The sequence below is a fragment of the Xiphophorus couchianus genome, chromosome 20 (genome assembly GCF_001444195.1).
Source record: "Xiphophorus couchianus chromosome 20, X_couchianus-1.0, whole genome shotgun sequence".
Taxonomy (NCBI): Eukaryota; Metazoa; Chordata; class Actinopteri; order Cyprinodontiformes; family Poeciliidae; genus Xiphophorus; species Xiphophorus couchianus.
Genome location: NC_040247.1, coordinates 17,955,163 through 18,082,097, shown reverse-complemented (window position 1 = coordinate 18,082,097; position 126,935 = coordinate 17,955,163). Strand labels below are relative to the sequence as shown.

The following is a 126,935-nucleotide window of genomic DNA, read 5'->3' as shown; positions in this document are numbered from 1 at the left end:
AAATGACATGCTTCTGGTTGCCACTTTCAAGTTTTTGGTGTAGTTGTTAGGAAATGTCTAACTTTTTTTTTTTTTTACCCCTCCAGGGGGTCTTTTGTGGGCTCTAGTGTCCCTTATATGACTGAGGCTGACAGGAAACAGGAAAGGAGAGGGGGGAAGACATGCGGCAAATGTCGTCGGGTCCGGGAGTCGAACCCGTGACGGCCGCGTCGAGGACTCAAGGCCTCCAAATACGGGTCGCGCTAACCACTACGCCACCATGGCACGCCCCAGAAATGTCTAACTTTGAGCAGAAACAGACTCACTAAGGGGTTATTTTTGCAATTTCTTACATCTCGGTGATAGTTTGTCACAGATTGCCAAAACTTTAGGATGGTTCGGTCAAATTTAGGGAAACTGCTTTTATAGTGGAGAAATCAGGCTAGTGGTCAATCCTATTTAAAAAAACCATGTACTGTGTTAAAACTAGCTTTCTATTTTAAATGAGATGTTAGCATTTCTGGTAAAAGTGTTCAAAAATCCCACCGTAATTATGCAAGAAGCTTGTTGGTTTCAGGAAATATAAGAACTTTTCTCAACTCCCAATCATTAGTATATACTGTATATGTTCCCAGTGAGAAAATCTATAATCAATTCAAATTTGTTTCTTGTTTTTAAAAATCCTTGAAGTTATAAGAACTGTTCAAATAAATCCTTAAAGCTCAAAACTAATATAAAATTCAGAGCCAAAATGACTATAAGTAAACCTCTGACCAGAGTTGCAAAAAGAGCTGCATGATCACAACACATATTATATTAAGTTAGATTTTTTGTGGCTGTTTTAAAAGTAAAAACCAAGCTGATTTATGTAAGAGGATGTTCTGAATCATACTCCTCGTTTTTACCGCAAACAAATTTTTATAAATGATTATTTGAAAGGGCTGCACAGTGGCGCAGTTGGTAGCACTGTTGCCTTGCAGCAAGAAGGTCCTGGGTTCGGTTCCCGGCCGGGGTCTTTCTGCATGGAGTTTGCATGTTCTCCCTGTGCATGCGTGGGTTCTCTCCGGGTACTCCGGCTTCCTCCCACAGTCCAAAAACATGACTGTAAGGTCAATTGGTTTCTCTAAATTCTCCCTAGGTGTGAGTGTGTGTGTGCATGGTTGTTTGTCCTGTATGTCTCTGTGTTGCCCTGCGACAGACTGGCGACCTGTCCGGGGTGTACCCCGCCTCTCGCCCGGAACGTAGCTGGAGATAGGCACCAGCAACCCTCCCGACCCCATTAGGGACAAGGGTGAACAGAAAATGGATGGATGGATGGATTATTTGAAACTGGAGTTAAAACATTGTCCTCCAGTTTTACTTAATGAAATCAGGGAAACATTTTATTTTTTCAAAGAAGTGCTTTTCCAAATTATACAATTGTGTGTAAAAAAGTTTTTTAAAAAGCCACAAAGGTTATGCGATCCATCAGAATAACCTTCTAATTAATTTTACAAGAGCTTGGTTAGACTAGCCAACAATGTCCCAGTTGGTGAGGCTTGTCACTTCCTGAGAGTATACCTGGCTCCAGTTTTCTCAGCAGAGGCACAACAGCCAGGCTTGTTGCTAAGCAGTTCGATAACACAACACAGGCTTGAGTGTGCAAGCCAAGTGCGAGGAATTGTGGGAATCATGCATCCAGAAGGAAGAGCAAAGAAAAAACCATGGGACTTGGTTCTTTTCTGTAACAGCAGACTCACGGTTCTAGCCTAAAACCAGAGTGTGTCTCACACAGACGTACGGTATTTTTGTTAGAAGGCGTCCGCCATTCCTAAATTTGTCTGTTTTCATCATCAGCAAGACATTTAGGGCCCAGGAGTCACCCGGTCATGTCCCCACATGGCCAGACGGATCACTGGAGCAAAATGAAAAGAATGGTAAGAGTCCACATGGCTTCACAGTGGTGCAGTTGGTAGCACTGTTGCCTTGCAGCAAGAAGGTCCTGGGTTTGAATCCCAGCCCGGTGTCTTTCATGCAGTTTGCATGTTCTCCCTGTGCATGCGTGGGTTCTCTCTGGGTACTCCGGGCCTGAATTTGGGGAGTTATTTTATTTTTATTTTGTTCTAGAAAAATATTCTGCCTATTCTCAGCAATAAGAATGACATATGAGTCAGCTCTTCAAAACCTTTTTTTGTATTTGGGAAATTTAACAAACACAAATCAGTGAAAGTCGCTAGATGTTTGCAGTCCTACCTGTTATGGTAAAATGGTCGAGGACCTGCACTTGTACAGCACTTCATCAAGTCTGAGGACTCCAAAGCACTTTATGCTGCAATCAGTCATTCACCCATTCGTACAAACGTTCACATGTTGATTGTGGTAAGCTACGTTGTAGCTACAGCTGCCCTGGGCAGTTTGACAGAAGTGAATCAGCCATTAACCTCCCCCCTCTCTATCATCAGCATTAAAAATATCAAATCGAAAGAAAAGTTGAAGTTGCAGTTAATATTATGTTGTATTTTGTGCTGTAGTATGTAACATTTTCCATTTGAAATAGATTTTTATTTGTCAGTGAAACTCTCAGCTCAACGCCCCGGCCGACTTGACACAGTTTTGGTCCGTCACACACTTTTTAGATATTTTTTTATTTATTATATTCATCTACTTATTCCTGTATTTATTTAGTTAGTGTTTCATTTAGTCATCTATTTATTTGCCAACACACTGTTATCACAATCTTCTGTTTCCTTAATTTCTTGGCTCTTTCTTTAGTTTTTTATTTTATCCTTTAGTTCTATTTTAGTATTTAATTAACCTTTTTACCTGTTCTTTACTATCCATTTATTCAGATATTTTGTATTTTATCAGGGACCTGCCCTTCAACACACTCCCAATATTTTCACTGCTGTTAATCTTTTGATTTACATTTACTGTTGAAATATGAAGCAGTAATTCGTTCAATGGTTGCTATGCCGCCATCTGCTGTGTATTCTCCAGTACTGCAGTTATTTTGCTACCATTCCGGACAATTTAAATGAATTCATTTATAAAAGTAATTAAACGAACACATATTGAAACACTTCTCTCCACTTCCTGCTATTTCTACCCATTTTAAACAATTTAGACCAGTTTGTCAACACCTAGGCTGTTCTAAAAACTGGTTTCTTTTTTATAGTGGATAACAATTAAAAATACCGATTGTGGTAATCCTTTCTTGGACTCTTACGAGTGGAGGATTCTTGCCTCTGCATCCACAATTGGTTTGCTCCTTCCAAACCCGCTACTTTAAATGAGATAAAATACCTAAAGGTGTTTATACCTCCAATCACACTTCAGTTCCGGAGCTGAAGCGTCTTCACGCAGGACTCCGCCGCCCTTTTTTTTACGGAATGAAACTTTTAAGACGGATTTAAGCGGCTGCTCGCTGGACTCCGCCATCCAATTATCATCACAACAGCATAAAGTTAAAGCTGTTTAGTTTCAGCTGTTAGAGCCCAGGATTCACAGCGTTTCTTACACGGGATTTCTTTTAACGCGAACGCCATCAACTCATTCACGCTTTTCTTTTAAAAGACAATTTACTCTCAGTAAACGGAGTCCCGTCAAGCGTCAGATTCCAGCTGGTAAACCAAATACCAGTCCCGGAAAAAGATCTAAACTCATTCTGAAGAGTTTAGCCGTGCGCACGGTCCTTCTGGATTCGGTCTCACCCGCTGGAATCCTTCAGGATCTTGGGATCCGGCTTCGAAGGACCAAATTAATGTCAGGTTCATCTACCTAAGCATTCTCAAACTGAAAAAGAAGAGAGAGACAAGTGAGTTTTAGATTTACTAACAAGGAGAACGGACAGCAGCGTGCTTTAGTTACAATCTACCCGCTCTAAAACAGCTCCTCCCAGAGACTTTCTTTTTATTTCCTTAGGGCGGTCCTAGTTACAGAGCCTATTCAGGGGTCTCAAACTCCAGTTCTCGAGGGCCGCAGTCCTGCAACTTTTAGATGTGCCTCTGCTGCACCACACCTGAACAGAATAATTAGGTCATTAAGGCTCTGGAGAACTGATCTACACAAGAAGGAGGTCATCAAGTCATTTCAATCCAGTGTTTTGTACCTGTGGCACATCTAAAAACTGCAGGACTGCGGCCCTCGAGGCCTGGAGTTTGAGACCCCTGGATTTGGTTATCTTGAGTTAATCACATAGCAGCTGCTTCTTCTGTTCTCTTGAGTCACAGGTGTGTTGCACCTGCAAGCTGCCGTAATGTAGAATGCAAAATTCAGAGTTCTTGTTTATTTCCTTCTGTAGAAACGATGCAGGAACTGATGAACCCACAGAACAAGGAGGTGTCACTTGCTCCTTGCCTTTCTCCTTATTTCTAAATCACCACATATGCCTACTTACCAAACCTACTACTCAGTTTATTAATTCCTGCAAACCATGAGCTAGTAGTTTTCATCATTATTTTTCTTTCTATGAAACTTTAACTGTTTAAAGTTTCCTCATCCTTTTCCTTCTTAAAAGGAAAATGACAGTTCCTCTGTTTCTGGTCCATAAACTTCGACCCTTAATCATCCGTCAGTCATCACTCTTGCTGCAGACCATCTGGTGTCAGCTTCCAGTTTGACCCGTTTAGATGTCTTCCTGCAAGCATCTCTCACTAGGCACAAATTCCAAAAGCAAACAAGAGTATTTATATTTGTAATCAATTTAAACACATCACAATCCCACAAACATCCTGTTTCCAGCAACCCAAAATATCATTTACTGTTAAAAAAAAACCGAGGGTGGCACCCAATACGCCAACGTTGAATCGTACATATGCATAAAAATTCTCCCTACTTTCTGACATACTGAAAGTTCCTCTTCCTGGATATTTACCCTGACTGGTTCTTCCCTTTGCTGGACATCTTTGCTTTTTTCCGCCAGCCTGGATTCGATTCTGTCATTTTTAATATTCAGAGATACAATCTGTTTATTTAACTCTTCATTTTCTCTCTCTAGCCACTCGAGTTTTTCTGTTTTTGCTCTTAATTTGTCCGCTGCAATGTTTCTCTGTTTTTTCCGGTCCTCTTCCAGTTTATGTTTAATTCTTAATTTGGCTTCATTATCACATCTTAGTTGGCATATAGTTGCATTTTCTTCCTCCAGGTCCAGATTAATTTTTCTGATTTGTTTTTTGTAAAATGCATTTGATTTTAAAAGTAAGCTATTTTCCTCATGCCAGTTGTGTGTCTTGTCCGTTCTGTTTAGTCTCTCTAGTTTAGTCTTCAGACTTTCTATGGTTTTCTGAAGCTCTTTGTTCTCTTCCTGCAGCTTGCTGCGGTTCTTCTGTAAATTGTTAATTTTTGTCAACACAAAATTATCCTCTTCCATCTTTGCTCTCTGGTTCAGACTGCAAATGAATTTCTCTGTGGAATCTGGCAATACAAAGGCAGCCGCCAGTGATGTCATAGACAGGATGAGTGACATCACTGTGACATCAAAGCCACAAGAAGTCTGTTGGGTGTGGGGGCGGGGGGATGTTTTTTTAAAAACTTTATTCACAGACACACTGTACAACGACAGAGTGAAACATTTGTTCTGCCTCCAGAAAAAAAACAAATACAGATAAATATATTCAAGATGAAGAAAAAGCTACGGGGCTTCGGTTCCCAACTGTTCATTCAAAGCAGTACAGAGTTCAATTGTTTTAATAGCTATTTTCTGTCTTTGATAGTCTGGATATAAAACTTAAGTTCATTGTAAAATGCAGCAAAGCATGGCTTCCCCTACCTGGAACAATGAATATGATATTTAAATAGTGACAATAGAGGATTTATGAGAAACTCTGAACTGTTGGGCTCTTTGCACCTCAGCTTCCGCGTTCGGGGCAAAGCGGCTCAATCTTTTCCGATCTATTGAAAAAGGCTCTTTACACTGGGCGTCTGCAGGGCTTGTCCAAGGTAACAATTAATGATGAACATCGATCCGAAGCCCCGACAATAAGCTGGAGAAAGGTTTTAAGATGTTTGCCTCGTTATACACAGATACGAAGGTGAGTTTTACTTTCTTTACACTTTGTGGCTAACATTAGCTTTAGCTTATGCTAGACATTTTTCTTGTAAAAATGTGCTATTTAAGTATCTAAACATTTTTCATCCATTCTAACGGACAATGTTTTTACCTTGTTTTCAAGTATATTACCTGCGTTTATTGTCGTTAGTGTCAGAGACCAAGTAACGGTCTAGGGTACTATAATGTCCCCTCCAGTTCTCCCCGGTTCCTACGCCTACGGCTCTGACTGTAATCCTGGACCTGTGCTTCTGTCTGCTCTGTCCTCTCAACCCTCAGCCGATCACAGTACAGTCACAACGCTCATACTGCTGTTCCTTCCTGTTGAAAGGGAGTTGTTCTCCACCACAGTCGCCCCGTGCTTTAGATGTAGAAATTGTTGGTAAATCAACAATCAGATGGGCTTAATTTATATCCACTAATCAGTTTGTAACAGTGATGAACTAAAATTGTGACTGGATCTGAATCTAAGTGTTTTTTGTTCAAATGAATTGAATTGATTTAAACTGAATTTAGACCAAACCAGACAAAAACTGGTTTGGATGAATTTGACCTGGTTGAATTATAAAGTGGACTAAGCTGACAGCAGTGCAGTAAATTCCCTGGTAGATGCTTTGCTGACTTTATATTTGATAAAAACAAAGTGGACATGAACAGCGGATGGCGTTGCTGTCCAAATCCTCTCTGACTGTGGAATAAACTTCACACTGGACTTCAAGCACGGTCGATTCTGTGCCTCCACACTTTTCCTTTAGGTTCTGGGACCTTAATTCCCAAATTAAAGTCAAAATGTATTTTCATCTATAAAGGCAACTGGGCAACTTTATATCCCAAGTATGACGCTCATGATGTTGTCAGATTACTTTACGACTAAGAGTCTTCAGTCAGAGGCTTCATCAAGTTTGCTGTAATGCAGACTGCTACAAGAGATCCTTCCTAACAACCACTTGAAGAACCTTGAATAACATGATATTTAACCATATTTTACTTAATTTTAGGATCAATAATGTATTCTTGAATTCAAATTGAATTTAACTTTGTATCTCTCTTGAGACTCCAGTGGTTGTCTACACCTTCTGAATCTCTCCCAAATTCTTTACTGGAAGGTAAGAAATGTCCGTGTATCAACAAGAGAGTTGTAAATATTCAGGTTAGCTTAAGCTAGCCTACAATGATGATGTTCACTTCCACCTCAAAAATATATAGTTGCGCCCCTGACTAGACCAAATGAATAAAACCTGTCTGTCAGCTTTAGTTGTGTGTTATAAAGACTAAAAAGTCAGTTTTGACCCACTTCTTACCACCTTCTAAAAGAAATAAAATGTGAACTTTTCTTTTGGCATGTGTTGTAATAGTCTTTATTCTTTTAAATATATTTTTCTACAATGATGTTGCTAATAATAAGGGAATAGTTCAACTTTATAAAGTGTGATAGATACATAAATTTATTGTCTCGCCTCTGCTTGCGGGTCCCTGAAGTAAACCCTAGAACAAACAACCATACACATGCATAAACTCATAAGGAAGACGTAGATTAGGCACTCAATCTAAAAAGAAAGTTACTTAATGAAAGGAGTCCAGCTGCAATCAATCTGTAAAAATGTAGCTGTCCTGTGAAGGTTGAACAGCTACCAGAAGTAGTGGAAAGGTTTATAGCAATGTTATCTTAAAACAATATGTTGCAGGGTGCTGTTCAGTCCATCATCTGAAAGTGGAAATCTAACAAAACATAGCCGTTTATTTAATCTCAAGAGGATGTGGAAGGAAGAACATTGACAAGAGAATGAAAGAGGTCTGTGGTAACTAAGGCGGAGCTTCAGATTCACTGTTCAGGTAGGAAATTATGTCAAAGTAACAATGTTAAGTTAATACATAGCAAATCTTGCATTTATAGAAGAGTAAAAAGAAAACCGCAATTCCTGACTGACTTGACACGTTATGATCTTACTTTGTTTTGCTTAGAAATGATCAAATATCTATGGAAGCCCATTTCCGCCATGAAAAAAAAAAGACCAACAGGAAGTCATAATTTCGACTTTCAAAGTCGAAATTATGACTTTAAATCTCATAATTATGACTTTGAAAGTCGAAATTACAACTTTGAAAGTCGAAATTATGACTTTAAATCTCATAATTATGACTTTGAAAGTCGAAATTATGACTTTGAAAGTCGAAATTATGACTTCCTGTTGGTCTTTTTTTTTTTTTTCATGGCGGAAATGGGCTTCCATAGATATCTGCTTTCGTACTTGAAACATTTAATCTGAAGTGAAGAATAAATGTTACTTTTAAAGCACCACACCGAATATATTTTGTCTTAATTAAATATAAGCTGCCATTTTTTTTTTAGATTGAGGAAAATAGAAAAAAAACATGTGTTCTCCGGTACATGTGTTCTCGCGAGATTTGGTTACTTGATTACGTATGCGGGTTCAAACTAAGCTTTTTAGTAAAATTGTCTCCGTGTAGAAGTTCGTTTTAAAATATTTTTTTGAGTAAATACGACATCTAAAGTTTTTCTTTCTCTAACGAAGTTTCCATTTTGCTCTAATTGTGTAGTCTAGACGGCAGCAGACCGGTAAGGCAATCCGCCAACGTTCGTTGACCTCCCGCCCAGTTCAAATCATTTCTGTCGCCACGAAGAGGTAATTAAACTCACCGTTTCTAAATGGAGCCAAACTCACAAATAGTGTCATATAAGAGCGCGTAATGATTAAGTCTCAACCTGCAGTAATAATGGGATAAATTCCGGTAGTTTTCAGCTCGAAAACTACCGGAATACTACAGCTCGATCGTATGAAGCGGTTAAGGAAGTTTGGCTAAAAATGAAGGCGCTAATTCGCATCTAGATCCTTGTTTTTATTGCTCTGAGGTTGTAACGTACAACTTTAGGTTGTAGGTTTTGATCCGGGAAACTGCTAAAGGGCGATTTCACCTCATTTTTCCGTGTATGTATTCAGAACGTACTTGATTTGCTTTAGTTTAAAAGCTGAAACAGTCTATTTTCAAAGTATTGTTGTTTTTGAGCTGGACTAATATGGTCCAGATCCAGAAAAAAAAAGCACCAAAAATGTCCATTTGTTAATATTTCTCAAATCAAATAAAAGTTTCACAACTGGGTTTTAAATATTAATCTATTGCTGTAGAATAATCTAGTCCGATTTGAAGTGTAACTATTGTAGTTTTTACACTAGATCAGATTAAAGATGCACATGGTCGTGAAAAAGACGTAGGAGATATGGAATATAAATCATGCTAAATAGTCTTACTAATAAAGTTTTGTAAAACATTTTGGGATTCGTAAATCTGAAACAGAAATATATAATCTCTAAATGCTCCCATCTGAAAACCTTCCCACGTAAATAGTGTGTAAGGATATGTGGCATTGTAATTTATTAAATGTGCATGTATACAAACAAATCTTTTTAGAAAAAAAGATGACTAATGCAACATTTTATTTGTATAAGTCCCCTTCTAGGTAGGTTGACAACATGAGGTGGTAAAACCAATACCTATAGTCATCAATCACATTGGAGCAAGAAAATTATCAAAGGAGGCTCTGGTTCACTTATCTATATCTGAGCCATCTTCAATCTTAAAATATGTGGTTACTCTTTTTAATTTTTTTTAATGAAAACAACAGTTCCTCCAATGCACCTCCAATTCATTTGAGATTGCTAAGACTTCCAGAATATTTTCCAAAGTGTTTATAATGTGAAGTTCAAAGCTCTGTTCCCTTTTTGTTTAGCATCCGCTGTAGGACATGGACAGCGCCAGAAAGAAGGTGTCCTTCAAGTGGATACAGACTGCTGCCACGCTACCCAGAGAAGCCGGTCAGAGCAACGCTAGCTCCAGTACTCCTTCTGACCGCAGTAAGCCAGGCCATGGAGAGTCAAGTGCTTTCCCCCTCAGTGACTCTCCAGGGTCGGAGCGCCTTGGAGCTCTGAGTCTGGACACGCCCAAGAGAAAAGCAGAGGCGCTCTGTGAAAGTGCGCCATCTGCAGGCAAAGCCAAGCTGAGAAAACTCTCCAGGAAAAATTCTGAGACTTTTAAAAGTATTAAGGTAATGATTCACTGCTGTGTTGTGCTTGACTTTTAATTGTGATCCTTATTTTTTTTTGGATGTTTAGGTTTGCGTTTCTAATAAAGAAGATGAGATTGATTTCAGTCTGATTACAAGCACAAAACAAGTTAGCTTTGTTTTTATTTTGCTCAGAGTCCACCTTCAGCAAAATTACGCCAGCAAGACGAATCTCCAACAAGTCAACATGTTTTGCCAGCTTCACATCATTCTTTCATCTTGAAGAAGAAAGAGAGGACACCGGAGGAGGGGTCAAAGGCTATCTGCCGGATGGCGCTGATTGCAGCTATTGGCAAGACGAGAACGAGGCTTAGCTCAACTGGAGTCCCCAGCCCCGCGGCCGAGAGTGGCTCTTTACCCCTGGAATCTGTTCCTGCACAGACTGTAGGGCAAAGTGCTGAGCCTTCTGACAGCAATGTGGATAGAATCGGCTTCGTGAGGAGTCCTGGCGAGTACGAGGATGTTGAGTCCCTCAGTGAGGATCACAGCACTCCTGTTCGGGTGTTTGAGAACACACAATCACAAAGTTACAGCCCAGAGTCAAAAACATATTCAAGGGTAAGTCTGCTGTTTCCAGGAAACCTGTCTTATATTTTTGAATAACAAATAACTATGCAGTGGTGTATTAGCTCAGTTTTTTTACTTTGTAGTTGAATAACATCACATTGTCAAATTATTTACAACTAGGGCTGAAGGATTAATCAGATTGACTGTGATTAGTCAAGTCCTGCAACAACCGTCAACTAATTTAGTACTTGATTAATTGTTAACTGGAGCACACCGACTTAAAAAAAGGCAATTTACTGAAAGAACAACAAACTGAAAGCAGCAATTAAGCCAAAACATATAAGCACTGTGTGTTTAAGATACAAAAAAAACCTTTATCTGTACGTATGTTCTACCCAAAACTCATCAAATGCTTAGATTTGGCTTCACCTGGATCAAACTCTGTAAATTCTTCTACAAAGCCCAGGTTTATGGGGTCCAGGCTAATATAAAAACATATTTTCTCACCTGAGCTGTGCAGCTGCTCCAGTGTTGTCCCCAACGAGTTGTTCCAACACATAAAATCCAAATAAAATAAATGAAGGTTTGTGGCTGTAACTTGACTAAATGTGAAAGCTCAGGAACTCAGTAGAAAATGTGATAGATTTGATCTAATTTGTGAGAATTTCATGAAGAAGTGACACCGGTGTTTTATTTGATTCAGGAGCTGGTTTTTCTGGAGACCCCCCTCCATGGGAAATCCTTTGTTTCTGAGGATGAGGCTGAGGTTGAAGACAGCAGACTGCCAGTCCCTCAGTTGGAGTTCATGTCAGACTCTGGTTTTTCCACGCAACAGGACAGCCTGCAGAATTGGATTGCTTTAACTTCACCGTCTTCGGCTTCTTTTTCACCGTCTATCGAAAACACTGGAACTGTGCAGACAGCTGCAGACGACACACAGTCATATTTATTGCCAGAGAAGAGGACTGTTTATATTTCATTCAAGCAGCCAAAACAACCAGACTTGGAGCCTCTAAATCCTCTCAGAGCTGAACTCCAGAATTTCCCGTCATCTGTCAAGGCCAATTCATCGGATCCATTTTCTTTGCCGCTTTGTTCTGTTGAAAGATTATCTAACCTCTCTGTGACCTCTGCAGCGCCACGGAGACGAAGTGACTGTTTCCCTTCTATGCGTTTCCCTCCATCCACCGTATCGGACAGCTCCACATCCGCCAGAAGGTTGTCCTTGGGGGCTGACCCTCTGTGGACCAACTACCCTGACCGCAACGTCCGGGCTGGCTTCATCGACACACATTGTCATCTGGACATGCTCTACGGAAAGCTGGGCTTCAGAGGGACGTTCGGTCGCTTCAGGCAGACCTACAGAAGCAGCTTCAGTCCCGAGTTTCAAGGCTGCATTACAGACTTCTGCAATCCGCACATCATGGTGAAGGAGGCCCTGTGGGAAGGTTTGCTTTCTGAGGACATGGTGTGGGGGGCATTTGGCTGCCACCCGCATTTCGCCAAAGGCTACTCAAACACTCAGGAAAACAACATACTAATGGCAATGAGGCATCCAAAAGCGGTGGCGTTTGGTGAAATGGGCCTGGATTATTCCCACAAAAACTCTACTGACTCTTCAAGGCAAAAACAAGTAAGCTCTAAGTTACGTTCTCCGCAGCAAAACAGCTGTTGCCCCAAACTTGTGATAAATCGTGTAGATTAGTTTCTCTAATGTGCAGAGTGACTCTTCTCTGGAAAGGTGTTTGAGCGTCAGCTGCGTTTGGCCGTGGCCATGCAGAAACCTCTGGTGATCCACTGCCGGGACGCAGATGACGACCTGCTGGAGATCATGAAAAAGTGTGTGCCCAGAGATTACAAGATTCACAGGTGAGGGAGCCTCCTTAAATTCACTCTAGCCATCTATATTTCAGACATTATTTTGTTTCTGCATCTGTTTATCAATTACCATTCAATTCCTTTCCACTTTTACTTGACTAATTCTGCTAAAATAGAATATATTTTAGCAAAGACATTCTAAGATAAGGAGGAGAAAGGCATAGCAGTTCAATCCTGTTTCCTTTAATAAGAAAAACAGGATTAGAGAGATTGTTTCCACCTCTCCCCTTTCAGTCATGTCAACCTGTCCAAACTGTTCTTGCAACTTGTTGGTCTGAATATAAATGTTCAAGACTTGATAACTATTTCGCTAAATTCCTTTCATCTAGTATTCCTTAAAATATTAAAGTTTGCACATTTCAGCTGTAAAATCTGAAGTACTGCTCTGAATTTGAATGTCTCTCCATGTGCATTTGACACGAGAAATCTCTTGAACACGCTTGTGTTTTCCAGACACTGTTTCACAAACAGTTATTCTGTGATCGAGCCTTTCCTGACAGAGTTCCCCAACCTGTATGTGGGCTTCACAGCTCTGATCACCTACACCAGGGCCAGGGAAGCCCGAGACGCAGTTCGCCAGATCCCTCTGGACCGCATCGTCCTGGAGACGGATGCACCGTATTTTCTGCCAAGACAGGTATGTCTACTCTGAGAATTAAGGAGTCTAAAAAATAAAAAGGAACATTTATGATCCGTGCTTTCAGACATTTCTGTTACTAATTTCAGCGCTTCGTGTTGAGGATCGACTCTCGCACTTAAAACCTTTAAGTCCTAATTTGGTTTTAGCTTTTCGTTTGCAGATTTAGCGTCAAACGAGTTAAATTTTTTTTCCCCTGCTTTTCCTTATGAGGAGAGAAGGTACACAGCTGTTCAGTGAAGAAATGCTGGACGAAAAACTTTAAGGTTGGAAGAAAATGTTAAGTAAAGCAAAATTAAACTACCTTTAACATAAACTCTCTGATAGAGCTGGGTCTTCCTGAACTAGGTCTGTGTAAGATAGAAAATCATGCAAACCTGTACATAGTGTTGTTGCGCAACACCCCCCCCCTCCTTTCTGTCTCTACTCTCTCACTCTCGTACTTCCTCTTCTGAGAGGGGAGATGTGCTACCAGCTCTCCGTCTAACCGGTCCGTTGAGTTTCCTAAATCTGCTGGGATTTACCCTGTCCAGAACTGAAGTAAACTCTGTTTAAGCTGGTTTCGAGAAACGATTCGCCTGGTTATCTGACGGCCTACATCCAGGTGTCCCACCCTTCTTCCCCCTGTGAATTAGCCAGACTGAGCAGCCTACAGCCAACTAGTTTCACAAAGCACACCTGTTAACGGTCGCTCGTTCTCTATTTTGCAACTTGCATTTGTTATTGAACCAGGTAGGTTTTAGTGACTCGGGCGAGTCCCAAGGATGAGGTTTTAAATATGGGCTACCAGCAACCTAAAAACATTTTCCACCTCTTCCTCTCCAGAATCAAACATCACAGCTATTTTACAACCATCAATGAACTTTAAGGTGACTCATTAACTGAATGTCCACAACATCTTTAGATTTTCTTTATGCTAAATATTTTATTAGTAAGGCATTTTTGCAAGGGTCAGTACAGCTTAATTCAGTAGCAGAAATAATCAAATAAGTAAAATCAATCATCTAGTCTATCTTTCCCTACTGCTGATACTGAGAACTAAAAAAGGGAACCTTTGAGAGAGACGGACGGAGTTTGGCGTTTCGAACCCCAGACCTGGCTTGATGATGAAGAAGGTGTGGCAGCAGGAGGAAGATGTTGATCGGCAAAGGCCAGGATCTCCGCAGGTCTGATGAGCCTCCTCTCCGCATGGATGCTGAGGTCACACAGGACTTGGTGCTGGCAGGAAAAAAGGCACCAGTTCTTCTTCCTTGTCTTTGTCTTCATCTTTGTCTTTGGGGTCTGAACCCAGCCGATGAGAGAAGTGCGATTCGAAGCCACAGATTGTGGGCCAGACGGGTTGGTCCCCATGCGCAGGACAGTCTCCGGCTCCGTGGCCCCAGCTCTTCTTCAGCTGCAGAGTTCTTTGTCCATCTCGATCTTGGCTCGAAGCTGCCCGGAGGATCCAACGAACGGTTCCTCTTTTGCACCCACCTTATATAGGGTTTATCTGTCTGCTTAGACAGATAATCTCATATCCGTCACTGTCTTAAGAGACATCATGTCATGATGTCTGTGCCAATGTCTCAGGGCTGCTCAACCTCCTGTTTCCATATAAGGTGCTGATCATCTCTGCTCTCCTGTTAGTTCCCCTTTTTCCCTTCCTGTCACCTTTCACCTACCATCTACCTCCAACATATCAGTGATGTTTAATTGCAGTTTTACAACCTTTTACACCATTTCAAGTTCAATGTCAAAATCACATTTATATCACATTTATTTTCTTTAGCTTCTCTGATTTAGCATTCATTTATAATTTTATAACCATAACTTATTAGTTACTCTTATTATGATCTTAATGTGAGTTATTACAGATGTTTTTCTGAAAAGAAACCAAGAATAATCTATTATTCTAATTATTTGATACCAAAGTTACATTTGCTTGTTTTTCTTATAAGTGTTCTCACAAATATAAGTGTAAGTATTATTACAAGTAAATCAATATTAATATAAGTATTTTACTTTGAATCTTATCAAATTACTCAAAATGTTTAGATTTAATTTTTTAAAACTTTCATGCTTTAAAATAAGGAATAGTCTCAGCTATTTTTATAAATCTGCAGGCTGGAAACTTCCTCTTTTTCCAGGAAACCTGCTTTTCCTGTTTAATGACTCTCTCTGACTGACTATGATTTCTTATGATTAGATAGAAAAAAGTAGAATTAAAGCAAAGTTTGCATGAGACAAAAACAACACACACAACTAGATTTATTTTATTGACACTTAAGTCTAATGTTGGGCCTTGATATCACTTGAGTGATTCATTATAAAGATAACTTTATTTATTATTACTGTTAAACTAACTTTATTGACACTTAAGTCTACTGCTGGGCCTTGATGTCACTTGAGTGATTCATTTTAAAGATAACTTTATTTATTATTACTGTTAAACTAAAATCTCCAGCATGGGGAAGTGGGATGAGCTCGGATTTTCTTGACACCCCCTCCACGAGGTCAGACCTTTCACATGCTGGGAGTCCATCACCCTCCTGCAGTTCGCCGTCCTCATCCACTAGAAAGAGAAGAGGTTCGTCTGGGATGTGAAGATGCAGATTCTTCATCAGTTGTCACAGAGGGCTCAGTGTAGTCATCAAAACTCCACTTCTCTTGACAATAGCAATGAAAAATACAGGTTAGAATGGTAACTGTAACATTTCTAATGATTTTTTAACATCGTATTCAAGAAAAATTAAAACAATATGAGCTATCCAAACTATTAAAAACTCAAATGTGGCGTTTCCTCCTTGGAGAGCAAAGCAACAGGCACAGAGTGCTAAAATGATCCGGTTTTATCTTTGTGTCTATACAACAAAAGCTTCTTAAAGCTGTTTTGTCCTCACTGCACGGCCTCAAGCTGACAAATTTATGAAACTTTTAATTCACACACCTGAAACAAATGGCTAAATTGCCTCCTTACCATGCAGGCATGCTATACAGGGCACTAAAACAATAAAGTTATTATTTTAGTAAGGTGTTTTGTTGATGTGCTGTGGTGGGTTTCCACACTATCCCCCACAATGCAGAGGTTCTCCTGCACCAGTCACCCTTTATTTCACTGTTACTGTTTTCATCTGCTTGGTTCTCCGTTCCCTCAGGTTAGCAAAGATGTGTGCCGGTTTTCTCACCCAGGAATGGGTATCCATACGCTACATGAGCTGAGCTGGCTGAAGGGGGAAGATGAGGCTACGGTGCTCAGCACCATCCGAAACAACACTGCTCTGCTTTACGGCATTTGATTCTTCCACAGGTCAACACTTAAAAAAACGGAAAAAAACCCAAGAAAAAACGGTATGGTCAATCCTCAATGTGTTCTTCTGCTAATGAAACACCCTGCGCTGATTTTTGTTTTAAAGTTATCAACCCAACAAGCTCACATGTTGGAGTTTGAAGAAGCAATTTATTTTTATTTTTATTTTTTAAAGTGAAATACTCATTTTTGGATCTAGTGAATAATAAATGTTTTAAGAAAAAAGACAAACACATGAGACACTGTATGCGCCTCGCCTGGTTGTATTTTATGTCATCATTTACGCAAATTAATTCTAAAGCAGTTTTAAGTTTTATTTTTTTGCATGGAGCCGAATATTATTTGTTCTAATATGTCTGCATGTTTATGTCGTCCGCTTGCTGTGCAGTGTAGTTTGGTTTAATGTGGCGGAGATGCATTAAAAGCCTTTACGAGTGATTCAGTTCTCAGGCGTGTTTTCACTTGTATTAGTCATGAACGAGCGTGTGATGAAGCAAGCACGTTCGGAGTTGAGCATGAGTGAAGATGGAGGCGCCTGTATGGACGGTCCATTAGTCTGCTTTTAAAACCTCCTCTTCTTCATCCCACACAGTTGGCCCTAAGTGCTTTTTGTTTTGAACACGTTTAGTCATGTCTGATTCTTCTCAAGGTTGGCTTGCCATTCAAAGGGGGGTAATAATGGAAGGTCTTTTTCTCGTGCATCAGGTTTGAGAAGAGATGTGTTCAAATACATACATCCTCCATTTGTTCGTGTTCCTAATAAGAACTGTTTGAGGGGAATGTAGGTCAGAGCACACTTTGCTGAAGGCTTCCGCACGGACATCGGAGCAGTCTGTGACCCGGTTACCGAAATCTGAAACAAAAGTTTGTTAGCAATGTTGGAGAAATTCATGTTCTTGACTCTGGTGGTTTTGTCTGACTTTTTATATAAGAAAAAAACAAACAAACGGTGAATAGCAGCACTAAACTTTCAAGATAAAGTGCAGAATAAAATCCTGGAAGCTGTTAAAATTTATTTGACTGAATGGATAAAACTAGAGCTCCCCTGAATCAAATTAACGCTAAATATTCATTCAGCTGCATTATCCTGGATTAGAGATATGGGTGTACACAAGATTTTCTAAAATTTTCCTCAACCTAAAAAGCTACAGTGCTTGGCAAAAAATATTTACAGACCTTTTACTACCACATTTTTGTATTACAATCCCAAACTTTAACATAATTTAAGTTTTTATGTGATAAATGAACACAGTAGATATTTGGGGAGTGGAAGGAAGAGAATAGAGGGCCACAAAAATAAAACCTCAAGATATCATGAGTGCCTAAATCTAACTTTATCAAGTCAGTTTCAATTGTGTTGCACCAAATTACTTAATTGCTAAATATTTGTTTCAGAGAAGTTTATAATATTTTAAGAGTTTTAAAGGGATTTTTTAAAAATAAACCCTGCCACATGCATCCCTTTGAGGACATTCAAAATCTTGATGTGGCCAGAAATGGAAATATGTTTGAAGATATTCTTCGGCTTCTTTTGCCTGAACATAAAACTGATTTTAAAAGTTGCTTTGTACCTTTAGGTAACGCGTCTTCCTCTGTCATGGCTCACAAAAGCATTTAATCCAAGTTTACTAGGACCTATTCCGTCATATCTTGGCAGAACAAGACTGAATGTTTAATCAGATACAAAAATAAACATTAATCTGTCTGACATGACGTCCTGTCTGTTGATCCTATCACTTCAGAGATGAAGGTAATGCTGCAGCAGAGAGAGAAACGGATACATCAGCCTTATCTGCAAGGCTGCAGCAGCATCACTGAATCCTCAAACAGGAGAGATTGCAAACTAAATACTGAGCTGTTTGCACAGGATTTAAAATGTTCTGCTCTGCTGAAATAAAACGTAACATCATAGCCTTGTTTTAACAAGGGAACAGAGAGTGACTCGAGGCTTGATCCAGGTTTTCAAACATTCAGGACCACGGGTGGGCAATCCTGGTCCTCGAGGGCCGGTCTCCTGCAACTTTTAGATGTATCTCTACTCCAACACACCTGAGTCAAATAATGAGGTCATTAACAGGACTCTGGAGAACTTGACTGCACTTAAGAGGTGATTCAACTATTGGATTCAAGTGTGTTGGACCAGGGAGACATATAAGAGTTGCAGGACACCGGCCCTCGAGGACCAGGATTGCCCACCCTTACGAGGCTTTTCTTTCGCTGATCTTGTGAGGAAAAGGCCACATTTATTTTGGTAAGAAAACAAAATTGTCACCAGAATTTTTTCTCTGTTACTATAAACCTCTAATACTCAACTCTGGGCAAAACACAGAAAAATGTGATAATTTCATATTCTTTTAAATATATTTTCAATGCATTCAATCTTTTCAGCTATTCTAGGCCTATATATACACCGTATAATGTTTAATAATTATGTTTTCTTTCAGAATAACCCAGATTTAACTTCTGAATGAAAAATAAACGGAAAAAGTCTTCCTAATGTGAAGAATTTGCAACATTTTATGCTGTTTAGATGTCCTCCAAGTAATTCCAGAAAGTGTAAGTGTAGAACGTGTCCACTAGATGGCGCACAAGCGGCAGGCATCTAGTGATTAAGAATATTAGCAAAGAAGAAGGAGTTGGATCATGGTTAAGCTAATGGTAGCTCAGCAGTAGATTATATGGTCCATTATAGAGTTAATATGGATAAAAAGAAGAAAACTCTTGAAGTAGCAGCTTCGACGGTAAGTTAATCGAAGTCTACTTTAAATAATTAGTCATGTAGGTTTTTGTTATGAAGCTTGGCGTTTTGTAAACGATAAAAACAACGTAAGTTAGCTAGGGCCCTGCTAACGCCAACTATGGACTGATACATGCGCACTTTTACCGCAGTGAAGTTAGTTTCAAGTTGGATATTCGATATTCGAGCTCCGCGGAGTAAGCGGCGTTTAGCTCAAGGTTGATCCGATTTATGAACGTTACTGTCGGCCAGCGGTTCTCTATCGCTCCCGGCCGCAGAGTCCGAAGGTTCACTTAGGGACTATCAACAAATTACCGAACCAAACATTCCTATCAAAGAAATGTTAATAAATGCCTTGAATTGTAACCAACTAACTAATTGTCATTGCTAATTCATACTTTTACATGAGCCAAAATAGCATCTATAAAATTTTAAAGTCATATACAATATTTTCAATAATTTTAATATTAAATAATATAATGTTTTCTTCAATAGCTTCCAGGTCATGTGACCTAATGACTCTAAATCACTTTGAAATAATTACAATAGTCTCTATAGATGAGGCACAGACATTTGATTTCCATTTTTAGCCATTTTCCATTTTTTATTAATTTTTTTTGTCAAAAATGAGGGTTTTTATTCAATAACTTCCAGGTCATGTGACCTAATGACTCTAAATCACTTTGAAATAATTACAATAGTCTCTATAGATAAGGAACAGTCATTTGTTTTCCATTTTTAGCCATTTTCCATTTTTTATTAATTTTTTTTGTCAAAAATGAGGGTTTTTATTCAATAGCTTCCAGGTCATGTGACCTACTGACTCAAAATCACTTTGAAATAATTATAATAGTCTCTATAGATAAGGAACAGTCATTTGTTTTCCATTTTTGATTAATTTTCCATTTTTTATTAATTTGTTACGTCAAAATTGAGGGTTTTTATTCAATAGCTTCCAGGTCATGTGACCTAATGACTCAAAATCACTTTGAAATAATTACAATAGTCTCTATAGATGAGGCACAGACATTTGATTTCCATTTTTAGCCAGTTTCCATTTTTTATTAATTTTTTTTTTGTCAAAAATGAGGGTTTTTCTTCAATAGCTTCCAGGTCATGTGACCTAATGACTCAAAATCACTTTGAAATAATTACAATAGTCTCTATAGATGAGGCACAGACATTTGATTTCCATTTTTAGCCATTTTCCATTTTTTATTAATTTTTTTTGTCAAAAATGAGGGTTTTTCTTCAATAGCTTCCAGGTCATGTGACCTAATGACTCAAAATCACTTTGAAATAATTATAATAGTCTCTATAGATAAGGCACATTCATTTGTTTTCCATTTTTGATTAATTTTCCATTTTTTATTAATTTGTTTTGTCAAAATTGAGGGTTTTTATTCAATAGCTTCCAGGTCATGTGACCAAATGACTCAAAATCACTTTGAAATAATTATAATAGTCTCTATAGATAAGGCACAGTCATTTGTTTTCCATTTTTGATTAATTTTCCATTTTTTATTAATTTTTTACGTCAAAATTGAGGGTTTTTATTCAATAGCTTCCAGGTCATGTGACCTAATGACTCTAAATCACTTTGAAATAATTACAATAGTCTCTATAGATGAGGCACAGACATTTGATTTCCATTTTTAGCCATTTTCCATTTTTTATTAATTTTTTTTGTCAAAAATGAGGGTTTTTCTTCAATAGCTTCCAGGTCATGTGACCTACTGACTCAAAATCACTTTGAAATAATTATAATAGTCTCTATAGATAAGGCACAGTCATTTGTTTTCCATTTTTGATTAATTTTCCATTTTTTATTAATTTTTTTTGTCAAAAATTGAGGGTTTTTATTCAATAGCTTCCAGGTCATGTGACCTAATGACTCAAAATCACTTTGAAATAATTACAATAGTCTCTATAGATGAGGCACAGACATTTGATTTCCATTTTTAGCCATTTTCCATTTTTTATTAATTTTTTTTGTCAAAAATGAGGGTTTTTCTTCAATAGCTTCCAGGTCATGTGACCTAATGACTCAAAATCACTTTGAAATAATTATAATAGTCTCTATAGATAAGGCACAGTCATTTGTTTTCCATTTTTGATTAATTTTCCATTTTTTAGGAATTTTTTACGTCAAAATTGAGGGTTTTTATTCAATAGCTTCCAGGTCATGTGACCTAATGACTCAAAATCACTTTGAAATAATTATAATAGTCTCTATAGATAAGGCACAGTCATTTGTTTTCCATTTTTGATTAATTTTCCATTTTTTATTAATTTTTTTTGTCAAAATTGAGGGTTTTTATTCAATAGCTTCCAGGTCATGTGACCTAATGACGCAAAATCACTTTGAAATAATTATAATAGTCTCTATAGATGAGGCACAGTCATTTGTTTTCCATTTTTGATTAATTTTCCATTTTTTATTAATTTTTTACGTCAAAATTGACTAAAATTTACTTTTAGTAAGAAGAACATCCCTAAACCATTTGACAGCGAAATCTCTTTTATTGTGAAACGGCTTGGTTCGGTGACACACCGTAAAAAAGAATGGAGATTCAGACCAGCAAAATACTTAAAAAGAGGTAAGATAGCCAAAGCTGTAGCAGATGGTGTCAGTAAATACTACTATTCAAAGTTGAGGCAGACACCAATCCAAGAAATCACAGCGGGGAACATTACGAAAAGCCTCACTAAAGATGTTTTAAGAAAAATTTCATCAGAATTAAAGAAGAGTACAAGACTCCATGATGACATAATACTTGAGCTCGTGTTAACACAAAAACTGATTAAAGAAACAAGCATTAATTCAAACTCCAAGGGATATTTCCAACAACTTCACATTGACCCTTTTGCAGTGCATTTACAAACAGACACTGGATTACAGATATTGGCCCACCATCTAAGAAATTCATCACCTGTTACCCCCCACCTTGATGCCACAGGGAGTGTTGTACAAAAAATACCTGGTCAGGAAAAAAAAATTCTGTATTATGCTATGGTTTTGCCAGGGATGGGCAAGGACAAACCTCCTTTGCCCATAACTGAGCTACTGACCAACAGCCATACTGTTCCTTCCATTTCACACTGGTTGATGGAATTCAACAGAAAACTGACCCACACTACCAAAATCAAAATAGCACAGATAGAAACTGACTACAGCTGGGCTCTCATTAATAGTGTGCTACTAGCCTTTAACAAGGAGGATATTTCACAGTACCTACATAGAGCGTTTGAGATTGTGCATGAACATAAAGTTGTAATGAAAAACTTCACAGTATTGCACTTGTGCTCTGCCCATATTATGAAGGCTGTTACACAAGCTTTTGGGAAAAAGACCCGTGATCGAGGCTTAAAAGAGTATGCAAGCTATTGTTTTGCATCCCTTTTAAACTGCAATAACCTCCAACTTGCCATGGAGGTGTTTTACAACATGTGTGTACTATTTGATGCAAAACATTGCAACCCCTTAGTACAAACAAGTCAAGCATACCTCAACAGCTGTATCTCCAACAACAAGTCAGAGAAAGATGAAGATGGCCAGCATACAGCAGAAGCACAACACAGCAAAAGTGACAAAAGCAACAGCATTATTGCTAACTCACCATTTACAAAGACTTTCCAAGTTTTACGGGACCAAGCTCAGGTTGACATTCTGTCCGAGGAATCAGAGATCACAGAAAATCATTACTGCTGTCCTGGTATAGTTGATGTGCTTGTGAAGAACTACATGGGAATCATCCCACTGTGGAGCGGAATGTTACTTGGCGACTTAACACGGTACAAAACACCCACATCTGCTGCAACAAATAAAACAAGCAAATCAAGAGAAACAAACTGCCATGTGGAGCTGTGGTTTGGCTTGGTAAAAAAGAACATCTTGGCCAAAAAAAAGTACCTCAGACCAGCAGACTTCATCACAAAATTGTATACATCTTTACAAGGTCGGTATGTTGAACATGTTATGCAGCATGGTCTGCCAGACAAACTTCTGGACAAAACTGTCAGAGTTTTGACTAAACCGGCGGATGATCCCAAAGAAAAATGGAACAAGAGGGAAAGTTCTGCTGGTCAGACAAAGACCAAATCCAAGTATTTCAATCCCCCAAAGACATTACCCAATCCCAGAACTTCCAAAGGCACAAACAAACAAATCACCAAAGCTGATGATGATGATAATAATAAAGAATCACAGGTAAGGTTTCACCTACCTTTGAGGCTCTGTTGCAGTTCCACATAAAGAATTAGTTTGTTAAAAACAATGAAATTATCTGATAAAATTTTTTTGTAATATTCATTTCTGAAATTTCATTAGAAGTAAACAAGTAATAATAGCCTGCATTTCACAATTTCATAATGTGGTTAACATGGGATAACATAATTGACATCTATGTATTGCAGTCTGGTATAGATTTTGTCTTTATTATGGCTGGCTGTTAGCATAAAGTATTTAAATTTTGTAAAATATACATTTTTATTGTATTACTTTCAAATGTTTTGATTTTTTTTTTCTTTGTATATCTGATTTGCAGTTAACCTTGCTTTGGAAAAAGAGTGACACAGAAGTTGTAGTAGCAGTTGTTCCGTCACAGATTAAAGGTCGGAGCATTGTGATTCATCATTCTGACTTGTGCACTCTTCGACCATATCAGTGGTTGACAGGGGAGGTATGTGTTTGTTTCAGTCATTTATAAAACATCTTCATTTTCAATATTAATACAAACCAATTTTGAGATTTGTATGAGAAGACTTTTGGATGCATGTTTAATATGTGGAAATGCTGATATTCCTTGTGCAGATCATTGAAAGCCTTCTGCCCATGCATTGGGAGTCATGGACACCTTCTACATCCTGAATCACTACTCAGCTGGTGTGATTTTGTTCGGGGACAGAACTGAGCTTCCTAGACAAAGTTTACCAAAGGTAATGGATTTCTTTGTTGCTATATTATGTCATTATAAGATGAATGAACAGAACTTTCACAGTTACACATCATTTACACAGAGCTACAAAATTGACAACAAAATTACTTCTAACATGAAATCATATGTAATGTGTTTTTGGCAAATATGTGTGCTTGTTGATAAAAAGAAGAACAAGATTTAGTTTTTTGAAAAGGTTTGAATTAAAAGCTGGGTTGGTTTTAAAAGAGTCTTCTGAAAGAATTGCCATGTTTTACTGACTACTTGGCTGTTTTAAACATTGAAACACTTGACAAAATTAATGTAATTGTTCACTGCCATGCAAGTTCCAAATATAAGTGTCATATATATGGTTATCCATGCAAATGAAGAGCTGAACATGGCAGTAAGGCTGGACAACTTCTTTAGAAAACATTACATAATTAATTCCACATTTTAAAAAAAATTCTGTACTAGACACTACATATAGGATTTCAGAGTAATGTAAATGTCAATCATTTAATAAAGTAGAAGTAAGAATCTTGATCTAGTTGCACCCACATTAATCTTGGCTAAGTAATTTCATTTGATATCTTGTATGTGTCCTACTAACTAACATCAACATCACTGCAAGCTTTACACCATCCCACAGCAGCCTGTACAGGGCAATATTTAACACCTTAATTCTTGTAAAACAGTGTATTGATTATTTTATCATTTTTAAAACACCTTGTCATTGAAAAGAAAAATTTTAAGTAAAAGTAAATACTGACATGTGGGAAAAGATTAATTGCGAGACATGTGCTTAAAGTTTTTCTTTATGTTAACATTTAAATTTTGAACATTTTTAAATGCCATTTCAGGTAAACTTTGACAACTATGAAGCAGTTCTGTCATTTGTCCTTGTGAACAACAATCACTGGAAGTTGCTGGTTTGTAATTTTTTGTCTATAATAAATATTTTTTCATTTTATGGTTTGGATAGAGCATGACATATTCACATTAGTTTTAATGAAATTTTTCTTTGTTATGCCCCTTTCCTTTGTTGATCTGTTTTAGTACATCAATGCAGAAGCCAGAACTGTGTTCCTAATAGATCCTGCACAAGTATCATCTGAGCTTGTGGACTCCCAAAAGGCAGCTAAAAGAATACAGTAAATAAAGCTCTAATAAATTTTTAAAATGTATTAAAAATTAATAAATTTGCAAAGTGACCACATAGAGATTGAGTTAAAAATCTTAATGTATGTGACATTCAGATTTAAGAATACATTATGGAAATATATTATCCTTAATATTTTTTACAAATATATTGTGTAAAAAATATTTACATTAATTTAAATATTTATGTAAATATTAATTTCAATAAACTTAACATTGTTGTTGTTAATAGAAACTGATAAGAGGAAAGCGTGAGTTGTCTTATGAGTGTAATTACAGAATACAATTGCTCTTACACAAATCATTTTGTTTGTTATCCAGAGAATACTTCAAAATGAGAAGGACATGCCATGGAAAAACAGACTGGGTTGGGATCCAATGGAAAGGGGGGACAATGCGCCACCCTATTCAACAAGACGGAAGCAGCTGTGGAGTTATTGTAGTCAAAGTAAATTAACGAGTTCATGTTTTTTGTTATACAAGTGTGGACACTGTGTAATTATTATAGAGAAAAGTTGTCTATCATCAAATACAGTCTCTATGGTTAGTTAAAATGGGCTTTCGGAATTGTGGAAAGAGTGTGTATTCACTTGGAGGAATACAGACTCCCCCAACAGTAGCCCATAACTGGGGTCAGTGCAACATGCCACACAGTATTTGTAATTACACTTCTTCCATCATCTTCTAAATGTTGAAACATTTAGATGTTTCACTACAGGTATCTGTACTAACAAACATACCTGTTTTAGTATGTGTGGATACACTATATATGTCCACATGAATGTTTAAGTCTGATGCATTATAATGCAATAAAAAAAGTCTTTAAAAACTTTTTTTTTTCTTTAGATGGCAAAAGCTTGGATGGAAGCCTTCCCTCTGATGCCAGATGTAGATTTTGACACAACAAAAAAGGCAATGAAAAGTGAAAGAAGAACTCTCGCTCTTCAAATCCTTGATGCATCAGGTATACCATATGTGCATGTCTTTCATTTCGACTTACAATACATAAACATACACACATATATATTTTAGAATCTCCCCATCTCTTTCATTACTGAACCAGTCTCGACTGGTGAATTTAAGGTTTTTTATTTTATTTGATTAAGATCAACCACCATCATCAAAGTCACCACAATAACCTCAATAAATGTGAAAACTAAAACATATACAAACATTGGAATACAAAACATGAACTTACAATAAAGATAACAAAACTAAACAGATCTCGCTGCTTTCGCTGGGGAACACTAAGTTTTGATTTCTTTGTGACAAGCACATCTTGACAGTTCGATTAATTCACTGTTTCAATGACTCTGTCAACTTAGATGGGGTCTGCCCTCATTAGCTCCTGCAGCCCGTGAGGTCAATAAAAACAAAAACATTACAAAATGCAAATTCCATTTAACAAAATATAAACCACCAACAGTGCCAATCCAAACAGACAAAAATACCTAAACGATATGCAACCTTGATAATTTAGAGAAGTTACTTTACAAATGTATTTTAAGTAATCTCCAAGTATTAATAATTTTAAATGAATTTTCTGAAATAATTAGCTATTTTGTTTTATACATATATATATAGATATAGATATAGATATATATATATATACATATATATATATATATCTTGTTTGAATATGCTGTATATTATGCTGTATATTTCTTCTTGATTACAGTATTCGATGACCACTGTTGGTGTGCGATGTGCGCTGCATACAAAGCCCCGGGGTCTGGCCCTGGAATGACAGACTGGGTGAGAAATCAAGAGTTGTCAATGTAAATTTCAGAAGTAGACACAGGAAATAACTCTTGGGAGCCATGAAATGTTTTATATAACAAATGACAAGCAAGTAAACACCAAACTGTGTGACAGGAGATGAGTAAGTTCAGTACTGCTAAACATGTATATTTTCTTGTATTTGTGAACAGATCCAGTGTGACAACTGTGACCGATGGTACCATGCCCTGTGCATGAATATGAAGAGCACAGAATTTCAAAAGAAAAAAAAAGGCAGTTGGAAATGTGTATTGTGTAGTTAATCTTGAAACTAGAAACTGTGTTCATTATTGTTCGAAATACTTTTTGAAAATATCTGTGGAAAATGAAAATGTAATATGTTTGTTTGGCATTGATGCTATGTGTGATGTATAAAGTGTACTTGAATGATTTCAAAGAGATTTGAAGTCATTTTATGACGTAATCTGAAAGCTATTAAGCAACAATCTTAAACTTTAAGGAAAATATTCCTAAGAATTATAAAATAAAAACATAAAACATAAATGACTGTGCCTCATCTATAGAGACTATTATAATTATTTCAAAGTGATTTTGAGTCATTAGGTCACATGACCTGGAAGCTATTGAAGAAAAACCCTCATTTTTGACAAGAAAAATTAATAAAAAATTGAAAATTAATCAAAAATAGAAAACAAATGACTGTGCCTTATCTATAGAGACTATTATAATTATTTCAAAGTGATTTTGAGTCATTAGGTCACATGACCTGGAAGCTATTGAAGAAAAACCCTCAATTTTGACAAAAAAAATTAATAAAAAATGGAAAATGGCTAAAAATGGAAATCAAATGTCTGTGCCTCATCTATAGAGACTATTGTAATTATTTCAAAGTGATTTTGAGTCATTAGGTCACATGACCTGGAAGCTATTGAAGAAAAACCCTCAATTTTGACGTAAAAAATTAATAAAAAATGGAAAATTAATCAAAAATGGAATACAAATGACTGTGCCTTATCTATAAAGACTATTATAATTATTTCAAAGTGATTTAGAGTCATTAGGTCACATGACCTGGAAGCTATTGAAGAAAAACCCTCAATTTTGACAAAAAAAATTAATAAAAAATGGAAAATGGCTAAAAATGGAAATCAAATGTCTGTGCCTCATCTATAGAGACTATTATAATTATTTCAAAGTGATTTTGAGTCATTAGGTCACATGACCTGGAAGCTATTGAAGAAAAACCCTCAATTTTGACGTAAAAAATTAATAAAAAATGGAAAATTAATCAAAAATGGAATACAAATGACTGTTCCTTATCTATAGAGACTATTATAATTATTTCAAAGTGATTTAGAGTCATTAGGTCACATGACCTGGAAGCTATTGAAGAAAAACCCTAATTTTTGACAAAAAAAATTAATAAAAAATGGAAAATGGCTAAAAATGGAAATCAAATGTCTGTGCCTCATCTGTAGAGACTATTGTAATTATTTCAAAGTGATTTTGAGTCATTAGGTCACATGACCTGGAAGCTATTGAATAAAAACCCTCAATTTTGACGTAACAAAATCCTAAAAAATGGAAAATGGCTAAAAATGGAAAACAAATGACTGTGCCTCATCTATAGAGACTATTATAATTATTTCAAAGTGATTTTGAGTCATTAGGTCACATGACCTGGAAGCTATTGAATAAAAACCCTCAATTTTGACGTAACAAAATCCTAAAAAATGGAAAATGGCTAAAAATGGAAAACAAATGACTGTGCCTCATCTATAGAGACTATTATAATTATTTCAAAGTGATTTTGAGTCATTAGGTCACATGACCTGGAAGCTATTGAATAAAAACCCTCAATTTTGACAAAAAAAATTAATAAAAAATGGAAAATTAATCAAAAATGGAAAACAAATGACTGTGCCTTATCTATAGAGACTATTATAATTATTTCAAAGTGATTTAGAGTCATTAGGTCACATGACCTGGAAGCTATTGAATAAAAACCCTCAATTTTGACAAGAAAAATTAATAAAAAATGGAAAATTAATCAAAAATGGAAATCAAATGTCTGTGCCTCATCTATAGAGACTATTATAATTATTTCAAAGTGATTTAGAGTCATTAGGTCACATGACCTGGAAGCTATTGAAGAAAAACCCTCATTTTTGACAAAAAAAATTAATAAAAAATGGAAAATGGCTAAAAATGGAAATCAAATGTCTGTGCCTCATCTATAGAGACTATTGTAATTATTTCAAAGTGATTTAGAGTCATTAGGTCACATGACCTGGAAGCTATTGAATAAAAACCCTCAATTTTGACGTAAAAAATTAATAAAAAATGGAAAATTAATCAAAAATGGAAATCAAATGTCTGTGCCTTATCTATAGAGACTATTGTAATTATTTCAAAGTGATTTTGAGTCATTAGGTCACATGACCTGGAAGCTATTGAAGAAAAACCCTCAATTTTGACGTAAAAAATTAATAAAAAATGGAAAATTAATCAAAAATGGAATACAAATGACTGTGCCTTATCTATAAAGACTATTATAATTATTTCAAAGTGATTTAGAGTCATTAGGTCACATGACCTGGAAGCTATTGAAGAAAAACCCTCATTTTTGACAAAAAAAATTAATCAAAAATGGAAAACAAATGACTGTGCCTTATCTATAAAGACTATTATAATTACTTCAAAGTGATTTTGAGTCATTAGGTCACATGACCTGGAAGCTATTGAATAAAAACCCTCAATTTTGACGTAAAAAATTAATAAAAAATGGAAAATTAATCAAAAATGGAAAACAAATGACTGTGCCTTATCTATAGAGACTATTATAATTATTTCAAAGTGATTTAGAGTCAGTAGGTCACATGACCTGGAAGCTATTGAATAAAAACCCTCATTTTTGACAAAAAAAATTAATAAAAAATGGAAAATGGCTAAAAATGGAAATCAAATGTCTGTGCCTCATCTATAGAGACTATTGTAATTATTTCAAAGTGATTTTGAGTCATTAGGTCACATGACCTGGAAGCTATTGAATAAAAACCCTCAATTTTGACAAAAAAAATTAATAAAAAATGGAAAATTAATCAAAAATGGAAAACAAATGACTGTGCCTTATCTATAGAGACTATTATAATTATTTCAAAGTGATTTTGAGTCATTAGGTCACATGACCTGGAAGCTATTGAATAAAAACCCTCAATTTTGACGTAAAAAATTAATAAAAAATGGAAAATTAATCAAAAATGGAAAACAAATGACTGTGCCTTATCTATAGAGACTATTATAATTATTTCAAAGTGATTTAGAGTCAGTAGGTCACATGACCTGGAAGTTATTGAATAAAAACCCTCATTTTTGACAAAAAAAATTAATAAAAAATGGAAAATGGCTAAAAATGGAAATCAAATGTCTGTGCCTTATCTATAGAGACTATTGTAATTGTTTCAAAGTGATTTAGAGTCATTAGGTCACATGACCTGGAAGCTATTGAAGAAAAACCCTCATTTTTGACAAAAAAAATTAATCAAAAATGGAAAACAAATGACTGTGCCTTATCTATAAAGACTATTATAATTACTTCAAAGTGATTTTGAGTCATTAGGTCACATGACCTGGAAGCTATTGAATAAAAACCCTCAATTTTGACGTAAAAAATTAATAAAAAATGGAAAATTAATCAAAAATGGAAAACAAATGACTGTGCCTTATCTATAGAGACTATTATAATTATTTCAAAGTGATTTAGAGTCAGTAGGTCACATGACCTGGAAGCTATTGAATAAAAACCCTCATTTTTGACAAAAAAAATTAATAAAAAATGGAAAATGGCTAAAAATGGAAATCAAATGTCTGTGCCTCATCTATAGAGACTATTGTAATTATTTCAAAGTGATTTTGAGTCATTAGGTCACATGACCTGGAAGCTATTGAATAAAAACCCTCAATTTTGACAAAAAAAATTAATAAAAAATGGAAAATTAATCAAAAATGGAAAACAAATGACTGTGCCTTATCTATAGAGACTATTATAATTATTTCAAAGTGATTTTGAGTCATTAGGTCACATGACCTGGAAGCTATTGAATAAAAACCCTCAATTTTGACGTAAAAAATTAATAAAAAATGGAAAATTAATCAAAAATGGAAAACAAATGACTGTGCCTTATCTATAGAGACTATTATAATTATTTCAAAGTGATTTTGAGTCAGTAGGTCACATGACCTGGAAGCTATTGAAGAAAAACCCTCAATTTTGACGTAAAAAATTAATAAAAAATGGAAAATTAATCAAAAATGGAAAACAAATGACTGTGCCTTATCTATAGAGACTATTATAATTATTTCAAAGTGATTTTGCGTCATTAGGTCACATGACCTGGAAGCTATTGAATAAAAACCCTCATTTTTGACAAAAAAAATTAATAAAAAATGGAAAATGGCTAAAAATGGAAATCAAATGTCTGTGCCTCATCTATAGAGACTATTGTAATTATTTCAAAGTGATTTTGAGTCAGTAGGTCACATGACCTGGAAGCTATTGAAGAAAAACCCTCAATTTTGACGTAAAAAATTAATAAAAAATGGAAAATTAATCAAAAATGGAAAACAAATGACTGTGCCTTATCTATAGAGACTATTATAATTATTTCAAAGTGATTTTGAGTCATTAGGTCACATGACCTGGAAGCTATTGAATAAAAACCCTCAATTTTGACAAAACAAATTAATAAAAAATGGAAAATGGCTAAAAATGGAAATCAAATGTCTGTGCCTTATCTATAGAGACTATTATAATTATTTCAAAGTGATTTTGCGTCATTAGGTCACATGACCTGGAAGCTATTGAATAAAAACCCTCAATTTTGACAAAAAAAATTAATAAAAAATGGAAAATTAATCAAAAATGGAAAACAAATGACTGTGCCTTATCTATAGAGACTATTATAATTATTTCAAAGTGATTTTGAGTCATTAGGTCACATGACCTGGAAGCTATTGAATAAAAACCCTCAATTTTGACAAAACAAATTAATAAAAAATGGAAAATGGCTAAAAATGGAAATCAAATGTCTGTGCCTCATCTATAGAGACTATTGTAATTATTTCAAAGTGATTTAGAGTCATTAGGTCACATGACCTGGAAGCTATTGAAGAAAAACCCTCATTTTTGACAAAAAAAATTAATCAAAAATGGAAAACAAATGACTGTGCCTTATCTATAAAGACTATTATAATTACTTCAAAGTGATTTTGAGTCATTAGGTCACATGACCTGGAAGCTATTGAATAAAAACCCTCAATTTTGACGTAAAAAATTAATAAAAAATGGAAAATTAATCAAAAATGGAAAACAAATGACTGTGCCTTATCTATAGAGACTATTATAATTATTTCAAAGTGATTTAGAGTCAGTAGGTCACATGACCTGGAAGCTATTGAATAAAAACCCTCATTTTTGACAAAAAAAATTAATAAAAAATGGAAAATGGCTAAAAATGGAAATCAAATGTCTGTGCCTTATCTATAGAGACTATTGTAATTATTTCAAAGTGATTTTGAGTCATTAGGTCACATGACCTGGAAGCTATTGAATAAAAACCCTCAATTTTGACAAAAAAAATTAATAAAAAATGGAAAATTAATCAAAAATGGAAAACAAATGACTGTGCCTTATCTATAGAGACTATTATAATTATTTCAAAGTGATTTTGAGTCATTAGGTCACATGACCTGGAAGCTATTGAAGAAAAACCCTCAATTTTGACGTAAAAAATTAATAAAAAATGGAAAATTAATCAAAAATGGAAAACAAATGACTGTGCCTTATCTATAGAGACTATTATAATTATTTCAAAGTGATTTAGAGTCATTAGGTCACATGACCTGGAAGCTATTGAATAAAAACCCTCAATTTTGACAAAAAAAATTAATAAAAAATGGAAAATTAATCAAAAATGGAAAACAAATGACTGTGCCTTATCTATAGAGACTATTATAATTATTTCAAAGTGATTTTGAGTCATTAGGTCACATGACCTGGAAGCTATTGAAGAAAAACCCTCAATTTTGACGTAAAAAATTAATAAAAAATGGAAAATTAATCAAAAATGGAAAACAAATGACTGTGCCTTATCTATAGAGACTATTATAATTATTTCAAAGTGATTTAGAGTCATTAGGTCACATGACCTGGAAGCTATTGAATAAAAACCCTCAATTTTGACAAAAAAAATTAATAAAAAATGGAAAATTAATCAAAAATGGAAAACAAATGACTGTGCCTTATCTATAGAGACTATTATAATTATTTCAAAGTGATTTTGAGTCATTAGGTCACATGACCTGGAAGCTATTGAAGAAAAACCCTCAATTTTGACGTAAAAAATTAATAAAAAATGGAAAATTAATCAAAAATGGAAAACAAATGACTGTGCCTTATCTATAGAGACTATTATAATTATTTCAAAGTGATTTAGAGTCATTAGGTCACATGACCTGGAAGCTATTGAATAAAAACCCTCATTTTTGACAAAAAAAATTAATAAAAAATGGAAAATGGCTAAAAATGGAAATCAAATGTCTGTGCCTCATCTGTAGAGACTATTGTAATTGTTTCAAAGTGATTTAGAGTCATTAGGTCACATGACCTGGAAGCTATTGAAGAAAACATTATATTATTTAATATTAAAATTATTGAAAATATTGTATATGACTTTAAAATTTTATAGATGCTATTTTGGCTCATGTAAAAGCATGAATTAGCAATGACAATTAGTTAGTTGGTTACAATTCAAGGCATTTATTAACATTTCTTTGATAGGAATGTTTGGTTCGGTAATTTGTTGATAGTCCCTAAGTGAACCTTCGGACGCTGCGGCCGGGAGCGATAGAGAACCGCTGGCCGACAGTAACGTTCATAAATCGGATCAACCTTGAGCTAAACGCCGCTTACTCCGCGGAGCTCGAATATCGAATATCCAACTTGAAACTAACTTCACTGCGGTCGCACTTTTTAAGAAAATGTACATTAATTGGTTCGACGTTTCTGCAGCTGGTGGACCTTAAAGCGGAGCTTTACAGAAAGCAGGAACAATTTAGACGGGAGAAACTCGGGCAGGAAAATGCTGAAGCTGGACTCAAGACGAAAGTCACCTCTAAGGTAAAATTTAATTTATTCCCTTAAATATTATTAACGAATCTTCTGGCGATGCTGACATACTCGAATTCTTCTCTTTATTTTACTCGTTCAGAAACCTAACATCTGGATTAAACAAAACGCTGGCGTGTCAGCTAGAGCTGCTAAGGATGCAGAGCAGCTGGCAGAGGAGCAGGTCACTCTGGATACAGCCAGGCGAGTTCATCTTCCACTTCACAGAAAGGTTTAATGCTTTCAGTCAGACAAGAATATTAACTTTTGATTTCTGATCCATCACAGGCGTAAACTGGAGGAGAAGGCCAGACTCTATGACCAGATGACAAAGGGAGACTTTCCAGGTTGATTCTTTACAGACTCTGGATAAGCTAATTATCGAAACCTCATTTGTGTTTATCGGAATTTTATGACAGATCAACACAAAGTAGTGCGTAATTGTGCAGATATTACACAGTTTTAAAAATATTTTTACAGATGAAAACCTGAACTGTCGGGTTAAATGGAGAATTTCTGTTAACTTTCAAGTCTCGCCACTGATTCTCAACTGGATTTAGATCTGGACTTTGACTGGGCCATTCTTGCACTAAATGTGTGATAACCAAAACTAGTTTTGTTAGACCTGAGAGTTGTTTTTATGTTCTGCTTGATAGTGAAACTTTAAAGACAAGAGAAGTAGCAAGAAAGTTTATACTCAAGTGGGAAAAGTTTAGACCTTTTCGGTTTTTCCGTCAGCTCTGGCTGTGTTTCCTGTCACTGCAAATAACAACAACCTAGCAGCATGATACTGCCATCACCATGTTTCAGCGTGATGTGCATTGTTTGTATTCCTTTATGTATTGTATTTGGATATAGGCCAAATGGCTCAGTTTGCATTCCCTCTGACCAGAGTACTTTCTTCCGCGTGCCTGCTGTGTCTCCTTTGAGGCTTGTAGCAAAGATGATTTTATAAAGTTTCCTTTCAACGATGGCTTTCATTATGCCACTCTTCCATGGAGGCCAGAGTTTTTTGAGTTCACAACTAAGTGTTCTCAATAGATTCTTCCACCTGAGGCCTGGATCTCTGCAGCTCCTCTAGAGTTACCATAGGCCTCTTGGCTGCTTCATGCTCTCTTTGTGAAGCCTGCTAGTTTACCTGAACCACTATTGTTTGCAGCGTACGCTTTCCATATGAAAATTTTTGTTTAAATATTTATTGATTGGGTGTTGTATGAAAGCATTTGACCAAACTTTTCAGACTTTTACTTTGTAAAATTTGTTGAAAACAATTTCATTTTCATTTGCATAATTTACATGTACCTACCATATAGCAAACGATGATTGAATATGGATATTTTGCAACCTTTTATTACTGTTCATGTAATAAAAGGTTGCAGTGGCTTTGGGTTGAACTTCTCCTATTAATTGCCAGATGAAGAGACGGAGGCACTATACCTCGTCGACTTCACCCAGAAGATAATCAACAAGAAGAGAGAAAGTTTTGCACAGAAGGAGATGCAGGATGAGGATAAAGCCAGGTTGTCACCCATCCCTCCTCCCCAGAATCCAGATGAGGAATGGTAATGTCTGATTTTTGATATTGGATGAAGAAAGCTCTATTTGTACATACTGCATGATTTATGGGGTTCATGTTTTATATGTTAAAAAAAATCAAGCTGAGAAAAGTCCTACTGACTTATGTTTGTTAAATCTTTAACAATTTCAAGTCAAACATGGCTTTTCAAATCATGTAAAATAATGGTAAATGGTATCTTTATTTTTTCAGGGTGGATTATGTGGATGCTTTGGGACGGTCTAGAAGATGCATGAAGAAAGATCTGCCAAACTTTGTGAAAATGGACCAGGATTTTAACGGAAAAGGGTAAATATTTTAACGAGCTTTTGGTATTTTTCCTCTGATCAGGTTGAGTAGCTGAGAAGGTTTGGATCTGTGCAGAGGAGGGATCGTGAGTGTACTGGACCAACGATGAGGAACACTGAGGATGAAAGGAGGAAGACCAAAGACAAGTTTTATGAAAGTAGTGAGATCAGCCACTCAGGCAGCACATGAAGACAGAAGAAGAAGAGGAAACTGGTCATGTTTTTGTCTACTCCTAATGAGAGACGGATAAACATCAATTATATAAAACTGCATGAAACTACTCCTGTTTTTCTGTTAAAATTAAAAAAGATCAAATAGTTTATAGAAAGTTCCATGTCGGACATTCTAGGGTTACACATGTTTATTAAAAGTTGAAGATGAGTGAAACACATTTTGTGTTTCTCTTTTAGTGAAACCAAGGCAACAGTTCTAGTATGAATTTAATTTGGAAAGTGTTTTCAATAAGGTGCCATCATATCAAGTTCAGCTTTTTCTGGCGTTGTCTTTCTGGATTTTATTTATTGTTGCATATGATGTGTTTATGATACCTTGTTGCTGCTCTTTATAGGATAATCCCAAACGACAAGAGCTTACTCTCAGAGGACATGCGTCGAGAGCTGCAGCGGCAGGAGTGGGAGAGGGAGGAGGAGGAGGCCATGAAGAGGCCGGTTGGACCGATCCACTACGAGGACATTAGAGCACAAGGTGAGCAGAAATCTGCCAACACCTCAGTGGTTCAGGTCCAGCACGCAGACTCTTACACCTGGAAGCCGTTTCCTGCATTAATGCACTTTGCATCTGATATGCAGCAAATCAGCTTCCCATTTAAGACAATAAGACATTTGAAGGTCCATTTTATGTGAAATGGTGCTAAAGTGTTTTTTTTTTACCAAAATATTTTTGAGATTTTCCACTTTGGAAATACAATCATGTAACTATCTGAACAAGTTTTCTTCGTTGTTATTACAGTATTTTTTCCTTCTCATATCAGAGAAATGAAAAACAAAGAAAGAAAGGAAAAAAGACAAGACATAGGAACAAAAAACAGGGGTACAAATTACAACCAGGTTAGATATAATTGTACATGTCTGTTCAGCATGGCACACTGCAGGTTCCAGCAAATCAAAACTCAAACAAACCCTCTGACAAGTCCAAGTCCTTAATAAAATTAGTGAGTCCAAGTCCTCTCATAAAGATATTGTTTGGATTTCCTAATATATCTTATTCTTTCTAGCGGCAAACTAGATGACATCTGCTTTAACCACTGCGTGGCACTAGGTCTGTTGACATTTTTCCAAGCCAAAGCAATAATTTTTTTTTGCAGATAATGAGCTTATATCAATAAAAGTACATTCTGATTTACTAAAGTTATGCTTCTCAGGGTATAAAGCTAACAGGAACAATTTAGGATCCAGTGAGATTTGCTTTGAGAGAATTCTTTTCAATTATATCTTTCACCTCTGTCCAAAACGCATTGATTTGTCTGTATTCCCACATGCAGTGTATTAGAGTCCCTTTAGAATTACACTTTACGCAAAGATCTGGGATGTTATTATTATGTTTATTTAAATGCACAGGTGTAACATAAACATGCATTAGCCATAAATTGTAGAATTCTAAGACGGCTATTTATGGACATTGTGTGGGTTCTCTAAAGTGTTTTATTCTTATTTTTTTTCCAACGATCTCAGAGGCCCGAGAGCTCGGTGTGGGCTACTTCGCTTTCTCTCAGGACCAAGAGCAGCGCAGGAAGCAAAGAGAAACTCTGGACATGCTCAGAGACCAGGTGGGTTCATTGATAAACAGGAATATGGAAGCAATAACAAAACACACACACGATATTTGTAGTCATGAGGCGTGTAAGAAGCAGCATAAACATATTGTCCCATGAGAAAGGACCGAAGCCTCAACACTAATTAACAATATGCTGGGATATGAAGTTATTTCATCTGATTATACTGCAGACCAGTCAACTAAGCTGCTCCATGTTGGATGTGAAATGTTTCCCGCTCCATCCGTTCTCTCCTTTAGACGACAGATCAGCGGACGAAAAGAGAACGACTCAAAGAGAAGAGGCAGGCCGTCCTGCAGGCTCGACTGGCCAAGGTGAGGCAGAGGAAGATGAAGAAGTCAAAGCTGGATGGCACTGAGGAAGAGGAGAAAGAGGAAGAAAATCAAGGTTTGCATATATTACTCACTGAACTATTAGATATTTTACAGTGAAGTCGACATTTTGTTTTTGGTTGTAACAGACATGTTGGTGAAGGATTGTTGTCAATCACTTGTTTCAGTGGAGGAAGAGGAGGATGAGCCAGTCGGACCGATCCCTCAGCCGGACGTGCCGCCAGAGGTCAGCACTCTGAAGAGGGTGGAGGTGGAGATCCAGGAGAGGAGGGACACCAAGCCTGGAGTCCCTCATGTCAGAGAATGGGACAGAGGCAAAGGTAAACCTATTGTTATTTAAATGTTTGTAAGAAAACATTTACATTATTAAATCATGAATATAATGAGGGCATATTTACCCAGAATTGTACAATAATGTGATGCGATGGAAAAACAGGAGTTGAAACCAGCATCTGAACCTTTTTTTAGCTAACAATATCAAACTGTACATTAAGTAAAAGGCCATAACTTAAAATGTTTTTATGTGAATCTAACATTTCTGTGGGTAAATTGGGTAATAAAACTAACTAGCTTCTGAAGGCATCTTCATTTTTAAATAATTTCCAAAAATTTTTAGGACTTTCACAAACTCTTCAACTTAATATTTTGTGTTAGTACTGCTGTAAAATTCAAGATCTTTGAATTTCCTAAAGTTTACACTTCTTGTTTGCTTCTTTTGTATTTTTTTCCCCAGAATTCATGTTTAGCGAATGGAAAACTCGACGTAGAGATGAGCGAGAATCTGAGTTTGCCCCTCCCTCTGCATACTTCGCTGATGACAAAAGACCAAAACCAGGAAAGGCTAAAATTCAGCAGAATAAATCACACATGTTCTTTAAGTCAACAACATTCCCAGAAGAAGCTCCTGAGAGTGAGACCAAACCAGAACCTCCTGCTGTGTCGTCACCGCCTGAGCCTCAGAAGGAAAATCCCCCAGCATCCTCTCTGTCTCCACAACCCACACCTCCAGGCAGCTCCTTACCTTCAGCTCCACCTTTTATTCCTCAGTATCCGCCGCCTCCTCCTTTTTATCCCCCGTTTCCTCCGCCGCCTCCCTTTCAGTTTGCAGGACCGCCACATTCTTTTCCTCCGTTCCCCCCGATGTACCAGTACCCGACCCAGTACGCATCCCAGGAGCCGCCGCCTCCAGGAGAAGAAAGCCAGACTCAGCAGGTTTCTGGAGGCGGGCCTCAGAGTTTAGACGCCATGTTGTCCTTCTACAGGAACTTTACCTGAGGGCTTCCTCCATGAACATAAATACTTCAACTGAGGCAATAGAAACTGAGTCTCACTAACAATTAAAGTATTTAATAAACAGGTTTTCATTGAAAACTGTTGCTTTTAGTTTTTATTTTGCTGTATTCAAAAATGTTTTATCTTTCATGCTGCTCCAAGTAAAATTCTTCATGAAACTCTGTCCAAAGTGGTTTGGATCTTCCTGAAATGTGGAAGATTGTCATATTCTACCTTCTCTGTTGCAGTATAAAAGTAGCCACCAGATGGCGCTTTACCTGTATGTAAAATTAAAAGTGTTCTGGAGCTATAGAGACTGGAATTTCTGATCAATACAATTAAATTAAAACATTTTTTTAGAATTGTTTTTGGAATAATAAAACACATTATGTCATATAGAGTATATAAGTCTGGTTAATAAAAACAAGACTGCAGTGTGTTGGTTGAGGACAGCCAACACACTGCAATCATGAATTATTGCGTCAATGCAGCATGATGATGTTCAGGAAATGTTGCTTTGAAACAGCGTTTTTGCTTGTTGGGTCTGATTATTCTCATCTCAAAATTTTTTAACCTGGACTATTTTAATGAGAAATAAAATAATCTTGCATAATTATTTAGAGAAAACCTTTGTTTCTATAGATGTTTGATAGTTTTCTAAGCTGATCTCGGCAGCAAGAATGAGACATTAGTTAACCTGCATTTAACCAGGATTCAGGTCTGCTTTTCCATAAAAGCCGCTAATCAGTGCTTCTCAATTCCGGTCCTCAGGCCCCCCTGCTCTGCATGTTTTAGATGTGCCTCTATTCCAGAACAGCTGATTCAAATGACTGCATGACCATCAAGTAGTGGAGAAGCCTGTTAATCACACAAATATTCAATACAGGTGTGTGGCAGGAGGGAAACACCTAAAACATGCAGGCTCAGGGGGGCATGAGGACCGGAATTGAGAAACACTGCGCTAGATGTTTTAAAATTGAAATAAAAGGAAAGAAAAATGATTAAAAGTCTAATACTTTGTCTTGTACCTACATTTTTTCCCATTTCAAGACATTTCTCCTGTGCTGGAGAGCCAGATGTGAATTGAATTGGAAGTCGAGGAGGCCTTAAATACTCAGCTGTTGCTTTAGCACATTTTTCCTCATGCTTTTTCCTACCACTCAATTTTTCACGAATGTGTTTGGATGCAGTGGACATCCAGCGTTTTTAACAATGACCTGTTGTGCTTTTCTCTCCTGGTGGTTGTTCTGTCAACAGATGGAGTGGTACACAGTTACATTTCTGGATCAAAACTCCTTTTTAGTGGGCTTGTGTTGTAGTCAAATGTTTTCAGAAACTGATTTTTTCATTTGTAACTCATAATCACCAAGATGAATAGGAATAACCTCTCTGCAGTCTGTTTTATTGCATTCAACCTTCATGGTTTTGAGCCATACTGTCAAACCTCTGGGTTGAGCACAAGGCAGCCTGGTTGAAATTCACCACAGGAAAACTGGCACTTTAAATCTGCTATAGTCAAAAACATTTGCAACCTGCTACTTTCAGAAGAGGAAACGTATTTAGAGAATGTTTCAAACCTAATCTAGCTTTATTTATATAATTGTGTTCTCTTATCTTATCTCTAAAGCTTCTTTTGTTTTCTTGCTTAAAGCCTGAGCTGAACATTTTGCCCGTCTCTCGATGAAGCTGCGTCTTCTCCTTCTTTGAGGGTTCCTGGCTGGGACAGGCCAGGTCTGGTCCCGCGTTAACGCAGTTATACAGAGATAAAAGGTAAACAGGGAACAGCCGATCCAACAAGCTGTGATGGATATCTTGTATATATATATATATGTATATATATATTATCCAATCAAAAAGCTTTGATTGGATAAAATGCTTTCCCTCCCAGTGGGATGTATTCAGGGAGTCAAAGAATCCATCTGAAGGTCACTTCGTGCAAAAAGTCCTGTGTTTACTTTATTTGTTTTTGCCAGAATCTGCTCTGAATTGGTTTTCTGCTAATCCTAATTTTTTTTAGCCCTTGCAAATGTTAACCATTTTACTGAAATCCACTTATTTACTCTCTGTATCACGAAAACGCAACAGTTTTCAGCGCACACGGATTAAACGACACACTTGCTTTTTTTGCAACAGGTTCCCCCCTGAATCCGATATGTTTGAAACCGCAGATGCGCAGGGAGCTAACCTGCCCCTCTATGAGAGGCTTTTAATCCTTGAGGCAGTTTTATGATGCAGACTTTCAATGACACAACTGGGGACTGAATCTGTGAACCGGGAAAGGGAATCAAACTCATAAATTTCCAACTGTGGGGTAGATGAGACAAATATAGGTTAATTAAAATAAAGCTTTTGAAAGCTTGCCATAAATGAACAGTGTAACTTGAAACTGCATCTATAAACTCAAGAATACATATAATAGTTTTATGTTTTTAGGCAGTAACAGATGAAATCCAAGGGAAAAATGTTAATATCTGAGGAAATAAATTTCTAACATGTCAGTCTAAAACAGATTGCTGCGCTCTTGTTTTCTTTCTGAATTCATCATCTCATCTCCATCTTATGCAGAGTTTCCATAATATAACAATACTCACTGATTTAATAAAACGTATATGTTGAATACCTAATTATGTTTGCAAAATTATTATATTAGAATCAATAAAGATATCCACACCATGTGAACTTTTCACAATTTCTCACCTTACATCAAGCTTCAAGGTATTTTGTTTGAATTCTATGTGATCGGCCATCAAAAAGTATCAGAGAACAGTGAAAAGAAAGAGAAAATATACATTATTTTCTGTTTATGCATGCATTTGTATTCAGTCCCTTTTACTCCAACATATAAAATGCAGTGCAGCTCATTGCCTTCAGAAGTCACCTACATAGTAAATACCAGTTCACTTGTGTGTAATGTAATCTCAGTGGACATAGCAGGCTTAGATGATGAAAGGATGTCCTGTTTTTAAACGTTTCACAGAGATCTGCTCAATCCATCTTCTGAAAATGGAAAGAGTTAAGCTGCAAACCTACCAAAACTCAAGCATGTGGAGGAAACTGGTCCAGTCAGATGAAACCATTTTTTCACTTTCTGGCTGGCCTAAATGAATATGTGTGGAGGAAAACTACCTGTGCACGTCAGCCTGAGCAGATCGAGGAGCTACTTCGTAGTCCAATGCTCCCAAATGTGGCTGTAAACGGCTTAACAGAGAAATGTTGTGATGATGCGCTGAAGGCGGAGTGCTGAAAAGAGCAGGAGCTTCTTAAAGAGGCAGAGTCCAACTTCAAGGCGTTTTTTAAGTCATAGTTGATATACACAGCATTTTATAACAACCAAAGGTAACATAGTTACTTGGTTGTGCTATAAAATGACATTACGACTCCTTTAAGATCCAGACTGGATTTGCAAATTAGCCTCTGGCTACAAAACCTTCATAAAAAGTTTGCTTTGTTTTTCGAATATTGTTTACTGCGCTGTCCTTGATTAAATGAACTTGAATTCGGTTGAGTCCATCTTAGAATAAGATGAAAGATTTCAACAATGTTTTTCATCCAGTCTGACACTATTTAAGGAACTAAACAAATAAATTAAGTATAAATGAAGGGGCAAAAGTTTCAGCCCCAGGATGTGCAAAGTTGGTAGAGATTTGCAGCAAAAAGTGATTCTCCAAAGTGTTGAATTATTGGAGCTAAATACATACACCTGTGTGCTTCTTTGTGCTTCTCTGTTACATAAAATATGTTTATGGTTGTAATGTGGGCAACATTTGAAAAGAATATAAAGGGTGTGAATATTTATCTTCAACTCCTGGGCCTACATTACCCAACCAGGAATCATGTCTGCAGGGTAAACAACATTGCTGCCTTTATCTCCCTCATCTGCTTAACACATGCACTTGTTTTGCTGCTGTAGGTTCCTTTAATGGCTCATCAGTGGATAGACATGCAGTGGCATGCATCACCACCTCCACTCTGTGAGAGGACACGCTTCAGCAGGAGCCACAGGTCCTTCGGTCAGCATCACCCCACGGTGCGCGGTAATGAGTTGCTGAGCTTAATGAGAGCTAATGTCATCACGGCCATTGAATCCCTCTTGCCACGAGGCCATGCTGTTGCCCCCTGCTGTGTTACCGTTAAACAGCAACGTGGTAACCAGGCTGGTGGCAGTGAGCTCGATAGCAGGCCTGCTGCAGTTTGGGCCCTGAAGCAGATGGATCACATGGAGGAGGACAAGAGCCTGTGGAGTTCGTAATGGATCCAATCACAAGTCAGGGCAGCTGAGTTAATGTTGGGGATAATTCTTTGTCTTTATTTTGACCATGAACTACTAGTGGTGGTGAAATTTAACAGCTTTGATTCATACACAAACTTTTCAGCCCGGTGCTTAAACTGCAAGATTGGATTTCAGGTTTGCACATAAATGAAGTGATTGCAGAAGTTCTCCAGGTAAAAATCCTGATTTATTTATGTATGTAGAATGAACTACTTTCAAAATTATGCTGTGAAATTGGAGTTATATGGGCCATTTTTGGCCCCTGTGGCATCAGAGATGTTCAAAAACCCCTTTAGAAGCTCTAAAAGTAAAATTAGAAATAGAAATTGAAATATCTTTTATTGTCCTGCAGAGGGGAAATACAGGTGCAACAGTAGCAAAGTGACAGGCAATTGAAGCAAGTAGATTAACACAAAGATACAAGAAATATATAAAAAAATATATCATAAAAACAGAATTACAAATAAAAAATAGTATTCAGTTATTAAAAATAGCATATTCTGATCAAAGCAAATGTGCAACTTAACTGGATGATTTAAAAACATGTACACATGCAACAGCCTAATTACAATAAGTGACAATAAAAACTAAGTTGTAAGTTAATTTTGTCTTATTTCAAGTGTACTAAGATATTTTCACTAGAAACTAGACAAAAAATACTTGGTAAGATTTTGGTTTTTTGGATTAAAGGTAGAGATGGACAGACCCATCAAAAATACTAATAATTTTAATACAAAGAATGATATTTTAGTTACAGATTCCCTCATGAAATACTACTTTATTTTGACATTGTAGTTTCTCAACTCACCATAAAAAAAAGATTTTGCTTTGATTTGTTCTTAAACAATAATTTTTTGCCCTTTGTTTTAGAAAGTAATGCACACTTGTTTCTTTTGTTTTCATATTGTTTGTTTATCATGTAATTATATTATTAAAGTATTTTGTAGACATCTATAAACTTTATTTAAATTCTGTCCTACATTTTAGCAAAAATAATTCAAAGGACAAACCACAAAAACACATAAATTCAGATTTTTGATAATGTATAATAATACTAATAATAATAATAATAATAATAATAATAATAATAATAAAGTATCGGCGTTGGTATTGGCTCTACTGATTCTGTATTTACTTGGTATCGGATCGATACAAAAAATATGCAGAGGAGGAGAGATAAAGAAAATGAGCGAAGTGATGCGTTAAAATGATATGGGCTGCAAAAGAGGAGACTGGATTCAATGGCAGGAACTGGCAGCAAAAATACTAATTACATAAAGATTTAAAAGATCTGTTCTCATGAGCATTGCAATTTTAATCTACACATAAAAATACTGAATCAAATCTGAGAATTGATCTTTCATTTACTAGGTGTGCAGTAATAGAGTACATCTGTATTTGAACATATTCTGTGACATTTATAGAGAAATCATTAGAAAAGAGAGCGAGGATTAAAACCTGGGCTCTCACTCGTATTTTGTGGGATTTGCCGACAATAAGAGATTAAGTTCAGTAATACCAGACTTATTTTTCTGAATGCCGCCGTTGCACCAGCAGCGTAATAAGCGCTCTGCCTGCGATGGCTGAATTTATTTTGGGATTGTGTTGCCACAAGCGGCTTCTGTATTGATTTTCATTCTCTTGGAATCTCACCAGCTTCCCTCTGCCTCAAACACGTTTTTAAGTGAAAAATAATAGTTTGACCGCATTAATTACCCAGCTTGCAGCCTCAACGTGAAGAGCTAATGCGTTAGGGATGCTGAGGCTGATTTAAGTGTGTGTGTGAAGGCGTGTGGGCGTGTGTGTGTGTGTGTGTCGTACTACGGGACAGTTTGTCTTCCAGGCAGCATGTGTGTCGTCTCACAGCCACCGCCCCTCCTCCTCGTCCTCACCAAGCTGGATAAAGATATTAGCGGGGTAATGTTGACACTGCATCCACACTCGTAATGGCCTCATAAATTTTGCCCGTGTGAAGGAAGGAAAAAAAACAACAAAAACCTGCAGAGGGGCTCTGGGCTCATTGGCAGTCGGCTCAGTTCTCGTCTTTCCTGAACCTCCACATTGAAGGGACAATGTTGACTATTTTCTTGCTTATGTTTCAGCTGTAACTGTTTAAACGGGTTTCATTTAAATTAATGAACATCTGAAATTCAGTTTGTCAGAGAATTGACCAGTGGCCGATAAAAAGGCTTGAGAAGACTGCTGACAAAACAGCCATCCAGAAAACAGTCAATAACACAACAGAGGGGAAGCCACAAAGAGCCACTGCTAAAGAAGCAGGCTCTTCCCAGAATGCATGGCAGTGGAAAGTTCAGTGGAAGGAAAAGCCATGGTGGCAAAATATGGGGGAATTTTTCTGCCATAATCCAAGAGCACGAATGCTCAATCTGAAAACAGGATTTCATGTCTTTTGTCCTCAAACTTTTAATACTTTTGCTTACAGTTTTATTTTGAGAGCAGAACTTCATGTCTTTCTTCTCAAAACTTGTAATGATTGCACCCATAGAAAAAAACAAATTAACTGCTTCAAAAGCCATCACAAAGAGATGTATGCTATGTAATCTGCAACTGTCTCAATGTTTGAATATTCTTCTCACCTGGACAAAGTTTTGTTGGACCGTTCCTCTTTTCAGATAATAGTCAGTTTTACTTTTCATTTGAAAATCAGGGTCCTAAATTTTGGAGGGAGACTTTAGAACATTAAACGTACCTTTTTAAAACAGATGTTTTTTGCTTTGTTCTGATCTATTTTTTGACCTAAATTGTCCTGTTTTCATTAGCTGTAAGTGGTAAATCAACACGTCTCAGCAGAAATAAAGGCTGGAAAACATCAGTCTATGTGTAGTTAATCAATATAATGTGCTTCACTTAGTGAATTGAGTTACTGACATAAATTAACATTCATTTATTAAATATGACAGCATAAAACAAGGATTGAACTGGCATTAGGACAGATGCCGTGTTTTTATAGCAACATGGCTCAAAATGACCTTCAGTTATCTTGACTCCTTTCTGTCCGCCTGCCTCTCTTTACAAAACACTTTTATGTGTTTGTCGCCAAATTATCCAGGGAATCGACGTTCTGCTCAGATGCTTTGCAGCATGCAGCTGTAGAGAATACAAACAAATCACCACTCCAGGACTAAATTATTTAAACCCTGGTAAGAAAAGAGGAAAAAAAAAAACATACCGAATAATATAAGTAAGTTGACATACTTAGTAGAAGTTGATCTCCTTTATCAGCTGAACTCAACAGAAAGAATATCAGAATAATTTTGTCTACTTCTCACACATATTTGTTTTTTTAAATTTTAATCAATTTTCTTGTTCTCTTTTGAAGGACAAACTCAAGAAGTTGTTATAATCCGCTAGGTTTTTGTAACATTTTCTGTGTTTATTTAGTTACTAGTTAGTTTATTAGTTAGTTATTTATTTAGTTTAGTGACTTGAGTCAGCAAGATGGATAAGATGAATCAGTAAAACTTTACAGTGAGCTCTGTGTTGTGCGGTCATTGACGGTGATATGCGACAGCCAGCGACTTTGTCTTAATTAGAGGCTGTAAAGGGAGGAAGCAAGCTTTCTTGGCAGCAAAGATGTCACCCTCGCTCTCTGCAGAACCCTGTGGCCGGTATTGATTGTAAGATCCAACGCCTGTTAAGGGACGGCTTGCATCCAAATGTGTCCTTCAGTAAAAGATTAATGTTGCCGCTGAAAAACAGACTCAATCTATCCCTGTTTTCCCTCTTCATTATTCATGAAACCTAAATGGCAGTTTGCTGAATTAAAGTAAACTTTGGATTTCAAAGTTAAAGAATGACTCTTAGGTTCAACATTCTGTGAAGAAATGGCAGGAAAAAGATTTTGTGACTAATTTAAATTTCAAATGATCTCATCATTTCCATTCGGTCCTAAAATAAATCTTATGAGTACCGATCAAAGGGCTGCAGATATACTTTGGGTAAATCCACTGAAATAATTAGGTTGAAACTCTTACTTGGGAATGGAAAACATTCCTCTACAACCACAGCGTCAAAATTCAACATGGCTGCCGCACATATAAAACAAAGCGGCTGTCAGTGGTGGTTCTTCCATGATTGGTGTTCCCGGATAAGCTCCTCCTTCTGCCACCCCAACAGCCAATCAAAATACAGGAAAGTATCTGAGATTAAAAACGGTGCAGTTCAACACAAAGCATTTCCAGTAGCAAGCAGTGTCCAAAAGAAATAATAATAAAGTTCTCCAGGCTGCTTAACTATCTGTTACGTTTTACTCATTATGTGGTTCTTGGGTGTCCTCCTTTCTAATGCCGCCCTGGGCACCTGCCCATATCACCCATATTAAATAATTGTTACTTTGTATATCTAATAGCTTATGTCTGGTCAAATCCGTAACACACAAAGCACTGGGCAATTTTCACTGACCACTTCTTTAGATACACTAGGTCCTGTTAACGTAAATAGCTAATCAACCAGTTAGAAAGAGGTTAAGCATATAGATGTAGCAAAGATGACTTGCTGAAGTTCAAGCCGAACATGAGTGTGAAGACCAAAAAGTATTTAACAGACTTTGAATGGGCCATTCAAACCGTTACCTCCCTTTGTCATTAGAATAAAATATGCTGTAATGGCCCCTCACAGAAATATAATGTGCTGTGCTACATTTTTCTGCTAACACAACAAATACAAACATGAGGAAATTTTTTTACCTTAACTATAGAGCGGCAGAACCGTCACAGTTCTTTTTCTGCTCCTTTTTACTAAAACTGTGAAAGAAGGAGTACTTTTGGTCATTTCACTTACATTTCTACTCTTTAAAGCTGAAAATGTTGTCTTGGGGTGAAGATTTTTTTCCCTACTGCATGCAAATACGCACATATTATGAGATGCAGTTGAAGGCAAAACGCAACACTCATCACGCGAGGTCAATCCAGGTTAATCCTCTGTGGTTTTAGTCAGATGTGAGATCCCGGCTCAGATGAGGGAGGTGGCTGCTCATGCTTTCATATGACAAGAACATGATGGATGTATTTATTTCTATTGTTTCAACCAATATTCAAATAGATTCAGAGCCAGCTGGTGGCACTGAGAGCCAATTCATTTAATAACAAGGAGGTGTGGAGATTATTTCAGATATATTCAGGCTTTACTGAGCAAAGTGAGGAGAATTAGGACTAATAACACAAACACTTTAGTCTGACACGCATTCAACTTTATCCAGGTTATGGGGTGTTAAAGGATGCTTGTGCCTAATCCAGCGGATCAGACAACTTTGCACACAGTGCTATGGTAAACTACTCAAGCCTTTACTTTTTAGCGATTTTGTTATGTTATAACCACCAACTATAATTTATTTGAAAATGTTGAATGTTCTCAACCTCAAAAATGAATCTGCGGCATTCATACTGAGATTATAGTTTTTACTCGAGGCTTTTGATTTCAGGGTATTTAATTTAGGGTAACAGAGCCACACTTCAGATGTGTGTTTGCAAAACAACACTAAACCAAGTCTGATTTTTCTTTCAGCTCGCAGTTGTTTGGTTGTAATGTGACAAAATGTTGACATAAGAAGGTAAATGGTTTGTCGTTTTACCTGTGCTTGCAAGTGCGGCAAGCTCTCACTTGTCTAGCCCTTTAAAGCTCTTTCTTACGCGACACATTTCTTCTAAAAAAAACAGAGGTCTTGAATCCGACGGTCATCTTTAAGTCTTTACTGAACTTAAAAGAAAATAAAAATAACAAACAGATTCAAGCAAATAGAAAGTGCCGGTCAAAAGACTGTGTTACTGTCAAGGTGCCAGACTTCTACAATGAGCAAGTACATAAACGAATTAGTCAATAACCAATCAAAAGGCACCACGTAATAAGCTTAAGCACAATACAATTACAGATGCTTACCTTTTTCAAATAGAAGAGTAAAAAATTAAACTCACGTAAACACAAAATAACATTTTGTATCAAGTTCCAAAAATGTATATATGGCTCCTACAGTGCTCCTTAATTTACTGTACTCCAAACACATTCTTGGCCCTCACTTGCTTCCTCTGGATAAACATCTTGCAAAAAATCCTCAACTTTTTGGAAAGCAAAAGCAGCTTCACTAGGAAACTGCTATTTTAATTACACACGTCTCACACACCTTAGAACAAACATTCTCACAGAAGAACAAAAACAACCTTCCAGCTGTGTTTTCTTCCTCAGCTCGATGTGAAGGAAAGCTAAATTTACACCACCAACACACAAGGGTTTGTTCCTGCATCCACTTGGTTCAACAACTGGACAGTTTACATGTCCGAAAGACTAAACAGTGACAAAAAAAATAATCAAAACTTGATGCGTGGCACGTTGATTATGTGTCTGCTGGGTGTAAAATAAAATCCTTCCTGTAAAATGAGTTCTTCCCGATATAAAATTAACATCAAACAAACTTAGTTCTTTAGCAGAGTGCTAACTGCTTAATACAAAATAAAAATTAAAAGCAAATAAAGTTGCAAATAGTAAAAGTAAAAACTTCCCGTTATAAGCCTTCAATGAAGTAAAACAGTAGGACAATGAGGTCGAAGTTGAAACTATCTGGGATTATCTTTTTAAATTCAGTGACCACACCCTGTGCGCTCTTTGCTGAAAGACTAGAAAACAGTCACAGGAAGGACTATATCAAGATGGAGTTCCTTTTTTAAGTCCCAGTCTTATTGTTCCACCTCGGAGCGGGAGAGAGGAGCAGACGCACTCCTTCCTCGCCTGACGTAAACAGGAGACCCACAAACAACGAGCGACCTCAGGGTCAGACTTTTCAAAATGTTTGCCTTGTCCTCTACCTGTTACAGGGTAAACACGATGCATTTGCAATATCCACTAACACGCTCTTCATTTTGGCTACTTGATCTGTGTTTTGATACCAGAATAGAAAGATCTGGGCCAGATGCAAAATATTAATACATGAGAATTATATAGTGCTTTTTGGGACACTCAAAGATGCTTAATATGCTGTTTGATGGAAAACTAAAATTTCACATTACTATGAAGACACCTTCCTCACTGTAAAACATGGTGGTGGCAGCACCATGCTGTGAAGGTGCTTTTCTTCAGTCTCAACAGGAAAGCTAAGCAAGTTTAGTTGAATTGAGCTAAATAAAGGACAAAAGTGGAAGAAAACCTATTAGATGCTGCAGCAGAAAAACTACCATCAACACACAACCTGGGATGCAATGGATTCACACATTAGAATGGTCCAGTCAAAGTTCAGAGCTATATATGAATCTAACTAACAAGCTGTGGCAGAGCGTAAAAAGTAAAACTGATGCTCACAAAAGGAGAGAGTGGGCATTTTTTAGCCGCTGTTTTCAAATAAAAAGTCAAAAACAACCCATGAACACATATACTAAACCCAAATATAAGTTATTTTTGTGGTAAAGCTTTTAAAGAGTTAACATGGAGAACGTCCTTAGTTACCTTGTAGGTAGAGGATTGTGTTTATGCCCGAGTCCCACATGGATTTGTGCAAATGCAGATTAAGCTTAGCATAAAACTTTGTTGTACATACATTCAACAATAAACTGGATTCATGTGTGGTACTGACCTTTTCTGCTTTGGGTACCTGAACTTTAACATACAACCCCACTATAATCCATTTTATTAATCTGCTTACACGCAATGTTTGGTCTCCACTTTTTATGAATGAAGAAAAATATGGTATCCCCCTCCTGCATCTTATAGAAGCACATAATGCTGAACTGCTGTGGTTTGTTCTAATCCTGACAATTACATGATATTTCACGGCAACAATATAATACAAACTTTATGTTATCTAAGTGTTGTGATTGTACGTCTGCGTGTGAGAGCTGCTGCTCATCCAAAATGAAATAAATTCGAGCATCTCGATGTTGTCAGAGTATCTGCCAGAGCTGGTTGGGGCCACAGAGCACAATTTATCATCCTCCCGTTTATTGACTCAAGATGAAAACTCAATAATTGCACCAACAAAAACGAGGCCAGAGGTGCAACCACATAATGTTTGTTAATGAGCTGAACACCCACTTAGTCACAGCACATTTGTGGTGCATTTGGCTAAAATTAGCCATAAAGTTTAAGTTTCTTGTTTAAGTCTATAAGGACTTTCAAAAACAAATCATACTGAACTATTGTACCAGAGAGTTTATCAAAGAATGACAATCATATGCCAGCAGTCACAGCCAGATTGCCTGATGTAGAGAGGGATTAACTTTTGCCCTATAAGTGCGATGCATTAATCATTTTCTGCTATTGAAGGGGAAAGCCTCAGTGTGCAGCAAAGCTTCAGATGGATTGCACTTACAGTCCCAGTCGTCCAAGTGTCTGATTTTTTATATAAATGTGTCTGATGGACTCCTATTCAAAAACTGGAGCAACTACAGTGGTATCTACAGCAATTTCCTTAAGATCTACAGCACTTCACATTATGTGAAAATGATTGCTGCATAACTCTGTAGCTGGGAGCGAAGAGGCGTAAGGATGCTGTTCAGAAACTGTGAAATTGCATTATCAAATAGGGATTAAATAAATGAACTGTGGTGTCGTTCTGCTCACAGACTTTCTGAGCCTCCCGTTGAGAAATTTGTATCTGAAAAATGCAACCATCCTCATCCATTTTGGTGTAAAAATGGAGCACTTCTACAAATGAGGTCAAGCCTTCTCTGAAAACAAATGGACCCAAATATGAAATAGTTTGATGCGATGCACGGCTCAAAACGACCTGTAGTACTCTCCGGCTGTTTTTCCCCTCTGCAGCTGCACCGATCAGCCTTAGAGTCACCGCCCTTATTAATGCAGTTGTTTGTTTGCGGTGGTCCACTGCACACATGTTTTTAGTGTAATAAATCTTCACCATCTGACCACAATTCAGTTTTTTTTTTTGTCTTTATTGCGGCGCTGCTGAGTCACAGTGAATGTATGGTTAAATAGTGTCCATGGGCTGCTAAGGATGTGGAGCTGGGCTGAGCAGGAAACAGGGAGAGCAGTTTCCTGTTTTGTAATAAAAAAAGAGCCTGTTGTGCAGCAATCAAACAGACAGATGGGTGTGCAGTGGGAACAAGACTGGTTTATCAATGTGGGGGGCTTTATTCCAGCTTCAGGATACGTACATGAGAACTATTACTTACCAGAGCCACTCTGTTAAAACAAATAGCTAGAATTCAGTCAATAAAAGTGATGCGACAAAGCACTGGGTAGATCTGATCCAACACTTCAGAGTAGGAATTATGTACATTTAACAACTAAAATGTTAAATTAACATGCAACAAATAGATCAATCACATTTTTAGCGACACAGCAAGGCTGGTTAACTATTAAAATAATTTTCTTTATTTAGTTTGTTCCCATGTTAGAAAAGATAAAGTAATAATAAAGTTTTGCGAGATCAAACCTCTTCCTGAAAAGCACCACTAGATATGCATTTATTGACAACGAACACCCTCCGTTTGCTATCAAGTTTTACTTTAGCATTAGCTCTGAATTGACTATTTTTGAAGATGTAAAAAGAGAATACAAAGGTAGGCCCATTGTTAATAAATAACTTTTATTTGTAAGAGAATTTAATTGTTGTTGGTGTCCAACTGGTTAGTAGTTTAGCTCTCATCACTTGAACAGTTCGAAATTACCCGGATTATAGCATGCATTTAATATTTTTAATCAAGTATCATCTTGGCTTTCAGGAATAAAGTGTACAATGCCAACTTATTAGAGCAGATTTAAGTTTGAATCCAACTTAGCAGATTTAAGTAGTTTAGCAAAGATGCTAATGCTAACATCAAACTTGGCTAGCTGAGCTTCTGATCCCTGAAGTTTCCCAGCACTTCATTTAAGTTGTAGAAATTTCTCAAGGATGATCAGGGAAATAGCAAAAATGTTGGGCTTCATGACAAAGGTTGTAAATACTTATGTAAATGTGTTTTTTTTTTTTTTTTTGCTTTTCTATTTTTAGGAAATATGCAAAAAATCTCAAACATTTTTCCACATTGTAATAATGGGTTATTTTTCATACAGGGGTCATTTAATACAATGGAATAAAGCTGTAATATAACAAAATGTAGAGAAAAATGTGAATGGTTTCTGGAGCCTTTTCATCGTCTAAATACAATCAATTTCAGCAAAACTATAGCTGAACAGTCTATGTAGAGGCATATCAAGAAATTTATTTCCTTTTGTGGAACCTTTTTTGGACCCATATGGACTAGTTTTTGTCCAGAGACTCACACCAACCTTACATAGCCAACTGAGTGCTAGCAGTCCCAATGGGGCCTATTTTCCACTAATAAGGGGCCCATAATAAATGTTGGTAAGATTGAAAGCCCCTCAAACCTGGGGCCATCTCTGGATAGTGATGATACTGCAGATGTTCTTCACTTAAGGTAATTTCTAAAACAGAAATGGACACGTATTGTATTTTACTTGTAATATTTAAATCAGCATAAGTTAGATATAAACTAATTTCAGAGATTAAATATATTTTGAGTAAAATTATTTTAGGAAATAGAATTTAAATAGTTTTAAGATGTAAAACTATTTTGAAATTAGAAATTTGTTCATTGCTGTGTTTCAGTCGTTCAAAAAAAATTCTTTGCAGAAATAAATTATGCATAAAATCCAGACAAATTTATGAAAATCAGAGTTTAATAGATTCAATTATAACTGTTTGTTTCATTATTGTACCATTAATAATCAACATGTTGTTAGACTGACGATAAACTCTCTGGATTACAGTTGTTTCATTTCTCCATGCTGCACAGTGGATTTTTGTGAAAGGTTAATACTGTCAGATGTTATTATGAATTGGGGTCATTTTTCTAATAGGATTATTACACAGCTTTAACGTCATTAAAGCGTCCCATCATCTGCGGCGTAGACGGCTGCCCTTTTACCTCTGCACCATGTACCAAAGAGCGATCATAAGACAAACAACTAATCAGCCCAGAGTTTGCGCTGATGTTACGGTTCTCGGTTGCCTCGGTACTTGTCCGGACCTGCAGCGTCTGTGTGTCTGCAGAGGGATGCCAGCGGTGGTGTGTGTTATCAGATCGAGTCCCCACATTTGGTTTCCAGTCGCGTCCTGGACGCGCGGGCGATCAGCTGAGCAGGAAAGGAGACGGAGCCAGCGGTGAGAAACAGGCGCAGTCACTCAGCGTCTGTGCGGACATTTCAGCGGAGTTTACTGCCGGGATCCGCTGCCAATTGTTGGCCTGCGCCGTGTCTGCTTTTGCGGACGGGATGTTGGAGGTGGTCGCCGCGCAAAAATGAACACAGGTGAGATGATTTTATTTTTTTTTTGGTTAACAGTTTCCATTACAATACTTGACAATATTTTCTGAAGATCAGAGAAAAATATTAGTTGTTATATGTTGAAAGGTTTTCAGTTTTTACATTTGTTTTTGAACTCGGAATCGAATCAAACACCAGGAAAAGAATTTTTTTTTCTTCAATAAGACATAATTGTGCTGTTAAAGTAAACCGTCTGCTTTGCGTCTCATTTTAAAAACTGTTACGATTAAAACTCAAATAGACTGATCCTACTGTATAAAAAGCAGCACATTTATAAAAACCCTGAACATAAGTTATGTAAAATTGTGTGTTAAAAAGCAAAGGCTCACAATATTTGATAAAGTTTATAGTTTCAGTAAAATAACTGTCTTGTTATTTTGAAGGTTTGGGGATAAAATTGGCTTACAAGATCCATAAAAGACATATTTTGGTTCATAATGGTTTTATCTATTGTTTCATGTATTGTTCTTAAAGCTAACGGCCTCCTGACAGGGGTCTCTTTGGCTTGAATCACAGGAAGTGAGTCAGGGAAATCCCTCAGACCTCTTTGTATTCTTTTGGAACTGTGTCAAAGCATGCATTACTCATTACCAGTGCGTTATCGCCTTTCTATAGCACCAGATTTCAACAAGCCCACGGTAGTTTGGGGAATTAGCCATCCTATTGACAAAGACTGACCAAGGAAACCAGGTGTTGGCAGAATTTTGCTTCTCTCTTTTAGTGGTTCATTAAGATTAAAATGGACATTCTCTTCCAAAACTGCTGGAAGAAAAACAATATAGTTTGGGTTACTCTACAAAATTAGTCCTTGGTCAAATATGGTATTTTATTCCTCAAAAAATACTTCCAGTGATAATCAGAGCCGTGTCTGCTTTTGTAGAGTTTGGTGTTTTATGGTCAGAGAACCAACTCTATGAAACATCTCGTATATTAAATTTATCCATACAACCCACTGAATAACCTCTATCCGTCCATCCATTCATCTATCCACTTCTGTTCGTCATGTGTTGATTTGAAGGAGCCTAAACATTACTTTACAGCATTATTTTACTCTGAATACTATGATACGGATGTTTTAATTAAAAATGGCATTATGCGAAAAGTGAAGGAGGTCCTTCCACTCCAGCCCAACAAACTTGGGTACAATGTTTAGTTAAAACTAATTGGCATCTGTCCTAACGACATTAACAAAGGATTCAGGCTAAGCAAATAGTTAAGCAGTTTGTAGAAAGTACATTTGTTTGGTTCTGTGTGTACAAGAGACCTTCCTTGTCTTATAACAGAGATCTTAACCATATTAAGATTTCTCTGTTGACAATCTTTGGCAGCCTAAATTTAGCTAGCACCTATTTGAGACTGAAAATGTGGGTTGTGTTTGGATCATTACACATGCAATACTTTCGCAAAACATTGTTGGATTCCTTATATGGCAAAACTCTTTTACTACCCTGGGTGGTTAACATAGCAGATTGCCAGCAGGAAATTAGTTAGTTTTACACATTTTGTTGAGAAAGTGTTTTACTGTGATCTCACACCATTTACTTCTATGTCTTTGTAAGTTTCTGAGCCATTTTAGGTCACAGGAACAGCACACAAATGACCCTGTAAGCTATTTTAAAGTCAATAATCTTACAGTTTCCTTTTCCTGTTGTTCTTTTAGACTGCACCCAACCTTCAGCGGTTCCAACGCCAAGATTTGTTTGTCACGCCAACCTGAAGCTGCTTTCCCCTCTTACTTCTGCATCTAGGGGTCCTAAACCTTCTGTAGCCCCAAAACCTAAAGTCAAAGTGCTGATAAATGGCAACCAAGGAGGGTTCAGTAACGGGAGTGCACAATCGTGTGATGCAAGAAGTGACAAAGCAACTGTGAAGCAGAAGGGCCTGAACAAAGTTATCATGAACACATCATCTGGGAAGAAACACTTAAATCTCAGTAGTCTCAATTTTGACAAAAGAGATCTAGAAACTATATCAAAGGGGACGGTGGACAGTGGAGGCACAGAAGCAGAAAAGGAGGAAGATGAAAGTAAGAACATGGATGATTGCAGATTAACAGACAGGGCCCTTACAGAGGAAGGGGACTCCCTGAAAACACTATGGGTTAGTGACGACAGACTCACAGCTGACTCCGAGGAGGCAGAGGAGATTACTGACACAGACGGCATGGATGCTGAAGGTTGTGATGGAGGTGAGGCACTGGCTGATGCAGACGGCCTCTCAATGGGAGACATTTCTGCTAGTGCTGAAGATAGATTGTTTTGCCACTCCATCGTAACGCAGGAGCAGATTCAAACAACTGGAGACAGAAGTACTGCAGATGATTTATCAAAGTCTTCTGCTGAAAATGGACTATGTCTTAAGGAGAGAATGATGGACACTCAGGGAAGAGAGAAAGAGCCAGGTCCAAATTGGTGTTGTAGTAGCCTGAAGTTGATGTGTGGCCATCAAATTAATGGAAAGGGTGAAAATCAGCAGGAGATTAGTTTGTATGACTACATTCCTAAAATCCACCAACAAGTTTGTTCTGAAGCAATTGAGCCTTTTTACATCTGTTCAGAGGATATTATTAACATGACAGCTACGCTCTCAGAAAGTGGCAGTACCTCTGTAAAAAGAACTGGAGTACCAGCTGGAAAATACAATGAAACACCTGAGAATGGACATTTAGTGGACTGCAAGAACACTGATAAAGGTATTGAGTATGGCAGCAATAACAAGGCTAAAGAAATGGAGGATATGTTGAACCACTTGGACTGCCAGCCAAGGTTTAGACAGGTTGCCATCTCAGTGCCAACAGACACAGACACCTCATTGACGTCTTCTTTCTCTGAGAGCCAGCTGCTCTCCCCAAATGACTCTGAAGTCTTCAAAGATGACGAGGATTTGGAGGGTCACATTGTGCCCTTTCTGGATGAGACCAGTGACATGGAGCTCCACATTACAGATGAGCATGTTTATGAGGAACCAGGGCAAAGTTCATGTACTGAAAGTGGTTTTCTTGTGGATAGCAAGACTGCTGGTATTAGAACACACTCTTTGTCAAATTATATTTCCACTACTGTGGGGGATCGGGGAGTACAATTTCTCCATAAGACCTACATTAGTGGATTAGGACAACCTGCATTGAGCAGCAGCCCAGTGTTAAATTCAACGCGGCACAAAAGCTATTCCAAACCCAAATATTTGTCTCTGTACCCACGCTCCCTGTCCATGGAGGGACACAACACACCTCTCTGTATCTACAAGGATGACTCCTACAGACATAGAGATGGGGTTTCCTCATCTGAGAGCTTCTCCAGGTGCTCACCTCTCTCATCTAGTGCCCTGTCTACACCTACTTCTTTGATGGATATCCCCCCTCCCTTTGAGCTGGCCTATATCACCAAAAAGCCTATCACAAAGAGTTCCCCCTCTCTTCTTACTAGAGAAGAGTTTTCAGAGAAGGACAGGAAAAAGAAATCCTCCATTAAGCGCTTTCTACTTAAATTTGGGTGGAAAACGGAACATAAGTCTGGAACAGATGCCAAGTCATCCTCTTTGAAATCCTCGGCTGAGTCCAGCCATTGTTCACACAACAGACTTTTGGCGTTTGATCGGCAGAGCATGAGTGGTTCTCCACAACTAAATTTACGTCAGGCAAACAAGCCTCAGGGATCACCCGAGTCTTCATCCCACTTTCTGTTCCACAAAGAGAGTAAAAGGAAAGGGAACTCTGTGGCCTTCCTCAACAGGAGTGTTGTCCGAGTGGAGTCCTTCGAGGACCGCTCCCGAGTGCCTTTTGCACCTCTTCCTTTCACCAAACCCCGCTCTATCTCCTTTCCCAACACTGATACCTCAGATTATGAGAACGTCCCTCCACTCAGCTCAGATTATGAGAATGTTCAGATGCCACAGTGGAGGCCAATTCGACAGATGCCACTCACACACTTCTTCGACCGTCCTAGTCGAGTTTTGTCTTCAACAAATGAAACAGATGGTTATGTCGACATGAAGAGTCTTCCAGGATTTGAGACAAAAACACATTTACCTGAAGAGGAAACTGAAAGGTATGTTAACAAGATTGGCTGAATTAGAACTAAAATTACTGTAGATTTGCTTTAATATGGTAGAAATCTGCTTTGTTTTTTGCTCACCCATTAGCTGAAAGGTTAATCTGTTTCATCAAGGTGAAGGGACTACGACAGAGTTATTCCTATAACATTTAGCAATTCTTGTCACACTTACCTGCACCTCTCATCATTTCTACTAATGCACTGGTATTTTAAAATGGGCAAACTTTGTGTGGCCCGTCTGTTAAGCAGCCAAATGACACCTTATTTATTAACCAGCTAATATCAATTTCTTATACATTTAATCTCTTCTAAAGAAATAAGCATTTCAAAAGTGCTGTTAAATGTAGAGAGCTTTATTTTAGTAATAGGTTTCATTTTGATAAGCAACTGTCTTTTCATAATACCGTTCATACACAAGGTAATTCAAGGTGACTCCATTAATTTTCTGAAAATGAAAGAAAATACATTAAAATATAAGAAAGCTTAATATGTAAAACACTTAAAAGCATTGGCTAAAAAGGAAGAAATGTTTATATGCAATTTTAAAACAGATTAAAAAAAATTACTGTCAATTGACAGCCTTTAATTCTATGCTTCAATCACTCATCAGTGTCTGGGGAAATAGTTCATTTGTGTGATTCGTAAATCAAATGCCACACTAAACAATTTTAATTTCACTCCCAGTTAAAAGGAGCTGGCTGGTTGTGCACATCTCAGGTTTCCAATGAGTTTGTTTTAGAGCTGAGGAGAATAAAAACTAATGCTGGCTCACCTAAGCAGACCTCTGCTGACCAGAGTAGTCTCCATAGTTCATACATGACTTCAATTTTTGGTGAAGTAAAAAGTCTGCGACAATGTTTTGCAGAGTAAAGTTTAATTACATTTCCCCAATTCCACAATCTGTGCAAAAAACCACAACGGTAATGTGTGTTTTGGGTTGCTTTTTTAAAAACTTTTGTCTAATTTTGTTTTTGCCTGCTTCCACTAAACTTTAAGAAGTCAATAACTTAGAAGAAAAAAGTGCAATAGCAGGAAGGAATCTTAAGTCTAGCTTTGGCATAGCCACGTTTAGGATCTTCTTCTTTTGATTTGTGACATCGTTATTGTCAACATTATTGCCTCCTGCTGGCACTGCAAAGATATTGCTTAATTTTTGATTGGAATCCCAGAGTTTTCATATGGACATTTTAGTCAAAAACTGAGGAAAACAATATACCCAGACCATCGTGGTGAGGGCCTTAATGAACTCCGGCTCTGGCTGTGTGTGCCGATGTGTTGTTAGGACATGTTTGGAGGGAGACTGAACAATGCTGTTGTAGGGATGGTCTTTTCATGTCTATGTCCCAGTTTCAGTAAGAAATGTTGCCTCACTGATTTTTAAAGGTTCTTATCTCTTTAATTTGGTATTATTTGTTTTTATAATTGAGTATGCTGTGTTGATGTGTGCCCATCCCCCTCTGCATTCCTGCCTGTTTTGCCCATATCATACAGCCCTCTCAGGATGAATAATAGTCAGAGTAGTTTGGACTCATTGCTCTTCTCCAGCCAGGCAGCTACATCAGGCAGAGATACAATCTCAAGGTGCTCTGTAGTCAGCAGATGGTGTCTGCAGAGCTTCCCTCTTCGTGTTCACAGTCTCTTATTGTGTATGTGCAACAAAACAATACAATATCGGGATAGAAATTGCAATTAATTTTATTTATCAATACGCTGATATGTAATTTGAAATCAGTTACTGTGTTTTATATATTGTTACTACACTGATATAATAACAACCTGCATATGTAAAAGCCCTAAACGAGTCACAGACACATTCTGTCATCTGCTCAGGTGTGTATGTCCAGACTTATTGCAATTTAACTACAGAATGATGAGTCCAAGCTTAAAACACCAGTCTGGTTGTCTTATAAAGAACCGTAGTAGACAAATATGTCAGCAACAAACCACACCCTGGTGAAAAATTAAATACTAAGTATGTTAAATTTTAACATACTTGAGCATACTTTAAGTCAGACTAATCATGAGTATACTTCAAGTTCACTTAGGATTAATTAACTTAAAGTGTGACATTTTGGAACAACTAATTTTGTGCTATTTTAATAGTATTTAAATTGTATTAAAGCACAATTTAAAGAGTACTAAGTGTACTTCAACATACTTTTTTTGGACAACTTAAGTTAAACTTAGTGTACTTTAAGTACATTGCTTTTTATGTAATATAAACATGCTTGATTATTATATTTTGATTGTACTACTTTTGTGATTGAATTACATTTAAAATTACATATTTTATATATTAGTAGTGTGATTACAGTATGCTACAATTACACTTTTGGTTTATTATAATTGCTAATGAAGTCCACTTTTTAGTTACTTTTGCTTTGCCACTTTGTACATTACTGTCCATTACTGGAATTCTGTCCAATTATTTTTTAAATCAAATCATGTTTATTAAGCACTTAGTGTTGGTAACACACCAGTTTTTGTTATTAAAACGGTAGCCAGCTGCTCAGTGTAAAAAAAAAGAAAAAAAAAAGCCTACCACCATGAAGACGATGTGGAGGTTCATCCTCAGAACTGGTTGGTGACCTGGTGGAGCCACAGCCTCTTCTGAGACAAGAAAGTCTTTAGGTTTTCTAATACCTGATCTCTGGCTTCCTCTTTCATCTTCATTTGCTTAGACTGCAAAAATATGTTGAAGATAAAAACAATGATGAACGAGTTATAACAGCAGCCTCACAATATCAAAGTCTCCTTGGCATACTGAGCTTAATTAAAACCACGTTAAGTTTATGAAGAAAACTATATTAAGTCGCAACAAACAGAGCCTCCATACAGTTATAACATGAAGCTGAATGATTGTTATAGTAATAATCATAAAAGTAACAATAAAATTGATAAAATAATTATTTCTGAAACCAACGTAAGTTTGTTTATATCTTTACTGCACTGTAAACCCTATCAAAAGGGCTTTTAGGCAATAGATGTCCATGACAAGCTTGATTTGCCTTACCTGCTTTTTGTGATCCTGCCACTTTTGGTGGGTTATTTCAGTGTGTGGGGATCAACGTTTTAGTGACAGACCTTTCAGATAGGATGTTGTGTCCAAACCCCTGGAGACTCTTGCAGTAAAAGGTGAAATTACTTTTTAATCAGCTTTGCTTTTTTTCCGAGTTAGGGAGAGGTTTGATATCACTTGATCCAATATCCTCTGGCTGGCCTGAAGCACAATCTGCTGCTTACTTTTGCCTGTAGGTGTGAATTCAAATTCAGTCTTTTGATAACTGAGTTATAACATTTGTTGATTAATTGTGGTTGTTTTTTGTGTATTAAAATAAAATTACCTGGATGCACTGAAAATAGAGTTTATCCCCCTACTCCTGGTATTTAGCAAATACAAATAATCTGGATGACTCCAGCTCACCTAAGGGAGTTACAGTTCAGTCTGATTTCATCTTAGGCAGTGATCAAAGATGGCTACATGTCTTTTTAAACATGTATGTGAATTCTTAATTCATATAAAGAATGGTCTCTTTTTATTCGGATGGTGAACTGATCCAGCGTTGACTTTAAACACGTCATTGTAAAATGATTCTTTAAGTATTTTGTCTGTTTGAGCCTCTGCTGAACCCACTGGCGGGTTTTACCACAGCACTGTAAAAACCGGTTGGACTGAAGTGGTTTAGCCTGCAGAAACCATATTAGTTAATTATTAGTTTAAAAATCATGTCTGATTCACCAGAAACTATAGCCGAAGGAGAAGTGGCAGCATTATTTTTTTTATCTCCTTGTGTGATTTGTATCTGTACAGCTTCCTCCTGGAGCTTTTTCATGTGGTAGCAATGGAGTGAGGAGTGGTGGCGGTTTCTTTGGGAGTGACATAAAACCTTAATATAGAAAGTGTTCATGTGTTGTAGTTCCCTAACTCCATCCCCCTGGTGTCTCATTCAAAGTTTGTTCCAGTAAGCAGTAATGGGCCATGCAGGCTGTAATGTGTGTGATGCAGAGAACCAAACAGCTCACATATGTGAATCGTATGGAGCTAATTTGCATCTCGGTGGGGTTAAATCCAACAGCACGGGGAATAAAACATGGCAGGAGGGTTGGCAAGGCGGATATCCGTTCGCAGGAACTCAATGTTACACCACTGTAAGTTAAAAGCCCGGTTTTATTTGCATTGCTTACATTCCCCACTGTGCTACAGCCATTAGCATATTCATTTTGGTTTCACTGCAGAAGAAAAGCAAGCAGCATAAAGTACCAACATGTGTCTCTGGTTGGCAGCGGTTGTCACTGGAGGGTTTTCTGAACCAGTTTATTGCTTTTTACAATCCTTCAATCTTTTATTTGTTCACATTGTCTACACTAAATATGCTTATTATAGTGATAATTCAATGTAGAAGATTTTGAAGGACTGCAAATTAAAATTTGATGTTTAAATTAAATTCATGTGATTTATTCCCAGATGACTAAATGTCTGAGAACAGAGCGAGGCGTACATTAAAAGCATCTAATTGCAGAGACAAATGTAAAATCTGTGTTTGTAGAGAATAAAGGTCTTAACAGGATGATACCAGTTGGTGTAATAAAACAAAAGAGTTTTTATTTTTCTTGCTGCATTTGTTAGCGGGCATAAATGAAAACTTATTGGGAATACTTAGTTTGTTCACTAATTTTAATGAAAAAAAAATACAGCTAAACTTAATACAATTACTTATACGAGTGAGTCATCTAGTTTTTGTCCCCTCCTTAGATGAGACATCCTCAATGTCTCAGTTCTACTAGTCGAATAGTCTAATAGTCTAATAGAGAAATGATAATAGTGTTGATCATTTCTCAACACTATATAGAAATGAGCTTTTTTTGTGAAAACTAATTTCTCTTTAGCTATTTCTTGGCTTATAAGTGTCAAAACATGTCAGACGGTCATAGTGCGCTCTCTTTAGTTTCTTCTGCTTGTTTCTCATTGGTTAATGTTAATTAATGAGTTTTGCTTATCATTAGTGCATTATCTTAATTTTCATATTTACTAATGCAGAAGAGGAATTTTTCTTCTGTCAAAGCAACTTAAGTCAACGTTTCTCCTATGCTTTTTGTCAAATTGTCCATTTTATTTTGTTTTTATATTAAAAAATAGCACAAGCATGTTATTAATGCACATAATACATAAAAACTACATGGGATACAGATTTAATAACTTTTTCTTAGAATTTTATTTTTTACAAAATTATAATTTTAACAGCATTTGAACAAACCCTGGAAATTCGGTTCTCTTCAAAGTCACTATTTGACTTCTTCTCTGATTAGGTTTAATGAAATTAAATCACACACGTTAACTCTGGTTAACAATTAGGTGGTTGTGCTGGATTTTATTTGGGGGGGGGGGATCACAGTGAAGCAGTTTTATCACATTAAATCCTGTTAATATACTGAAATGTGCAGTTATTACCTGACAGAGCAAAATTAAAGGATTTGAATCCTTTGTTGAAACATTGCACATATCATAAATTGACTTCTCAAGATTTTTGTAAAGAAAAACAAAACAAGTAAATCAGACACGATGACTTCATGAGGGATTTCCGATGCGAAATCTGTGGACCTATATATTTGTTTGCATCTTCAGTTGTAATTGAGATCTAATCATTCAGGACGGATTTCAGCAAAAGGTCTGAATAACTGCAGAAAACTGTCCATCTGCATCTAAACAAGCCAGGACACGCTAATGCCCCGTCTGGGAAGTCCATTTCTTCATGTGATTCTTCCTACATCCTCATTTATAATGTCCGCTTGTCTTTTTTCCTCAGTGCCTACACAGAAGCCTACGTCTGTTCGGTGGCTGCCGGTGCCAGGAGTGACGATCGGGGAGAGACGGTGGGGGACGAAGACCAAGGACGCACCTCTGAGGAGGAAGACGTGGGGACAGACGTCAACTATGACCGACAGGTTGGCTCCCACCAACAAACTGAGTCTGGGAAAACCAAATTATTTTAATTAAAATCTTACATTTATTTCCCAATTACTGCTTAAGGATCTTTTAATTTAAAATGTTATTTATTTATGTAGTTATTTTGAGTAGCCTGGTGTCTGACATTGGGAAGGAAATTAGAAGAACACAACAACAAAAAGTGGATTGCTTGGGTTCCACCTCCTTTTATTGCACAAAGGGTCTCACAAATCAAGATTTAGAGGCAGATTAATGGAGAATAATGGGCTTCTTGAAGATTGTCAGAGTTATTAGGAATTTAAGCACCGCTTTGAGATGCTGTGAAGAGGGGAGACAGTTATTGTACATTTGTTGAACCTCAGCCAAAATGAATGAATTACTTGTAATGCTGGGGCAATTAAAAGTTAATTATTTACCATTTACAGTCCGATGGTCGATCCAGAGCCTTTTACATCGTTAAAGAGCTGGTGGATACAGAGCGACTGTAAGTGTAAATATCTAGTTTCATTTCACGTTTGTCTGTTAAAAATAATCATGCTCCCATATGAATCCTGACTAAATCAATGTTTTTATTTTGGTGTGTAGACATGTGAAGGCCCTCAGATTGCTTCAGAAAGTGAGTGAAGTGTCTTTATTGTTTTTATAAAACTTGTCCAATATGCATTGTACACCGTGCAGAAGAAAAGTATTCGCACCATGCCAGATTTTTTTAATTATTAAATGAAGCCCTCCACTTTTGATACTGTGTTAGGACTTTCGGAAAGTTGTGGGGTCTGCAGTCGGGGATGACGGGCAGCCGGCGATGGACGATGAGAGACTCAGAGAGATTCTCAATGAGCTGCCTGATGTCTACATACTGCATAGCAAAATCCTCACCGAGCTGGAGAGTCGAATCGGACATTGGTGAGTCGATAGGCAACAAACGACACTTTCCTGCAAAAAAAACAACAACAACAACAAAAAAAACTGGTTGACATATAAGCAAAACGAGATGCACCAATCAAAATTATTGGGCCAATTTCTGATATCCAGTTTTTGTAAAGTCTTGAATTGCCAGGAGATATTTTAGTCTAAATTTGAACAGCATTTAAAATATTTACTTACATTTCCTGCTGTGTGTGCTTGTTTTTATAGGATTGAACTATTATTTGAACCAAACATAACATTTTAAATTATATTAGCAATTATTACAGTTACTGAAACCTCAGCTTTGAATATTGTAGATAACGTAGAGCCTTACGGTAACTGAGATCTTAAAAAAGCGGCTGACATTTTCAGTTCTATGTTTCAAAACTTAAAGCACAAATAGATAAAACTAGACATCTTTATTGTACTGCAGTTAGCCTTCCCATTATCTATAAAGTCTTGCTCTCTCTCATAGCTTCATACGTCACAGAAAACCTATTTTGATTAACTTCATACACCTCTGAGCTTAAAGAAATCTAAGTAGAGAGAAATTTTCACTCTCTACTCAGACTCCTCCTTGTTCAGTAAATGCTTTCAAATTGGAGTGTTGTTATTCATTAGCACTTAGATGTGCTACATTTACCAATTTTTTTCCAGTTTACAACCTGCCAGTAAAATCTTGTTACTTTTCAATAACCAAATACATCACACTATCAGTGAGAAAATATCCTCTTCCATGATCTCACCTCAGCAGACTTGTGGACGGTGCTTCCTCTGTTTAGTTCTACCTTTGGTTTCTTTCCATTCAGGGAGGACAGCCAAAGGATTGCTGATATTTTCCTGTCCAGGAAAGCAGAGTTTTTGGTCTTCACCACTTACATCGGCCATTATGATCGAAGCATTAGTTTACTGGAGGACGGCTGCAGAGCTTCACCTGCGTTTGCAGCTATAGTTCAGAAATATGAGGTCAGACCTGCTATTTCTCTCATTCAAAATTTACAATCTTTGCTTGTAATTTTTCATTTCAAATGTTGGGGGTTCTTAAAATCTGAATTTAGTCTTTTTCATACAGTATTGCCTTCTGGTAGGCACAAAAATCACAACTATGAATGCATTTTCTCATTACAGGGTGACTTCCTTTCTAATTTATTTGCTTAATCTCTGTTTAGTTTATGAAATAGAGCTGCAGCATCTGTTCACTACTTAAAACAATAAAGTATTTTCGATGTCGCAGATCAATGCTGAGGTTGCTTGTCCCCCTCAGGGGCTAATAATACAAACTATCCCTGTCCTTTGCAATAACGTAACTGAATTGTGGATGGATGTCCAGTGGGCCTGAGTGTGTTTCGTTTATGAACACAGGAGTTTTAAAGGTTCTCTCTACGTTTTATCGACCACTGAGGACAAAGCTGGCATCAAGTCTTTGCAGAGCTCTGCAGTTTTTTGTCAGATTTAAGTGCCTGGACGTTGAAAATGTCCTTTGATTCCCTTGAACGCTTTGTTTATTACTGCCAGCGGCTATTTTGTTTGTCCTTTAAATGTGAAACTGGTGATAAAATGTTTGTGCCCCACACCTGGGCTGGTCTAAATCTGATTGATTTTATTTTTCAAGCTGCTGTTTAGGACTCAAAAACACAAGGCTGCTGAATGCTGAGGCAAATATTACACAAACAAATGTATCCATACTGCTAAGGTGTGGACTGAACCTTAAATTAAACTGTATTCTAAGCAATTCCCTTACACTCACTTATATGAATTGTTATACATATAGTGAATAAACTATATCTATAATTATATTAAAATGTGTAGCAGTCCTAGGCCTGTATGCTAACCTCTGATGGGTTTGAGATACAAATAATTCTACCATATAAAATGGCTACATAAAATAAATCCTGAAGTAATGTGTTTTTTTTGTTTGTTTTTTTTTACATATAATATATGTTTAACATAATAACTCCATTAATTTATGTGAATATAGAGATTTCATTTGATTTTTATTGTTTTATTCATTATTCTCAGTAAAACAAGTCCTACATTACATTGGTCTGAAAGGTCACTCAGGGAAGAAGAAGTACTTACTTCAAAAGCGATGTAAAAGATAAATTTAGTGATTGAACAATCCAACATTTAAACTTTATAGGCTCTGATTAAACTAAAATTAAATTCTTTGAAGTGTTTCTTTTACACTGTGATTTATTGTTTTAGGAGCAGAACCCAGCCGGGGAGAGAGTTCCTCTTCAACGTCAGCTCCTGCAGGTTATTGTGCGCGTTGCTCAGTATCGTCTGCTCCTCACAGGTGAGTCATTGACAAAAAAATTAAAAAGAAATTGATTCACATTGATACATATATTATCAAAACAATAAAAGATGATGGTTTGGTGAATTTGTTTTACTCTGAAAGTAATCATTTCTCCCTCTCCACTCAGATTATCTGAACAACCTTTCCCCTGATTCCAAGGAATACGAAGACACCCAAGGTACAGTGAACATGCGGCGAAACCACAAACAAAAACTACCCAGCTGCTGCTCCGTTCACGCTCTCTCTTAGTGCCAAGGGAGCTTTACATGACTCTGTGTGTGGCTTTGTGTTCACTGCAAACCTATTTGTGCTCATTTGGCATGGAGGAACGGCCAAGAGAGAGCCAATTAAGATTTTTTTGTTTGGAGTGGAAACCCACTAGACAGCCACTGCAGCTCCTTTCTGCCTGGAGACTGATGTGTGTGATACACCAGGAGGCAAGCCACTGCAACACTATCTGATGCTGCAGAACCGATAAGGGAGACGTCTCAGTCGAAACATGCAGACACTTCCAGACTCCTCACTTACTGTACCGTTTACATGCAGACAAAGAGTTTCGAAACTTCCTAGCAGCTATGAGAGTTTGTTGAGACTGATCATTCTCCGTTTTATTTATCTTTTACAGCTGCAGTAGCGATCATGTCTGACATTGCAGATCAAGTCAATGACAGCTTAAAACATGGGGTGAGTATCAAATAAATCTCTGAGAGACAACAAAAAGGATTTGCTGTAATGAAATTAAGTGTTTTACCTCATTTCTTAATAAAGAAGAAAATACGTCACTTAGCACAGAATTAGCTGAGCCTCCAAGTTAAATAAAACAAACAAGCAGAAGAAAGAGCTGGAGGAAAGACATGGATACATTTCAAAATGAATAAAATAACCAGAAGATTCAGAATCAAGTCCATGTTATGTGTCCTGCACTGAGGTTCTTCTGTGTCCTGCTTTATATTGTGGTCAACCTGCTCAATCATGTTAAGGCAGCAGAATAATGTTATTGATATTTGGGAGAAACAATAAGTGATTACATGCTTTGATGTAACACAAATGACACAAAAGCTAAACACCTAAGTTTGGATGATTCACTCATATGCCACTCAGTGTAATTTATATGAGAAACATATTACCATGATGAAATATTTCTCCATAATCATGCAGGATTTTTACTGAGTCTATATTATTATTTAATTTATGCATTTACCAGATGTAAATTAATATGGAAAAAAAAATAAACATTTGGAAAAATACGTTTTTCCAGACAGTATTCCTGTTTGTGTTCCCTAAATATCCATTTTGTCTCATGTCCATAAGCTCCATACCAATGAAAAGACACTAGAGTCTAGAAAAATGTGCATTTACTGTGCATAAAGTATAGAACGTAAACATTCGTCACTATGTAAAAGTGAAAGAAAGAAAACCGAATGTATTCCCTTAAACTTACCTGTAATTTATGCTTCGTTGTTTGAAACAAGACATAAATTTATGAAACAACCAAACGCAAAATCCTGCATCTAAAAATGCATCTGGATTCAACTTTTTCTGTGATTCCCAGTTTTATAGTTCCTAAGGTGACATTTTTCACTCTCTACTCATACGTTCCAACTAAAAAAACTACTATTTGATCCAAAGTCAACAAAACGTGTCCTGTCTTGTGATTCAGGTGACGTCAACCGTAACTTCTGACTCTTTCATCTCGTCTCTCGTATTTTGACTTGTCATCTCTCTCTCTCTGCTGTTTTGTCTATTTTTCAGGAGAACCTGTTGCGTCTGATCAACATAGCGTACAGCGTTCACAGCCCACGGGACCTAATTCATCCTGGCAGGGTATGACTCTGATAAGAGCATTGTTTTCTGTCTGAGTCTTTCTTTTTTGGCCAACCCACCCTGTCTGCCCTCCACCACCCCTTGTTGTTGGCCTTTTACACAATCAGCAAGCTGGGAAAACCCTGCCAGCCTGGCCTAAAATAACACGGCCGGACGGCTGCAGATGCACTGCGTTTGTCAGGATCAGAGGAGCTGCCAGGGGTGCCTGGTTTGATTTAACCATGTTTTTTTTCTTCTTTTCTGAACTGTCAGGTTTTTGTGAAGGAGGGAACCCTGATGAAGGTCAGCAGGAAGAGTCGACAGCCCCGACATTTGTTTTTGGTAAAGGCTACTTCCTGCTTACAATTACACTGCAACACACAGTTTATATCTGTGTTTTTGTGGACATAATAAAACCTGTACAGTTTGCAGGATTGTTGTTTTTACTTAAAACATACGTTTAAAACATAGAGTGGGGAGTTTTCAGCCTGATCTATTTTCATGTCCAGACTGAGCTATTAGGAGCAGGAGTTTCCTGGCAGGATGTTTCTGAATGTTGAGTTCCTGAATCGGAGCTTTACTGCCGGCAGAAGGAAGGCTGCGTGGATCTTTTAGCTCTTTAAGACCGGAAAGGTCCATACAGACATCTTACCATGCATCGTGTGTGCATCATATTAGCTACTTAACTGTAAACTCACTAAAATGATGTGAGAGTGAACACATAAGGACTGCGGAAAGAAGTATTTAGCTGGTTAGTGGTTAAATACTATGTTGCAACATCACCTGTTAAAGTATTACTAACAGTATAAGCATTTTATCCATTTTATTGAGATAATCCTAAAGTAAAAACAATGATAGAAAGTGTTCAAGAAGTCATTTCATTGTTTTTTGGCAATAAGTTGTAAGACTTTCACCTTATATAACTATATAAAGTCAGAAGCCCATAAATATTACTCCCACAATAAAGCTTATACTCTTTTTGAAACAGGTCAGGTTGGCTAGAAATGTTCAGGATCAAAAATAAAAATAAAAATAGACACAGTACTAAATGCATACTTTAGCAGTTTTTATATTCTTTTTCATAGAATAATTTCTGCATCGGATTTTCACAAAAAAATAACAACAGTACCCTTTATCATCAACATCCAACAGAAAAAAATTATTTATCACATATTTGCAAATGATTTATGTTTTCTTTATTTTGAAACCTAAAAATGGAAATAAAATGGCAATTCTTTAAAAATGACCACACATTTCATATAGCAGATATTCATCAAAACAACTGAAGTTGTATATTTTCTCAAAAGGTTGTGTAACATTTGCAGCTCTAAATTAGATTATTCTGCTAGATTGAGGGTGAAAATGGCTTTTATTTTGTAAAGGTTGCAGACTCCTTGTGTGTCACATAAGATCCCAGTAAAATATTAGGAGAATGAAAAAGTCAAGGGCTTCAATAAAGTTGTTAATTATCCAGTAATCAATGTGTCTTGCTGTGACATTTAAAGTTTGTATTATTGTCTCAGATCCTAAAGAGGCTCAGAAGTGTCTCATCTAACAATTACTGCAAAATTAATCAGCAGGAGAAGGTAGTTTGTGTAAAATTAGGTTTCTAGACTCTGTGGCAGAAAAATCAAGTGATGTTCTGTTAATGTAGTAAAGGATACAGTGACATAACTTCAAACGGATCCAAGGTAAGGTGTTTGATTTGATCTCTCTCAAAAAGGTTTTGCTGTGTACACACAGGATTTTCTCTATGTTCGTTCTAATTCTTTCCTTTACTGGAAAATTACAAAGTTATTTTTATGAGATTTAAATAGAGGTTGAATGCATGTTCTAATTGGATCAGATTATTGTTGTGATTATTCGATAATGACAACATTCAAAACTCAAATACTGCTTTCATGTGGAAAATCTTGCAGTAGAGGAGTTCTTTATTAGTCTGAAGTGACACCTACTGGACAGTTGCAGCAAATACACAAGTAATTAAACCTGGCCTGGTGACAGTTTCCCCATTTTTAAAAAATTTTTTATTCATTCATTTTGTTTCTTCTGCAGGGTTTACAGTGAGTGCTTTGTCTTTTCAGATGAACGATGTGCTGCTCTACACCTTCCCCCAGCAGGACGGGAAATACAGACTGAAGAACTCGTTGCCACTCAGCGGGTTGAAGGTCAGCTTCTCGTCTTGTGTTGCTCTCACTGTGATTTTCAACCACACATTTTCTTTCAACGTCTCCTCCTGCTGTATATTTAATTCCTTGCATGTTTCCCCCCTCCATCTCTCTCAATCTAATATTTGATTCATGATATTTTTGACAAACTAAACAGGTCAGTAAACCCAACATCCCAAATGTGGAAAATGCCTTGAAAATAGAGGGACCAGAGATCTCCATTGTCCTGTCTGCCAGGTGGGTCACTCTAAAATAACATAACAAATATAAAATTGAATAAATAAAATCATTCAGATCAGATGAGTAGTGTGTGTGTGTGTGTGTGTATATTTGCAGCTCTTTTCTTGAAAGAGAGGACTGGTATTATACTCTCAATCGCACTGTGACTGAACAAGCAAGAGGCTCTGCAGCCAGCTCTGGAGAGGTGAGAAAATTAATTAAATTAAACCAATAATTAGATGCACAAGTTTTTTGGGGTTTTTTTGGTGTACATTTGAATGTAACTGTAGATACTGGCTTCAAAATATGCATTTCTAACCAAAGAGTGGTTAAATATCCAAGCACAATTACGACAAAAGCTCATTCAAACAACAAAGGGACATCCATTCAAACTTTTAATTAATGTATGTAAATATCAGTCCTTATATGACAAGTACTTAAATCATTTAAATTCTTTCTGGATTTGAAAAAATTTGTAAAAGCAGTTCTTCTCCACTATGAAAACTTTACCTGATTTATCACTAATATTGTACTTTAAAATATGCGAGCATCTCCCATTTCAAAGAAAAAACGGTTAAATATCCAACCAGGATTATAACCTGGCTATAGAAACCATAGTGTTGAAAGTGTAATTAATAAAGTGACATCCATTCACACATTTCGTTGAGTATTTACATATCCGTATCTATATCTATGATTTCAATTCTTTCTCCATTAGGGTGTTTCAGAAGTGTTTTCTAAAAGGAATTGTTCAATTAAGATATTAAAAGCCCCTAATTAATGACATTCAAAGCCATGATTGGTGTATGTAAACATCTTGCTGGAGCTGCATCACAGTAACGTTCAGTAAGATGTGTAACTTCCTGCCGTCTGTTTAGATGAAGCACTGATGGTTTCTGCATGTCTTGCAGACCAGAGATCGTCTTTGGCTTTCTCTGGGAGAAAAAGCTCCCACTCTCGTTCCTGTCTCACAAGTGATGATGTGCATGAACTGCACTGCAGATTTCAGCCTCACTGTTCGCAGACACCACTGCCACAGCTGTGGAAGAGTAAGTAATTTACTCTAAGATACTGTGGGATACTGAACTCTGTTTTGACAAAAAGTATATCAGGGAAGAAACTGATAGATGTTTGAAGATGATAGTCAGCTAGACACATTAAGACTTGACTGTCTGTGTGGAATGCTGCTAGTGTTTTTAGAGATTGTTTAATATTTTTTCTTCGTTGTCACAACAGATTGTTTGTCGAAGCTGCTCCAGGAACAGATATCCACTGAAGTACATGAAAGACCGCATGGCCAAAGTGTGTGACCACTGTTACAACGAGCTACAAAAGAGAGGTAATAAAAAAATCTCTTCTTTTTAATTGTGTTGAGGCTTATTTCACATAACAGATACATTTGGTCCCATGTCTGAAGTTTATATATATATATATAGTATATATAACAATTATATATATATATATAAATGCACATATATATTTGTATATATATATATATATATATATATATATATATATATATATATATATACAAAAGAAGTGACAAGACAGTTGAGAAAATAGCTGAACTTTGCCAAAGAGTGAAGATGTTATATCTGGAACTTAACCCAGATATCAATACATAGCTCAGAGGCCTTCTAGGAAAAGTGTGCTTGTAGAAAACTCTCCATACTGAATGTGAGCTCATAAGATTAAGATTTATAGGGTGATTTAGGGAGAAGAAGGACGTCAGCAGGAGTACTGTGCGGTGAAGCAGTTGGAGACCTAACAAACTGGCACCCTACCTAGATATTTTAAAGTAATCTGTTGTAATCCCAGTTATTTTGTAATTTACCAAAGTGATAAATGGTTGCTGGTGACATAAACCATTATTAAAAAAATCTAATTCTGGCAGCAGTCAAGTTGAAGTTACAGTTTCTGCTGATTTTCTGATCACCGTTGTTATACAGCCATTTACCAGTCCTACCAAAATGATAGGGCTACTGACTGAAACCAGCAGAAATCTCACTGTTCTACACCTCATCAGCCCATGTCTTATTCATTAGGATATTACTGCACATAGCTGTTGTTCATTTATCACGCCACTCAATCTGTAGTCTTTTTTCCCCCTCGTTTGTCTCTAAAAAGTCACTTCAAGCAAATACTACACATGTGGTGCTTGAAAGGGAAAGTAAAAATATACAATCTGTCATTCATTTGGCTCAGACAGAAAAATTTGTTGCTGCTTCATCTGATTATTATGAGAGGAACATCTTCAGATTTCACCTGTTCAATTTTCCAGGATCAAAAAGTGATTTCAATGTACAGACTTTTTTGGTTGGTGAAAAATGACAAGAAAAGTTTATTTAGTTTCAGTGTATTTTTCTACATTAAGATGTTTGTGTCTGATTTTAATATTTACCTTTGTTTTCTTTACTTCTGAGGGTTAGATATGGTTCTAGTTGTCTGTTTTGTTGCCCTAGTTCTTGTGTTCAGTTGCTGTTTGTGTCTTTAAGTTCCCGAGTTTTGTAATTAAATATTCTTCATCGTCCACTGTCCGCCTGCCTTCGTCGTGCTGCATTTGGAAACTGTTTTCCCACAAAATCCAAACTGACTTTTTGATGACTTTGTCTGTGAATAGTTCATTCCTAATCTGTGGTCAGAAAAACATGTTTGCTCTTGTGTTTATCAAGCTGAGGAAATGCAAGATTCCTGTAAGCGACCCGCTCCTTGGGAATGAATCATTCACATATCTTGCTTCCTCTTTTGGGTAAAAGGAAACCGTTTGTCTTCGCAGGAGGAGAAGCGTCCGAGCTCTCAGCCAAATGTAGCCCTCGGCTGACCCGCTCCAGTCGTCCCCTCTCCACCGTATTTCAAAATATTCATCCCCCCAACATATGGAGACATCGAAAAGGCACAGCCTCTTTCACTCAGGTAAAAGGACAAAATGCCCCACTCAGAATACAGCAGCTTTTCCTTGTTGTGATTAGTAAGAAAAGCTGCCGTTGTTTTGCAGGCAACCGTTTCAGAGGAAGGCTCCATCAGCGGGACTCTGCAGCGGAGCAAGACAAGCAAAAAGAACTGGAAAAGACTGTGGTTCCTGCTGAAAGACAAGGTGCTTTACACCTACCGAGCCCGAGAGGTGAGGGGAAACATGCAATCCCCTTTGACCTGCACAGCACACAGTGACACGCAGACGTATTCCTGCATATTGTGTACATTTAGTGAAATTACAAACGCAAATATTAATGTACTTGTAAGTATCCTTGTGCAACTGTTAAAATGTGAAGTGAAAGGAAGGTTTGAAGCACTGTATGCCGTATTTTATGTCTTTAGTTAACACTTTACCAGTACATCTGTAAGTGTTTTGAAATATGTTTGCACATGTATAGACGGAAATTTTTGCAGATTTGCTTAAGCTCATTCTTTGAGGTCTGGACTTTAAATGGGCATCTTAACTTGTGAATAATTTTTTGCAAATTGCAGCTGTATTTGTGCTTAGACTTAATTATACATACAGGAAATACTGTCGCAACTGGGCGCTCCTTTTATGTTGGGCAATCACTTAGAATCCCCCTAAATGATAGTTTGCAGCTTTTAACTTGACGAAATTTGAAAAAATTCAAGTGGCATGATTTCTTTTTTAAGACACTGCTTTCACACTGAAAGAAACACTTGAAACAGCATTATTCAGTATTTATAAGATAAATGAAAACAAAATAACTGCATGTCACAATTGTTTGTTATCCTTGTCGTTTTTCTTTTTTTCTTTTCATCTTCAGGAGAAGGTAGCGTCAGAAAGTTTACCGCTTCTGGGTTTCACAGTGAAGCTACCTGACAAGCAGGGAGGAGACACAGAGGCCAACATCTTCCAGCTTTACCACCAAAACACTTTGTATTACACCTTTAAAGCTGAAGATAACTTCACAGCTCAGAGGTGAGAAGCTTGTTTAACTTACAGCTCATGATATGACATTAAAATGTTATGTCTGTGGAAATGGTGTGTTTTTAGGATGTTGCCTCCTGGACAAAATGCCAGATTAGTTTAAAATATTCCCACCTGGTTATTTTTGGCCATGTTATTCTTCAGCTGAAGTTCATTTCATTTATCTGCTGACTTTTCTGGGTCCATATAAAGAAAACATTGAGCTCTAACAGAAAAGAGGAAGACAACCTTTGCCAAATATTTTTCTCCAAAGTGAAAATAACTAGTTCAGATAAGTATGCTGTATACTGATACAGCTCTGGAAAAAAATAAAAAATATATATATATTTTATATAAAATCTTTTACCTTCACAGGTGGGTCAATGCAATGGAGGAAGCCACAAATTTATAGACTCAACCCTTCTGCTGCCTTCACCCTCCTACAAACCCCCGTCTCTAAAAAGTGACTGGACGTAAAACCAAACTGGAAAGACCGGAGAAAGGCACTTTTCTGTTTGGCATGTCACAACCCTCCCAGCTAAACTGAGGAGAAGAATACATGGTGTTCTTTAAAAAGAGGACACAATCTACCTACTTTGTCCTTCTGCAGTGTTCTTCCCTCCCTGCTGTCGCAGCAGGTGTGACACCGAGGGCTGCAGGAGATGTTGGCCCAGATACTTGCCAGCGTGGAGCGCCGCCTGTCAGCTGTTACTCACCGCCCCATTTCCCAGAATCCATCGGAGTTATTATCACATCTTACACAAGATACACAATACAGTCAATTCACGGCATGTTTGGACTTGGTTAATTTATTAATCTGTTTGAAAACACTGAACAAGGAAATGAAAGGACTGATTTTGCTCTTGTTTACATGAAAAAACACGCTGAAGCCTCAGTCACTACTCTCAAATGGCCTCATATTTACTTTGATGTAGTTATGCCTTAATTTCAACATGTGCTTTTTGTACTTTATTTAAAGCATAAAAATATTAATTGGTGGGAAGAACAGATTGATCAGACGAGAGAAAAATATTTTCAAAAGACTGTTATTTATCTGTGTACCATATTGTTGGAGAGAGTCCTTCCTGTAAATCAAATTTTTTTCTCAGTTTGCACTGATATTAAAGGCATAATTCAGATTTTTTTAGGCAGTTCACCTTCAAAAAGTTAGAAATAGTTGGTAATTTACCTGCAGTAAATACAACTATTTGCATTTTGATTTAGTAAAAACACAGATAAGCTGGTCCCAGAGACCCGAGAAAAAAAAAAGAAAAGCTAAAACCATAGCAAACTTCTACTGTCTCAAAATAAGTCCAGTTACCTTATTTTTCGGACTATAAGCCGCTACTTTTTCCCCACACTTTGAACTATGAGGTTTTTCTGTGGATTTTTTCTTCAACCGCCAGGGGGCTCTTTAGCAGGAAGTGAATCATTGGAAGTCAAAATTGGAAATCAAAGAAGAAAGTGCTGATTTTCATTTTCAACTACATGTTAGCAGCAGGCATGATGGAGAAATTTCTTCAAACTCATATGTTACAGCTTTTAAGTTGAAGGCCATCGATCTGGCAGTACAGGAGGGAAATAGAGCCGCTGCACGTAAACTCGGTGTGAACGAATCCACGGTTCGGCGTTGGAGACGCAGGACGGAGATACCAGCGAATTATAGCCCAGTGCGGCTTATATATGTACGTGTCCAGTTTTTTATTTTTTATTTTCCAAAAAATTGTAGGTGCGGCTTATAGTATGGTGCGCTCTATAGTCCGGAAAATACGTACTTTTTCCTAAACCATGAAATTGCAGATTCATTTATGTTGGAGGCCTACTTACAGAGAAACTGGATGTTGTGCGCCACTAATATGTTTCCTGTGTGAAACATGCACTGAAAACTAATCATAGAAAGTGTTTCCACTTCCACTAAAGCAAAACTAATATAACATTATTTTATTAATTACTTAGACCGCTTTGCTTTTCTACTTGCAACAGTTAAGTCCAAAATTATCGATCAAACTGATGGTAATCTTTAAATTTTACTAACATGTTTTTCCTTAATGCAAGTAATATCAGCGTTTTAGAGTCCAAACTTGAATTCAATAGAGAAACTGTTGAGGGAGCTTAAGATTAGGGTGATGACAAAGAGGTGTTCCAACCTCATCGCTAAAAATTATTAGACCTAATTACTGTGAAAACGCTTGTCAGCAAAATGCAAACTATTTGGATGTTGTAGTATTAGAAATGGCTGCTCAGAAGCATACAAATATTTTTTGCAATGCATTTTTTAAATTAAAATGCAAATAAAAACAATAAATTTGTTATTTCAAAACTAAAACTCCCTTTAGATATTTTTTTTATTCTTTGAGAGATGACTTCCTCATATTCTACTAGAAGAAAACATATTAGTTAAAAATAATCTTAATTCTTAATCTGCCAGGGTTCTGAATAAGTTTTTACCTTAACTGTAATTAATCTATTTGGAAACACTTTCAAAGTTTCGCGAGTTATTATATTTCACACAGGAACATCATTGGTGCACACTGCCTTCAATCTCCATTTTCTACTTGAATATTCATTGAATTATTTGCAAAAAACATGATAAACACTCAATGCAAATAGATAGCAATATAAAGGTTATAAAGTTGCATTTGCATGAACTGCTACGATATCTTTAAGCGTTGTTTGGTGTCTTCGCTGTTGTACTAGACGCCAGCTTCAGCCTGTGGGACTAACTAATTTGGATTTAAACTAAATAAAGGTGCTTTTGAGGTTAGCTACTGCAGGTGAGATATTAAATCTGTGCTACATCAACAATTCTGAACTATGCCTTTAAAAAAATATGAACAAACAAAAGGGATTACAGCACAGGGACCAAAATCGTTGTCTACCTACTGAAAAAGTATGTAATTTTTAAATATCTTATAGCAAGTGCAATGTAAATCCATTTTTGTGTAAAGAGTCACCATCTGTCTGTACACAGAAGCGCTGGCTTCGATTGAAACGTGAAACTCAGATTGACCGCACTGAGCTGCATAATCAGTGTCTTGGGTTTTTGTACTGTACCTAATGATTTATAACATTAATTTGCATTTTGAGGCAAAGTAAAAGAGACAAATGATGGAAAACTGGCTTCGTTCTTTTACGTTCTCCTTGTGTCCTCTAGATGGCAGGTGAGATTAATTTTGAAGTGAAGCAGAGAGCTACCTACTTCCTGTCTCAGGGCCCTTGTTAAGTGAACATGTAGCTCTCACACACCAAAACTCCTGCTGCACTTGCAGGACTCCAGCTACTACAGGTCTGCCATGAGACGTCGAGCTGGCAGATGTCTCAGAGCTGCGGGAGGAGACGCAGAAGAGATTGAGGGACACGCAGACCCGTGCGCCGTGCGGCCAATGAAAGGCCAGGCCTGCTCTGCTTTTCATCTCCCCCCTGAGGCTTCCTGACCCAGAATAATATCAGGCACAAAGTTTGCTTTCTGGGGCTGCTGAAAAGTTGCAGACACCTCGTCCTACATAAAGGACAGACCATTTATCACTCTGCTCTGCCTTTCCAGCCCCACTTCTGCTTTCTTCTCTTTGTTTCTTATATTGTGTACATTTTTGGCCTCTGCTGCTAATAATCCAAAAGACTGCTTTACATTTTATTTTACATTAGAAATGTATTTTATAGAGATTTCATGTGATAAATTAACTCGTGTTAATTGAATACATGGTTTTCAAACACATTAAATGCATTTGTTTTCAACCTCCTTTTCTGATACCCCAAAATGAAACTCAGTGCAACCAATTGCCTTAAGGAAATTAAACCTTTCTGTGTGTATCTTAGCCCTTTCATGCATGAATTATGATCCTTATGTCAGAATTTTTTTCTAAATTGTCTTTGTTTTTCTTAAGCCATAACGGTGGGGGGGGGGGGGGGGGGGGGGGGGGGGCGGGGGGGGGGGGGGGGGGGGGGGGAATTGTGAAAAAAACCAAAACAAAACAAAATTATAGATTTTTTTTTTATGTAATCAATTGTTATTTTCTCCAAATACAAAGTTGTTATTTGGAAAATACATCAGTAGTATTGTTCTTTAGGGGTTACTTGATGCCACAATATATTTTTTTACCTGCAAGAGTCGTCTACAGTAGAAGAAGGGACCGAGTTGGTCGGCATGTTTTATGTTTGTCTGCCATGTTGGATTTAACAAAAGTTTTCTTTGCAGTGGATGACCAGTAGTTGATAGTGTATTGTATTGCATGATGCGCTAGTGTCCATTTCAGTGATCTGTGTGCATTTGTAACATAAAAATCCACAAGAAACACTAAATGGCTTTTAGACAGCTGTCCACTGCAGTGACCACTATGCATGAAAAGATTAGATGACTCAGATGGGACCAAAGTCAAACTTTTACCTACATGCAATATGCTATGTAACTCAAAATGTACATCACCCTGAACACACCACATGGTGGTGGGAGCATCATGCTGTGGGGATGTTTTTCCTCCGCAGGAACGAGGAACTTACTCAGAGCTGACCGGAAAGTGGACTGACCTATAGAGCAATGTTGGAAATAACCTGCGGGAAGCTGTAAAACACTTAAGAATGGCGTGGAGGTAAATTTTCCAGGAGATTAATAACCTTAAATGTACAGCTAGAGATTCAACGGTTTTGATAAGAGGATATTATTGGAATGGCTTAGTCAAAGTCCATACCTAAATCCATTGAGAAACTGTTGCTCTCCATCCAACCACATGGAGCTTCAGCCATTTTGCAATGAAAGTGGGTCAAAGATTTCGGTTCCTAAATATGCGGACCTTGTGGAGAAAGAATCTAAAATACTTACAGCTGTTCTTACCATTGAAGCGGTGTTACAAAATATTCACTAAGGACGTTTCTAAATTTAATTTCTGAATAATTTTGAAACCATGTATGCTTTTACTTCCTTTTCAGAATTCTTTGTAACTTTGTGTTGGTCTACCGCAGAAAAAAAAAATCAAACAGGACAAAATGTGGAAGTAGCTTTTCAGAGTTCAGTGCACTTTGCAAATACAAGAATAAATACGTTGTATTAATCAGACATCTACGGAGCCCTCTAAGGGACATGGGGAATTTTTTTTCTTTTGCGTTACCTCGCAAAACTTTTGCGTTCCCTCGCAAAACCTTTTGCGTTACCTCGCAAAACTTTTGCGTTCCCTCGCAATACTGTACTGGTCAGTTATGCAGCATAATTGAATACTGCCAGCCTTTCTTACGGTGGGCGCCGTACTTTATGCTTTAATATAAGGTTATGTGAGGTTTTTCCATGAATGTTAGTATCTTTTTGTGAAATATCTGAAGTTTTATATCTTTCTTTAGGATAGAAAGGCACCACAAACCTACGATATAAACAGAAACCTTCCGTAAGTAGGAAAGAAATAAAAATACATTATAATTTGGACTATTTCTGAGTTATTATCGCGGGTAATAAATCATCTGACAGTTTTGATTGTGTCTCTGTTGTGTTCGTAGTCTGAATGGTTTAAAGAGCTGCTTTCAGTGCCGCTCCATCTTCGCCTTAACAGACATAAACATGCAGTAATAAATCGATTTTCAATCAGTGTTTTGCACCAAACAGTTTTTACTGTTAACAAGTTTTTATTATTAAAAACACGACAAACTAATGATGGTAAAGGGCCGCACTGGGTTAACTCGGGGAATCTCATCTGTCCGTGTATCAATCAACTCCAAACCTTTTCTTTGTTCTGTCACAATTATCGATTTATTCCATTTTGATGATCAGGTTCCAAACTTTGCAAGGACTGACCGCCCCGCTCATCTGCTTCCTAATACACACAAAACCGGTATCCTTCCCATTCATACCTGGTGACGTCACGCCCACATCGACACACCTAAGTGTCAAAGCCGCTGCTCCTGTCATATCAATAATTACTTATTTCATTCATATGGCTCTTACAGAGCCTCAGTGAAAACTTGTTTATTATTATTAACTGTTTGGTGCAAAACACTGATTGAAAATCGATTTGTTTATGTTTATGTCTGTTAAGGCGAAGATGGAGCGGCACTGAAAGCAGCTCTTTAAACCATTCAGACTACGAACACAACAGAGACACAATCAAAACTGTCAGATGATTTATTACCCGCGATAATAACTCAGAAATAGTCCAAATTATAATGTATTTTTATTTCTTTCCTACTTACGGAAGGTTTCTGTTTATATCGTAGGTTTGTGGTGCCTTTCTATACTAAAGAAAGATATAAAACTTCAGATATTTCACAAAAAGATACTAACATTCATGGAAAAACCTCACATAACCTTATATTAAAGCATAAAGTACGGCGCCCACCGTATGAAAGGCTGGCAGTATTCAATTATGCTGCATAACTGACCAGTACAGTATTGCGAGGGAACGCAAAAGGTTTTGCGAGGGAACGCAAAAGTATTGCGAGGTAACGCAAAAGTTTTTGCGAGGGAACGCAAAAGTATTGCGAGGTAACGCAAAAGTATTGCGAGGTAACGCAAAAGTTTTGCGAGGGAACGCAAAAGTTTTGCGAGGTAACGCAAAAGTTTTGCGAGGGAACGCAAAAGAAAAAAAATTCCCCATGTCCCCTAGAGGGCTCCGTAGTAATCGTTTTTAAAATTCAAATAAATTAGAGATGACTTTTTTTGGATTTCATCAGGCAGTGAGCATGTGCAAAACGGATATTTGCTGCTTATTTTTTAACTTCTGCTTGTTAAGGTTTCGGAGACAGGAAGTTCTCATTGCTCGTTGAACACCAAATGGAGTGGATGCTGGCTGCCCTTTTCATACTTCTTGTGCTCCAATTAATACTGAAAACAAACTACTGGAGTTTGCAGCTCCCACTGTGTGGTGGGATGTCTTTCACAGTCATAAACTGGTCTTTCTTGTGCACCACTGCAGGCGGCAGCAAATGCAGAGGGAAGCAAATAATCAATTGTTCATGCAGCCCACTCAATAAGGTCAAATGCATTCAGCGCTGTTACATGTGCACAGCCTCAGGAGTCATTAACAGCTGCAGCCAAACTGGCTGAAATAATGTTTTGAGCTGAGCTTACTCCTCCATTTCTTGTTTTTCACTTGTGTAAAAAAATTTTTGTCACAATGCAGCTTTGACCGTCTCTGACAGCCTGAGTTGGCACTGTGGTGCGTGAGGGTAGATGTCTTCAGCAACAACAACATGGTTTCGCATCTTTCGCTCTGCTGTGTGGGCAGCGTATCCCCAGGGGGATCAGAAGTGCTTTTTACACAACCATTCGGTGTTTATGAGGAATTGCTTTGTCCACTTGACATTTCTGGGTTTACACTTTGTCTTGTGTTCCTCTGCATCCTTCTGAGATGCAGAAGGACGCGTTCTTCTGTCCCAGTTTGCAAACTCTTCGCAGCCCACACTGCCAAGTCGGTGTTGCACCTTTTCCACCTCCCCTGAAGCTTTAAATAGCCGTCTCTCCCTCAACAGAACCGACGCAGAGCCTTCAGCACTCTCTGCCCCACAACCTGATCATTTATCATCCCTGCTGCCCAAACATGGACTCCGATATTTGGTTTAAGATGATAAAAATAAATCTTGGTGAATTTACAGACTTTATGATGAGATTGAAGATTGACACGCCCTTTGAGTTGTTGCAAGTTGTCCAATCTCAATGTTAGAACTGAGAAAACTCTCAGTCTGCTCTTTTCTCCTCCACAAAATATTACCATCCCAGACCTCTACAACCTCCTAAGGGCCACCTCATTAGATTTGCTCAAAAGCTGAATGGTTAAAGGATCAACTTGTGGTTTAGTGAAGGGTGGAGGGAGGTGTGGGGAGCAGCAAAACAGATTAAAAGCTCTTTCTAGGCTAGGAGCAGTTTCCAGGCAACCCTCAAAGACTTTGCGAAGTCATTACTTCAGCAGGAAAACACAGCAGCGCCAAGCGTCCTTTACTAAGATTCATTTTAACCTTTTATTCTGCATGTTGTTATAGGTTACATAAGTTTTTAAAATGTTTTCTGCTCGTTTATTTACATGGGACATACTCTTTTACTTATTAAAGCAGAATAGCATACTCACAAAAAGAAAATCCTTTTGCAAGACAGACTAGCAAACTTTCAATTACGGTGAAAAAGTATTTGCCACACATTTCTTCTGTTATTGCTTTTTTTGACTCACTGTTATTGTTTTTATTAGAGAAAGAAAAAGTGAGTAAATTAACTGTGATATACTACAGCTTAACACAATATTCACCAACACATACAATAAACTCTGACTTGATTACTGTCAGATATATTTAAGAAAGCAAGAAATGCTGTCCACAGCACTAAGAGGCTAAAAGTTATCAAGGTTTTTTTTTTTTTTAATGAAATATGCTACTTTTTTTGTGGAAGTTTGCTATTTGTCTATCAAACATATGCCCACACACCTTTTTGATTTGTTAATGTGATCTTTTGGTGCCAGCAATGCAGCCCTGTAACACTTACATTTGCCATTCAGTCTTCCTCTGTTTCTGGATTTATAAACATTAACATCAGCTAAACCCAGACAAGCACATCCGTTTTTGAAAGTTCCTGTGATTTACTTTCTGAGCCTGCAGACTAGTTTGGACTTGCAGGAAATCTGCATGAAGTTCTGCTGATTGCCAACGCAGGCTGCATGTTGATTTGTAGAGTTCAAATTATTAAGACACAATTTGGTCTTTTACATCAAGGAGAAATAATTAAAGACCTAAAAAATCTCTTTCATTCAAACCGTGATTCACTCCTACAAACGTGTCATGTGGAGCTTAAAATAAAACCGAGCGCCCACACACACTTCATCAGTCATCTTATTGACTGGAAGCAGCTGACTCTAGTTTTACCTCCAAATTAACTTGCGTACCCAAGCAAAAATTATGTTTCCAATATCCTTTTTCTGATTTATTTTATTTTATTTTACTTGGTTTCTCTTCATCTTCTGTATTCCTCTGCCTTGCATAATGATCTGATTGTGTCTCTGATCACAGCAAGCATTCCTGAAATAGAACATGTTCCAATTTCAAAAAAACCCAATTCCCAGATCAGACAAAATCCCTCAAACCATCATATGTGTCTATAAAACTGGGGAAAGCCCCTCAAAAACTGTAACATTTCATCAAAACACATATTTCTTTTTAAAACTATATCTTCCCTGCTGAATGAATATAATCTGAAAAGGTAGTCTTAAGTGATTCAAACTGCAAATTCATCCACTTCCCACAGACCTAAACGTATCATCGCTGTGCTCAGGGAATTTCTATGTGTATCTTGGCACTTTCCAGTTTCTGTATGCCAGATTTAACAACCGCCTGTTCTGCAGCCTATGCATCCCATGGTGTGCGATAGCTGTGGTTATGTGAGGATGAGTGTGTGGGTGTTTGCAGGAGCAAGAAAAGAACAAGCATGGTTTCTTGAGTTTTTAAGGCGGGTCTGTCAAAGCCATTCACTGACACACACACACACACACATTGTATCCACTAGACTTCCTGTGTCTGCCATGAGTCAGAGAGGGCCTGTTATGTAAGGTTAGTTGGGAGAGGTGAACACTGACACACCTGTGTCCTGCAAGTCTCTCCACGCCAGACTCGGTTTCATATTTACTCCCAGCAGCAAATGCAAGCCTGTGTGGAGTGTGCCTTTAATTGTGACTCATCCACGAGAAATTTGTCGTTCCTTATTTAGGTCTCTTTTGGCTCCAGACAATATTTCTTTAGTATAATCAAATCAGAATAGCTCACTTGGCATAAACCCCCTTTCTTTCTTGCGCTCATTTGTACACATGCATGTAGGGGTGTGTGTGTGTGTGAGGGGGTGGATACAGGCAACAAGGCATAGAAAGAAATATGGATAGTTTGAGGTGCATAAAAAAAAAACCACACACAATATTCTTAGACTGCAGGAGGCAAATCTGCCACCTCCTCACAGCCCCCCTCTGCACAACCTTGTTGCTGAAAACTACCCCTGCAGACTACAGTCCCAGCCATGTGACTCCACCTCCTGCCACACAAACACTTCCCCCTTATACCAGAATGTAATCTAGGGCAAATCCACCAGCAATGCAGATATGAAGTTCAAGCAGGAGAGGCGTTTCATTCGCCTGCAGCCCAGGTGAGCAACAGGTCTGCAGAGATGAACCTACACCACCACCCAGGGGGTGAAACGGGAAATTACATATGAGACGTTTTTGCATGCAAGGCTGTACAACAATAATAAACAAATAAAAATAAATCATAATAAAACAAACAAACAAAAACAAACCTTATAATACTTGAAACAACCTTGAATTACTTGAGTTAGGACAACTATGTGCCCTACTCTGTCTGTGTTGGGGCACACAGACGCCCCGCGTGTCTGCATACCAGGTAAACGTCACAACTTGCAAAGAGGAGCGCCTTACGGCAAGTCATTTTATCATATAATTGTAGGGGGCGAAACTTTCTTAAATTAATTGTTCCAAGTCGACAAAGTGGATTGCAAACCTGTTCTGGTTGTCATTTATCCTACCTGAAATCAAGAATTCAAAAATCTCAAACGACATCCTACCTATTCATATTGTTAAGTCAACTGAATTCATTTTATATACAATCAAAGTACAGCATACAGTATGTCGTCTCTGTGTTCTTTGGTATATTTATATATAGTTATCCAAAATCCAATTAACTCCAAATTCAGTTCATATCAGTTCAATTAATGGCAATACAATATACTCTATAATATAGTATTTATTTTTTATACAGTAGTTGACCTAAAAAGTAAAAATGCAGCTTCCAAAAAATTACTACATTTCATGAAGAAACAAAGTTATCCAAGTCAATCTGCTGTATTTGACAAAATCATTGTCCCTCTTGTTAAATCATGAATTAACTTTTGATAGCCATGTTTTGGGAAAGCTTCAAAGTTGAGAAGAATTCAGTTTCACTCAAATTTACCGCATGTTTGCTGTCAGATCCTTATAGTCAAGAAATCAATTTTACTTTGTGTTAAATCGATTTAGCACAAAGTAAGCTGAAGGATCTCAAAAAGCAACAGGTCATCCCCAATCAACCTGTATTTCCTTGATCTTTTCTAATTTATTTCACCTTGTGATCAACTGAAAGATCCCGACACAGGATGGTTAATTGAAATCGACACACCTCCAATCCATCTGGGCAACAGGCAACAAACCTGTAACCAGAATAAGTGCAATGCCGCGTAAAGCAAAGCAAACCACTGTTTCATCTGTGGGTGAACCAGAACAGAAAAATACAAAGTCTTTGTGTCTGATCTGGGGAATGTGTTGACCTGCAGAATCTGATAAAGCTTTTATCATTCTCAGGAGAGCGTGAAACAGCACTGCCTGTCCTAGAATAACAGAACGCATGAGGACTGAGACACAGATCGCAGCCCTTTAGGGAAATAATCCCCCCAAAGGTGGTAACCTTCAAGCTGATCCATAATGGGGCATTCTTGGCTGTGTGTTTATTGTGTAACTCTGAAGTGAAATGAGCTGACATCTACCTGTCTTTAAAGAGTTAGAAAGCTGTTTCTAAGGCTTTAAAAACACAGAACCTGAGTGACTGGCCTTCCAAACTCAAAGCACATCCAGGAGGTCACAAAGGAACCAATGAAAACGATGAAAACAATTAATTAAAACAATTCTGTCAAATTCCTCCTCAGTGATCTAAAATACTCATTCCCAGTTGCTGTAATCACTTGGTGGTGGTTGATGCCTAGCCTGGTCCTTTTTGTTATTTTTTTTCCCCCTATAGAGGTAGAATGTGTTGGTTTTACTGAAAGGTTGATTAAATCTGTTTTAAATTTAGAATGTATTATTTTGGATCAGTTTTTCTACCAACTCAAGCCTCAAAGCAATATGGCCGCCTTGAATATGGGACTCAGCAATAGCCACAATAATAATAATAATGATAATAATACTAATAATAAAGAAATCTGTCATGCTCTCATGAAAATTTGTACTGTATTGAATCTTATATACACAGTAATATAAAATTTCATTTAATCAGATGATTTTTTTAAAGATTTTTCTGGCAAGTGGCAAATGATACCAAAATTTTGAGGACAGTGGAAGTAGATATATGAGACCCACTGCACTGAACCCCATTGGAAACCTCCTGGTTCTTCCACCAAATATTCATTTTTGAACTCTACCTGAGTTAAAACATCAGTATTGTTGTTTCTAAATGAATCTAAACTTGTTTTCTTTGCATTATTTGAGGTCTGAAAGCACTGCATCTTTTTCGTTATTTTGACCATTTCTCATTTTCTGCAAATAAATAACAAATTTACGCTTGTAATTTCGTAGTCATGTTGTCAGTAGTTCATAGAATAAAACGACAATGTTCACTTCACTCAAACACATACCTACAAAAAGTAAAGTCAGAGAAACCCATCATTTTTAAGTGGTCTCAACTTTTCCAGAGCTGTGGGGTCAAATTATATTCTACGTCGGCCTGCCATACTTGTGCCACACTTCCTCAACCGACAGAATCACAGAGCGAAAAAAAGGAGAGGAAGAAAAGAGTAACTTTCATCGGTCTGTGGAGAAGAAGAGCCGCAGCTGGGTTTGTAGGACGAGGTGAGGCTACTGTTATTCTGTTTTTGTTGTCACTTTTTCAAAGTTGGAACCTCTTAAGCCTCCAGTTTGCTGAAAGCTGGTTCAAAGACTCTTCTTCTCATAGGTGGCTTTTCGCCTTTCATCTGCTGAGGAACAATCTGTAACCGTTCACTTGTAGCGGGGAGCCGAAGTTTGGTCATTTTTCTATGCGGTCTGCCTAAAAAAGACAGTATGACAGTAACACAGTGTGTAAAAACAATTTTAGACGTATAACAAAGCAATTATACAGCAGGTACTTTTTTTTTTTAAAAAACAAGTGAAGTAGTTCTTGTCGCTTGCTTTTATTAACTGAAATGTCGCGACGGATTTAATGATCTATCAGACTGGACGGTGGCGCTGCGGGGTCAAGCTAAGGAAAAATAGCCGTATCGACAGGTGAGGTGCTCATCCAGACCGCTCTCTAGTTTTTAATCAGCTCTACTAACTGCTCCCTCCATCGGAGCCTTTAGTAATTGGATACATTATACTTTAAAAGCGTGACAGATACATATGGCAGTTCAGTTTGTTACTTAATCACCCAAACGTGGAGAGGGGATGGGAGCAGACCTGGACAACATGGACGCGGGTGTAAGATCGTGACGAGGACAGTCTGGATGCAGAGGCTCTGTTTGAGTCAGACTGCAGATGACATCTGTCAGCCAACTGTCAAGCGACCACATCCGTTGTTGCATAAACGCGAGATTCAGATGCACCGGCTGAAATGATTGGCTGCTCACTTTAGAGCCCGTGATTGATATTTAATTAATTGTTATTAAGCTCTCAGAAGTACCTGTCGCACCTCTAATCATAGTGCAGCTGTACCTTTGATGCTCGGGTCATTAAAAGACAGAAAAATACCTAGAAGTTCTAGTTTCATCCAAACAATGGAGCATTGTTCAGGTTTTGTTGATTTTTTTCCTCTCCATTTATCTTGGTCAGAAACAAGCTGCTGATGTTAGAAGTCAGTTCAGGATAGTAGTGCAGAAAATAGTTCAGGATTTCTGAAGTGGTGAGGCTCTGCTGTGAGCTTGTTGGTTTGCAGAGTGGAAAAACTTTGAGTAAAAAAATTTAACCACAACATAGAGATCTATAACTTAAAAAAAAAAATGTGACACATAATATATTTGCTTATTTGAAATTGAAAACGATTACTCCTACTGCTATTCTTGATTTTAAAAAAGAAATGTATCTATAATTTTTGTCATACGTTTCTTATACATCGAATTGAGCAAAAATATTTAAAAAGCACAATTAATTATGTAGCAGTTTTAACGTAAATTGGTATATTTCTTAGAATATTATGCTCTTTTCACCCCTCTGCTATTTGTTAGTTAGTATGTTAACATTAGCGGGTTAAATGGCTCACCTGCAGTCGACTCTTTGCCAACTGTATTTCGTTCACAAGGTAATATTTACAAACAATCAAGTTAGTGTTTTTTTTCTGTAGGTAAAAGTAAACTGTAGAGGTTTTCTTTCAACCATTTGACTAGCACTGCACAGCAACAGTTAGGGAGGGGCAGCACTGCATGGCTTGCCAGGCATCTCATTTAAAGGAAATCAAAATGTAGGTATGGATGACGTTCAAGTTTTATTGGTTTTAAAACCTTATCAAAAGTGAATAGTAGCAGCTGGTGCATGCTTAGTTGTAAGCTGTAATATCTGATCAGCAGTGTAAAGCTGCTGTTAGTGTCTTTATCTAGTCTAAAGTTAGATTAGCAATAGTTGTTCCTGAAGGCTGAAGCCAAGACCAAAGTGGACCTCTGCTGTCTTAAAGCAACTCCAGTCTAAAAGAAAAAATAAAACGACAACACACTGATTAATGTGAATGAGATTTTTATAAACCTATAATCACATTTGCAGTGATTGATTGATGGTAGATTGCTTACCGAGAATCTGCTGAATGAATGGAGGTAGGTGTTGGCTCTCCACCAATGATGTTCCTGTCTGATAAATGTAGTAAAAATTATGATTGTAAAGTGTTCATTCCTAGCAGAAAAGCAAAGCAGAGAAAGTAAAAATATGGCAGTAATTTTGTGTGTTTTTATTCTGACTTATTTTTATATCAGACAAGTTCCTCCTCTGTATGTGTTTCCCACAGGAAGATTATTGGTGGTGCACTGACTTCTGCCTCCTTTTCCCATGTGAATAACCATCCAGTGCAAATTTAACAACAGTTTAGAGTTTAGTAATGTTAAGTCATTGCAACATCTTTAAAGATTGTAGTTATTTTAAGATTGCACAAGTTTTCTTTGTTTTTTTTTTTTTTTTAATTAACAAGTTTTAACCTCCAGGACCCATTAATCTGTATTTATACTAAATGAGGAAGAGCTGGAGAAGGAAGGATATTCACTGTTTCACTTTGTACAACTTAAAATTCTTTCCTTTTTAAGTCTCAACCAGACCCAATTTTGTACTTTACCAATTTTAAGCAAGAGCAATCTTTCAAAACACATCTAGTTGTACATTATTTGATCTGGAATTACGCAGCCTTTAGGCCCCATCTGTAAGTGTGAGACTCACTGAATATCTTCTTCTGTGGTAACCGTAAAAGCATTTGCTGCTCCACCAAACCTGCCATTTTTCATGCTGCACATACATTTTTGCACAAAGAAGGGTATTTTATGATTCTGACCAGGAAGTTTAAAGCTTACTGTATGATGCTGTATGTAATGTGAGTGGTGAACTTAACAGATGGGACAAATCGAAGCTGCGCCCTAACCAGTCAATCACTCCTGCCCTCAATCACACGTTGTGCTTCTTATTGATTAACTCCGAAAAACCCCATGACATCACAGCCACCAACAACAACAGTGAGCGACTCTGCTGTTCTCTTTAGTGCACACTATTTTCTTGACTTGGTGTGTTTTTCTATGTTTTATTCGGGGTGGGGGTGGAGGAGGGTCTTACTTTTCCAGTCTCTTGCAGTCTCACTGTGGGCGGCGTGCTTTCAGGGATGTGAATAACGTCTAGGCTGAATGTGGAGCACAGCATGCCTGGCTTTGGATTAGCAACGTGTTAAGGCTTGTTCTGTCTTTGTAGTGGAGGCACACACCTTTAATGCTGAAACTGTTCTCTGACAGCAAAAAAAAAAAAGCAGCAGTGGAGCTGGCTGATGGTTAGTGCAGTTTGTACATGGACGTGTGGAACTACCCAAATAGTTATGCAAACCTGCATGGCCGTGCTAAGGGATAGTATAGCATCAGCAGACATTTCGTTTTTGCATTGCGTACACCAAGATGGGTTTTGCTTTGGCTGTTGTGGAAGTTGATGCAGAAAATGACATAATTGTTAGTCAGGATGTGTATTTTGAGGGGAATTTAAAAAACAAACAAACAACATATGTATTTTTTGTCCTTTGACAACAAGGAGAGCAACCTTATCTAATACACCACCAATCGTAATTCGTTACTTTTAGTTTTTTTCCAGAATATTTTTCAAATTACTGGTCTACTGTTTTAATCAAGTAAAGATAATGTTTGCACACTGTAAATCTATTGTTTCCCATTTAAAAAATAAACTTTGTCTGAACTTTTTATTAATGGCCTTGTATATAAAAAGGGAAGTGACCACTAGCCAGAACTAGTTTTGGTTTGAAATTCACCAACACCAGACCTCACGATCGAACTCCCCATAAAAAATTCAACCCAATTTTTTTTTTTGTTTCGTAAAACATAAAAAAGAACATTTAAAATATTGTAGCTTGAATACAAGTGGAGCAGAAAAGGAAAAGACTTTCAACTACAAAAGCAGGATTATCTTATTTTTTCTATGATGTTGATCTTACTAACTATCCAGAAATCTGCTCTGCTGTGTGTGGTTCTAAAATTTTGTGATGTTTGTGCTTTAAAAATTCAACGTCTTGATTAAAATTGTTGTTTGAATGACAAATGCCACCACTGTAATCCAGTACGTCTGTGTGTGAAAGGTTCTCCTGCTACTCGGCACCATGGCTCCTTTCCTGAGGATTGTCTTCAACTCGTTCGATATGGGCATTCTGCCTCCTATGACTGGCCAGCCTTTCTGTGCAATCAAGATGAAGGAAGCTCTGACTACAGGTGAGACAACCTTTTCACTGGACTACTTCTTTTTAACATTTCTTGCAGGTTTTCTCATTTCTTATGTTCAAAAAGACCAAATCGTAAATCATTTCCTCTGTCGCTGCTCCTGTCCTCCTCTTAGAACGAGGTAAGACACTCGTTCAGAGAAAGCCCACCATGTACCCGGCCTGGAAAGCCAGCTTTGATGCACACATCTACGAGGGGCGTGTGCTTGAGATACTGCTGATGAAGACAGCGGAGGAGGCGCTAGCCGAGGTTACCGTCGGCGTCTCTGTTCTCGCCGAGCGCTGCAAGAAAGCCAACGGACGAGCTGAGTTCTGGGTAGGACATGAAACGTCCCCGTCTCAAATTTGGACAAACATGAGAGGGTTTTGTTTACCTGTTTCTTGTTTTGTGTTCAGGTGGATCTCCATCCATCAGGGAAAGTGATGATGGCAGTGCAGTATTTTCTGGAGGATGTGGATACAGGTAAAAAGCTTTAAACATTACAGAGCCCTAGAAAGTATTCACACTCCTTGAACTTTTTCATATTTTGTCTCTTCAAAACCACAAATCTCAATATGTTAAAGTGAGATTTAATATCATGGAGCCTGAGACCAACCAATAAAATCCACTGCAACAAATTGCAATCATTCAGAAGTCACTTATTTGGAAAACAGTCCATCTCTGTGTAGTTTAATTTGAACATTAATTTAGATTTTTTTGTGAATGTTTCTGAGATTTGTTAGAGAAAATGAAGGTCAAGGAACATAGCTGGCAGGTTGGGGATAAAGTTGTGTAGAAGTGTAAAACAGGGTTGGGTTATGAAAAAGCAAAACACCCAGCTCTGAACATATCACAGAGTGCTGGAAAGAATATTGCATAACTAAAACCAAAGTAGACATGACTGTCTGAACTGGCATTAATCAGAGAAGCAGGCAAAAGGCCAATGGAGGTGCTCAGGTTGGTGAATTTGTTGAGAGGAAACTAATAGACCATCTGATCACTCCACAAATCTGGACTTAATGGGAGAACAATGCTGTTCCGTTTGCCAAACACCATACAGTGGACTCGGCAAACATGCAGCAGAACGTTCTCTGGTCAAATTGAAAGGTTGGGTCTACATTTAAAATACTGTTTTGGGCAGACGGCCATCATTCCACATCACCCTGAACACAACATCCTAATCAATGTTTCCCCCAGTGTTTTATAAGCCTGGCGGGCCACCAGGCTTTACTTGTGCCCCACCAGGCTAAGAATGGCTTATTTTTAATTTTGTTTTTAATTTGCAAAGTTAGCATTTTTTAAGACTTTATAGTTGGTGTTCAGGTATTAATCTTCCAATCTTTTAATAACACTTAATTGTCAAGTGATATTTTCAAATCTTCTGCCAACTTTAAGTATTTTTAACTCAAAAATACGATGGGCCGTTGGATGAACGACTGCCCTAGCGCCCCACCACTGAGCTTAGCAAGTTTTCTGGGGAAACCTTGCTTATGGAGAAGCATGGTGGTGGCAGAGTCATGCTTTTTCTCAGGAAGGACAGGAAAGCTGCTCAGGGTAGATTGGGTTGAGTTCAATAGTACTCCTGAGAATGAACCAGAGGTTACACATGTTGTACAATGCCTGAACGGTGTTTCTCTGTTTTAAAGAGAGTAAGCACGCTGCGAAGGAGGAAGAAGCTCCTACACTGAACCGTAGACGAGGAGCCATTAAGCAAGCGAAGATCCACTTCATAAAGAACCACGAGTTCATCGCCACGTTCTTCAGACAGCCAACTTTCTGCTCTGTGTGCAGAGAATTTGTCTGGTCAGTCCAGTTTACACTTCAGTCTTTAGAAAACTGCTTAGAGTCACCAAATAAACGCCAACCACACACAAAATGTAAGAGTAAAAATGGAATTAAACACCTTATGTGTCGATTCACTGATGTGCTGCATTATGTGCCAGATTGCCGAGAGCATTAAAGAGAACATGCTCCAGATTTACATCTTGATAAGTGGTTCTACTCTTTCCACTTGTTGAATTATTTAACACTTGTTTTTCTTAGAATGCAAGTCCTAATCTTTAAATCAGACAAATGGCTCCTCGGCTTCTCATAAACTCTTCAACGTCCGGTCTCCATTTATTTCTCAGTAATTATAGACTGAATATTACCAATAAATCAGGATGTTTCAATCCACACTGGGCATCATATAGAAAAGGAAACAAAAAATAAATGTGAAAACGAGTTCATTCATTTCATTTTCACTTTCTTCCACAGGGGACTCAACAAGCAAGGCTATAAATGCAGACGTAAGTTTACATTAATATTTAATTTTAGGAAGTGAGCAAAATGTCTGTGTCTTGTGCTATAATTGAAATGTGACGACAATATGACACAAAAGGGTAAAATTCTCTAATGTTGCTTTTTTACAGAATGCAATGCAGCCATCCATAAGAAATGCATAGACAAAATCATAGGCAGATGCACCGGAACGGCAGCCAACAGTCGGGATACTGTGGTATGTGACCCACTGTTTTTGCAGCACATCCTGCATGTGAGCGTTTTCCATATGCCTCCAGTTTGTTTTCCAGTTCCCACTTTTCTCACTTTTTGTCTTTTTTTTCTGTACATCTTCTTTTAATCTTAATCCTCAGATTGATCTTAATGTAGTATAAGTGTTATTACCATCTATATGCTGTTAAGATCTTTCAATAAGCACTAATGTTCAAAGATTTGAGAGCTGCATTTCAAATGCGTGAGACCATTTCGTACATCTCCAGACACATGATGTGTAAAATGACTCAGTGTTGAAAATACATCATTTAAATTTAAAGTATGACAAACAAATGTCATCATATCATTTTGATACAGTTCTTTTTTGGTGTCTTTGTAAATATGTTTTGTTTTTAAAAAAGATAACAGATGTCTCGGTATGTCAAATTAGATTACAAACTTTATTTATTGCTTTATTTTAGTAACTCAGTTTAAAAGTGAAGCTCACAGATTCATGACAGAAAGTCATGCATTTCTGGTAATTATGATGAGACTGGCTTTCAGTTAATGAGAACACAACATTCAGTTTCTCAGACTGTATAAAATATATATTTTGTAGAGTAATGACTGCTTATTAGCAGGTGTGTTCATGTACCGTAAATGCACACCATTATTCCAGGTTGCATCAAAAGCGGCGTTCGCCTCGTCTGCATTGAGTCTCGCCTTCCACAGATTCTCCTGGGATTTAGATCAGACCAGTCTGTTAGCAATTCAAGCATCATGATGCATTGAACTAGACAAAAATAGCTATAATTATAATTCGTGCAATATCACAAGGACTCCTTTGTGATATTGCACACATTATTGATATTGCAGGTCAGAAGCAATTTGATATATTGCTCAACTCTAAATGTGAGTTTTACTTTTTAAATGGAATTGCTCAACTAAATTCACCTGGAAAAAATGTATTAGTCTGTTTTAAGTAAGATATACAAGTTAAAAGATCACAAATGTTTTCTTGGCCCTTATTGTGAAGTTTATTTTTTGCAGTAATAATGATTGCCTTAGTTTGTCTTCAACTGTTTAACAAACAAATGTCCAAGTGAGAGACAAATGGACATTATCCAACACTACTTTAATCAGCAGTAGGAACAGGCCTGTTGGACTTTCCATCAGGCGCTGGTGACACTTTTGACAGATAAATCTGGTAAAATTGAAACACACCAACCAGAAATGACATTGCAGGTGTCCAGTTTGTACAGGATTAGATTACTACGAGTCATTAGAGAAATCCTCCTTATTCCCACAGTTCCAAAAGGAGCGTTTTAAGATCGACATGCCCCACCGTTTCAAGATCAACAACTACATGAGCCCCACTTTCTGTGATCACTGCGGGAGCTTGCTGTGGGGTCTGGTCAAGCAGGGCCTGAAGTGTGAAGGTAAAGCACAGAGGTGGTTAAACAGGAAGCAGCTTTGTGGTGTGCTGTTGTGCTTGACCGACTTGTTTGACTGTGTTTACAGACTGTGCCATGAATGTTCACCACAAGTGTCAGGACAAAGTGGCCAACCTTTGTGGGATCAACCAGAAGCTTCTAGCTGAAGCATTAACACAAGTTAGCCAGGTGAGTTGGTCATAAATGGTGCAGTCAGGTGTCCTCGCCATCAGAATAAAGGATGATACACAAGACTTGTCTAATTAGATTTATTTTGGACAGGGAGATATTTGATTAGTTATTCATTTGTGTTGTGATGTTTTACTTCATAAAATAAATACATTTTAATTTCATTTGCATAACATCGCGCTGCCTCATGCCACTGTAAACTTTGGTCTTTGTCCAGCCATGTTTACAGTTGTAAATTTTCTAATTATTTACCCATTTTATATTTTTCTTGAATGGCAGGTTTTTTGTTTTCCCCATTTTGAGCAGTTTCCCTTTGTCAAAGAATAAATAAATGTTTTTCAACTTCCAACTTAAAAAAAAGGAAAGCATGCGAGAATACAATGCCTTAGTTACACATGTTGGAAATGTTTGAGGCCCCATTAATTGTGGCAGCAGTGGTTTTATCAAAAAACAAATGTAAATGTGGAATTATTTTACCCTAATATAAAACTTAAAATTCTAGTTTTCTCAACATATTACTCCAGTAAAAGATCCACCTAAAGTTTTTAGACAATTTTACGAGCAGCCCAGCATGTCTTAGGGTTGCACATTTCTCCAAGACAGAGAGAGTTTTACCTTAAAATGTAAAGATTTTCATTGCCTGATAACAAGGCTGTCAAAAAAAGTCCTTAAATGTGACACCAGACCTTGTTAACCTGAACAGTTTACAAATCCTCGTTATTTTTGAGAAACATAACAGCAACATTAACAAGTGAAGAAATTACTCTCTCAAACGGTGTGTGGACGTATCACAGCTGCATGATGAACCTTTCTTATAATTGTATTTATTTATTTATTTTACCCCGTCTTCCACCAGAAATCAACTCGTCGCTCGGATCCCAACATGCCTGATATTGGTGATATTGGAATATATGATGAAGTAAACAAACTTGCTGGACTTGAGATCAACGGTCAGTAATCACATTTCTGTAATCTGCATCTACTTAACATATTTCTGTATGGACCCCGAACATGGAAAGAAACAACTTTGAAGCAGGTTTGTGATTTTTTTATTTTTATTTTTATTGCTCTGTATATTAGATGGGTCTCCGTACGGTAAACTGTGGGAAGGATCCGCCCAAAGACCCCAGTCTCGTCTTACCCACCTGACCCGCGTCAATGTCGACAACTTCGTCTTCCACAAGGTGTTAGGAAAAGGCAGCTTTGGCAAGGTACCCTCACTTATCGGCTTTATCTGCAGTGGAAAATGTAGATTATAGACAGTTGATAATAAAACTGATTAATCATCAGGCGCCTATCTAAATGTTGGCATTTACTGTTTTCTCCTTGTAGGTCCTCCTTGCAGAGCTGAAGGGCCGTGGAGAGTATTTTGCCATAAAGGCTCTGAAGAAGGACGTGGTGCTAATGGATGATGATGTGGAGTGCACGATGGTGGAGAAGAGAGTCTTGGCTTTAGCCTGGGAAAACCCCTTCCTCACCCACCTCTACTGCACCTTCCAGACCAAGGTAATCCTTCTCCTCAACTGTGAGCCATTTAGCCATTTTTCTTTGCTTTGCTGCACTCAATTCTCAATTTGGATCTTCTCCACAGGAGCATCTGTTCTTTGTGATGGAGTATCTGAATGGAGGTGATCTGATGTTTCACATCCAGGAAAAAGGACGCTTCGATCTTAACAGAGCAACGTAAGTGACACCTGCCATCGTTTCTTAATGTTAACCCTTTAAAGCTCTCACATTCATTATCAGAGAGTGGGTTAAATAGAGGGGAACATGCTCATTTCTTTGCTGCATGTTGGTCTTTTCTTGCACATGGTGTTCTGGAGGCTGGCTCATATCCATCTGCTTCTTTTCATTAGCAGACTATAGCTAAAGAGTAAAGAGTGAAAAAACTGTGCAGTGTTGTGTTCGTGGGGAGGTATCAGTTACTGCCACCCACCTCTCATCACACTATGGAAATCCCTCCAGAAAAAAGCAAGCTGGTGATAGAAAGTGTGAAAAAGCTCAACATTTGGCTGCACTTCAACTAACTAAGTTTCAAAAAGTCTCACTTTTGAAAGAATTTCTCCCAAGCAAAGATTTCAGTGGCTTGCAAAGGTACCACACACAAAGTACTTTATAATGTTAAGTGGAAGGAAAACGGTACATGGTTTATATTTTACTAATAAAAGATTTAATAGTGTGGCATCCATTTTTATGCAATCAAGGAACACACCAAATAATTTGTCTATATTCTTACAGCATGATTTTCTTCAGAAAGGCCAGAGAAGCTGATCAGAGGTAAATGAAGGGCAACATTGGAAGACAAACTGCTGGAGACTGCAACAGTCTCTGTTCACCTTCCAGCAGGACAATGGCTCTAGCTACAGTGTGTAGTTTAAGTGAAAGCATTTTCATGTGTTCAGTCAGAATCCACACCTGGATCCAACTGGGACTCTGTGGAAGAAATTGAAAACTGCGTTCATAGTTGCTCTATATGAAATATGGTTGCACTTTAGCAATTTTACAAAGACGGAAAATAGAAAATATGCCAGCCTCTCGATGTTCAAAGCTGCTAGGGAGATAACTTAAGACTTTCAGCTGTAATTTCCACACAAGGTGGTTTTGCAAAGTGCTGACTCAGTGACCAAAAGAATGAAATTGTTGCATGAGTTTCCTCCTTACAGATGAGGTAAGAAGCTTTGTCATCTAGGAGGGAGACAAGAGTAGAGCTGCTGCTCCTCTATATCGAGAGGAGCCAGTTGAGTTGCTCAGCCTTCCAGCTAGGATGCCTCCTCTCGGTTGGCCTGAGAACGCTTTGGGATTCCCCAAGAGGAGCCCAAGTCTCTGCGGAGGTTACTGCATACAGTGACTGGTGTCCCAGTTACATCTCCTGTAGTTAAACCAGTAGTTGTGTCTGGAACATGAGCAACACTGTACTTTGTAAACATGAAACTCTAATCCTGTGTTGTCAGCTGTTTAATCCTCCTGCCTCATGTTGGATATTTGATCCCTCCAAAGATGGGCAGAGTCGGCTTCATCACCGTGTTGTGTTTTACATTATTTTGTTTAAAAATGCTGTGATTCTTCAGTTTTACTTTATTTTGTCAATCAAGTTTGTTTGTATGTTGTCTGTTTTTCCTAAAAAGATTAAAAACCTTTATTCTAATAATTATAAATGAACTATGGGTAATTTTTGGCATGTGATCCCAAAAACTGATTGAACTTCTCTTTAAGAACAATGATTTATGTTTAAAATGTCCCCCTGGATGTTTTTGCTTATTTTAATTATACGCAGTTCTTTAAATGTCTTGTGAGTAAATATATTTTCCCATTTATCCATAACAACTGGAACTTTTAATATCTAGCAAGTTATTTTTGCAATTTACCGTCTACTAAACTCTTGCCCCTCAGATTAATTTCACTTGCTGCTACGGTGGGGGTGAAATTGCCGTAATAACCCAAGATTGGCTAGAAAGCGCAACGTCTCCCCTTTCAGAAACCGTTGGAATTTTTCAGATAGCGGAATTACGGTACTGCAACTTTACCTGGATCGTCGCCGCTACGTTCAGTCTGGCAGGGTTAAAATACTAAGATGTGTTCAACTAAGATGAAATAATTAGTAAGGTCGCAGTATCTTTATAAAACAACTGTGTTTGTGTTTTCTCACTAAGCTTAAGTTTGAAATTGCCAAAAGGCTGTAATCATTTTCAAACCCACCCTGTTCCGTAACAGAGAAGCTCAACCTTCACGTTCCCTGCTGAAGCTCTTGCTCACTCGCACAGCTACTGTTGCCATCGTATCACCTTTATCACACTTTGAGATCAACACATCATGCTTTTTCCCCAGACAAGTTCCTCTGCAGACATTTCTCAGCTAGTCTTAAAACTAGTGTTGGTGAGTAACGGTGTCAGCATGATGACCAATCGTCTGGTTCCTGGCACCAGCCGATGTCTGTCCCTCTAGTTTAGCACCCGAGTTTATTCAAGGAATTTGGAAGATTTTCTTTGAATAGTTTGTTTATATCAACCTGTAGAGGAAGAGTTGCTAACCCCAATTTAAATCTTTTTGACTTATATTTAGAATTTAGAATAGTTTTGTCAACTTTGCTGTCAAGCTGGAGGTCCTCTGTCTTATCGGCTTGTTTCAGATGTTTAAATGATATTTTGTGATGACCACAATCCTCAGCATTTCTCTCATTGCTGTCCCAGTTTCTGAAAACATTATTTTGGCTTATTTTAGCTTAATCATAGATGGTACAAATACATACATTGACCACTTTTTTTGTTTTGAATGTTGCTACTGAAGTCGAGTTTCATCGGCCCAGACAGCGCTTTTCAATCTGATGTTGTTGAATTTCAGTGAGGTTGTGTGGATTGTTTCCTCAGTTTTTCTGGTCTTAGCTGACAGGAGTGACAGCTGCTGTTTACTTAGAGCTGGTGTTCTGGATAACTTGGTACCGGAACAGTTTTTGAGCCACTGTTGCCATTGTATCACCTTTAACAATCTCCTTATCACACTTTGAGATAAACAAATCATGTTTTTTCACAGACAACTGCATCTAAATGTATTCAGACCTTTTACTGTAGACCAGAAAGATTGCTGCGAATGAAAATCCCAGCAGATCCTCAGTTTCTGAAATCCTCAGACCTTCCCCACTGGCAACAACCATCATACCACATTAAAAGTCACTTGAATCGTCTTTGTTCTTCATTCTGATGCTCAGTTTGAACTCTATCACATTGTCTTCTTCATGTCTAAATGCCTAAATTTATTGTGTTTCTGCATTTGGTTGGATGATTCTCTATATGTGTACCTCCTAAAGTTGTGGGTGGGTACATAGAATGAAATTACACAAAATGTCTGTATTTGGATCTGTGTTGCCAAAAATACAAATGTGGCAGTAAATTTAAAAACTGGTGCCTTTTTAAAGTTTGCAACTTTTTTCTAGTGATCTCTCATAATCTCGTTTGAGTTGAATTCGAAACTCCTTGCTTTAGTCCTAAAAAGGCTCTTTCTTGTCGCTGTGACACAATATACACATCCTGTTTTTGGTGGTCTGCAAGTTGTCCAAGACGCCCGGCCTAAACGAGAACCATTTCTACATTCAACTTCTGTATACGTTTTCCTGTTTCTACACAGCTTCCCGTACCACAGAGTATTTGCATGACACGTGCGGTGGAGTATGCAGATATTTGACGTGAATTTGGTACAAAGGCTCTCTTAGTTTGTTTATTATTATTTTGTGTGTGACTGCACATGCTGTCACGGTCAAATGGAGAGTTGTGCAGTTATCTGCTGCATCTGCTTATGCAACACTTTTTCTTCAGAGTTTCAAATGACCTCTTTTACTAACACAAAACCGGTTCTCTCTGTACACACTTTTGGCCTGTTAAACTGTAAACAAGAGTCTGCTCCAACATTTTGACGACGTTCGCAACGCAGAAACTAAGCACACAATCTGGACTGCTTTCCAGATCCTATTTTAGGTTTCTGTTCATGGTGATGTCTTTTTATTTACACAATGAGATTATTGTTGTACTGGAGCTACAAGATCATTTTCATCACCACTGTTAAGTGAGACATTAAGCGGCTATAAGCAGACATCTTGCTTGGCTGCTGTCAGTGGATCCTTTGCGGCAGGCGAGCAGGAGGTGGACCAGTCTATCGATTGCTCTCGCTGATGAATTGTTCCACCTGTCACTCGGTAGGAGAAGCAGGTCAGCGATAGGCTAATCTTTCAGCTCACACAAGCTCTTGGGTTTCACATTATGAGAGTGTTAGTCACTTGTCTTCTACACCAAACAAATGTCCTCCTGAATAATTCAGGTTCCGCGCTGAAACAAGTGCGGTGTTCGGCTGTCGGCTCCGCGCTGAGGCAACCACGGCACCGGGCGGCAATTTTCCATCTGAAACGAGTCACTGATTTCTGGCCGTCTCCCTCAGGTTCTACTCTGCTGAGATCGTTTGTGGTCTTCAGTTCCTGCACTCCAAAGGAATCATCTACAGGTCAGAACAAAAATATGTGAAGTACTTAGTCTCAATTAACAACACACGCTTAAAGACTTTCTTCCCTTTACACACATTTTTTTATTTTATTTCTATTAACACCATTGCTTTCAGCCAAGCTGCTAGTTTGTGAGTGTAAATGAACTGAAAGTTCAAAAAAACTGCTTGGTTAGGTAATCCCACACATTTCTTTGCTGAGAAAGTTTAAATACCATTGTGTGGTAAAGCAGTCACGAGCAAAGGCTGTTAGGAAAACTGTGACTGCAAAACTGCACGCTCAAAAAGCATGTTGAGGAGAAGGAGTGAACCAGCATGCGACTGTGGTATCATAAACGGATTTGAGAAACTAAAGGATACATAAAGATGCATTTTAATATATTAGATATATGTAATTCAATAGCAGAGTGATTATGCTAAGTGCTTTTTTATGTCGATGTTCATGATTATTGCTTTGTTTTAGCTTATTTTGCTGTAGTAGAGCTACAGAACAAAGATATTAAGAAAATGACAGGAAGAGATAAAAGCTCAATTGGCTTATAGAAGGGTTCCACCCAAATAATATAGAAAAAACATTTAATATAATCCAAGAATACAAAACTTCATCAGTTCATCATAACTGTATGAAATACAATCACATAAAAAAAGACATAAAAACACATCTACAAAGCGTTAGAACCTCAAACTCAGCAGCTTCTGTGATATTACATGACATTAATAAACAGGGAGTTTTAATTCAGAAATGTTTTGACCCACATGATTTCACAGTTGACCATCACTGACACTTTCCACAAGAAGGGTAACCCAAAAAAGGTTATTGCTAAAGAAGCTGTTTTTTCACTGTGTGCAGTATCCAGGCACATTAGAGGAAAATTGAGTGGAAGGAGAAAAAAAAGAGTGTTAGAAAGAGGTGCACAAGCAGCGGGTATAACCTTGAAATGATTGGAGTACAGAAGGTATGAACTGTAGCTGGAGTTGGTGCTTCAAGAGCAGCCACACAGTATAACTAAGACCTGGGCTTCAAGTATCAAATTCCTTGTTTTAAGCCTTTTCTGAAAAGGAGACAACAAGTGAAGCATCTTAGCTGGACCGAGATAAAAAGGACTGGGCTTCTGCTCACTATGCAAAGTGTTGCTTTCAGATGAAAAATAAAAGCTGCATTTCATTGTCTCAATGCCACGCTGCACTGATGGCAGTGCTTCTTGAAAACAGAGCCCAGACAAATATTGAGTGCATTTACAGTACAGGACATGGACACACTTTTTTGTTCTTCCTGTATTTTACTCATTTTTTTATTGATCTTATGTAATAACATTTTATGAAAAGTTAAACTCTGTTTTTTATTGCTTTTATCAGTCACAATCATCAACATGAATAGTTGAAATATGTTAGTCTGCGTGGGAGGAAACTATAAGATGAATGAATTTCACTTTTTAATGGGACAGTTAGTAAAAATTAGATGTGTAATGTGGAACATATTTGTATGAGACAATTAGGATTTAATAAGCTTTTGCGTCTTCCTACTTCCTTTTGTACTAGATATGAAAGGTTTTTATGTTTGATGATTAGTATGTTTTTATTGTTGTATTTTCTTGTTGGTCTTGATTTTTTTTCTGACATTTTACATGTTCAAAATAAAATAAACATCTAAGGAAGAAAATGAACTGAATTACTCAAACTAATCTGAGTAACCTCACATGAAAAGCATAATAAATGCTTGTTTTTACTGTTTATTTAACAGTAAAAACTTGTCAAAAAAACAGCATAAAGTCCTGTGAGTGGAAATAATGATTTGATAGGAAAAAACTAACATTTAGCATTAAATGTAACATTAGACTGTACAAGCATTATTTGAAAGCAGGAGCGGACTCAATTAGTGATAAATCAGCTCGGATTCAGACAATTGACTCTTTATTGAATTAACATTAATGTCAAATAATTTTTCAAGGTTCATTATGTGATAAACCTCATCTTCACTTAAAATAATTGTACACAGTAACTGGAAACAGACAGTGGTTTATCTCACTTAATCCTAATCTTCGTTTTACATTTTTCAGAGATCTTAAATTAGACAATGTCATGCTGGATTACGAGGGCCACATAAAGATCGCTGACTTTGGTATGTGCAAAGAGAACGTGTTCGGGGAGAATCGGGCCACGACTTTCTGTGGTACCCCCGACTACATTGCTCCAGAGGTAAATCAGATCGCTCTTACAGGCTTTCCCTTGTTCTGAAAGATTTCCGTTTGAAACAGACTCGGTTTGTTCAAAATGTTTCAGACTGAACGCTTTCTGTTTCAACCCAGATCCTGCTGGGACAGAAGTACTCGTTCTCAGTCGACTGGTGGTCGTTTGGGGTGTTGCTGTACGAGATGCTGATCGGTCAGTCGCCTTTTCACGGCGACGACGAGGATGAGCTGTTTGAGTCCATCCGCGTGGACACGCCTCACTATCCTCGCTGGATCAACAAGGATGCCAAAGACTTGCTTGAACGGGTTTGTATCGCATAACTCATTTTAAGTCAACAAGGGATACAGATTACTAGCAACTGTGAATAAGCTCTGAAAGATTAGTTAACCATGTCAAATTGCATTTAGTGCATCAGTGTTGCATATGTTTTGACTCAGAACATATTCTTTATAATCCTCTTGTATCCAAATGTCTTTTACAATAAAGGTAAAAGACCTTTACTGTCTTTTACCTTTATTATATATATATATATAAATTACATATTTAATTTTATTTAAAAAATTAAATATATCATCATCAGCTTTATTAAAGACACAACTAGGTCCTCATGAGAAAAAAAATAGTAAAAAGTTTAATATTTTTTAGATTCTTTACATGTGGAGTGAAATATTTCAACCCTTTGCTTCTTGTCATTTTTATTATTATGCCTTACAGATAATGAAACCCCAAAAACATTAGTGTCTCATATTATTACCGCAGATTATTTCACTTTTAACAAGACAATTTTCGCATTTTATAAGTGAAGTACTATGCTAGTCGAACTAGTACTTTTTCATCAATATTAAGGAATTATTGGCTTACAACAAGCTCCTACATCTTTCTGAAGAGTTACTTGTGAGATGTTTGTTCTTATTTCAGGTGTTCTAAGATATTTGCACTAGATGCTAGACCAAAATACTTGCTAAGATTTTTGCAGTGTCGATAATTATGCTAATTTTATTAAGACTGGAGAGCAGACACGGCATGTCCTAATTTAATCTTTCTAACTTTTTTTTTTATCTCTCCATGCAGTTGTTTGAACGAGACCCCTCATGCAGGCTAGGAATCGTGGGATCGCTTCAGTCACACTCCTTCTTCAAGAGCATTAACTGGCAGGCCCTGACGAGGAGAGAAGTTGAACCTCCCTTCAAACCTAAAGTGGTGCGTTTCATGCTTTTTTTCAGAGGAAAGACATTATAAACCACAGACCCTGTGCTGTTATCTAATGATGGTCACTCTCTTTTAGTTTCTCTGAGATTTGTTTTCTTCTCGTTTCCAGAAAGCTCCAAATGACTGCAGCAACTTCGATCGGGAGTTCCTCAATGAGAAAGCGCGGCTTTCTTACAGCGACAAGAACTTCATAGACTCCATGGACCAGACTGCATTTTCTGGCTTTTCGTTCATAAACCCCAAAATGGAGCACCTTCTAGAGAAGTGATTGGTTCTTAGCACCAACCTGACTGAGGAGTTTCTCCTGTTGTTCAAGGGACATTTTCCCTACTTTCAGACAAATGAGGTGTTCCTCAAACAAATCAGTATTTATGTAACTTTCATTTCGGGTGCAAACTATTCTCTGTTGGTACATATAGAAAATAATGCCTGTACTGTATATATTGATGTTATTGTATTTGTGTGCATGCTTATTATTGGTTACGGCTGTGAAAGCCTGTATGAGTAATAAGAACATGGTGGGAGGCTGAAAATACTTTGACTCCATGTAACGTCAGTGCTACCATCTGCAGCCTTTTTGTTTCCTTCATCACATGCAGCTGACTGTAACTGGAGATGGTAAATAATGAAGGGAGGAAAAAGCTTCACGTGTAAACTGTACTGTTGTAGATTAATTGTGTAAGTCAGGTGAGTGCATGTGTATGACTCAGAACAATAACATGTCTCTTTTCAAACTGTAGATCAATAATTAACGTTATCTTTCAGAAACCTCTGGACTCTTGCTTTTGACTTAAGATTCAGCCGTGGTTGTGTTGATTGTTGAAGATGAAAAGATCAAATTTAAACGCAATCAGCCGCCCGTTGCTGTACAGATCACTCCTACCTATAGACGGTGGTGAATTTGGTAAAGTTATGACTAAAGGGAGTTTAATAATTGTTATCTGAATGTAGCTAGGGAGCAGGACATCACTGAATTGCTGTATATAGATATTTTAGATGTATATTGCTGTATCATGTATATTGGTTCGGTAATGATGTAATTTTTTTTTTTACTATCTCTATATTTACATCTGATTTAAAAAGCAAAACATCAGCTCCCAAGACTGCTTCTTTTTTTTGTTTGTAATAATGAAGCTCTTAGGTTTATGTACATTTAATCTATGGTACAAAGCATTCTTATTAAAAAGATTACATGGGTTGGATTATGTTTGTTATACATGCTTCTACTTTATAGTCTGAACACATTAATTTAATTTAATTTTGTTTTTTAATCTTCACTTTGTATTTTTAACATGCATTTCAAGATGAGAAAATTAAATTGTTCTCTAAATGCAGCGCTCCTTCAGCTTTTCCACATTTGATCATATTATAATCACAAGCCTCAGTGTATTTTATTAAGTTTTTATGTGATAGACCGACACAAAGTAGACCAGAGCAGTAATTAATGATCATTTCACTTTTACAAATACAACCTTGAACGTCATGCCATGTAATTGTGTTTGATTCTGATTTAATATCTCAAAATAAAATCAAATTAATTCAATAGTTCTTAAATACAGTCCACATGTGTGCAATTTATTCTCAGTCTAAATCTAGCTGTTCTGTGAAGGACTCAGAGATTTGTTAGAGAACATTAGTGAAAAAAGCAACATCAGACCAAGAAACAGGAAGAGGGAGAAAGTAGTGGAAAGGTTAAAACTTGATTTAGTAATAACCCAATATCACAGAGCTCCGCTCAATATGTCCAGACATTGTAGTTTTATTTAAATAAAATAAAATTATTTTTAAATTTGTCTGTTTTTTATTAAAAATATTGTCAGAGCTTTACTTTTCTATTTATTTCATATTGATATACAATAAAGACATAAATAGTAAACATCTTTCAACCAAAAATGCCTGAAATAAAGACATGAACCTACAGTGTAAATTAAAGTGAGGAGAAACGAAAGAAGGAGAAATGTTGTTGCTGGTGTTATTTATCTGTTGAGTCTCAAGCAAAAGTACAGTAAACATATATGGTCACAGGAAGTACTTTACCCAGTTCTAACATACATTACTGCACAATTTGGTTTTATAAAGTTTATATTAAGAGGGATTGATGTAAAAAGGTTTATTCCACCTGAATTTGGTTATCTGCAGGTATGTCATTTATGTTTGTTTTTTTCTGCCTTTAGTCTTTAAAAAACTAGAATTAGCACCTAACTTTCTTGCAAAAATATCAAACCGATGTTCTAAGTTTTTTCAGTACTAAGTAGCCTTTTTCAGAATGCTTTTTTACTCTTACTTGAGTAATTTCTTGGTTGACTGCTTTTTACTTGAGTAAAAAATATGTTGAAGTGGCCCACTCTTATTAGAGAGCAACGTTTGGCAACTCTATCCACCTCTGCACAAATGCCACATTTTCTCTAACAGAGAGGCACTGTTTTACATCATAAAGGGGAGAGCTACGCCCTCTAGCGCTGCCAATGGAAATCGAACATCTTTTGACGTCACCGCGTCACGTAATTACGTACAATGTGTACGGAAGTGCTTGTGTTCCACTGTGGATCCGTTCTACGTAGCGACTCTACGATGTTTTCCCGATTTAAAAACCAGCCGGTTCCTCTTTGACGTCCGAACCGAACTTTATAGAGGGTCCGAAATGAGCACGCAGGACATCTTGAAAAATGCGTCCACTTTGGCGTCGTACAACGTTTTGCTGCAGGTGAACAAACACTTTCCACTCTTCTGTATGACACAAAACATGTAGGTTTTGTTTCAATCCTTCCCGTTTCCTAGGTGATGTTCCGTGCCCTCACCTTCCTCCTGAACGCCTTCACGCTGCGGTTCGTCTCCAAGGAGCTGATCGGCGTGGTGAACGTCAGGTAAGGAGAACAGCTGGAGGAGGTGAGTGAGGCTCTCGGTTCACCTCCCGTTGTAACCTGCGCTTCTCCTTCGTGTCTCCATCGTTCAGGCTCACGTTGCTATATTCTACGTTAGTGTTTTTATCCAGAGAGGCTTTCAGGAGAGCCTGTCTGAGTGCAGAATCGGGGACAAGCCGCAGCTGGAGACAAGTCATCAACCTGTTATGGCTGACGTGAGTCACAGTTAATCTCAGTAGGTTCGAGTGTCGTTGAAAAGTAAAATTATTTCCATAATTTAACTCAAAAGGTGAAAGCGATGCGTTATATAGATCAATTACACCTCATTTGTGCTAATTTGTTCATTTTTACACTAAACAGTATACACTTTGGGCTATTTCCAGCCATAGCAATAGAAGGTTGAGTAGAGGGAAAAAGTGTGGTGGTAAGAGGTTTGCAACCAGCAGCAATATCTGCATTAATGAGACTATTGTGAAGATTACTGAAAAGTTTGAGATTTACTCAAAGCCTGGAAACTGTGGAACCATCTCATCAACCTGAGTTGCCTTCCTTGTGTAAACCAGAGATAATATTGAGTCTTTTGTCTGGGCTAAAGGGGAAAAGGTATAAAGCAGGGGTCTACAACCTGTGGCTCCAGAGCCGCAAATGGTTCTTTGGATCTCACACAATAGCTCTTTTATAACTCTGGATAAGATCTGGAAAAAAACAAACAACTAATGTTTCTAAGCATCAAATTCCAAATAACAACATGCAGTTTTGCATTTTCTAAAGTATACTTTTGTCATCATCAGTTTTGGAACTACGTTTATTTAAATCTATAATAGTCCACAAATAATGTTCTATAGAAAACGATGTATCCATTTTCTTTTTGTAACGTCCTGTTTTGGATTTTATTTTATTTTAAAACCTAAGAATAAAAATAAAATGTTTTCTATTTAAAAACAACTACAAACCTATAGAAGATATTCATCAAAAATGGGACGTTGTCATTTATCATGTGTGGCTCTAAAGTTTTTCTTTCTTAGCTGCACTAATGGTAAAAATGGCTCTTTGAACTGTAGAGGTGACATACCCTTGGTCTAAAGTGTTTTTCATTTGACAGTACATTAGTTATTTAATTTGAAAATTAAGGAGGAAGAGAGAAAAGGAACAGAATTCACATTGCTTGAACTTCAGTGTGAAGTTTCCACATAATTTTGTGTTAAATAGAAGAAATCTACTTGTACATTTTCAATTCCTTATTTGTCAGATATCCATCCATTCCCAAGCAGATTTGTGTTTGCCATTTTTCAGAGTGCCTCTTGGTGTGTTATGGGCCACCCTTCTCGGATGTGTGTGGCTGTGGCTCCTGGAGGTCCCAGATCCCCAGACGGTGCCTCACTACGGCCCTGCTGTGGTGCTCTTTGCCCTCTCTGGAGTTCAGGAGCTCCTGGCTGAGCCCCTCTGGGTCTTGGCTCAAGCGCACATGCTCGTCCAACTCAAAGTGATCGCTGAGAGCTTGGCTATGATCACCAAGTGCAGCGTCACTGTGGTGCTGGTGGTGTTTGCCCCCGATTGGGGTCTTTACATCTTCTCTGCTGGCCAGGTAAGACACAAGCTGAAATTCTCCACAAATACAATACCTACAAATCACAATCTTCAATGTAGACTTGATGGATCGTAGTCCCATGTTGGGAATACAAATGTTCTCCACAGTTTTTTGATTTTTATTTGTAAAATAAAATTTCTATAGCTTAAAGTTTCACTTAAACACATTGAAGTTTGTGATTGTAATTAATTGGGCTTTTTTAAATTTTGTTTAGTTGGTGTACACTGGATTTCTGGTGTTGTGCTACGTCCTCTACTTCATTTGTTTCTTGGGCTCCAAAGAAGCAGCAAAGATGACCTTCCCTCTGCAGCATATCAGAGATCTGCTGCCAAGCAAAGCTGATGGAGAGGTTGTTGACCTGGAACAACTTCATGATTATATAGTGTTTAAATAAAATCCTACCGTACCATCCTGACCATCTGCTGTATGTGCAGCCGCTGGTAGACTGGACCGTGGCCCGGCTCACTTGGAGCTTCTTTAAGCAGTCGTTCCTGAAGCAGATCCTGACAGAGGGAGAGCGCTACGTCATGACCTTCCTGAACGTCCTCAGCTTCGGAGACCAGGGCATCTACGACATCGTCAACAACCTGGGCTCCATGGTGGCACGCTTCATCTTCCTGCCCATCGAGGAGAGCTTCTACATCTTCTTTGCCAAAGTGTTAGAGAGGGGACGCGATGTGGAAAGTCAGAAAAAGGTATGAACGAACAAAAGCACCACGAGGTGGAAATCTTTGCTTTTCACTCTTAATGTTGTGGTTTTCTACACAGGAAGATGTGGCGATTGCAGCAGAAGTCCTGGAGTGTTTGCTGAAGCTGGTGCTGGTAATTGGACTAATCATCTCAGTGTTTGGATATGCATACTCTCACCTGGCTCTGGATCTGTACGGTGGTGCCCTGTTAAGCAGTGGATCAGGTACGTGTACTACAAACAAAGCTTAAAAACTGAATATATGATTATTTTCTGATCTGAGTAACGAGCCATTGATTTCCTTAAAGGACCTGGTTTGCTGCGGTGCTACAGCTGCTATGTTCTCCTTTTGGCTGTGAACGGAGTGACAGAGTGCTTCGTGTTTGCTGCCATGAGCCAACAGGAAGTCGACAAGTAAGAATAGAGACAAAACAGACGCTGACAGTTCTCACATGACCTCAAGTCTCTTAATCTAACGCGGCTTGAGTTTGGTCCTCAGGTATAACCTGGTCATGCTGGCTCTGTCCGTGTCCTTCCTCCTCCTGTCCTACATGCTGACATGGTGGGCCGGTGGCATCGGCTTCATCCTGGCAAACTGCCTGAACATGGCCCTGCGTATTTCCCACAGCCTGCTCTACATTCACCGCTACTTCCAGTCCAGTCAGTGGAAACCGCTGCGAGGCCTTTTGCCTTCCCCGCTCCTGCTGGTGGTGCTCATTATCAGCGCAGGCGTAACTGCAGGGTCTGAGGTACTAAAGAAAAGGTTTTATCTTATAATGGGTTTATATTCAGAGATATTTCTGTACATTTAGAGTGTGTTCAATATCTTTTTTCACATTACAACCACAAACTTTAATGTATTTTACTGGGATTTTACGCAATGGCAACACACAAACATATTTCACGTGATAACTGAAAAGGATTTGAAATAGGTATTCCACATAAAGATGAAACTATTTTTTTTAACACCAAGTTCTCTGTTAAAGTTTGTGGTTGAAATGTGACAGTGTGATAAAACTCAAGGTGAATAAATATTTTTCTAAGACAATGAAACGCTTTAATTTCTGTAAAATCAGCTTCTTAATTCTCGGTCATCAGGCCGTTTTCTGCTGCGACGGCGGCTGGCTGTTCAGGATGGTCCATATCGGCGTTGGAGGAGTTTGTCTGCTCTTCGTCCTGCTGGCTGTTCTTCTCACTGAGACTCAGCTGATGCAGTTTGTGAGGACTCAGCTGTTGCCTCGCTACAGAAAGAAACACACCTGACCAACCACACCAAAGACTGCTGCTGCTGCTGAGGAATGAAAATATTTTACATCAACAAGCAGATTATCAACTAAATAACAGTTACTGTCTGTCAAACAGAGGGGGAATATATTTTTTAAATTGGACCTCTTACTCTAACATTCCTGTGTTGAATGTTTGCCAAATGTTATTTCTGTTTCAGGATCTAAGCCTGAATGGAAAACATGGATGTACTTGAAGAATGCAGTTTTTTTTTGTTACCAACCTTTATTTTGCACTACACGGCTACAAGTGTATGAAATGTTAAGTTAAGCGAACAAACCAAAAATCTAACAATTTGAATGCTTATCGAATTCAGTTTGGTTTATTTCTTTAGAGCCAGTAATGTAATCTATAATTTCATGTCAAGATTTACAAGGTCTAATCCATGTCTTGTACACAGAATCCATTTAAATTCAAACCAACCCCGTTTAATCCAGTCAAAATCGGAACCAGTAACATTTTAATTTTAGCTATAAACCATAGAGTCAAATTCAGTTCATTATTTAAAATTCAGAACCACTGAGTCAGCTAGTGTGAAAAGAAATGAAAATGTGCTGCAATGGCTCAGTTTTATCCGGTCTCCATGACAGAAATGTCACTAGAAGAGGACGGGTCACAGATAACGTTTTCTTTGGAAAGGAAGAGAAAGTAAAATTATTGGCAGCATTTGCTTTATCTGTGACTTTGTGGGAAAGAGACCCATCATCACACAAAACCAGAACCACCAGTTATAGCTATGGGAATGAAGCACATGCTACACAAAGCCATTGGGAGCAATATCTTTGTTAATGAATTATTCCATTAGAGAGAAAAACATACGTGATGGACCAGGACTCTGACTTTTGTGTAAGAGTGAAAATCAAAGATTTTGGCAACAATCAAGAGGCAACTGAAAACAAGCACTGAGCCACAAAAACTTAAGTCAATGGCAGCAATCACTGGACTGTATCTTACATAATTAACGCCAGCAAATGCAGATAATGATCATTATTCAGATTCTTTTTCAGAAACAGAAAGTAAAACATGCAAAGAAACTGGAGAGACTTTGGAAAATAGAGAGAAAACCATCAGCATTCCAAAAAAACAAAATAAAAATATACACACGGATTAAATAGCACTATATGCACCCATATTTCTTTTACTAACCTTCATTATTAATTAATGTTAATTAAATTATTTTATGTTTTCTGAATCAGTTTCTGGATATTGACTACACATAATAGATTACTGCCTAATCACACACATATAAAAGAAAAAAAAAATCTCCATTTAGTGAATCTGGTCTGTGCTTTCCGGCTGCCCTTTTACATTTGTTAGATCCAAAGTTTACTTATTAGGAAACTGGAGCACCACTGAAATCATTTCATCATGTTACAAGTGGATGAAATAAGCTAACCGTGATCACTTTCTTGAGTTTTGTTTTTTTTTTTTTACAGTGTGGGATTCAGTTTAAGAGGATTACAGCAAATAAATGTTACAGGTTCAATTCAACAAACTTGCAATGTGGCTGGGAAAAACTTTCCAGTAATTTGTTGGTCTTTCTGATGTGCTGTGTTTAGATTAGTCAGAATCTAAACAGTGATGTCATTGTGGAAAATGAGCTGGAGTGGGTGGGAAAAGCATTTTTACAACAAGGGAAGTGTAAGTTTATCCTGCTGTCAGCCTGATTTCTTCTGATATCTGTACAAGTAAACGATAGTAAAGAGTCTGCTGAGGGGGTTGATGTATTAAGACATGCCGTTATCCTTCTAAACCGCTGCTTAACATTATTACAAAGCGGTTTTGCTGCAGTAAAGTACAAAAGAAGAGACTAAACCTCATCTCCCTGCATCTCTGGGATCTGTTAGATGAAGTTTACTGGAACAAGTTTCAGCTGTGATCTCATCATTCCATAACGAGACAGCCAACAGGAGGAGCCTGCTCACTTATGCACTGAGAGCAGATTCAGTGTTCACTGGGAAATCATTGCCAGATTGTCTGTATATATGTAAGCGTGTGCTGGAGGTGGCCTGGGGCCAGCTGACAGCAAGAGAAGAACATTTACAGCCGGGTATCCACTGCTGCACGGCCACCATGTCTCAAGTAAGACCCGATTTTTAGTTTTCCCAGTTGTCAGCTGCTGTAGATATGGAGATAAGTTAAAGTGAGTGTTTCTGCCCTCCAGCCTGCACAGGAAGATGAACAGACGCAGCGTCCCGTAGTGAGAGAAGAGGACCTGACCGAAGCAAAGACCAAACTTGGTGGTGGAGGGGCGGTGAAGAGCAAGACCTTTGAAGTGATGGAGGAGTGCGGTGAGGATGTTAATATGTACCTAGAGAAATTTATGGTAGGGTTCCTTGACACAAAGTTTTGCTTTTGACAGCAGACTGTGTGTATCTGTTCTCTGTTTGGTCAAACTGGGATCACATAATGACGGTAAGGGGAGTTAAATCTGATGCCGAAGTTTCCAGTCCATATACAGAGAGAGGAAACATGGCGCTTTAATGATGGGACATTCCTGACCTACCCAGTGGAGTTAAATATGAGCGTAAATAAAGTAGACGTCAACAGTTTTTACAACAGCTTATCTGCTATTCAGTGAATCTTCTGATTTATCCTGGTTCTTTGCAGAGAAAATGGGTAAAGCGGCTCCCTCTGTGTTTAGCGGAGCGAGATCTGGAGGAGAGACGGCTTTCAACACTCGCTCCACTCGACAGGCCAGGAAGTAGAAGAAAAACTTCCCCTCCATGGATGAGCGGCGCCTCTTCCAAGTTACTGATGTAATTTAACCTGTTAGTGTCAACAGCATTTTTTATGTCGCTTCATATCATGCAACTACCACCAGCTGAGAGATGCTCAATAAACCTTTTAGTCAGCTAAAAGCAATAAATGGTTTGATATAATTTTGATGCAACTTTATTTCACTTTTTCTGTTTATGGTAGGTTCTTATAGTCAGTTCTGTTTCTTAGTCTTAATACGCTACTGCAACAGAGGATGGATTCATTGTCATTTTTTTGCACATCCTTACCAGAGGTGCCAATAAAAGGAAGCGCTGTACCACACCGAGTGGGACTGATGTACTAAATATTAGTGCAGTTATATATTAGTTCAAACACATTTTACTGAGTCAGTCACTTTATGAACGGAGCAAAATTTTAATATTTGATAAGACAAATTCTCCGTGTCAACTGCTAATTCAAGCTAATGTTTTAAAATATTGTAATTATGTTTCCTCGTTTATTTTCTAACAATTTTACACTGATGTAAAAGTGATAAGTATCAATGCAACTTATGCAGTACTGTATGAAACACACGAGACTGTTTATGTAGTAAACATCTATTACACCAGATAGAAATGGAAATAGTCAGCAATTGTGAGTTTTCTCTTTTATTTCAAAAATTCCAACAAAAACATTCAGACTATAAATCCATCAGAACAGAACTACTACAGTGAAGGGCTGGGAGGCAGAAATGTGACGAGGAGGAGCTCTGGATGCACAGCTGGAAATGCAAAAGCGAAAGACAGAACGAGGGAGCAGGAAGTGGAGCATCTTCCTGTGGGTTTTTATTTCATAAACTTGTGCTGCTGGTCTTGGAGGATTTTGGCTGACGACTTGGCGTCGTAGAACAATTCGTTAATCTCCTCGACCTGCTCCCTCTCCACGGTCTCTTTTCCCTGAACGCGGCCCAGCAGGCTGGCTGGGGTCAGCAGCTGCACAGCATACCTGAGAGGAAACAGGGAAATATAAGCGGCGATGCAGATATCTACGGTTATCGTTAAAATTATTTATTTTTTATTTATTTTTGCCATTTAATAGATTTGAACTAACACTTTGTTAAATAATGATCATTTTCATCTTTGGTACCAGATAAAACAAATGCATTTGTGCAAAAGGAGCCGTTGATAGTGGGGAAGCTAACATGATTCAGGTGAAAAGCTCCTGAGCAATTAACTTTACCTCCACACAACTCCTCCACTTCTACTGAACCTTTTGATTTGGAGATAAATTATTATTCTGCACAAATCACAGAATTCATGCACATTTTTTTTTTATGTCAAAACTTCCAGACTCACATTTCCACAGTTCTAATTTATAACTAAAGTTAAGTATTAATTTAAAAAAGTTCACCCGGATGGATTGCTTATTGCAGTAAGCAATTAATCACATGATAAATTTAAATGAGGTCAATAATTTCCATTGTGATGATAAATATTTTTTTTAAATGAAGAGACATCTTATTCCTTTTTATTAATGGTTTCTATTGTTTGTGGTTTTATTTCCATTTTATTTATCGTTTTTAGTTGCCGTCTTAAGTGTTGTTCACAAAAATGTAAGTTTCTTGGTCTTTGAAAGGGTGAACTTGCATTATTATGCCATTATGAATATATATCTTGAAATCGGCTTCAAAAAACAATATTTTTTATTGCAATGATTACGTGGAAAAATGTATTGCCCAGTTCTACATGGATGGACGGAGAGTGAAGTCTGGAATCAGTATCTCTCGTACTGTATTATACATCATGATTTCTTTTTAATAGTAAATCCTTAAACTGCAAACTTTCCCAGCTTGTCTACGAACCCGATAATTAGGTCTTTAAATAAAACAAACAAAATAAATCATCAAGTGAATCAAACCTTCAGATGAAAACGTAAAAACATCCAGAATGTATCAACTACCTGAGGGTTGTTTTGGTGCCGATCTCTGCCAGGTGTGCGAGGGCCTCCTCGCTGATGCTGATCCCCTCGGTCTGAGCGCGGATCTTGGTGATCTACAAACCTCAGCCTTGTTAGCCACACAGAGCAACATCAGTGCTAAGCAGCTAGCATTGATGTTGATCCCAGCAGACTCACCTGCTTCATCTCCTGCGGCGTGTACAGCATGGTGCGGATTATCATCACCCTGTCCAGTAGATCCAGAGGGATGCCATGTGGAGAGCTGATGTCCTCTGTCCCCCTGATAAACAACGTCACATTGTTTTGATTGTTTTAACGGAAACCTTGTTTCACCTTTTTTTCTTTCCGGTTAAAAACACACCCGGTTCTCACCTGATCAGACATTTTCCTCTGTTGGAGGCGAACACAACGATCGGGGCGATGCTGCTCTCCAGAGCTCGATGGAGGTAAGTGAAGCACTCGATGTCCAGCATGTGCACCTCGTCCACAAACAGGACGCCTGGGACGAGCTCGGCCACGCCTTGGTCTATGTAGCGGTTCACCACCTTGTTGATCTCAGATCGAAGTTTATCTGAGGCGGGAAAAGAACAGCAGTCAGCTTGGGATGATTAGATCCTGGGAGTCGGAGGGTTTCGTGTTGTACCTGTGATTTCTGTCTTTTTGGGCTTCATCAGCTGTCCCATCATAGAGAGAATGTCCTGACCTCCCTGGGAGGAGACAATTTGAGCTTAGTTATTGTTCTCAAAACGAATATATGCATCATGGTTGAAGGTTTATGCACCTGTGGCCGGGCATTTGCAACATCTAGGTCGTGCAGCGTGACATCTTGGACTATTTCCTTCTTCTTGTGGACGTCGCCTTTGGGAAGTGGGACGTACTCCTCGGCCTCAAGGTCGAACTCCGTTGCAAAGGTGTCACAGCGGCCTTGCCTCTGCAGAGACATCACGACACACAACTCTATTAACAAAGAAATAGAAATCTCGTCTAAATGCAGGAGCAGAGCAGGGGGAACGAGGGCAGGTGTGTGATGCGGCTGCCAGCTCATTGCAGAGAGAAGGCCTTTGGCTGAGGGATCAAACAGAGCATGAGGCTGCTGTCAACAGTAACAAATGTGCCACCCAGTCCTCTTCCTTTGCCGCTCGACTACAGCCGGCCCGATCCCCTGGGCCCCTCGCCCACCTGCAGTGATTAAAAGAACAGTCATCACAGCCTGTCAGCGCAGGCCACGATCCCCGCTGCACTGAGAGATGTAAAGATAGACGGAGAATGAAGGGCTGCAGGAATGAGAGCTGCATGCAGGGCGGAGAGAGATGAAAGCAGAATGCCACCATGAAGGAGCGAAGAGGACAGGAGGCAGGAAAAAAAAAAAAAAAAGACTCAACTTTGATCTCAGGAAGAATTTATTCTTTTCGTGACATAAACACAATCCATGTTTAGTTTGAAGCGTTTTTTATTTTCTTGTTGACAAATGTGCTTCATATGGCTGGAAATGAGGAAAGCGTCTGGAGTAACGACACACAATGTGAGGCAGATCCTGATATTGGCTTCTACCATTTATTTTTACCCCCAAAATTCCTGAAATCACTTAATAACCACAGAGTGAACATCTACTAGCAAACAGTAAAAACACCTGAATCTGCATTAAAGAAATACTTCAGTATGAAACCTTTTAGAGCTTAAAAATAAAATTTCTGATTTTTCATTCAAAATCCCATTTCAATAATTTTTACTTCCTTTCTTTCCATGTCAGACTAAATCCACTTTTATAAAACTTAAATAACTTCTGTATTTAATTGCTGCCTAATTATATTGTATGTTCATTGCTTAGATCAGGAGTTTTCAGTGCTGTTTTTCTTTCTTTTTTCAGAACTCCAGGGTCCGTGATCTGCAACTTTTAGATGAGTTGCTGCTTCAACACACCTGAGGTCAATAGCAGGACTCTGGAGAACTGGACTACATACTGAGGAGGTGATTCAGCCATTTGATTCAGGTTTATTGGACAAGGGAAACACCTAAAAGTTGTGGGACCCTGGCCCCGGCAGACTGAAAATGGCCCCCGGCTTAGAGGATGGAAAAATTTTTTATTATCAAAGACACGATTGGAAACTGGCAAAACAATAAATCAGCCAAGACAGCACTGACTGAAATCGAGTGTTTTTCTTTTCTTTTTTACCAAAATTAGCTCTTGGCTTTTTTTTCTTTAACAGGTATGAACAGAAGAAAGCATTGTTCATTCATAAAAAATCATTCAAGAGAGGAAGACAGAGTCTACTTTTTAACCACAGCCCATGCAGTCACGACTCAAATTCATACTATTTCAGTTTTGAAGAAGCAAAATGATTCCTGTTTCACAAAATGAATGAAAGTTTACCTTGACAGCACCACTGTTAGCTTCGATGTAGATGACGTCTCCCATTTCCACACGCTCTTTCTGAAGACTCTCATAAATGCTGGGATCCAACTAGAGAAAGCGTAAAAGCACGTTTTAGGTCAACTCTAGGCCATTCATGTTGCACAAACTATACTTTAAAATGAGCAAAATTGCTCCTAAAATATTAATCTGATCCATACAAATAAAACTCAAGAGAAGACAAATACTTTAAACAATTCCAAAAACTACTAATTTAATTTATCTGTTCATAATGGTGTTTATTAGACACTTTGCTTCCAGTTTGCTGGCAACAGTCGAGGAAGAACAGATAAAGTAAAAAAAAAAATTTGACCTTGAGCTGCTTGGTGCCTTTGGCCGTCTTCAGACCGATGATGACGTGGCTGATGGTTTTTCCGTACCCACCCATAGGATTCTCCGTCTCACAAGGGGTCAGCTCTGTCACCTCCCCTTCATACACCTCCTTTGTTTCTTTGATGCGCAGACCTGAACGTACACACACACACACACGCTTCATAATGAGGATTCAATAAGGTCTTTATATTCCCGTCTCAGCTAAGCCGCCACATCTTTCAGACTGCTGAATAATGCCTTTTATTACAGGAAAGAACGTGTGCGCGCCGGGCAAATGCCCGAGCATCAGTGTAACATGATCACACCTCTTTCACAGAGGCTGTGGATCTGAGCATAAGCGGCACACAGGTGCCTGGTCCTCCATGTTGAGGGTCAGAGAGCTGTGCTTAAGGCAGGGACTGTGTTGCAGAGTTGCTACTGATGGGGTGACGACAAACGAGATGAACCCCAACCCCCAGGTTCCTGCAAAATCCCTTCTAGAGGTGAAGCCAATGTGATGTTGACCAACTCTGTCTCTATTCTCTTCTCAGGGAAGAGGTAACATCATCAGTCAGCCAAACCCTTTCTGTTTTTCTTTATTAAAAAATCTTCTCTGTAAATTCACTTCACTTCCATGAAGTGTTAGCTTGAAGCTAAAGGCAGCAGATTTAATCAGGACATCCAGTTTCAATGAAAGTGAAGTTTTAAGAAAAACTCTTTACACACAAACTCTGGCTCTATGTTTGTTGAATAAAAGCATCCCTGTTTCACACTACTGGTGTAAAAGTAGCACATATTGAACTTATAAATAAATACCTATAAAAAACAATAATATATATATATATTCCTGCATATGTGTGTCTAGGAAAGTGCTTTTAAAAATAAAGGTGACATGGAATGGTATGGTATATATCATACTTACCAATTGCTCTCCTAAAGTTCTCCATAAGTACTTCTGTTTTTTTAATTTCAGATGAGTACACTTCACTGCCAACCATGGGACAGAAAGGAACCTTGTTTCCCAACTCCTGTGCCATAGCTAAAGCGAGGGCAGTCTGAAGGTTGAAACGCAGAAAAGAGAGGCCAGAATAATAATCATCATTCAAGTAAAAAGTCCAGTTAATGAGCTTGTACTCATACTCGTATCTCAGCACTTTGGAAAAACAGTGCACAAACCTTTCCTGTTCCTGGAGGTCCTGCCAACAAAACTGCTCTTCCTGCCATCTTTTTTGAGCGGATCATCTCAACAATGATTCCACAGGCCTGAGGAAATCGAAAAATGATGTGTATAAAAATTAAGTGTATTCATACACAAAATAACTAAATGTTTATAAAAACAAATACGTCCACATTGGAGAGGGGGGCTTGATGTAAGGTGCAACACAAACACTGAAGACACAAGCCACAAATTCCTAATGTGTTGCTGTAATTAAATGAAAATAAGGCAAGAGAAAAAAAAAGCAAAAATATATGATTTGTTGTCTTTAGTCAAGAACTAATCAGACTTTAATGGGCCAATACTCATTCCCATTTGTTGGGTCTTATATGTCAGTTCTGATTTTTCTTTCCAAGGAGAAAAAGACATAAAAACGATCTTGGGTAAAAATTGACTAAACATTGTGCTGAAGGGTCTTTGACATAGACAACAGCTCTGAATCCAACACAATGTGAAGAAATTACAATAACAATTTCATGCATGTCCCTAACCATTTTTAGATTTTCTAAATACAAAACCTGAAACACAAACATTAAAAACCACACTGAGACGTCTTGAAACCAAAACAGAGCGAATGTTTGGCTTAATGCAAACATTAAGCCAACACTGGGACTCTTTATGTAACCATAAGGAGTTTTTCATAAAGAGTGTATAATTTACAATATTACTATTATACATCTAGTTTTTGTATAATAGTAATATTTTGTCTGGTTATTATTAACCTCTCCATTTAACATAAAAATGTAATTAAGCATAATATTAATACTACGATCTAATATAAATATTATACAACAATGATTTGTCATAATTATTCAACTCTATTCCATGAAACAATTAAATCGATCCCAACTTTAGAACTTTGAAATAAGAAGCGACCTAGCGGTGCTAACAGCGTTAGCATGTTGTCCACTGAATGACCTGCGTTTAGCTAAATATTACTGGCAAAACGAATATTATTTAATGGCTTTTATACACAGATGAATAACACCAATGTAGTGAAACATAAATATTACCTCTCTTGCAGTCTCCTGCCCGACCAGTCCACATGCTGTCTGTTTAGCATTTCCGGCCTCGTCTAGCCCGAGTCCTTTGACATGACTATGTGAGGCGATCCTTTGGGTTTTCGTGGTACTTTTTACCTCCTCTATCTTCATAGCTGTGTTATTTGGGTTTATGTGCAATCTAGAAGTCGCTAGTTTTCCTTCACACCAATAAAGACCCGATTTCCCGATTGATTATTTGAAACAGCCGAAGTCGGCGCCGAAACTCAAAACACAGGGAACTCGGTTTCCATGTGGGTTACTAGGGAAAGCGAGCGGAAGTGCGTCCCCCTAAGTTCCCGCCTACTGTGAAACATCTGAAATATGATTGGATCCTGTGAAAATATGCAAAAAATGTAATTGGCTGAGAATAGCTAGTCTTTTCCTGTGTGTTTCATTTGGTCTGTCGTAGTGAAACAACGAGACACTTGCTACAAATTAATTACATGTTTCACTGTGCGTGGGTACAATCATAGAAATATTTCAACTGACATTCATATTTTGATAAAATTCAAGTGTCGCTATTTGAGAATTATTGATTTTATACTTTTATTTTATTTTGTTTACTTGCAAAAGAGGTTCCGGTTTAGCTTGTTTTCCGAGGGTGAAGTTCGCTGATATCTGGGAAGACGTTTCTTTCAGTAGAAAAGTTGTTTGTAGCCAGCTGCATTAGTATGTTTTTATTTTAAACATATATTAACAACAAACATTGCCGACGGAAGGATTGGTGCGGAAAGTAACGCGCCGTGGTGAGTTCAGGGTCCGATTCAGAGTGAAGGAAAACGCGCATGTTAGATAATACTATCTCCAGACCGTGGAGAAAATGACAGAGTCACCAGACAGTCGGGCTAAAACGCTGAACTTTAATGTCGGGGTGCTCGGCCATGTGGACAGTGGGAAGACCTCGCTGGCCAGAGCGCTGAGCAGCACAGCCTCCACGGCCGCCTTCGACAAGAACCCGCAGTCCCGTGAGAGAGGCATCACGCTGGACCTGGGCTTCTCCTCCTTCACCGTGGATTGTCCTGATCACCTGCGTGACAGCGGGGGACAGCAACCCTATGACAGCCTCCAGTTCACCCTGGTGGACTGTCCGGGACACGCCTCTCTCATTCGGACCATCATTGGAGGTGAGCTCTAACGTTGGAGGTGCAATAAACTTATATTAGACCATAGGAACTTATTGGTGTTTTTGTTTGAGCACATATACATTTAAGCTGTCGTATTAAAAGTATTGTATTTTTATGTTTTAATCTCTGGATTAGAAAATTGGTATGATTCGAGCGAGTTTTACAAGCGCCAAACTGTGATGGCACTTGACGACTGAGATCAGAGCATTTCCAAAAACTGTATTCTATTTCTGCAGTATTAGTGACCACAGCTGAATTTAGCTTAATTCATCCAGCAGGGGGCGCTGTCTCACTGCAAATAAACCAAATTGAAAGACTCACGCTGACTGGAATTGTTGAATGAGAGGCGACAGTGGAAGTGGCAGCTGAAATGCACCAGGAAGTTCACATTAGGGACTGTATGAATTTTCTCACCATGTTTGTGTATGATCAACAGCTCTACCTCCTCTCAAGACAGATTGCTGTAAATAGCAACTGTGAGACCCGCTCTGCAGATATGAGTGCCGTTTTGGGGTTGTCAGAGCCTAGAAGAACAAGGAAATCAATCAAAGTCAGAACAAGACAACTTTAGTTTTAGTCTCAATCTTATAGCTCTTTCTTTGCCTTCATTTACCCCTCCTTTCATTTCACGTCCTGTTTCCTAGTATTTTTTTGAATGTCTTGCTCCATTTTTGTAGCAGTATTCAACTACTGCTACAAAAACCCCCGCGACCCGACCCCGGATAAAGTGAAAGAAAATGGATGGATGGATGGATATTCAACTTCATGCTTGTAATGTTCTCAGTTTCTCTTTTGTGGGAAGGGGAAGGAAGAAAGTTGTTCTGCTTCAGCTCCATGTTCCTCCGATGTCTTCTTTTTCCAGGTGCGCAAATCATCGACCTGATGATGCTGGTGGTGGACGTGGTGAAAGGCGTGCAGACTCAGACTGCAGAGTGTCTGCTGATAGGAGAACTGACCTGCCCCCGCATGGTCGTCGTCCTGAACAAGATCGACCTGCTGCCGCCTAACAAGAGACAAAGTGCCATTGAGAAAATGACCAAAAGGCTACACAAAACACTGGAGAGCACCAGGTCAGTATTGGTTCATAAAATTACACATCTGTGTAAATGTAAATTTGAAGTTTACTAGGATAGGCTGAGTGCCTCAACACCACATCATGAAATAATTTAAGGGTTGCTGTTTTCCGGTGGACAGATTCAAGGAATGTCCGGTGATTGCTGTGGCAGCGAAGCCTGGAGGCCCAGAGGCCCCTGAAACAGAGGAGCCACAGGGAGTGCCAGAGCTAATTGAGGTAAAGTTTGGAAGCTAATTGATGCTGTTGTTGCTAAAGGCTATGTATGAGTTCTCATTAATTCAAAGGTGCAGCTACTATTTTGGGGCATTTTTTTGTTTGTTTTGTTTTATTAAAGCAGATGCAGGTTTCGCCCCAGAAACTAGCTAAGGCTGGTTGTACGGGTACTAGGGAAGTCCACCAACAGGAAATTTTGGAAATAAAACATCTAACAACAAAGAAAATATAGCAGTTCACTAAATAAAACTAGCATCTCTGTATGTTTTGTATGTAGAATCAAATGCCATTATCTTTTTTAAATAGACAATTGTCTGCTAGCTCAAAGCCCCTTTTTGCTGTCACTGTTAGTGTTGTATTAAAATAACAATGCTTAGCCCGGTGGGGGGTCAAGTAAAGCCTGGTGGCCCGCCAGGCTTACAATGTACTGGGGGAAACCCTGTGATGGATCGGTTGTTTGACAAAGTTAAGGAAATAACGTTCCCTGTCAGAATCAAAGTGTTTAAAAGAGATCAAAGTCTTCCAATGTTTTCAAATCCTGATATTTATATTTTTTTAAATGTAGCTCTATAAATTTCTCCTGGAAGGACAAACTATGTAACGAAAGCTTTTTGATTTCCACCCTGCATCTCTTGTCCTTGAGGACAAAATTAATAGGATCTGATGTCAGAAGTTCTTTGGTCCTTGAGAGCCGGTATCCTGGCCTAAAAGATGTTGACACACCTGAATCAAATCAACTCTAAAAGCTGCAGCGCACTTGTTATCGATACCTCACTAAGCAGCACTAGACACCTTAAAGTTGCTCTGAGTTTATATGAACTAGTGTTAGGAAGTATCTAGGTGTTATAAAGTTATGGCAAAGAGTAGTAAGTCCCAGCTGCCTCCACCTGTTGCTACAAACTGTCAGTCAGCTGGCTGTTCATATAAAACTTACTGATTGTTTTCCTAAAGTTTTTAGAGACTAATAGGAAAATGTTTAATATGTTGTACAATGATATAAATAGTCAAGCAGTCACCAGGTTTCAGACTGGTTGATCACATTTGGGAGATTTAGGACTAATTTATTTGATAGTGTCCTTAAGAAGGCTGGACACCCCTTGTAAAGCGCCATGTATTATGATGTAATAAAAAGAGACCAAAAACAAATAATTCCAGAGATGTTTTTTTACATTAATTGTGACATTTGCCTGTCTTATTCCACTGAAAAATACGCTAATTATAAGTCACAATAAACCCTGATTTACAAAGGCCTCTTTGATTCACACTGAAGCTGGCTAACACATTTTTAAGCAGTTCCAAAATGTGACATTAACATGTCTGTGCATTGGTGCAAATGACCACCTTATGACCTGTTTGTTGGTGGACAGAAAAATGATCAAAACACCGACATTACTTAAACATTCAACCTTTCTCTCCCAGCTTTTGAAGCAACAGACGTACCTCCCCAAGAGGGATGCTAAAGGTGACCTTCTTATGGCTGTGGATCACTGCTTCTCCATCCGCGGTCAGGGAACGGTCATGACTGGGACCATCCTGCAGGGATCACTGGCCGTTAACGACACAGTGGAAATCCCAGTGCTAAAGGTTTGCTTTTAACACCGAGGTCTCTGAGATTTACGCACAGGTGACATTTCCTACCAGTGGAAATGAATGTGTGGAAATGGTAGAGACTCAGAAGTGGAGCATAGTTGTCTGTTCAGAGGATGTGGCTGTTTGATGTGAGGGAAATATGAGGGGAATCGGTGCTTTTCTGACTGCAGATCCTGTGTTTAATCAAGACCACATGCAAAACTGCTGCCTGCAGTTATTATGTTCACCTCTTGGTGGCAGCAGATGGCTTAATTGACATTTCATCTGCTCCCGTCAATCTGGCTGATGAACGTTTTTGTTTCTTTACTTACACAATAATATCTGCCAAGGTCTTATATTTTATTGAGTTAACATCCAAACAGAGATCTTCTAAATTTTTATTTGTGCACCTTTGAGGAAACACAACAAAACCTAATTTTTATTTGTCAAACCCAGTTTTCAAATTAAGCTTAATAATCGTTACATCAAAGGAGGTCATTTGATTGGCGCATTCTTGGATTCTTAAATACCACAACTGAACAAAAAGGAGATTTACATTTTAATCTTGATTTTGTTC

The 126,935-nt window shown here is 37.8% G+C and overlaps 9 protein-coding genes across 15 annotated transcripts in view; 8 read left to right on the top strand and 1 right to left on the bottom strand.

The window, feature by feature from the left end:
• The first annotated feature begins 7,559 nt into the window (after nt 1-7,559).
• On the top strand, nt 7,560-16,831 carry tatdn2 (TatD DNase domain containing 2). 4 transcript variants are annotated; one of them, XM_028001897.1, is made up of 8 exons: nt 7,560-7,837; nt 8,564-8,649; nt 9,753-10,067; nt 10,221-10,643; nt 11,296-12,225; nt 12,334-12,461; nt 13,001-13,107; nt 16,242-16,376. In XM_028001897.1, the coding sequence occupies exons 3-8, from the start codon at nt 9,768-9,770 to the stop codon at nt 16,244-16,246; spliced, it is 1,893 nt and encodes a 630-aa protein (XP_027857698.1). In that variant the 5' UTR covers nt 7,560-7,837; nt 8,564-8,649; nt 9,753-9,767; the 3' UTR covers nt 16,247-16,376. The 4 variants fall into 4 exon arrangements, with proteins under 4 accessions (XP_027857698.1, XP_027857697.1, XP_027857695.1 ...); XM_028001894.1 differs by having other exon boundaries at nt 7,565-7,837; nt 12,924-13,107; nt 16,242-16,831; XM_028001895.1 differs by lacking the exon at nt 7,560-7,837 and adding an exon at nt 8,415-8,475 and having other exon boundaries at nt 12,924-13,107; nt 16,242-16,831.
• A 2,151-nt stretch (nt 16,832-18,982) lies between these two features.
• On the top strand, nt 18,983-39,684 carry ccdc174 (coiled-coil domain containing 174). The gene is made up of 11 exons (XM_028003642.1): nt 18,983-19,134; nt 34,017-34,124; nt 34,216-34,316; nt 34,401-34,459; nt 35,527-35,674; nt 35,881-35,976; nt 36,545-36,681; nt 37,668-37,762; nt 38,008-38,155; nt 38,268-38,420; nt 38,834-39,684. The coding sequence occupies exons 1-11, from the start codon at nt 19,072-19,074 to the stop codon at nt 39,373-39,375; spliced, it is 1,650 nt and encodes a 549-aa protein (XP_027859443.1). The 5' UTR covers nt 18,983-19,071; the 3' UTR covers nt 39,376-39,684.
• LOC114135931 (uncharacterized) lies at nt 21,610-27,507 on the top strand. Of its 3 annotated transcripts, XR_003593695.1 has the most exons (9): nt 21,610-23,340; nt 23,678-23,812; nt 23,944-24,068; nt 24,910-24,978; nt 25,106-25,200; nt 25,529-25,655; nt 26,054-26,171; nt 26,886-26,962; nt 27,139-27,507. XR_003593695.1 is itself a non-coding variant. In XM_028003643.1 (7 exons), exons 1-7 carry the CDS (start codon nt 23,979-23,981, stop codon nt 27,247-27,249), a joined length of 687 nt encoding a protein of 228 aa, XP_027859444.1. In that variant the 5' UTR covers nt 23,965-23,978; the 3' UTR covers nt 27,250-27,507. The 3 variants fall into 3 exon arrangements, 1 of the variants encoding a protein (XP_027859444.1); XR_003593696.1 differs by lacking the exon at nt 25,106-25,200; XM_028003643.1 differs by lacking the exons at nt 21,610-23,340; nt 23,678-23,812 and having other exon boundaries at nt 23,965-24,068.
• A 14,841-nt stretch (nt 39,685-54,525) lies between the features above and the next one.
• On the top strand, nt 54,526-77,495 carry LOC114136050 (FYVE, RhoGEF and PH domain-containing protein 5-like). Of its 2 annotated transcripts, none has more exons than XM_028003824.1 (21): nt 54,526-54,916; nt 56,592-58,977; nt 64,788-64,926; nt 65,353-65,411; nt 65,513-65,543; nt 65,679-65,830; nt 66,643-66,799; nt 68,039-68,129; nt 68,260-68,310; nt 68,758-68,816; nt 69,885-69,956; nt 70,209-70,277; nt 72,020-72,103; nt 72,261-72,340; nt 72,440-72,527; nt 73,234-73,371; nt 73,559-73,661; nt 75,099-75,235; nt 75,318-75,416; nt 76,084-76,238; nt 76,602-77,495. In XM_028003824.1, the coding sequence occupies exons 1-21, from the start codon at nt 54,907-54,909 to the stop codon at nt 76,636-76,638; spliced, it is 4,197 nt and encodes a 1,398-aa protein (XP_027859625.1). In that variant the 5' UTR covers nt 54,526-54,906; the 3' UTR covers nt 76,639-77,495. The 2 variants fall into 2 exon arrangements, with proteins under 2 accessions (XP_027859625.1, XP_027859624.1); XM_028003823.1 differs by having other exon boundaries at nt 75,318-75,443.
• An 11,153-nt stretch (nt 77,496-88,648) lies between these two features.
• Nucleotides 88,649-107,653, top strand: prkcda (protein kinase C, delta a). The gene is made up of 18 exons (XM_028003058.1): nt 88,649-88,783; nt 92,727-92,856; nt 92,981-93,180; nt 93,261-93,327; nt 94,491-94,647; nt 95,101-95,132; nt 95,256-95,341; nt 96,626-96,755; nt 96,838-96,938; nt 97,795-97,888; nt 98,019-98,149; nt 98,271-98,444; nt 98,530-98,621; nt 102,861-102,923; nt 104,978-105,116; nt 105,227-105,415; nt 106,182-106,310; nt 106,429-107,653. Exons 2-18 carry the CDS (start codon nt 92,748-92,750, stop codon nt 106,585-106,587), a joined length of 2,052 nt encoding a protein of 683 aa, XP_027858859.1. The 5' UTR covers nt 88,649-88,783; nt 92,727-92,747; the 3' UTR covers nt 106,588-107,653.
• Nucleotides 107,654-108,816: 1,163 nt separating this feature from the next.
• Nucleotides 108,817-113,051, top strand: rft1 (RFT1 homolog). Its single transcript, XM_028002683.1, has 10 exons — nt 108,817-109,023; nt 109,098-109,183; nt 109,273-109,395; nt 110,474-110,765; nt 110,983-111,117; nt 111,203-111,463; nt 111,537-111,681; nt 111,765-111,870; nt 111,956-112,205; nt 112,555-113,051. Exons 1-10 carry the CDS (start codon nt 108,961-108,963, stop codon nt 112,717-112,719), a joined length of 1,626 nt encoding a protein of 541 aa, XP_027858484.1. The 5' UTR covers nt 108,817-108,960; the 3' UTR covers nt 112,720-113,051.
• Nucleotides 113,052-114,360: 1,309 nt separating this feature from the next.
• mustn1a (musculoskeletal, embryonic nuclear protein 1a) lies at nt 114,361-115,782 on the top strand. The gene is made up of 3 exons (XM_028002685.1): nt 114,361-114,822; nt 114,905-115,031; nt 115,351-115,782. Exons 1-3 carry the CDS (start codon nt 114,814-114,816, stop codon nt 115,446-115,448), a joined length of 234 nt encoding a protein of 77 aa, XP_027858486.1. The 5' UTR covers nt 114,361-114,813; the 3' UTR covers nt 115,449-115,782.
• A 310-nt stretch (nt 115,783-116,092) lies between these two features.
• Nucleotides 116,093-122,488, bottom strand: ruvbl1 (RuvB-like AAA ATPase 1). The gene is made up of 11 exons (XM_028002684.1): nt 122,348-122,488; nt 121,295-121,381; nt 121,041-121,173; nt 120,120-120,271; nt 119,768-119,857; nt 118,178-118,327; nt 118,040-118,103; nt 117,769-117,967; nt 117,574-117,676; nt 117,400-117,491; nt 116,093-116,445 (listed from the first exon to the last, which is right to left on the bottom strand). The coding sequence occupies exons 1-11, from the start codon at nt 122,486-122,488 to the stop codon at nt 116,286-116,288; spliced, it is 1,371 nt and encodes a 456-aa protein (XP_027858485.1). The 3' UTR covers nt 116,093-116,285.
• A 7-nt stretch (nt 122,489-122,495) lies between these two features.
• Nucleotides 122,496-126,935, top strand: part of eefsec (eukaryotic elongation factor, selenocysteine-tRNA-specific) — a 12,980-nt gene continuing 8,540 nt past the window's right edge. Inside the window, exons 1-4 of the mRNA XM_028002682.1 lie at nt 122,496-123,501; nt 124,364-124,571; nt 124,696-124,792; nt 126,209-126,373. Coding sequence (XP_027858483.1) covers nt 123,198-123,501; nt 124,364-124,571; nt 124,696-124,792; nt 126,209-126,373 — 774 coding nt within the window. The 5' untranslated portion in view covers nt 122,496-123,197. The remainder of the gene's footprint in view (nt 123,502-124,363; nt 124,572-124,695; nt 124,793-126,208; nt 126,374-126,935) is intronic.

Excerpts from the sequence above, each read along its gene's own strand:
- tatdn2 (XM_028001896.1), top strand. The coding sequence starts at position 9,768 with ATGGACAGCGCCAGAAAGAAGGTGTCCTTCAAGTGGATACAGACTGCT. Across the intron at positions 10,644-11,295 it reads AGTCAAAAACATATTCAAGG|GAGCTGGTTTTTCTGGAGAC; the intron begins GTAAGTCTGCTG and ends TATTTGATTCAG. Across the intron at positions 12,462-12,923 it reads AGAGATTACAAGATTCACAG|ACACTGTTTCACAAACAGTT; the intron begins GTGAGGGAGCCT and ends TGTGTTTTCCAG.
- ccdc174 (XM_028003642.1), top strand. The coding sequence starts at position 19,072 with ATGGTCCATTATAGAGTTAATATGGATAAAAAGAAGAAAACTCTTGAA. Across the intron at positions 35,977-36,544 it reads CAGGATTTTAACGGAAAAGG|GATAATCCCAAACGACAAGA; the intron begins GTAAATATTTTA and ends TGCTCTTTATAG. Across the intron at positions 38,156-38,267 it reads GAAAGAGGAAGAAAATCAAG|TGGAGGAAGAGGAGGATGAG; the intron begins GTTTGCATATAT and ends CACTTGTTTCAG.
- LOC114135931 (XM_028003643.1), top strand. The coding sequence starts at position 23,979 with ATGGACACCTTCTACATCCTGAATCACTACTCAGCTGGTGTGATTTTG. Across the intron at positions 25,656-26,053 it reads GTGGAGTTATTGTAGTCAAA|ATGGCAAAAGCTTGGATGGA; the intron begins GTAAATTAACGA and ends TTTTTTCTTTAG. Across the intron at positions 26,172-26,885 it reads TCAAATCCTTGATGCATCAG|TATTCGATGACCACTGTTGG; the intron begins GTATACCATATG and ends TCTTGATTACAG.
- LOC114136050 (XM_028003823.1), top strand. Across the intron at positions 66,800-68,038 it reads CTATAGTTCAGAAATATGAG|GAGCAGAACCCAGCCGGGGA; the intron begins GTCAGACCTGCT and ends TTATTGTTTTAG. Across the intron at positions 76,239-76,601 it reads GATAACTTCACAGCTCAGAG|GTGGGTCAATGCAATGGAGG; the intron begins GTGAGAAGCTTG and ends TTACCTTCACAG.
- prkcda (XM_028003058.1), top strand. The coding sequence starts at position 92,748 with ATGGCTCCTTTCCTGAGGATTGTCTTCAACTCGTTCGATATGGGCATT. Across the intron at positions 93,181-93,260 it reads ACGGACGAGCTGAGTTCTGG|GTGGATCTCCATCCATCAGG; the intron begins GTAGGACATGAA and ends TTTTGTGTTCAG. Across the intron at positions 97,889-98,018 it reads TGCTGGACTTGAGATCAACG|ATGGGTCTCCGTACGGTAAA; the intron begins GTCAGTAATCAC and ends TCTGTATATTAG.
- rft1 (XM_028002683.1), top strand. The coding sequence starts at position 108,961 with ATGAGCACGCAGGACATCTTGAAAAATGCGTCCACTTTGGCGTCGTAC. Across the intron at positions 111,682-111,764 it reads CCTGTTAAGCAGTGGATCAG|GACCTGGTTTGCTGCGGTGC; the intron begins GTACGTGTACTA and ends ATTTCCTTAAAG. Across the intron at positions 111,871-111,955 it reads AGCCAACAGGAAGTCGACAA|GTATAACCTGGTCATGCTGG; the intron begins GTAAGAATAGAG and ends TTTGGTCCTCAG.
- mustn1a (XM_028002685.1), top strand. Across the intron at positions 115,032-115,350 it reads TGAAGTGATGGAGGAGTGCG|AGAAAATGGGTAAAGCGGCT; the intron begins GTGAGGATGTTA and ends GGTTCTTTGCAG.
- ruvbl1 (XM_028002684.1), bottom strand. The coding sequence starts at position 122,488 with ATGAAGATAGAGGAGGTAAAAAGTACCACGAAAACCCAAAGGATCGCC. Across the intron at positions 120,272-121,040 it reads GAACTTTAGGAGAGCAATTG|GTCTGCGCATCAAAGAAACA; the intron begins GTAAGTATGATA and ends GTGTACGTTCAG. Across the intron at positions 117,968-118,039 it reads CAAAAAGACAGAAATCACAG|ATAAACTTCGATCTGAGATC; the intron begins GTACAACACGAA and ends TTCCCGCCTCAG.